The sequence below is a fragment of the Diabrotica virgifera genome, chromosome 1 (assembly GCF_917563875.1).
Source record: "Diabrotica virgifera virgifera chromosome 1, PGI_DIABVI_V3a".
Taxonomy (NCBI): domain Eukaryota; kingdom Metazoa; phylum Arthropoda; class Insecta; order Coleoptera; family Chrysomelidae; genus Diabrotica; species Diabrotica virgifera.
In genome coordinates, this window is record NC_065443.1 from 93,579,071 (window position 1) to 93,705,334 (window position 126,264).

At 33.0% G+C, this 126,264-nt stretch overlaps 2 protein-coding genes across 3 annotated transcripts; one reads left to right on the plus strand and one right to left on the minus strand.

Moving 5' to 3' along the window:
* Window positions 1-15,301: 15,301 nt before the first annotated feature.
* On the minus strand, window positions 15,302-81,934 carry LOC126879430 (sorting nexin-25). Its single transcript, XM_050642446.1, has 13 exons — window positions 81,592-81,934; window positions 77,016-77,191; window positions 74,260-74,394; window positions 68,855-69,027; window positions 67,844-68,021; window positions 64,482-64,728; window positions 61,229-61,472; window positions 60,231-60,514; window positions 46,478-46,651; window positions 40,222-40,488; window positions 38,576-38,709; window positions 23,069-23,609; window positions 15,302-16,597 (listed from the first exon to the last, which is right to left on the minus strand). The coding sequence occupies exons 1-13, from the start codon at window positions 81,820-81,822 to the stop codon at window positions 16,550-16,552; spliced, it is 2,832 nt and encodes a 943-aa protein (XP_050498403.1). The 5' UTR covers window positions 81,823-81,934; the 3' UTR covers window positions 15,302-16,549.
* Window positions 81,935-82,016: 82 nt separating this feature from the next.
* Window positions 82,017-110,381, plus strand: LOC126879454 (zinc transporter 9). Of its 2 annotated transcripts, XM_050642475.1 has the most exons (12): window positions 82,017-82,171; window positions 84,690-85,025; window positions 85,272-85,556; window positions 90,277-90,403; window positions 90,463-90,601; window positions 90,748-90,903; window positions 101,318-101,429; window positions 101,476-101,686; window positions 101,804-101,996; window positions 105,303-105,416; window positions 106,766-106,843; window positions 110,189-110,381. In XM_050642475.1, exons 1-11 carry the CDS (start codon window positions 82,084-82,086, stop codon window positions 106,808-106,810), a joined length of 1,806 nt encoding a protein of 601 aa, XP_050498432.1. In that variant the 5' UTR covers window positions 82,017-82,083; the 3' UTR covers window positions 106,811-106,843; window positions 110,189-110,381. The 2 variants fall into 2 exon arrangements, with proteins under 2 accessions (XP_050498432.1, XP_050498426.1); XM_050642469.1 differs by having other exon boundaries at window positions 106,766-110,381.
* Window positions 110,382-126,264: the final 15,883 nt, after the last annotated feature.

Consider the following 126,264-nt stretch of genomic DNA (forward strand, 5'->3'; position numbering starts at 1 on the left):
TTTATCAACGAGAAACCAATTAAAATTATGATAGACACTGGATCTGAAATAACATTGGTCAACAGAAAACTAATAGAAGAAGTTAACTTAACAAATTTAATTTACAAAATACCTAGGGTAAATTTAGTGGGCGCAAACAAACGGACATTGGCAACTATAAATGAAGGCATACGAGTAATGGTACGACTGGGTAAGAATATGTATGCACTACAATGTGTAATAATGCCAAACATGTCACATGACATGATAGTAGGAGTTGACGAATTGGCAGAAAAACATGTAGTGATAGATTTTAAAAACAATACGATGAAACTAACAGAAGAAGAAGAAAAGGAACAGGACAAGGAACAGGAGAAACAAAATACGGACGAATCAGGTAAAGAACAAACAGTGGAAATGAATTTGGCAACGAAGCAAGGACAAAGAAGAAAAGGGAGAAAAAGTCAGAAAAAGACAAAAGAAAATGAAACCTGTGGCTCCTCAAAAGAAGAGTTGAGCCCAGAAGAAGAAAAATTGAGAGTATCAAAAGCAAAAGAAAACTGGGATTCCTCAAAAGAAGAGATGAGCTCAGGAGAAGAAGAAAGAAAGCTAACAAATGAAAGCGAAAAAGATATGATCGAAACAGTGGCATTTGAAGAGGAGGCATATGAAAACGAGGATGCAGAATACACGGTAAAAGTATGTGAAAAATCTGAGGAAAAAGACAGAAGATTGATATGGGAAAAAGGGAAAGACAACATAATAGCCGACACTCTAACACAGGATGAGGACACTGAAAATAAGGAAACAATTACTCTACAGGTGGGACTAATTAGAGTAATACAAGAAGAAGGGGTATAAGACGTAGATTAAAGTAAGGAAATATACAGGGAGTTGGTTTTGCCTCGAGAAAATTTATTTAAAAATGCAGATAAATTTTATCGAATACAAGGCGGGGATTTGTTATATTTCTATTTGATCTGAAAATTAAATTTTAATAATTATAAGCAGAATTCAATTTAATATAAAATATTTTCAATTTTCTCAACCACGGGCATATAAATTTAGAACAACCTGTATACAACAAATTGTTATATTTAATTTTAAGAAGTGATTAGAAGAAGCATACGAAACTCGGGACAATGCGCTTAGAATAAACAAAGTGAATGGCGCGTACCATTATCGTTGTTCGCGGAAGTTTCGATCATTAGGCTATGCTAAATAAGACTCAGTTGAAATAGATAATAGTTCATTATCGTTGTTCGCGGAAGGTTCGATCATTAGCCTATGCTAAATAAGACTCAGTTGAAGTAGATAATAGGTCATTAAATTTTGTAAATAGTAGAAAGTAATTTTAGAATGGGAATTAACTATTTTTTTTGGAAATCCATTAAGCATATTTAGAAAGATTAAAAATTGGTTTTGAGGAATACTGCGAATGAGAGTTGGTGGTGGAAGGTTGATTTGTGAATCTGGAAGGGATATTTAGAAAGTAGAGGAATGACTGAAAAGAGAGATCAGAATGTTTTGAGCTGTCGAGAAGTGAAGTCCAGTAGTAGACGGTAGTGTACGGAGAGTGAGAAAGCCGGTGTAGTTCCGTGAGTGTGGAGTATCTATCGTGGAACGAGAGGTAGGCCAGGTCGAGAGTAAAGAACCTCCTTGAGCCAAGAGTGTCCCGGTAGCTGATTGAAGTTTCGAAAAAGGTAGAAACACGGCATCACGACAGAAGCAGGAACGGGAGCTATACGAGCTAGTTTTCAAAGGAGAACATTACTGGAAGCCAGGACGAGGTTTTGATCGCAGCCAAGGATAGCAGGAAACGGGTCTTGTGTGAAGACATTCTCAGTTCACCAGAAAAAGGTCAGTCTCATTTGTTTGGACATGAATGTATGGGTTTTTCGTATTAAATACCACATTTAAAATTGAAGAATATAATCAATAATATCAGAAAAACTTCATCAAACTTAAATAGAATTGTTGCTAATAAATCCTAATAATTAAATGTTAATAAAAACTTTCAATTGGAAACCAAAAGGAAATAAGATTCCCATGTGTAAATGTTATGTTTAAGAATAATAAGATATAGCAAATATTAAGCAGTGATTGCCATTTAAATAAAATAAACAATATTTTGATTATAATTGTAACCCATATGTGTGTATTATTTTACTCTTTTATTTCCTATCCCGATTAGGAACCATTGAGAAATACTTAGAAGCCACGTAAGTAAGTAATTAATTTATAAAAAGCCCTGAGATTGAAAACATATTGATATGTGATCTGGTAAATTAATTAGATTATTATAAATGCAATCAAGATCACATCAATATGTATGTATGTATGTATGTACATTCGCGAAATTTTTGACAAGCATTGACTTTTTGACTTTGACATTTATGAAATCCGTACGACACTGCAATTTTACAGTATTACAATATAAAAATTTCGGTGTAAACTATTCAATGAGCGTAACTGTACATTGTACATATGTATGTGTGTGGAAAAGATAAACCGATCTGAATTTTTTTTCTGTGTTTGAAGAGGGGGTGAGGGCCGATTCAGAACCGGTGTAGTTTGTGAGTTTTGACTACCCATAAGCCAGCTATAGGAGTTGGTAGTTACAAAACGGCATATATTTTGGCGGTATATATCTTCGGTTCATGAAGAGATAGGAAAACAATAAATACACCACATCAATAGCGTTGAGTTAAGCTTTCAAATGGTTTCTAAGCTGTCAGGATCAGAGATACACACGGCTCAGTATAGCCGAAAAACTGAAAAACTAAACTTTGAAAATTTTGGTTTTTCGACAATTACTCAACATTTCAACCTACGAATTACGCCAATAACTAAGCGTTTGTAGAAGGACTCTATACCAGCGATGCTCAAACGGTCGATCGCGATCGACCGGTCGATCGCCAAAGTTTTTGAAGTCGATCGCGATTCACGGAAAAAATACATATGGAAAATGTGGAGACTGCTTTCAGTTGTGGATGATATGAAGTGCCATGCACTTCATGAAGTGCATTATAACATACAAGTAAAATTAAGATGAAAAACATCTTTAATTACAACTCTCTGTAGTTACAACGTTTTATCACATAGAAATGTGAAATAAAGTTTTTTATTTTCAATTTTTTTTACTAGCAGTCGATAGCTGGACCCTTGCAGTTTATGTGGTAGAACCCATGCAGTGTAAGTCTGAGCACCACTGCTCTAGACGAATCTAACGGTGTACACCTCATATCCGGAAAAATTCGAATTTTTAAGTTATAGGCTTCATAAGTATGATCAAATCTATTTCCTTTGGGAAAAACGGTTTTTCAAGCTCAATAATTCCTGTAATAGCTTCAGTTATCATACTTGTCCTTAGATGCATAAGATACTACTTGTCAATACGTTTCAAACTAATGTTTAGAGAACAAAATCGGTTAAGTCGTTTAGAAGTTATTAATCTACAAAAGTATAATCCAATTAACGATTATTCCCTAAATGGATTATGTAGTTGTAGTGGTTACGACGCTAATTTGATCTGGCAACGGGCAATCCGAGTTCATTTACCGGCCATCCGAATATTTTTTTCAGTCTATTTCGAATAGAAAGAAAATCTAGTGTACATTCGATGGACACTAGATCATTTGATGAGTGGCGCATACAATGTTCCAGCTACAAAAGATCTGATATGAATATTACTTGGCGCGAAAATTTATTTTCATTTTGATGCAAAACAAAATTCTAGTTTTATTTTAAAAGATGTTTTCATAATATTTGCTAAATTTGAAGTAAACGCGTCACAAAAGAATTTCAAAATTCAAACTGTATCAAAGTTACTCTTTTGTGGCGCGTTTTACTTCAAATTGGGCAAATATTATGAAAAAATCTTTTAAAATAAAACTAAAATTTTGTTTTGCATCAAAATGAAAATACGTTTTCGCGCCACGTAATATTCATATCAGATCTTTTGTAGCTGGAATATTGTATGCGCCACTCATTTTTACGGCGTTTAGCAGTTTTTTATTCTTGTTAAGTAAATATACACATACACCACTTTATCTTTACAACAGTTTTTCTGTTTGTTCTAGGAATTTTAAAGAAGATATTTTACGACACATGAGAGTTGGAACCAGAGGGGCTATCCCGAGCTTATTTTTACCAATGCACAGTGTGTTGATGAGCCTAGCTAGGTGGACAAAAGTCATATTCAAAACTAAAAGATTATTATTTGAATGTTGTAAACAATACTTCAAAACATGCTACTCTAATATTTGTTTATGTCTAACACATCCCATCCTTGAGTAATAGAGCCCAAAAGCACGTATTCTCATCGTAATGGAATAAATCAGTTGAATTCCGTATATCATTTCAATCACACGAAATTAAAGTTTTCCTTCATTTTTAAAGATCAATTGTTGAAGATAGATAATAGTTATGCCGGTAGGTGTTCATTTTTTCTAATCCAATAAATCTATCTGATATTCAAATAATATTAAAAAAAGTTTTTATGACGAACGAAGGAAATTTTCTTCGTTTTCAAACTTTGGAAGGGTGGCAATTACTTGTACCCGGACTAAATTTTCTATAATGTTATAGCTGCACCTTTCCCATTAATAATAATACTTACCATAACCTGCACCCGCTTGCACATGATTATATTTTTTTAGTAATAGTATCCAAAGGTACGTATTTTTTATAATTTTTATTACAATTATTATTATTACAATTTTTTTCCAAAATTGTCCAATCTCGAGAAAATGAATTTATTCCAACCTTTACGCGCTCACTGTATATGATAATAATTTACAATCTACTCAGTAGTACAGGAGTATTTTGCAAATATGGTTTTCCAAGTCCTCCGTTTTAGGGACATTATTGCGATCTTCAATCTGGTTACAGTACTTTAAACCAATGTTTTCTTCAATTTAACGAATGGTGCCACGAGAAAGGCTCAAATATTTCACTAAAAAATCAAAATCATGTATATTATGTATATTCACCCGAAAACGTGCAGTTCCCAATCAGATTGTACTACAAGAGCATAGCTTTCCCTTTACTTCTCACGTAACGTACCTAGGAGTAACTATTGATAGAAAATTACTCTGGAAAGAACACATAGAAAGAATATTAAAAAAGCCGAGAAAGGACTAAATATATTAAGAGCTGTAAGTTCTTACAGCTGGGGAGCCGATCCAGAAATGTTCCTGTTATTACATAGATCATTTATTAGGTCAATTCTTGATTACGGGTGCTTTCTATACTCCCAAGCAGCCTCCAGTAACGTAAAAAAGATAGATAATTTAGTAAATAAATGTCTAAGATTGTCCATAGGAGTCTTTAAAATTACACCAGTTTCAAATCTTCATGTGGAATGTTGCGAAATGCCTTTACAGTTAAGAAGAAAATATATCTGTAATAAATTTTTGTGGATTTTATCTAAAAATAGTAGTCTAGTTAGTAAGGTTCACAACCTATTTATAATGGATTTAAACAATAAATGCTGGAAGTAAAAGGAATCACTTATTTTATGTGAATCATATAAACACTGTTTAGAATATAAAGACAATAGGTATGTATAGAAACGAACTGTTACCAATATACCAAACAAACTTAACTGATGTGCCTGAAATAGAAATACGATTTCTAAGAGATTATTCTATTTATCCGAAGTCGTTGAGAAATATGATAATATGAAAATTCAGACATAGAAAATTATTTTAAAAATCATCATATCGTATTTACAGATGCATCTACAAAAGACGATAAAACGTCTTGTGCATTTTGGGACAATACAAAAAAATATTTCGAGGAAAAAAAATTCCGAGTGAATTTTCAAGTTATTCAGCTGAGCAAATCGGTATATTAGAAGCCTAAAAATATATAAAAAATAAAAAATGAATAACCCTTTTCAATTTCGTTGCAAAACGAAAATACAGCCGCACCATATTCTAGTCCAATCAGAGAGTGCAGCAAGCACCTCTACCGGTTTCGAAACTTATTAGTCTCTCATCAGGAGGCACATATGCTGCTGTCTCTGATCCAACCAAAACAAACTCCGGCGTGCAGTTACGGAATGCTACGAACGAAATGGCATAGATGCCCTAGCGGCAACTGCTAGCAAAATACTAAGTTTTCAATACTTTCCTTTGTTTTTCCGTATACTTTTCTAGGTCGCTTTGTTTTTGTGATCACAGACTTTTTAATCTCCACTCTGATCTTTTTATCAACTCTGTTTTACATTCGTCATCGAACCAGTGGTTTTTTTTAATTTTCTTTTTCTTGGTACCTATGTTCTTCGACGTTGCTCTTTTTTTATAGATTTTGTAATTTCCAAGAATTTTTGTTCTATGTTAGGTACTCATATTAGCACCATCTTGTTTGCTAAAGACATGCAAGAATAAAGTAATTATAAAGATATATAGAGACCTGCGGAATGGACAAGAAGAAACCTGTCCCAAAATGATCAGAAGTCGCCATTAATGGCTATATTTTTCAAAACATTTCTTTTATTTACAATTAATAGTTATATCATAATAACCAATTCGTATCGTAATTTCAAGAGTAGGTACTGTAATTTAATCAATGATTACTACGGGTAGGTACAATACGGCTATAATTGGTGAAATTAATTAAAACGCGTAATTTCAGCCTGAAATATACCGAAATGAACTTGTCTCCTCGACACTGGCTGCACTAATGTATCTCAACAACAGAATTTCTCACTTCCATAGAGATCCGTCATACATTCGAGCTCCACATTGAAATCTTACTAATTATAAACATGACTAAGTTGCCTTCAGTTAAATCCTACAAATTCATTTTAATTAAGTTCCTACTTCTTAATACGGCGAGCAAATGTTCACTTTTGTCTAGTGCGAGTACAAACTAACTCTTTCTCTCTCCTCATTCTATTTCCTAGTCTATTCTCTTATTCTTAATACGTGTTGAATTCTACGTCACCGTGAATACTAAATTTCATTGTCAATTTTCTGCGGATCTACGTGTCAGACGAAACTTATAAGAAGTAGAGAATTAATTACTATATAATTACAAACATTGTCAAAACAACGTTCTTATGTTCTACGAGGGAGTCTAGAATATAATTGGTATTACTTATTATATATTATAAATATATTGGTAGTGGTACGGAAGCCCAAGCGAGGATTTTTGCAGTTACTCGAGAGCGTCAGATTATCATATGGGGAGAAACCTGGTACCCTGCAGATGTACCTCTACCATATATATTGGCTCTTAACACAGGGAAGTTCATTAAGGGGGGCCCGAAAATAAAATTATATCCTTAAAAATACTCGAAATTGTCAGATTAAGATAAGGTAAGTTAAGTAAATACAAAAGAGTGTATATTTCAAAAATTTGACGATTTGAGCGGGGGGGGGGGGGGAAGGAAATGGGTGAGTCAAAAAGTTTCACAAAAAAAGTAAATATTTCGTGAAATGAACGTCAGATCGAAAAACTAAAAAATACGTCTTCAATATTTTTCAAAAACCCATCGAATGGTACTAAACATGACCCCCCACGGAGAGGGGTGAAGGGTAAATTTAAAATGTTAATTACAAACCCGTCGATATTTCGCAAAATGAACATCAGATCGAAAAACTGCAAAGTTCACTTTCAAAATGTTTTTGAAAAATCTATCGAATGGTAACAAACACGACCCCCCACGGAGGTGGGGTGAGGGGTGGGGATTGCAATCCAGCAGCATTTTCAGTCCAGCTGGATTTTTGCAAGATTGGCCTGAATCCAGCTGGATTCAGCGCGGATTCCAACAAAATGTGGAATCAAAATAAAAACACGATTTTACTGTTTTTTTTGTCTATATTCTAAATTTCTAAACAACAGAAACATGAATAATTTTGTTTTTTGGAAGTTAGACCAAAAACACATTTAACTATCGTCTTATCGTCTAATACTTCGCACAGAACTGCACATATAGCCCGTTGCGGAGAAAGCCCTATCGGCTTCTATGCTGGTTGGTTTTAAGGTCATCAAATAGCCATAAACCATGGACAGATTATTGCCTTTCACTCCTTCGGTGTCACAATCGGTCATTTCCTTTTCCAAAATCTTTTCATAATCTTTTTGATAACCAGTTTTTTTTTTATAAAAGTTTTCTCTTTCTCGATTCAATTCAATCTCAAGCTCTTGTTCTAAAGTAAAATTCACGGGCTCCGGATTAGTTGGACCATCTCCTTCCATTATGTCTTCTTGCACTGGTTCCACAATCACTTGTTTATTTCTTTTTTTCATCTCTTGTCGCATTGCATTCTTTTCCGTTATGGGGAAATAACCAGGATTGTTTAGTCCTTCATCATAGTTTTTTGGATTTTGTAAGTACAGTAATATACCTGTAACTTCAAAGAGGTGCCGTTCCGCGATTCTGTTGCGTAGTGCTTCCGATAGATCGGCACTAAAGCTAGAGACCTGGCTACTTAGTTTGTCTAAGACAAATTTCATGGTTGTGTCGGCCGTTAAAAAAGTGTACTCTCTTCTGCAAAGAGCTTCTACAGCCAGTTTTACCTGTCAAAGAGTGGGATCAACTCATTGTTTATTGACCACTCGCCAGCAGAGAATTTTGTAGCAGAATCAATATCAACGCTTTATGGATGCAAACTTTTAGGCTGTAGAAACTTTACAGCATACTTAGCTACCGCTAGCGCGATAGAATGGCAAGTTGCCGACTCACGGCTTTGAATAAAGAGGCTAATGAAGACATTAAGTAACTTATTTCGAATTTGACACGTTTGCGGATCCGCGCTGCTGGAGCGTGTAAAAAATAGCGCTGGATCCAGCTGGATTGCTGGATGCTGGATCCAGCAATTGCAATCTCTAGTGAGGAGTTACTTTAAAATCTTAAATGGGACCCCCAAATTTTTATTGCAGATTTGGATTCTTTACGTAAAAATAAGTAACTTTTATTCGAGACATTTTTTCTAATTATGGATAGATGGCGCTATAATCGGAAAAAACGATTGTTGGAAATGGAAAATTAAATTAAAAAATGGAAAGTCCCCGCTAAAATGGAAAATTTTACTTAACTTTTTTGGTTTTAGGACCTAATAATCACAACCCAATAGGTCCCCGTAACGCTCGAGTAACTGCAAATTTAGCATACTTTGCTCCCCTACCATAGTATTGTGTATTGAAATAGTAAAAACGAAATCGAAAATTCGTCATATGAGGATTTTTTACGTGTGATAAGAAATTTAAAACAAATACCTAAAGCAACAACCCCAGACGAAATCCCATACGTGCTAATAAAACGAAGCGAAGAAGAACTACAATGAAAAATATACCACATATTAATAAGGATTTTGGAAAAGAAAGAATGCCTGAGGAATGGAAAATAGGATGAATATTTCCTATTCTAAAGAAAGGTCAAAGGACACCATACAATGCAACAACCAACTATAGAGGAGTAACATTTTTAAAAAGCTGCTGAGCAATAGAAGTATCTTCAAAATATTGACATCATTAATCAGACAAAGACTCTCAAAATACATTGAAACTAAAATAGAAAACTACCAGCAGGGATTTAGAGAGGGAAGGTCAACGCAATAGACGCAATACACATAATCACACAATCAGTTGAGAAGTGTTACGAATACGATATCGACTTACAACATCTTTTTCATAGACTTCAAGCAAGCATTTGACAACATAACAGGTCTTGACTTAATAGATGACATGAAAAACCTAGATAACCCAATGAAACTTATAAGCTTACGAAAATGACAATGGAAGGATCTACGGCAGCAAACAGATGACAAAAATCACCAAAAATATAGAAATAGCAACTGGATACGACAGGACGACTCTCTATCAGCATTACTATTTAATGTCGCTATAGAAATAAAAGGTACTTGAAATAAATATAGAAATAAAGGGAGCTTGCACATTTTTTTTTTTGATTACATAATAATGTTCAATTTTGTTTAAAAATGAGATTTCCAAAATTTCACTCTTCAAAAACTCGTAATAACTTAGAAATACATATTTAAAGTCTTCTGCGGTATAAAATAGTTCAAACGACCCGTGACGTCACATAGTTTTACATTAGTTATTATTATGGTTATATTTCGCTGTGTCTAGGTACACGCTAACGTGTACGCAAATAAAAAGTTAGGTACACGCTAATTAAACTTCATCAAGCCAGTGACGTCATTATTTAGCGTGCGCAGTGACTGTATATTTTGGTACATGCTATTTTGATATGGTTCTTTTCATGAGCATTTTTCAGTGCGTCACAGTTTTTCGATTTCTCTCTAACGCAATAAATTGTATGTGACAGAAAAAAACGCACGTCTCCGATTACATTTCATTGGTGACATTTATAACATTTAATCTAGTTGTCAATAGATGGCGCTAATAATATAATATTAAATAATATTATATTATTCTATATAAAAAAAAAATAATCTGTACAATTTATAAGACTATACAAATCAAAGAAAATACCATTTTATAAATGCAATAAACAAAATTGATTTGATTTTATACCAAATTGCAAATAAAATGTGACAACTGTCAGATTTAACTAAAATATCATGTTAGAATAAATGTCATAAATGTGTATTTATCACGGACTAACCTTTTTTCTATCATTTGTGACGCACTGAAAAATGCTCATGAAAAGAACTATATGCTTCTTTTCATGAGCATTTTTCAGTGCGTCACAAATTATAGAACAAAAGGTAAGTCCGTGATAATATACATTTTAGTGACATGACATTTTAGTTAAATCTGACAGTTGTCACATTTTATTTGCAATTTGGTATAAAATCAAATCAATTGTGTTTATTGCATTTATAAAATTGTATTTTCTTTGATTTGTATAGTCTTATAAATTGAACAGATTATATTCGTAGATATATTATATAATTCGTAAATATTTTTTTTCGATTATAGCGCCATCTATTGACAACTAGAATAAATGTTATGTCACCGACGAAATGTAATCACCGACGTGCGTTTTTTCTGTCACATGCAATTTAATGCGTTAGAAAGAAATCGAAAAACTGTGACGCACTGAAAGATCCTCATGAGAAAAAGCATATGTTTAGTGTTTGTTTGACAGAAAATATTTGTTAAGGGAAGGGAAGCAGAACTATTCAGATGTTTCAAACTTAATTGTAATAAATCAATGTATATATAAAAGTATATATTTAGGTTAGCAAAATACATATTATGTATTTAGTCGACATGACACGTACAAAATATTGTTAAAATAATTTTTATACGTAAGTTACTTATTATAATCAACTATTCTAAATGAGAAATAAGCCACAATTTAACTAAAAAAATGATTTTATTAACGTTTCGACGTCCAAATCGGATGTCATTGTCAAAATACAAAAATTATTCAGATTAAATAAATTTACAAAAAAATTTTTACTAAGCAACAACATTTTTGTTTAATTTAAAAATATTTTGTATTTTGACAACGAAGTCCGATTTAGACGTCGAAACGTTAATAAAATCGTTTTTTAGTTAAATTGTGGCTTAGTTCCCATTTAGAATAGTTGATTACAAAAATGCCACAAGGAAATGGCTTCAGAACAAGTTAATTATTATTGTGAAAGCTTTAGGTCTTCCTTTTATTTTAATTTTGGACGGTAATACTATTTCACTTATAACTAAAAAAATATATATTAATTTATAGTTTCTTAACGTTTTCATACTGTTTTAAAATGTTGTTAAACTCATTAAAACAACTAAATAATTGTCCACACTGCATAGGTAATTTAAAAACAAACACTAAGCAAATAAAAAAATAAGAAATCTACTAATCAATATTAAAATTAAAGTGTAAACACAACGCGATGAAACAAATTCCAACACTCTGACACTCTAACTTTTTTATTTGCGTACCCGTTAGCGTGTACCTAGACACAGCGTTATATTTAGGTATATTCTTCTTCTCCTTCTTTAGTTTATTGGCCTCCACCTACTTGGGTATTTGGCCAGCTCGTCGTCGGGGAATAAAGGAAATATATTTATATTCTAATGACATTTATCGTATGTCGTTGTAATAATATATACCAGTTTGTTGAGATTGGAGTTTGATACAGTTTTTGAAGGAAAGGAAAGAAGGTTTACTATTGAAAATAAAACCATTTTGTCAAAGTACAAATTTTCTATGAATAGTTCAAACGATCAAAAACACTTTTAACGTCACATAACTGTATTTTTTACTGACGTTTATAATGTCTAATTTAAAATTATATATACAATTGGTGTAGAATGTAAACATACAACGGTGTGACGTCACGACGCATTTTAGGGTGGCTGGTATAAGTTGAATTTTTAGTCGTCTTTAGGGGCCAAACGAAAAACAAACAAAACTTTTTTATCTTTGATACAGGTTCTAAATTATGTTCTGTTGTGATTTATATCATTTTTTTCGAATTTAAAATTTTATGTAAGTTCCCTATTATACTGTATACAATACATATATACAATATACAAAGTAGGTACTCAACTACTCTAAAAAGGTACCACAAAATTTATTAAAAAGTTAAATAATAAAAACTATTGGACGCGTTTCGGTCCAACACGAGCCATCATCAGCAAAGTACAGGAAAATACATAAAAAAACTGACCCAACAGGATGGAGAAAGAAGTGATTAAGCCTGGATAACAAACTGTACATACAGAAACATTGTTAAAATAACGTTTTGTAAACGATTTACATAGTATTTTTCAATCGGTAGCGGTTTGGCGTGTAAGAATTTATAGATACATGTTCGTCGGGAGGAACCATCTTGCGTACAATATCATCAGCCTTGGAACATCCAGGCTTAATCACTTCTTTCTCCTTCCTGTTGGGTCAGTTCTTTGATGTATTTTCCTCTATTTTGCTGATGATGGCTAGTGTTGGGACGAAACGCGTCCAATATTTTTATTATTTAACTTTTTAATGAATTTTGTGATGCCTTCTTAGAGTTGAGTACTTTTTTACCTCTAGACCACATTTGTGAACTATGGATACTTCCTTTCATGGTATGTAAAAAAATATAAGTGCAGTGGACATAAAAATACATCGGTCAAAAAAACTTATTTTAAAGCATTTTAAATCTTACTTTAAAATAAGTTTATTTTGAAGTTTCAATTTGTAGAAGAATATAAAAATGGTAACACTGTGCCATACTTTAAAAATCCTGTTTTAATTTCTCTAGCCTTCACTCGGGTCACTGGAGACATGACTTTACATTTTCACTCCATCTTTTTCAGGGTCGGCCTAGAGGTACTTATCTGTTCCGTTTGCGATTTATCTCGAGCGATTCCCACCATTCTTCTTTCTTCCATTCTGCATATTATTTAATTAACTCGTTTTAGCTATTTAACACTCAACCATTAAGCCATATTGTATTGTGTAGACTAGACAGCCAGCTATTTTTGTTGCTCTCGTTGTTTGTTATCTTATTTCTGATTCAATGTCGCTGTAGCCTAATAGTTATATGCCTAGTATACCTGACAGTATTTAAACTTTATCTCTTGCTGGATCATTAATCCATTCACCTCAAGTTTAGATCTTACAGGTATCTTTAATGCTGTGATACATTTTGCTTTATCGTCAGTTGATAAGTTCTCCGTTGTTTAGCTTGAATTTAATTCTCTTTTATATGTTTTCCAGCTTTAATTAGATTGTGTGCATGTGTGTGGAATTTGTCATCATAGAGGAGATGTATGACTTTTGAGTTGAACACGGTCGAATGCCTTAACTAGATCAATAATACTGTCTATACGCAGGTTTGTTATATTCTAATGATTTTGACGTATCTTAATCTTTTATTTGACGTAGGATAAAAACGGCATCTGTGCAAGATCTGCTTTATCGGAATCCTGTAGACTCTAGGGATACCTAATCAGTCAATATTTTATCAAAAAACTTTTTTACTATGGTGTCCATTATATTCTATACATTAATGTTTTTTGCTTAATCTGTTGGCTTTATTGTTTTTGTGATCTGTTCTATTTTTTTCCTAATATCAGAAAATGCTCTGAAAAAATCTATCTAAAAGACATCATAAATCTCCTCTATGAGAGACAAATTCCGAGAAATTCCAAGAAATACTAGATTCGATATGTCCATAAAAATACAAAAATATCTTTTTACCGTTGCATAACTCATTATGGTAGGGGAACCCAAGCGGGGATTTTTGCAGTTACTCGAGCGCGTCAGATTATTACATGGGGAGAAACCTTGTACCCTGAAAATATACCTCTACCATATATTGGCTCTTAATGCAGGGGAGTTCGTTACGGGGGGGGGCCCCCCCGTAACGAACTCTAAAAATCTATCCTTAGCAAAACTCGAAATCGTCAGATTAAGATAAGGTAAGTTAAGTACATGCAAAACAGTGTATATTTCAAAAATCTGATGATTTGAGCGGGGCGTAAGGAAATGGGTGAGTCCCAAAGTTTCACAAGAAAAAAAGCGAGTATTTCGCGAAATGAATGACAAATCGAAAAACTAAAAAATACGTACTCAATATTTTTCAAAATCTATCGAATGATACTAAACACGGCTGCCCACGGAGAGAGGTAAATTTAATATGTTAAATACGAATCTCGCGATATTTCGCGAAATGAACATCAGATCGAAAAACTGAAAAATACACTTATTCAATATTTTTGGAAAATCTATCGAATGACACCAAACACGACCCCCCAAGGAGGTGGGGTGGGGGTTGCTTTAAAATCTTAAATTCAAGCCCCCATTTTTTTATTGCAGATTTGGATTCCTTACGTAAAAATAAGTAACTTTTTTTCGAGATATTTTTTCTAATTATGGATAGATGACGCTATAATCTAAAAAAACGGTTGTTGGAAATAGAAAATTAAATTAAAAATGGACAAGTCCCCACTAAAACGGAAAACTTTACTTAACTTTTTTTGATTTTAGGACCTACTCTTTACAACCCAATAGGTCCCCAAAGCGCCCGAGTGACTGCACGTTTAGCATACTTTGCTCTCCTACCATTACCTCGATATGTGCTGAATTAGGAAGGCTGCAATCGATCGTTGTTGCACATGGCGACCAATGGCGGCTGTTTTTATTCCTCCAATTAATGCTAATTACCAGTAAGAAATAAATTAATCAAATAAATTTATATACCTTTATTTAAAATATTCGTTATATTCTATATGAATAATAAAAGCATTTTAGACGGAATTTATAAAATACTGTTCAGTGGTAATAAATCATAGTAATTAATACTGATATATAAAATATAATATTTTATAACCCTATGTTTTTATTCCTGCGATTAACATCAATTATCAGTTAGAAGTAAATAAATCCAACAAGTGTATATACATTTATTTAAAATATTTGTTATATGCTACATTACATAAATAATAAAAGCATTTTAGACGGAATTTATAAAATACTGTTCAGCGGCAATACATCATAGTAATTAATACTTAACGTATAAAATATAATTGCCCGATTTCACCAACGATACCTAAACAGTTGCCTTATTAAGTCATTCTTATCGATAGGAACTTCTTAAGCCAATACTTAGGAACAATCGCATTTCACAACTAAAACAACTGCTTATCTAGGAAATGCTTTCCTAGGTATTACCTAGGGTACGTTTGAACTATTTTTGATAAATAAAAAGAAGAATAAGATGACATTTTCTTACTTTTTCGATTATTTGTCATTATTGTTTGTTTGCCAATTTGGTTTTATTCAGTTTTCTACTGTTATAGTAGTTATTTTATTTAGTAGGTAGTTAGTTATTTGTGCATTAAGTTTGTATATAATAAATATAGTCTTGTGTGTTATTTGTATAATATGTACAGTGAAATGGAGGAAAAGAAAAGAGTTGTAAATTTTACATATTATGACGAAAAATTGAAGTTACTTGAATTTTTAATTAATGAAATAATTTTAAAATAAATAATATGTTGAAAATTGCTTTTTATTATTAATTTTTTAATGACACACTTTTAGTTATATCGTGAATGGGTTTTTGAAACACAACACTAGTTTGTTAGATAGTAGGTAGACTACATAATTTTGTCAACAGACCTGTAAAAAACTCCAAAGGATTTTCTATATTTTCTATATTTTCCAACACATATTATATTAATAATATAAAAGAAAATACAAAATTACAACTAATATACCTAATATTACAGAATAACAGAAAAATTAAGGTAAGAAGCAAATTATTGACAAACGTCACAAGTACATTAGTCAAAATTGTAAAAATATAACCTGACTGTCAACGATAAGTAATACCTAAAGTTTAGGGAGATCGAAATCCGTATCCTACCGTAAGGTAATGCTTAAGCGGTTTAGGCAATTCTTATCGTATGGTGAAATCCGTTTTAGAGTTAGGAAGTACCTAAACCCACTTAGGTAATTCTTAAATATTTAGGTATCGTTGGTGAAATCGGGCAAATATATCATAGACACGCAAATGTAGAAAATAAAATATCACAGTTAAAAACAAAGATACAATCATTAGAGAAAAATGTTTTTTAGAACTTAATTGCAAAGTAGTAATTTGACTAGACCATTGTTGAAAAAAGTGTGTAAAATTCAGCCCAATTCTGGAAAGACAGCATCCAAGACAACCTCGATCACTTCCTGTAAAATAAAAATTCAAAAATAAATAGTTTTTCTAGAAGTACTTAAAAAGTAACTTTTATCATTACGAAACAAAAGTTTAATTTTATATTGAGTTGTGCAATAAAGACACAAAACACGGTTGAGTTCGTTCAAAATGAAACTAAAATATGAAAATTTAAACAAAATCTGATAAAAATTAAGAAAAAGGAAGGAAAATTAAATAAAGAAAAATATAAAAAACTAAGACAAGACAAAAAAAATTTAAAGCACTCATGGGAGTGCCGACAGAAGTGAAAACTTCTTATAGTATCTAAATTACGAGCTCAATGCTTTTTTCCCATCCAAAAAGAAGTGCTATACCTATATTACATACGCGTTGCGTACGTTCTATGCTATTTATGTATACATATACATAATATATATACGTACGAAATTTAGTTTGGCAAAGTGATTGTCGCCAACACAATACTTTTTCCCTATCTAAGAAGTGCAAAACGTCCCTAAAAAAGTTTTCACTTCACAAATTTATTTCGTCGAAGCAATTACGGTCGCTAGTTTAATACTTTTTCGCCATCTAAAAAGTGCACAACGTCCCTAAAGCAGTTTTCACTTCAAAAATTAGTTTGTCGAAGCAATGACGGTCGCGATGACGGTCGCTAATTCAATACTTTTCCCCATCTAAAAAGGGCACAACGTCCCTAAAGAAGTTTTCACTTCAAAAATTTATTTTCGTCGAAGCAATGACGGTCGCTAATTCAATACTTTTCCCCATTTAAAAAGGGCAAAACGTCCCTAAGAAAGTTTTCACTTCAAAACATTATTTCGTCGAAGCAATGACGGTCGCGATGACGGTCGCTAATTCAATACTTTTTCCCCATCTAAAAAGTGCACAACGTTTCTACAGAAGTTTTCACTTCAAAAATTTATTTCGCCGAAGCGATGACGGTCGCTAATTCAACCTTTTTTTTTTTTTCATTTAAAAAGGGCAGAACGTCCCTAAGAATATTTTCACTTCAAAACATTATTTCGTCGAAGTAATGACGGTCGCGATGACGGACACTAATTCAATACTTCTTCCTCATCTAAAAAGTGCACAACGTCCCTAAAGAAGTGTTCACCTCAAAAATTTATTTCGTCGAAGCAATGACGGTCGCTAATTGAATACTTTTTCCCCATCTTAAAAGTGCACAACGGCCCTAAAGAAGTTTTCACTTCAATAATATTACTATTATTATACGTAGATTATAATAATATACGTACAAAATTTATTTCGTCGAAGCGATGACGTTCGCGATGACATGACGGTCGCGAAATCAATCCTTTTTCACCATCCCAAAATAGATTGTATATTTATTTTAAATTTAAATACTTCTACACAATTTATATATACATACACATAATAATTATACGTACAAAAATTATTTCGCCGAAGAGATGACGGTCGCGAAATAAATCCTTTTCCCACATCCTAAAATAGGTTTTACATTTGTTTTAAATTTAAATACTTCTATACAATTTATATAAACCTACACATAATATACCTATATATTATGTACAAAATTTATTTCGCCGAAGCGATGACAGTCGTGATGATGGTCGCGAAATCAATCCTTTTTCCCATCCTAAAATAGGTTTCACATTTATTTTAAATTTAAATACCTCTACACAATTTATATATACATGCACATAATATATAACATAAGCGACAATGGTCGCAATGACGGTCGCGATAACGGTCGCGAATTCAATGCTTTTTCCCCTATCCAAAAATCGCACAACGTCCCTAAAGAAGTTTTCACTTCAAAAATATATATACGTACAAAATTTATTTCGCCAAAGTGATGACGGTCACCAAATCAATCCTTTTTTCCCATCCAAAAATAGGATTTTCATTTATTTTAAATTTAAATACTTCTACACAATTTATATACACATACATTATAATATATGTATACGTACAATATTTATTTCGCAGAAGCAATGACGGTCGCGATGACGGTCGCGATGACGGTCGCGATGACGGTCGCCAAATCAATCCTTTTTTCCCCATCCAAAAATAGGTTTTACATTTATTTTAAATTTAAATACCTCTACATAATTTATACACACATACATTATAATATATTACTATGTATACATACGTACAATATTTATTTCGCTGAAGCGATGAACGGTCGCTGACGGTTGCCAAATCAATCATTTTTCCCCATCCACAAATAGGTTTTACATTTATTTTAAATTTAAATACTTCTACACGATTTGTATATATACATACATATTTATATTATATACGTGCAATATTTATTTCGCCGAAGCGATGACGGTCGCGAATTCAATGCTTTTACCCCATCCAAAAAGTGCACAACGTCCCTAAAGAAGTTTTCATTTCAAAAAGTTCAAAAAAAAGCTAAGAAAAATATTTAAAAAATTACTTTAGGAAATACAACACATATTTAAAAAATCATGAAAAAACAAAACAAAATAAAACATCTCAAAAAGATAATGAAAATGCAATAAACCAAAACAAAAACTGAAAATTTTTATATTATTATATCAGGTATACAATCAAATCGATCATAACATAGTGACCTTTTTAAGACATGTAATGACAGTTTGTATAACTGTACAGGTAGACCACAGGTATACGAATATTATTCGAAATATATACGAAAATGCGACAACTGTTAACCTCCATTGCATAACTGAGAAGATAAAAATTGACAGAGGGGTGCGGCAGGGAGATACCTTGTCGCCAAAACTATTTATAACAGCCATGGCGTACGCATTTAAACGACTAGAGTGGGAATCAAAGGACATTAGCATCGATGGAAAGATATTCAATCATCTCTGATATACCGATGACATTGTTCTCATAACAGACGACTTAAGAGGAGCTAGAGTTTTGCTACTACAGCAAGTATCACAGATAGTCGGCTTAGATATAAACTATCGAGAAATAAAAACTAACGAACTAATAGAAATCGAGAAATCGCCCATAGAACTTGTGGAGAAATATGTGTATTTGGGTCACGAAGTGGAAGATATTATCGAACATATTACAAGGCAAAAATGGAGATAGGCGGGACATGATGCAAGAATGAAAGACGACAGATAGACAAAAAGGTGCTTGAATGGAGACCACGGGCAGACAAGCGAAGCCTAGGAAGACCCAAAACGCGATGGACCAACGACCCCAAAAGAATTGTGACCAATTGGATAGCAGAGGTGCAGAACAGAAGGAGACGTAAATATCTGGAGAAGGCCTATGTTCAACAATGGACAAATCAGGGCTGATTCATAATGATGATGATGAATGACAGATTGGAAGACTAAAATTCAATGCTAAAAACAATATGGAAACGGAAAATATCGCAATCACCAGGAGCCTGTTTCAAGGAGAGTCACTGAGTCCAGTGTGGTTCTGTTTAGCGTTGAACCCTCTATCCCAGCTATTAAAATCCACTGACTCAGGTTTTAGCGTTAAAAACAACAATACTGTAGTGGCGAATATTATCTGTTATATATGGATGATTTCGAAACAATGACTTTCACTCGAGACCACCTAGAGCAGATGCTAAAAACTGTATAAATATTCTCTAATGATATTAGTGTGCAGTTCGGTCTAGACAAGTGCCGTGTTATGAACATAGTCAGAGGAAAGGTTCAGCCCGGTGGATTCGCTACAGAAAATGGCTAGAACATCGAGGCCATGGGCGAAAACGATATTTACAAATACCTCGGACTAAAGCAGGCGCAGAAAATTGACCATAAGCAAATGAAAACTGAGATAACTACCGAGTTTATACGAAGGGTAAAACAGTTGCTTCGTTCACATCTTGTAAGTAACGTTTACATTTTTCTGCATGTAGAATAAAATGCGAGTTGGAAATGATGTGAATTCACATCAAATTGGGTTCCCAAAACACTGATGAACTTCCTTCGCGCCGATAAAGCACTTGAAGAAACTGTGTTTTATAAACCTTATCGCTGAGAAGCCTCAAGTGTCAAGGGTTTTGTGGGAATATATCTTTATTTTCCCACAGATTTTAATTACTAAGCGTCGTTCCCACACAACGTGTATAAATTGGGGCATCTCAAACAAGCCCTGTTTTAGTTTGTTAGCCGTGCAAGATGCATTCTGACGTTGATTTATCGTGATCAGTATTTAGTGAATCATAAGTGAATTATGGTAAGTCGAAATAACCTTTCATTCTATTGTTCCAACGTTATTAAAGAAATATTTTTTTCTTTCTATTCAAGAGTTTTACGGCACGGTCAATTCTACCGTACCACCTAGTCTTCTTTGAGAGCCATTTCTACTACTGCCCGGCTATATCCTTTGGGGCCAATTCAACAGTACTGCCCATATTTGAGGAGCTAGTCTGCTATGTACCGTGTTCTTCCCTTTTTGCAGACCAGATGGAGCTTGCCAGATGTCTCACTTTGCCTAGTAAGTTACTAATTATGATCTACTTACTGTGAAGAAGCAATATGCCATTTTTGTCGCGCGCGGTCTAGATAAGACACTTGTTTTGTGTTTATTTTACTGAATAAGTTCATTGACTTACAGTTTTCGCTCACTTAGTGTTAATAGTGACATTTACGTATATATATGTCACTTGTTTTTTTTTATTTTTAATATTAAAATAAAAGATACTTTCATTATGTAAATTTTTTGAGAGTATTATTGAGTATTATTAGATTTATATATATAAACAAAGAGCTCTTTTTTATTGTTTGTAACTGAACGTTAAGATTTTTAGATTTTATTTAGAGCATCAACTTTTTATTTTTTAATTAACTATTCAGTTTTTTTTTTGAGTTAATAAGAGTTATATTCGTTCACTTACATTTCGTATTTTTCTAGTTCTACTGTATACCCCTTTATATGCAGTAATAATAATTACATTCGGTAGTTATTGTTTCGTCAAGATTTTGTTTTACATATTAACTGTTTATGCTTTTGGTTTCTTAATTTTGTTGTTGGCGATCTTACACTGCATATGTACGTATTGTGTAAATATTGAGATTTCGTTGAGAATTTTAATAAATGTTTTATTAAAGTGTACGATGTTGCATTTTATTTGATTATTATTTACAGCTCAAGACTAGAACATTGGTGTTTTGTTGTAGCAGCGTTGCTAATTTTCCTTTTGTAGCATTAAGTGTCGTAGTAGAGTTACTAATTTCTTTGTTGCGTTACGTATCGTTAATTGTTCCTTTGTAAATTTAAATCGGTTAAAATTTAATGGCGCCCTCTTTCTCTTTTGTTTTATGTATTTAGTATTCTCGTTTTCTTTGAGTCCATGTGTCAAACCATCAGCTAACGTCATCTATCCATCTTTTGTCTATTGTCGTTTTATTGGCCCTATTTGCGTATCATTCTCTATTCATTTAACATCTTTCATTGTAACAGAAGCCCAACACAAAGAACCACGCCCACATCTCTTCCGACTGAGCAACGTGGCCTTCGTATCATCAATGTAAGCGATTGGACCTTTCCATCTTCGGTCATTCCTTATTCCATCTAAGGATAATATCGTCCTCATCCTTCTGGTTCAGCTTCCATGGCGTCTTGTCCATCCGATCTTTATAACCTTAACAGTAAAAATTTGTTTAAGGCACTCAACACCTAAGCTTGTTCCGCGCTTAGTTGATCTGACTGAAGTTCGACCGGTGTAGAAATGATAGTTTGCAGATAAAAAACAATAGGGCCTTCCAAGACTTTGACGTTTATCGCACCGCTGGGAGATAGCTGTCAAACAATGTATTTGTTTGTATTTGTACCACATTGTGTTTCTTAAAGTTTTTTACCGTTAATAGTTTTTTAGTTGTGTTTTCCAACATTTTGTTGTTGATTTTGTGTAGTTTTTAGTTGTAGAAGTACTTGAACGACTTTATTCAGATTTAAGCAGTGAATAACTAAACATGAGTAAATATTTTCGAAAGGAACGTTCTGGTAGACAATACAGATGTGCTAGCAGGTACAAATGTGATACAAGCCAAAGATTGGCAAAATCAATAATATATATTCATTTTTCCTCAAGAAGTCTTAATTAACCTACAGTGGAGAAAGTTTTCCAAACGTAAGTAACATGCACATAGTTAGTTATTTATCATTTTTATAGGACATTTTATAGCATTTAACCATTGTTTTTGTCTCTCAAATGTTAACTTATTTAGTTCAGTTGTATGCTTAAAATGTAGCACTGATAGTAAATGATAAAACTGTTACGATTACTTCTTATTCCACACTTCAATACACAACAGAAATGAGGCATATCTTTTTAAATTAATTCTTCCAGTGAAAATCTTAAATTAATCCTCGTCAAAACAAAATTACAAAGAAACGTAACTAAATTGATCTAAAATACATTAAGAACTAACAGAATAACATGTATGTTTCCCTTCCAGCCGCCATATTGATTTAATTTTGGCAGCATGTTGGAATGCCTGATATGCAAGTAGACAATAATGAAACAGACTTACGTAAATCAAGTGCTTATTCATATTTTTCTCCTGGAATGCGTCAAACACTTTTTTGGCCCCAAGTCTACCAGCATTGTTTCCCACCAAAGTCGTTAAAAGTTCTGGGACGTTGTTGACGAACATTTCTTGGGCCTTCTGGGCAGTCTGAAGCTTCTCCTCCTTGGATCTAATGGGACCCATCTCCGCCAAGGTACCACCTGGCCAGAAATTCTTCAGGATAACAGTCAAGTAGTAGTGAAGCATTTCTTCCGAAAACCACCACGAAATCGTATCATAAATCTGTCGATTAATGTTGCGGCCATATGTAACTTGCACGAAACCTATAAGAGTTTTTCGGACATACTTAAATACGCCTCTCATGTCAAATATTTCGCTTAGCAGCGCGTATAAAGGTTCAGCTATTGTATCATCAGCCATTTTTAAGGAATTTCCGTTACTTTTAGTAAAATCTACAGTATCTACAGTGTCTAAACACTGAGATATGTCGTCCTCTTCGCTTTCTTTAAGGATTGAGTACGTGTCTTTACTTTGGTCACTGCCACTAAAAAATAAGTACAGGAGATTAGCAATTATACGAAAATTATAGTGTCTATTTTAAAACAAAAATGTTTATAAAATTTTTGATAAAGTACGGGATAAACTATGGGATTATTTATTAAGGGAACCCTAGCTCAAACAAGCTAAAAATGCGAGCATTATCATACAGAAAACTTTGTTAAAAAGTTGATATTGTGAAAAGTTGTTTAGAATTAAAAACTATGTCTTAGTGTGCAATTATATCCTTCTAATTTAAAGATTGTGAACTATAAAGGTACTTTCCTCTTGAGAGAAATTCATATTCTTTGACATACCTCGAATAAACTTGATAAAATTTGAGATATGATGGTTGTAGGATTTTAGACCATGCAGAGCTTTTTCTGAAGAATAACTTTTCTTCGTAAAATTAATAATAAAAGAGTTACAAATGAAAATGATGTTGGGTGTCCATAATTTGAGAAAAATTTTCAAATATTTTTTTTTTTCATTAGGAGGATGTAATTGTATATTATTACAACATATAATTTTTAATTCCAAACAACTTTTTATAATAAAAAATTTCAATATTGTGAAAAATAAAGGTACTTTACTCTTGAGCGAAATTTAGATAGAATATAGATACAATTTGATATCTGATGGTTGAATCTTGGGATTTAGACCATGATGAAGTTTTTATGAAGAATAACTTTTTTTTTGGTAAAATTAAAAATAAAAAAGTTTCCCATAATAATAATATAAGGACACATTATACACAACCAAAGTTATATGGAACGAATTAAAGCTAAATTTAATTTTCTTCCATTGCACCTCTCCGGAACCTAACTACAGGTTATAGAACCAAATCAACATGCTGTTTTTCCAAAGTCAGTTTGCCAAGTGTCGGCTTTCGAGTTTCTTTGATGCCAGTGCCGACCATTGGCGTGGAAATTAAGAAAAAGGATCAGTTCATCAAACGCATATTTCAAGAAAAATCATATAATTTTTATTAATTTTTGCATAATTATATTCAGGAAAATCTCTCAATTTTTGGGCAGAAATTGTTTAAACAATTTTTTAAACAAATTCAAAATATCATCTTTTGTGCTCCAAAAAATATTTTTTTAGGTTTTTGGGTAACCCTAAATAAGAAAGGTTCTTTGTCATTTTTCTCAAAAGTTAATAGTTTTCGAGATATAGGCGATTTAAAATCCGAAAAATGCGATACCTAATATGCATTTTCCAGGCTTGAAATAGTTATTTTTCTACAACCACTATTCAAAGTGCACTTTTCTGCACGGTTTTATGTTAGCAAACTTGATATTTTCTCACAGTATAAGATATTTGACATTAGTGTGCAGAAAAGTGACGTTTCTGTGCCGCAAAGTGACGTTTCTGTGCCGCAATAGTATATTGTGCAACAAGTGCAGAAAGGTACTAATTTCTCACGAGTTTGAAAAGCGGCGAGTGCCGCAATTCAAACGAGTGAGAAATTACCTTTCTGCACGTGTTTCACACTATACTTTTTCTACAAGCACAGTTTTTCCTAAAAATAAAAATCACAATTTCCAAACGACGATTAATTATAATAGGTACCTATGTGATAAATTTTAAACTGTATTTAATTAATACCTACTAATCAATTTAAATTCCTTATACGGTATAAGGAATTTAAATTGATTAGTAGGTATTAATTAAATACAGTTTAAAATTTATCACATAGGTACCTATTATAATTAATCGTCGTTTGGAAATTGCGATTTTTATTTTTAGGAAAAACTGTGCTTGTAGAAAAAGTATAGTGTGAAACACGTGCAGAAAGGTAATTTCTCACTCGTTTGAATTGCGGCACTCGCTTGCGCTCGTACCGCAACTTTCAAAGGTACTAATTTCGTGAGAAATTAGTACCTTTCTGCACTTGTTGCACAATATACTACTTCCTAACAAGTGCAGAAACTCATACTTTTCCGCACGCGACTGCAGTTTGCCGAACGACGCGAAGCGGGAGTTCGGCAAGCAGTCTAGTGCGGAAAAGAGACTTTCTGCAAGCGTTAGGAACAATATTTTTTCTACGAGTCTTTAAAAAATGACCAAATCTTAATCAATTAATTTAATTAATATGAAAATACATACACAAATTAATTTCTATACCGATTCAAATACCGATTTGAAATTTTGCACAGTTATACAGGTTGCTAATTCACATTTTTTAAGATAGTCAACTGAAATTTAATTTTTAAACGCGGCCTACTGCGAATGCACAAACAGGGTGAATCTTCGATATTTTGCTTCGCGTTAGAGATATCGGAAAAAGTTATTTGGAAAAGATGTTCCAAATATTATTATAACCCCACATAACAAATTTTCATGTCGAAATTCGCACTTTTACTTTTTTTATTAATTGTAGTCAGAATTCTAAAACCGACAGTTCCTGTCCCGAGATGCATCTCTAGACAGCCAATTGTAGATTTAGGATCCTGACTACAAATAATACTTAAAAAACTAAAAATTCGAATTTTGTCATGAAATTTGGTATGTGCGGTTACTAAGTGGAACAACTTTTCCAAATAAGTTTTTTCCGATATTAACGCGAAACAAAATATCGAAAATTTACCCTGTTTGTGGATTCGCAGTAAGCCGCGTTTAAAATTTAAATTTCAGTTGACTATCTTAAAAAAATGTGCACCATCAACATGTATGACTGTGCAAAATTTCAAATCTGTATTTATTTTTATAGCCGATATATAGAGGTGTCTTCATCTTAAATGCGACACACTGTATGATAATGAATACTAGATAGATGTTCAAGATGCATCGCGATAGCTGTAAAGAAATTAATTAGAAGGACTAAAAAGAATCGTCAGAGTCTTCTGAAGTCGAATCGTTCCCAGGTTGAATAACTATTGGTGCTATTGCCGGTAAAACAGGATATTCGATTTCTATTTTTACAACATGAGCTTCGAAATTTTTCCACACATCGCCATTAATGCCACTAATTACTTCTCGAATATTCTCAATGGCCACTGCGCTTAATGTTGGTGACTGATTATATTTTCGCAATCGTTTTTTTACGGTTCCACAAACCATTTCAATTGGATTAAAACTGCAATAGTATGGGGGTAATCGCAAAAGAGTATGGCCGTGCCTGCTGCAAATGATGTCAATGACGTATTCGTTTTTAAAATTCCGACTTTTGATCATTCTAATTAATTCCTTCTTTACTGGAATCTTTTTAGGAACAGTGATGTTTTTAAGTTGCATAAATTTTAAAATTTCATCCTTTTTCGTGTTATTATTAGGTATCTTATTTAATATACAGGAATGATACGACGTATTATCCATAACAATAACTGAATTCGGCGGAATATTGGACAAGAGCTGTTCGACAAACCACTTTTCAAATAAATCGGCTGTCATATCTTCGTGATAATCGGCAGAAGATTTTGCTATATTTTTGGACGACAATAGCAATGCATTAGATACAAAACCATCTTTGCTTCCGGCATGAAGAATAATAACACGCTTTCCTCTTGAACACGGAAACACGGTACTTGACAACATCATGCGTATCGAACCAGGTTTCGTCTAAATAGATTTTGTTTCTGTTTGAATTACGATATTGTTTTATTTCACTCAAATACTCTCGTCGAAGTTCAACGATACGCCGAGATTCCATTATTACCATTCGATTATCTAATTTCTTATATTTAAATCCACAACTTATCAAAATCTCGCGCAGTGTTTCCAAAGATGTATAATTATATTCAGGGAAATTTCTCAATTTGTCACGAATCAGTTCTAAAGTAGGCATTATATTTTCTTTGTAAAAATTGTAAACTGTTCGTTGAATAACGTCTTTTGCAGCAATGTCAATCCTACCTAATTTTTTATTTGGTCGCTTTCGTTTTAAGGAATGATCTGTAACAGTGCCTAATTTAATAATTGTGTATATCGTCTTATACCCGATTTTTATTAATACATGAATTCGCGAAACAATTGCATTATCAGTCATCCCAATATTTTCTTTTTTTAAACAATCGTACATATTTAGAACGATTCTTTGGGATTGTACGTGCAAATCTTTATTTTTTAATTCGGGGCTGTCATTAACATAATTATCATTATTTATTGATACCACAGAAGATGATGCATCTTGATCATTCGTATCAAATGGTCGCCAATATGCCATCGTAGCAAAAATATAATATTACTTACCTTAAAATAATCCTCCGCCTCTGATAAGCTGGTGCTTAAATGAAAGATTTTAGGTGGTCGCATAACCAGACAACACGTTGTTCATTTTGATTTATGGCTTTTCAGTTCGGTGTTGCCATAATGCACGATGTAATAGAATTATTATTTTTGCTTAGGTCTAGGTCATTTATTAAAAACTACTCAAACTGTGTATTAGGCGGTAATATATTTTTTCTACGATCGTGCAAAAATGTCTACTTTCGCGCACGCATTTTAGTTTAGAAAGTTTTACTTTTCCGCACGCGTGTTAATTTAGATATGTTAATATGGCCTTGAAGTAATTATAATACATGCAATAAACTAATATTTAGATATTATTTACTAATTTATTTCAAATATATCTTATTGTGTTCATGTTTTAATGAAATTAACGCGAGAATTCGATGAAATAAAATAATTTTGACCTAATATTCGAAAGTCAAATCAGTAGACAATAACAGTGGTTTTGAATCGTCGTCATGGAAACCAAGATCGTCGTCATGCTAACCAATTATGCTGAAACTTTGGTTTTGACAACCTTGTCAAAGAATTAATTTGTGTACATATGTAGTTTCATATTAATTAAATTAATTGATTAAGATTTGGTCATTTTTTAAAGACTCGCAGAAAAAATATTGTTCCTAACGCTTGCAGAAAGTCTTTTTTCCGCACTCGACTGCTTGCCGAACTCCCGCTTCGCGTCGTTCGGCAAACTGCAGTCGCGTGCGGAAAAGTATGACTTTCTGCACTTGTTAGGAAAATAACTATTTCTATTTACACGTTATACAATGTATGTCCATACTTTAAAAAAAAGGTCTTCTTTAATTTTTTTGTTAGGAAAGGTATTAATTTTTATTACTCATTTCAATGACGTACTTATCATATAAATAATTATGTGGAGTTTAAAATTGAATGTAACGCTGTGCTATACATCGTGTCCAGAAACTCTCCCGACAAACGAAGACTGGAGATGCTTCAGATAATTTGAAGACAATTTAACCCAATTCACCTAGTTCGAAAATGCTTCCTAAGGCCGATGTCAGATTATGCGTTTTAACCGGATGCGTTTCCGCCGCATCTTGTGAAAACGCATAGTGTGACAGATCGGTCCGGTTGCGTTGGAAACGGATGCGTTTTGAGTCATCGGTACGCGCTTACAAACTGCACCAGACTAAACGCATAGTGTGACAGGTCGGTCCGGTTGCGTTGGAAACGGATGCGTTTTCACCGCATCCGGTAAAAACGCATAATGTGGCATCGGCCTAAGGGAGATACAGCCCTTTGAAGATAGCGTCATGGTATTAGTTTTGCTTAAATATCTCCAGAACGCTTCTACTTAGAAAAACGAAAACTGGAACACTTATTTATCTTGCAGAGATAAATCAATTACATCAATTACGAATTTCTAGTACCAGTCATAGGCGCCCGTTCTGGGTAGGGTAACGGTTATTTTATCATATAACTTTTTTATCTTTAACTTCTAAGCATTTTTATGCTGGATTAGTAAATTGTAAGGTATTCTAGTACTAAAAGGTACTCTTGCTTTAAGTCGGTAGGATGCACCGTTTTCGATAAAAATCAATTTGAAAATTTTTCGTTTGTTGAATTTGAAAAAAAAATAAAACAAAACTATTTAGAAAAACGAAAAGTGGTACGTTCATTTATCTTCCAGAGATAAATCGATTTCTTTAGTTGCGAAATTCTAGTAACGGTCATATGCGTCCGTTTTGGGTAGGTCAATGGTTATTTTATCGCATAACTTTTTTGTCTTTAATTTTTAAGCATTTTTGACACTTGATGATTAAATTATGAGGTATTCTAGTACTAAAAGTTACTATTACTTTAAATCAGTAAAATACACCATCTTTTTGACAAAAATTTTCAAATTTTCTTCAAATTTAATCAACCAAAAATTTTCAAATCGATTTTTCTAGAAAACGGTGCATCCTATCGCATTAAATCAAGAGTACGTTTTAGTACTAGAATACCGCACAATTTAATAATCCATTGTCAAGAATGTTTAGAAGTTAAAGACAAAAGAGTTATGCGATAAAATACCAGTTGCCCTACCCAAAACGGGCGCCTATGACCGGTACTAGAAATTCGCAATTGATCGAATCGATTTATCTCTGGAGGGTAAATAAGCGTAACAGTTTTCGTTTTTCTGAATAACAGTGTTCTGGAGATATTTAAGAAAAACTAATTCCCAGACGCCATCTTCAAAGAGCTCTAGCTCCCTCAGAAAGCATTTTCGGACTAGGTGAATTGGATTAAATTGTCTTAAAATTACCTAAAGAATCTCCTGTCTCCGTTTGTCGGGAGAGTTTCTGGACACCCTGTATAAAAGAGCTTGAACATTCAAAATCGATTTTCTCCAAAAGTACATGCACGGACATACAATAAGTGTTATGCCATCACATAATGTGAAAAATAAGTTTTAAAACAATATAATAATAGTGGTGTTCTTCTTTTATTCTTGAAATGAAACGAAATATACTGCATCTGACCATCACATCTAGTGATGATCTTTGGATCTATTTGGTTTTTATTAGTTAAAATTTGATATCTACTTTCAATCTTTAAAGTTCATTAAAGCTAATTCTTATCATATTTTCATAATGAAAAAGATTAAATTATCTGAACTGCCTTATTATGTAGATATTACAGTATGTAGCCACTTTAATACCATATCAATATATCTTAAATTTTTCATGTTTCCAGGTAAGGTATAAAATCAGTGAAATTTGGAAAAAAATATTAAAATTCTTGAAACCGTTTTTGAGAACTTGGATTCTTAAAAGTTGTTTATATTTGATTTCTTAAAAGTAGATCATTATCTATAATTCTATAAGAGGATTACCGCTAAAAGCATCAACATGGCAACGTCGATATAGACCGAACGACCAAATTGTCTCCAGACTACAATGTTGCCGATATTCGAAAATTTCTTGAGAGTATACGTAATATATACAAAGTTCACAGTTGCTTTAATTCATTAGTGAAGAGTTCATTGAAATATTAAGTACCTAGTTAATTAATTTATAGATATATTTTTTGAGAATATTTTCATATTATTTTTTTAAGAGTGTCGTTGACTAGCAATTGAATAATAACGAATAGAGAATAGAGAATATTTTTTTAATATAAACTTAGCAGTTTTAGGAAATATATCTGACAACCTTGATTCGAAAGCGGGTCTCTTTGATACCAAAATGAGGCATGTTTATGGCATGGAAAATTATTAGTGGATGTACAGTACCTGCGAACTATTAAAGTTGGTTGGATGAAAATTAAAGGATTTTTTCTACAAACGTGTTAAAAATGCAATTTTTAGCACTCCATAGGAGCCTTAAAAATGTCACTTTAAAGCACTGGGTGCTTTAAAAATTTTAAGGCACTGCAGTTAAAAGTGAAATGTCAAATTTTGAAAGCAAACGTCAAAATATTTATATTTCATTTATTAACATTAATATTAATAGTATAATTTGCGCAATTTGAAAAATGAAGTTCTTGCACTGCAGTTTTGCCGTTTGTAGAAAAAATATTGTATGATATACGTGTTAAAAGTACATTTTTAAAGCACTCATGTGAATTGCAGAATTCGCTTCGCTCATTCTGCAAACCTTCACATGCGTGCCTTAAAATTGTAGTTTTAACACTTATATCATAAATAACTATTTTTTAGCGATCACAATGCCTCCCCAGAGCCAGACACAAGACGCTTTTTTATACTTTGTTAACAGATCTGGCAGTTTCCGTTCTTGCTTGTCTTCCTGATCCTCTAAAACACGAATTTGTTAATCATCTGATTTTAAATATCCTACTTTCGTTTGAAAATAGCACTTTGTCAATGTCCAATGTTCCAGTTCTGGTGTTGAAGACACTAATGTACGTGATAAACCTTGTGATGCCTGGATAATTCGGGATCCCGTAACTTGCTCTTGCTATACAGTCAGCGCCACGCTACTAGATACATGGGTAATTGTTATGCTTATGGGCTAATAAGGTCCGTTATAATATGTGACTTTCATCCCTGTCAGGTTACTGTCAAGAAACTATTCCAAATAATTGCTTTTCCATACAAAAGATACATTAAGTAATATTTTTATTCTGATTTAAACTAACTTTATTCAAACACCAAGAATATTACAATACTTTAAAACTTTAACCAAAATGACAACTATAAACGTCAAATACATCAGATCTATTATTTGTCAACTTTCTATATTAAGTTTCTATACGCTCTGAGCTTCGCTGGTGTCGCTCCTAGCGGATTACTAATGCAACTTTCACCGGTAATTTTTAAATTTATTATTTAATTGTTATCGCTTAATATTTACAACGCAAAAAAGTAATTAAATTGTAATCGATTTTTTAAAGAATTTGCTAATCATTTTAACGTTCTATTAATGAAATATTAATTTCTTACTTCGGATACTTTTACAATTATCGTGTAGATGGCGCTTAGATTAATTTATAATAACATATTACGAAATATTAAAAAAACTTAAATTCGGTATTTAAAACGTAAGTATATTTAAGGTAAAAATATACACCACAGCTTTGACCAACTAATATTATTTCCTATTAAGGTGGTATGACACAATGTTAAAATTTATATAGTTTTTAGGTACAGTTACCGTCACTATTTCAAAACCAATCTTCAACTTAGTGGTATGTACGTGAACTGTAGACTTTCTATTTTAATAGTATCTAGTTAAAATTTAAAAAGAAAGTAGTATATTTTTTATAACTGTACTTAAAGGAGTCCATGTCATAACTTACTTAGTAACTTATTGTAAAAATTCGTTTTGCATAATAATTTTTGAACTTGGGTAGAAAATAACTATCAGAAACGATTAACTATGCCAAAAGCTTTATTTTAAACAAAATTTCATTGTCCGTACTGCCATAATTTTTAAATTAACTGTACCTAAAGGTAAAAATTATTGTTAAAAGCTGCAATCTGGGGATTTTGTTCATATTACAGCAATAAGTTGGCATTTTTCTAGTGATAAATTAGTTCCGCTGTCACTTAATAGATGAGAAGATGAGTTCACGTGTCATTTAGTAGATGGCAGCAGTGATGTATTAAATGGCGACAGATGCGCGTTTGCCGGATTTTAAGAAAATCTGCAAACAATTGAAAACGAGTTTTGTAACCACGTAAATACGATGAATCACGCGGTTTTGTTTAGAAAAGTGGCCCCACCCCCTCCCAGTACACATTTTGGGCCTTGTTTGACTTTCAATCATGATTGTATAACGTCACGGTGTCTTTACAATACAAATATACATATTTTATGCTTGAAACCGTGAGGTTATACAAATGGTTGAAAGTTAAACTAGGCTCAAAATGTCTTAAAGTGTTTACTGGGGGATTATACTAGTTTTGACATAATACATAGATAACCTAAGCTCTAGTATGTTACGTGGGGCGTATCTAAAAATAATTTAAGGTTTATTCACTTTCTGGCAAATTTAATTTTTATAATAACGCAAATAATGCGTTGTTCGGATACAATTAGCTTTTTGTAAAGACGATGACATCGACATTTTTACACACATTACACATGCCAATGGCTATTAGTATTTGTTGAGGCATTATCCTAATAAAAAAATTGTAGACAAAACAATATTGTATAATCATTGATTAATTTATGTAAAATATTTCCGTAAGTGAAAAAAAAAATATTGAAATTTACTGAAGTAATAATTAGCTAAACCGATATGCAGACGATACAGTTGTGGTTGCTAGCAGTATTGATGAACTTCAGCATCTTATGGACAGGGTACCTACAAAGAGCGAGTGAAAAAAGAGAATTTAACCTTCAACATAAATAAAACAAAAATAGACACCGGTGAGCAAAACTCAAAAACCTGCCAGACAATTGAAAATAAAAAACCAATTCAACACGTAGAATTTTATGTATACTTTGGAACAGTCGTCAACTCGAAATGGGATCAAAAAACCGAAATACGATGTAGAATTGAAAAGACCAGAGCTACATTTAACACGAGAAATATATTCAATCATTGCGACATATCTGTCCCACTAAAAATATGGCTGCTAAAATGCTATGTATTTCCAGTCTTGTTGTATGGAGCAGAGACCTGGACAATAACGGAAACATTATCGAAAAGGCTAGAGGGATTCGAAATGTGGGTGTACCAACGTATCCTCAAAATATTCTGGACGACTCACACCACCAACGAATAGGTATTGCGCCGAATGGGAAAACAAAAAGAAATATCTTTCACAATTAAAAAACGAAAACGTGAACACCTCGGTCATATATTATGAGACATGATAAATATCGTATACTGCAGCTGATAATATAGGGTAAAATAGAGAGTAAACATGGACCCGGAAGAAGAAGACACTCATGGCTTCAAAACTTACGCCAATGGTTTGGACTAACATCGATCGAGTTATAGACACGCTGTAAACAAAATTAAAATTGCTATGATGATAGCCAACTTCCACAACGGACAAGGCACATGAAGAACAAGAAAATGTAAAATTTTCCGAGGAAAAAAACTTCCCGTGTTGACATTCCAACATACAAATCAATGGTGTCACCCTTCAGAGTTCCCAAAGCTTCATATACCTGGGCACAGAGCTAAACAGTCAGCTAGACCACTCAAAAAAATTAGAAGACGCATTTAAATAGCAAGATATGGCTTCATGAACATGCTTAAAATGCTCTGTAACCCCAAGCTATCAGTCACAATAAGATTGAGGACACTAAAGTGTTATGTGTGGTGTCTATTACTATATGGCTGTGAGACCTGGACATTAAAACAGTATGATGTCAACAAACTGAATTCATTCGAAATGTGGATGTACCGCCGAATGCTAAGAATAAGCTGGACCACCAAAACTACAAATGAAGAAGTACTGGAAATAATGAACACACGTCCTCATCTGGTCAATACAATCAAAATTAGAAAGACGTCATATCTAGGACACATAATGCGCCATAGGGAATTTGAGCAGCTTCAGGTAATACTAGAAGGCAAAATCGAAAGTAAAAGGGGCATAGGAAGAAAGAAAAAATCTTGGCTCCGAAACATCAGAGATTGGACCCACACAACAGGGAATGACGTTAATACATCAAGCCCAGAACAGAGATAAATTTGCCATATTGATCTCCAACCTCAATAGAGAAGGCACTTAGGAGGAGGAGGACAACGCAAGAGACCCTACGGCGAGTCAACGGCGAAGTATGGTTAACTCACAGAATTTTTAACCAGAGGTTGGAGTGTGTTACCCTTATAGGTATACCCAGAAGGGTAACAATTATGAAACTGAAACGCATATTTTGGGGTAATTTTGAGGTTATCTCTTAACCACAAGTTAACTTTACTTTGTGAAACCGGCCGTAAGAGGTAGTTTTCTGTCCCGGTTAAACCCCGATTAGCTAACCAGGACATAAAATACCGGTCCTAAGGCTCAAAGATAGATAGAAAGTAGCTTGTGAAGTGGTTACGATTGATTTGATTTAATATGATAATTAGGGGGTGATTTCCCCGAGGTTTTTGACCAAAAAAAGGGACCAACTATATTTTGAGCATTTGCTTAGTTTTGATGCTACAAACTAAAAAAAAAAAAAAAACAAAAATAAATATTTTTTAAACACTTTAAAAAAGTTGTAATGAGTTTTCTCCAAAAAAGTGCATCATTTTTTGGTTATTTCACGTTGAAACGTTCACTTTGAAATTTGGCGGATATGAAACTATTTTTTATTAGCTACAACTTTGTTTCAACTGGGTCCATAGAGTTCATAATATATAGACCTGGATCCCGCGTACCTAAAAAAAGTTGATTAATAGCAAGCTGAAAATTTGTTAATAGCTTAACGGTGTCTAGTCGGACAAACTTTGATGTATGGTAACACTGGAACAGGGGAAGTTTTATTTGTGGAACAGCTTAAAAATTTGGAACGTCAGACTACGAAAACGTTCCATGTATTTTGTCGGACAGAACTTCCAATTGATTTGTTAGCATTTCATTAAACTTTCATGTAAAAATCAGACTGGTGTTTATCACCAACTGTGTATTTTAATGAGTGGAACACGAAGAACATGTCAAATGACAGTAATCAAGTCGGTTAGTAATAGCAGTCTGATGTTTGCATGAGAGTTTAATGAAAGGGTAACAAATCAATTGGATGTTCTGTCCGACAAAATACCTGGGACGTTTTCGTAACCCCCTGTTACGAAGTTCCCCTGTTCCAGTGTTCCCTCCCGTACATCAAAGTTTGTCCGACTAGACACCGTTAAGCTATTAACAAATTTTCAGCTTGCTATTAATCAACTTTTTTTTGGAACGCGGGATTCAGGTCTAATACACCATTTTTTTATACTATTTTAGAATCTACATATTTTTGTTAAGAATGTCTTTTTGGGATAAAATACTTACTTTTTGAGTTATTTGTAAAAGCCGCCTAAAAACGTGTTTTTTACTCGCAAATAACTCGAATATTAATTTAGTGAAAAAATCCTATAGAACAAAAGTTGCTTAGAATTAGTCAGTTTATCCATTTTCAGACTTATTTTGAACGTATATTTTTCACCCCCGAGATGGGGTAAAACTCACCCTCAGGGCAAAATCTTACATCGGCACACTATCACTTTTCTTGGTTGACATGTTACCTATGTGTACGCCAAATTTCATGTTAATCCAAGCGATTATTTAAAATTTAGAGCAAAAAGTGTGATTCAATGTATATATTTACTACTTGTATTTCAAACAATTGCAAATTTCTTTATCAGTTTAAAATAAATATTTTTGACCAGGTAAAGAATTAATAATTGTCACAAAATTACAAATCACATTATTACAAATATAATCTAAACACAATAAGTGATAAAATATTTCCAAACGAAACGTTTTGTATCTATTAGCATTGTTTAAAAAAAGATAAAAATTTGTCTAGTTATACAATGCTATCTATTAATAGTAAGAATTTACCATTTCCAGGTAAAGATTTAAACACCCTCATCTATAAATACAATAAAAGTACGATTGAAGGCGAACGGTACCGATCGATCGGTAACGATCATAAGTTCTATTTAGTACTTGGCAATGGCAACAGCGCCGTCGTTAATAGAATTAAAATTCGTCGTTATTAAAATGTTCGAATATAAATACGTGCTGCCATCTACTGAAAGAATTGTTAAACGTTTAGTTCCTATGATCACCAACGATTTTGACTGTGGCGTTTACATACCCCCTTAATGTTTTTAATTTCAATGTTTTAAATTAATCACTTTGACATTTATGTCAAATTTTCAGTAAAAGCTTACAGACTTGTCACTACTGGCGCTCGCGAATTTTTAATTATCCCCTCTACCTACGAGCTCATAGCGTATACATTCAACTTTCAGTTTCTATACATTTTTTGACGTTCTAAACGTCACTGTGGTTTATTTTTTAACCAGGAGGAGTAAACTAAAAAGACAGATTCACACCCAAGAAAGTCACTAGAAAATTAACCAAATACATCTTTTTTTTTTGGTTGATCATGTCGGCCCTCAACAGTAATCCATAAATATTATATTATATTAATACGTCGCTGAGGAGTTCTAAAAACAACTGCTTTTTATATCAAATCAGACTAAAAATCTAACAATTAAAGAAATAACAAAGAAAACACAAAAAATCGCCGATATAACTGAATTAACCTATGAAATGCCAATAGTGTCAAAACTGAATAAATGTCATTAGTGTCAAAATTTTATAAGAGTGGAGTAAACTAGCCTGCGCCTGCGGTTGGACCAATTACAAACAAGCATTACAGCGCGGTAAATTTGAATCACTCCTCTTGGTTTAAAAACAAACTATAGACATAAAAATAAACAGTGCAACAAGTGAAGGGTCTAGGACAGTAATAGCTCAATGTTCCTATGTATCTAGTAGGGTGACGGTTACTGTATATAGTGCTTGGTCTGTATATAGTCCTTCTTCTTATCGTTTGAACTGAAATAATTACACCTATAGCTTTCAAAAGCTGCAGGTCTCAAATACACGGTGATTCCATATAAGTTTGGTTGTGTATATTATTATTATTAATATAATACATATCATTGGGTAGACAGCAAAAATAAAAAGTCATAGTAATGTGCCGTTTAACATTATCTACATTAACATTAATAAATAAAATTTATTTACCTGACATTTCGACTTAACGTTTGTGTCAAACGAAACATACTAGCATCTCGGGACAGCACTTTAGGGTCCTGATCACAAGCGTTTATAGCCGATGTCAGCCAAAGTCACGCGCTAGTTTGAAATACCTAATATGAAATGTTCATTTGTATTTTTACGTACAGTTTATTAGGGTTAATGTGTTTTAGCAGTGTCTCCATTGTAGAATTATTTCGCTATTTAAAATTGCTAAAGGACCCTAAATTGCTGCCCCGAGACGCTGACTTTGAGGTCGGTTATCTCGAAGATAGTTTGAGATATCGAAATGCTGTTTTCAGATTTGGATTCAGAAAACAAAACTACATATGAATCCGTCGATAGATCGGCACCAAATTCTTATGCAGTAACCACTTCGCACTATTTTGTATAAAATGTATAACATATTTTCTCCTCCATTTATTTTGATTATTTATGTATGAATGTTTTTGCTTGCTTTTTTTGGTGACAATTTGATATTTCCAGAAAAATTTTCGTTGTACACATTCATATTATATCTGCTTTAGAAATTATACAGTTTTAATGAATCACTTTTCAGAAATAATACTTACCTCTTAAAGAGCGTTGAAAAAGAAAATCTTGATTTCTTAGTATTTGGTGTAGAATGCTTCAAATTTTCTGAGCTGGGGCTCAGAAATGCGTATATAGCTTCGCTTTGATTCAATCTGTCATCCTTTAAGACAAACTAAAAAGCAAAGAAAAAAATTGTCTAGTAATTAATTATTTATACTACGATACCTACAAAACACAAAAAAATAGCAAGAAACCCTAAGATAAAGTGAGACAAGGTAAAAAGCTACAATTATTATATGTATAAAAAATGAAAAACTAACAAAAGAAAAACTAGCAAATGAAATAGCAGATAAGATAAACTAAACACCAGCAAAAGCTAAGAAAATTTATAAAAAAGGTGAATAAATAAAAAAAATCTAAGAAAATTATTCACTAATTTCAAAAATTAAGAAAAACTAATAACATGTCAAATACATCCAACTCCGACAAAATAACTGGCAGCACGTTGTTACTAGCACCACCGCCGACTAGAGTTGATAATTACGGTTTCTCATTTTTGGATAACGAGCTAATTTTGCTAAATTTTGTTCGTAATTTTACACCAAATGTCTTATAAAATGGGTTCGGTGTGCGCTATGTATGGCTGTAACAATTATAAACAGCAAAAGGAACACAAATCATTTTTTAGAATTCCAAAAGATAAAAACGTGTAAGTAAGTAGAAATATTGGGAGTGTTTTTGATTTTAAACGAATTTAGCAGTATGTATTTTAAATATGACTCTTGAATAAGATAAGTCATCTAATCTTCAGATAAAATTAATGAGATACCTATTTAAAAGTTATTTTCAAAATTATATACAAGAGAGTGTTAAAAATGTTAAGTATAAATTAAAATTAAAATGTCACAAGAAACTCTCCAAAATATATTTGCAATTTGTCACAAGACTTTTATAGATAAATATTTTAATATTTTAATAAAAGCGCATGTAAATAAAATTTACGAGAGTAATATCGAAAAATTATATAAATTAAAATGTAAAAATATAAAAGTAAAGAAAATAACTCACAACTAAATTTTTATTTTGATTTAATCTTTATAAAAACTAATAAATTACATTTAAAAATATCATACTTATTAAGAGGAAACAGTAGCGATCAACAGGTAGCAAAAACGTGTTCCAAGATTGCGGCTGTAATTTTGAATATTTGTTCGAGATATTTGGCACACGTATTCGTAATATAATAAAGAATGGCGGTACAGAGCCAATTTGAAAAATATATTAATATGGGGAAATTACTCTGTAATTAAATACAATATTAAAAAAACGAGCCTGTACCGCCATTAAGAAGAACAAAAAAATACACTTTCTTCAAATAAACTTTTTTATCCGATGCCTAGATTTTGTGTCATTTTGGAACTAGTAAAATTTTTTATTTCATTAATATATTTTTCAAATTGGGCTCTGTACCGCCATTCTTTATTATATTACGAATACGTGTGCCAAATATCTCGAAAAATATTCAAAATTACAGCCGCAATTTTGGAACGCGTTTTCGCTACCTGTTGATCGTTACTGTTTCCTCTTAACGCATACCGCTAAATGGCGCTATTTTGTTTGCTGCCACAAAATTAATGAGAAATGTCAAGAGTTGTATGTATTATAGTCTATAGTATTTGCTTACATTCAAATACTTTTGTATTTGTTGTTTTGCCTTTTCCAGAGATACTTTATCATTTTTTCCGAACAGAAATTTAAAAGTATTCGTAGGCAAATCCAAATTACGGACATCTGAACACAGAGGGCGCAATTTTTTATGTAACTCCTGGAATTGCGTCAGATTTCTACATACGACCCATCCTGTGCAAATCGCTTCTTCTCCCTCGGGAGAGTCGTCTTCGGCCATCTGCACTACCAACACGAACTGAGGGGGTTCTTTTTCATCTGAGACCTAAAACAGTATATTGTAATGTGTCTTATATTTTATAATACTCAATTAATTTAATAAAAATATTAAATTAATTGATAAATACTTTTTTTTTCCGCAGACGTCCCGAAAACTAAACTTTTGTGATTTACTATATCGAAAGTTCCACATTACACAAATCGTTTCGAAATCAACTATTTTCGAGACTTCTTTTGGAACGACTTTTTTCACTTTGGAACGATTTTTTGAAGTGAAAACTTCTTTAGGGACGTTGTGCGATTTTTGGATAGGGGAAAAAGCATTGAATTCGCGATCGTCATCGCGACCGTCATTGCGACCGTTATCGCTTATGCTATATATTATGGGTATGTATATATAAATTGTGTAGAGGTATTTAAATTTAAAATAAATGTAAAACCTATTTTAGGATGGGGAAAAGGATTGATTTCGCGACCATCATCGCGACCGTCATCTCTTCGACGAAATAAATTTTGTACGTATATTTATTATGTGTATGTATAAATTGTGTATAAGTATTTAAATTTAAAATAAATGTAAAATCTATTTTGGGATGGGGAAAAAGGATTTATTTCGCGACCGTCATCGCTTCTACGAAATAAATTTTGTACGTATATTACTATAATGTACGTATAATAATAGTAATATTATTGAAGTGAAAACTTCTTTAGGGACGTTGTGCACTTTTTAGATAGGGAAAAAGTATTGAACCGTCATCGCGACCGTCATTGCTTCGACGAAATAACTTTTTGAAGTGAACACTTCTTTAAGGACGTTGTGCACTTTTTACATTGGGAAAAAGTATTGAATTAGCGACCGTCATCGCCTTGGCGAAATAAATTTTTGAAGTGAAAAGTTTTTTAGGGACTTTGTGCACTTTTTAGATGGGGAAAAAGTGTTGAATTAGCGACTGTCATCGCTTCGGCGAAATAAATTTTTGAAGTGAAAACTTCTGTAGAAACGTTGTGCCCTTTTTAGATGGGGAAAAAGGATTGAATTAGCGACCGTCATTCCGACCGTCATTGCTTCGACGAAATAAATTTTTGAAGTAAAAACTTCTTTAGGGACGTTGTGCACTTTTTAGATGGGGAAAAAGTATTGAATTAACGACCGTCATTGCTTCGACGAAATAATGTTTTGAAGTGAAAACTTCTTTAGGGACGTTTTGCACTTTTTCGATGGGGAAAAAGTATTAAATTAGCGACCGTCATTGCTTCAACGAAATAAATTTTTGAAGTGAAAACTTCTTTAGGGACGTTGTGCCCTTTTTAGATGGAGAAAAAGTATTGAATTAGCGGCCGGCATTGCTTCGACGAAATAAATTTTTGAAGCGAAAACTTTTTTAGGGGCGTTATACACTTTTTAGATGGGGAAAAAGTGTTGAATTAGGGAACGTCATCGCTTTGGCGAAATAAATTTTTGAAATGAAAACTTCTTTAGGGACGTTGTGCACTTTTGGGATGGGGAAGAAGTATTGAATTAGCGACCGTCATCGCGACCGTCTTGCTTCGATGAAATAAATTTTTGAAGTGAAAACTTCTTTAGGAACGTTGTGCATCTTTTAGTTGAGGAAAAAGTATTAAATTAGCGACCGTCATTGCTTTGACAAAATAAATTTTTGAAGTGAAAACTTCTTTAGGGACGTTGTGCACTTTTTAGATGGCGAAAAAGTATTGAGTTTGCGACCGTCATCACTTTGCCGAAATAAATTTCGTACGTATATATATTATGTGTATGTATACATAAGTAGCATAGAACGTACGCAACGCGTATATAATATAGCTATAGCACTTCTTTTTGGATGGGGAAAAAGCATTGAGCTCGTAATTTATATACTATAGGAAGTTTTCACTTCTGTCGGCACTCCCATGAGTGCTTTAAATTTTTATTTTTATTTTGCAACGATTTTGAGTATCTACGTAGGCGGCCTTTCCAAGATTCTAATTTTAAGATTTAATCTAAGATTCCAAAGTGTTTTCGCTTTTCCAGTTAAAAACATGGAAATCAGCAGTGAAAGTTACGCCGAATTGATTCTGAATTTACATACATGAAATTATTAATATAATTTCAGTTATGTGGATTGTATATTTTTGTAGGTTGCAGGTTTAAGTGGAAATTTATAGAGGGATTATGATAACAGACAATATTACAAGTTCGTGAAAAATCTTATCCAAAGTCCTGTTCGCGCCTCGCGAACGCATATATGCCGGTTTCACAGGCGGTTTCACAACTGTTTCGTGCATGAGTTTTTTATCGAATTGTTTATATCGAATTCGCGTCGTATACTATTTGCGCAGAAAAAAGCGTTTGTTCAGAGATAATGACACCCAAAGAAAGGTCCGAGTGAACAGTTACATCCAAAGAAAGGTACAACTGATATAAATGTGTTGCACATGGAAACTAACACAAGAGCGAGTTTTTACTGTTCACAATACACCAGAAGCCGGTATAGGTGAAATTTGCTAATCATTTTAGGCACCAGAAGACCCTATAACTTAAATAGTAGAACCTAAAAGAAAACGTATGAACACTGTGCCGTCACTTTTTAGTGGCACATGCGTCGACAGTGGCGGGACAAAACATGACTTATGGACGGGATAAATAAATTAAAAGGTACCCTCCATCACTCCCAGAATTTTTTTCATTTTTATAAGTTCTATGTCATTAAAAAATAAGACCGTAATTTTAACCCACCACCCCCTTTCCCCTTCCCCGATCACCAAAAACTTCATTTTTCGTTTTTATTTTTTTTAGGTGGGATCCAATCAATTTTAAAATTTCAAAAAATTCATAGGAGGCGTAGTTGACGCTTTTACAAAACATGTCTATTTTTTATAGATCCGTAGGTTGAGTGTACATAAACTCAAAAATAAAATTTTTGGGAAAAAAGGGTGTAACTTTTTTTTCGAGGGAGCTGGAGGTCTAATTTTTTTTTCTATTTTGTGTATTTTATCAAACACTATGTTTTTAATTTTTTTCAGAATTTTACGAAAGTTTCGTAACCTTCAAAAATCTAAAAAACTGTTTTTTGGGGGGATTTTTGTGGATTTTCCCTAGTTTATAGACTTAGGGAAACAGATCAAATCAATATTTTTTATAGGTGATATGTAAATTAAAGTAACCGAGTTCTTTAGAACATTTAAAAATGGGAGAAACACGCCCAAACTCCCAAAAACCCCATAAAAACCCAGTTTTTTGGATTTTTACAGGTGGCGAACCTTTCGGAAAATTCTGAAAAATTTTAAAAACATAGTGTTTGATAAAATACACAAAATAGAAAAAAATTAGACCTCCAGCCCTCTCCAAAAAAAGTTATACGCTTTTTTTTAAAAAAAATTTTTTTGAGGTTATGTACACTCAACCTAGGGATCTATAAAAAATTGACATGTTTTGTAAAAGCGTCAACCACGCCTATGATTTTTTTGAAGTTTTTAAATTGATTGGATCCCACCTAAAAAAAGGAAAATGAAGTTTTTGATGGTGTGGGAAGGGGGAAGAGGGTGGTGGGTTAAAATTACGCTGAGTCTTATTTTTGAATCAAATAGAACTTAAAAAAATAAAAAATAAATGAATTCTGGGAGTGATGGAAGGTACCTTTTAATTTAATTATCCCGTTTATAAGTGGAAAATTTGATGCACCACTGTCGACGCATGTGCCACTAAAAAGTGACAGCACAGTCTTCATAGGTTTTCTTTTAGGTTCTACTATTTACGTTATAGGGTCTTATCGTACCTAAAATAATTAGCAAATTTCACCTATAGCGGCTCTTAGACTACAATGTTCGTTTTCGTACGTAGATTGAGTCCAGAGAAACGTATACGTGTTTTGGATTCAAGAGAAGAAGGCAGTGATGAAAAACTGTCGCCAGCGGCCGTCGTCGACAATCAATAGAGGAGTTCACCCTTCGACACCCTTCGACAACACAATAAAAGTAAAAGTAGATGAAGAACTAACTGACCTAATTGAAGCTGGCAATGGGATAGGACAGGGAGATTCCCTGAGTCCTCTGTTGTTCAACCTGATCATGGACGAAATAATAAAAAAAAGTAAGAACAAAAAAAGGATACCAAATGGGAGAAAAACAACTTAAAATAATCTGCTATGCAGACGACGCAATACTAATCACTCAAAGTGAAGATGATTTACAACGTATGCTGCACGAATTTAAGATAACCGCTAGAAAATTTAACATGTTAATTTCCCCAAAAAAGACTAAATGCATGGTTATAACAGCAGATCTAATAAGGTGTCATTGAGTTTAAATATCTAGGCATCACACTATGCAGCTACGGAAAGCTGGAAACAGAAGTGGAAGATCAGATGAATAAAGCAAACAGAGCCGCAGGTTGCCTGAATGAAACAATATGGAGAAATAAAAACATCGGAAAAGAAGTGAAAGGCAGAATTTACAAAACAGTCAGACCAATAATGACATACGCGGCAGAAACACGACCTAATACAGAAAGGACAAAAATAATGCTAGAAACAGCAGAGATGAAAACATTGCGAAAAATCGATGGTAAGACGCTGTGGGATAGAGCTAGAAGTGCAGATATACGAAGGAGATGCAAGGTGGACAACATTAATAACTGGGTGAAAAGCAGAAGAGTAGAATGGAACGACCACATAAGCCGAATGACAGCAAGTAGAGTAGTAAGGACGGCGAGAGACGGTTCCCCAATAGGAAGACGATCAGTGGGAAGACCACGAAAAAGATGGAATGACAACTTACTGGAGGCACATTGAAAAACAGAGAGAGTAATGTCTATATAAAAAGAAAAAGAAGAAGACCCTTCGACGGGTAGTACTAGAAGAGTCTGTACGCACTTCTGTTGCTTTGAAGTGTTGCCAAAGAAAGCTAATACATGATAGGTTGAATATTGATGTTGAACCCAGAGAGAAAGGTCCAACCGCGTGTATCCTTCGGCGGATGACGATTAATAGAGGTATTCTCCTTTTCATGAACATTTTTCAGTGCGTCACAAATTATAGAAAAAAAGGTAAGTCCGTGATAATACACATTTATGACATTTATTCTAACGTGACATTTTAGTTAAATCTGACAGTTGTCAAATTTTATTTTCAATTTGGAATAAAACCAAATCAATTGTGTCTATTGCATTTATAAAATGGTATTTTCTTTCATTTGTATAGTCTTATAAATTGTACAGATTATATTGATAATATTATTATTTTATTTAATAAATAATTCTTTTTTGATTATGGCGCCATCTATCGACAACTAGAATAATCACCGAACTAGAATAATTACCGAAGTATTCCCAGACGTGCCTTTTTTTCTGTCACATACAATTTAATGCGTTAGAGAGAAATCGAAAAACTGTGACGCACTGAAAGATGATCATGAGAAAAAGAATAGAGATAGCATCGCGCGTTGCGACGTCTCAGCAATATCTGTATGGGTAGGTAGGGAGTGAAGTGAAACAGTAGTAGGAATTATTAGTAAGAATTGGATTCAGGAATAGTTTAAAATTGAGGATAGTTATTGAAATCATACAGCGAAAATATAAGATTATTTTTTGCATGTGAAAAATTGAACAAGGTATAAATTGTGAATTTATTTCAAAAATGAAGAAATGATAAAAACTGTATAATATAAATGAAGAAGTCATTATTTTTCTGCTCGGTTAAGTTCATGTCTGATATTGATTGTAAGCAAACAAGATATGTAAGCGACAGAGGTATGACAAATATTTTATTTTGTGTTATAGGAACATCTCTGAGTATTTCTGAATCGACCAGGTAGTTCAATTCTCAAGTGTAAAATTAGAGGTGCTTTAACAATAAAACATTTCAAACGAGAGCGTGGTGTTGCCTCTACTACTCAGAAGAAGATATATCAGAAATTATTCCAATCTTTATATATCTTTAAAGAATGAAATATTCCATAAAAATCATTCTTTATAGTTGCAAATATTTTTATTGCAAATATTAAAAATATTCTAAGAACAAAAAATTTTTTAGTATAAATACCTCTGCAGATTGCACATAAGCTCTCCATCTTCCCAAATTATCCGCCCATATTTCTGTTCTAGATATATGAGCTTCCAGCTGCCTCTTTTCACCTTCTAACCATTCCACCTCTTTTTCCAGTTTACTTAAAACTTTAGATTCAGGTCTCATCGATGATTTCAATGCAGCCAAAGCCTAAAAAGAGAATTGAAAAATAAAATACGCATTGCTGAATACGTTCTACAATAGGGAACTTGCACATTTTTGTTTTATTACTTAATCATGTTCAGTTTCGTTTAAAAATAAGATTTCCAAAATTTCACGCCTAAAAAACTCATAATAACCTAGAAGTAAAATTTAAGATCTTCTGTGTATAATCATTTCAAACGATCTAAAAAGCGCCCGAATACTTGTGACGTCATATCTTAATATTTTGTAATGACATTTTTCCTGTCTCATATAAAAGTATATACCATTCTGTTTACTTTTGAGTTTTTGAAGAGATGGTATTGAATTGTGTGTGTGTGTTTACTATGGAAAATAAAAGTAAATACTATAAGTATTGTTCAGCACCATTGTGTTAGAGTACAACCATTAAAACCCCCCAATAAAATATTTATTAGATTTCCAGTCCATAAGAAACGGCGTTTAATAAAGTGGTTACATGCATGTTGAGGCCGGCCATTGGTAATGTTATAAGTATAGGCGATCCCATCACCTTTATAAAGTACACCACTCATAACCTAGAGCATATATGTATACCGAAAAATGCTTAACCTACTAACAATATATGTCGCTAATTACAGCCATATTTTTGCTATCCTACCTGTTGTGTATTGTTTATAAAAAAATGTGAAAGTTTTGCTTTTTTCTCAATAAATTTAAGAGCGTTTATATCTAAATTACTCAAGTATTTAAATGAATTTCATGATAAAATTCCGTCTAGCACTACAATATACGTAATGGAAGGATATAAAGTTAAAAAAATGTGAATTAATAAAGTACTTTTTGCGTGGTGTACTTTTAAAATAAATTTCTGCAATTAATAGAAATTGGCATGTGAAACGTAAATATTGGACATATAATACGAATAAAGTATAGGAATCTGTAAGAATCTAAGCTCTGTTAAGCCATTATGTATAAGATGGCGCTACGAAAAATATTATATACATATGCAAAATTCAGGAGCGTAATGGCCCGTTTGAAACTTTCCTTTGGAAATTTCGGTACTGTACAGAGTACTAACGTTTTGAGGGATGCGGGTGGTTCATTATTAGCAGGGCGTACTTGGAATAATATATTGTTTTCACCCAATTTTGAAAAAATGTGAAAACTTTGAATTATCCACGTCCGTCTGTCCGTCCGTCTGTATGTAATCACAACTCCTCCGTCAATATACCAGCTATAATGACAAATGAGGTGTCAAATGAAAGCTTATGATCCAAGGATGGTACTAATGGTGAGATATTTGCCCTAGGCTGTCTGTCCGACCGCGAATATAACTCCTCCGTCATTATACCAGATAGAATGACAAATGAGCTGTCAAATGAAAGCTTATAATCCTAGGATGGTACTAAAGGTGAGATATTTAACCTAGGCTGTCTGTCCGTCGGTCTGTCCGACCGCGAATATAACTCCTCCGTCATTATACCAGGTAGAATGACAAATGAGGTGTCAAATGAAAGCTTATAATCCAAGGATGGTACTAAAGGTGAGAAATTTGACCTAGGCTGTCTGTCCGTCTGTCCATACGACCGCGAATATAACTCATCTGTCATTGAAAAATGAGGCGTCAAATGAAAGCTTATAATCCAAGGATGGTACTAAAGGTGATAACTTTGATCTAGGCTGTTTGTCCGTCGGTCTGTCCGACCGTGAATATAACTCCTCCGTCATTATACCAGGTGGAATGACAAATGAGGTGCCAAATGAAAGCTTATAATCCAAGGATGGTACTAAAGGTGAGAAATTTGACCTAGGCTGTCTGTCCGTCTGTCCATCCGACCGCGAATGTAACTAATCTGTCATTGACAAATGAGGCGTCAAATGAAAGCTTATAATCCAAGAATGGTACTAAAGGTGATAACTTTGATCTAGGCTGTCTGTCAGTCGGTCTGTCCGACCGCGAATATAACTTCTACGTCATTATACCAGGTAGAATGACAAATGAGGTGTCAAATGAAAGCTTATAATCCAAGGATGGTACTAAAGGTCAGATATTTGACCTAGGCTGACTATACGTTGGTCGGTCCGTCCGACCGCGAATATAACTCCTTTGTCATTATACCAAGTAGAATGACAAATGAAGTGTCAAATGAAAGCATGTAATCCAAGTATGGTACTAAAGGTGATAACTTTGATCTAGGCTGTCTGTCCGTCCCGTCCGACCGCGAATGTAACTCCTCCGTCATTGTACCAGGTAGAATGGCAAATGAGGTGTCAAATGAAAGCTTATAATGCAAGGATGGTACTAAATGTGAGAAATTTGACCTAGGCTGTCTGTCCGTCTGATTGCCAATATAGCTCCTCCGTCATTATACCAGGTAGAATGACAAATGAGGTGTCAAATGAAAGCTTATAATGCAAGGATGGTACTAAATGTGAGAAATTTGACCTAGGCTGGCTGTCCGTCTGTCCGTCCGACTGCGAATATAACTTCTCCGTCATTATACGAGGTAGAATGATAAATGAGGTGTCAAATGGAAGCTTATAATCCAAGGATGGTACTAAATGTGCCAAATTTGACTTAGGACTTCCGGTTTTAGAAATGCGACCAGAAGTACTGTTTTAAAGTCACCGGAATAGTACACGTGATATATTATTCGACGCTACTTCGCAAGAAGAAATGTTGACATGTTCTTCGTGTTAGACTTATTAAAATGCTCAGTTGGTAATAATACCAGTCTGATTTTTGCTTTCTGATTTTTGCAGTGTTTAATGAAATGGTAACAAATCAATTTTAAGTTCTGTCCGACAAAATACATGGAATGTTTTCGTAATCTGACGTTCCAAATTTTTAACCTGTTCCACAATTAAAGCTTCGCCTATTTCAGTGTTCCCGTACATCAAAGTTTGTCCGACTAGACACAGTTAAGTTACAAATTTTCAGCTTGCTATTAATCAACTTCTTTTTTGTACGCGAGATCCAGGCCTATAATTCAAATTTAATTTATAAATAAGTGATTTTTACTCAGGTCAGCCATTATGATGAAACATTTTATTTTAGGGAATAGTGGGAATCGGTAATAGGAAATGAAGATCATATTTATTAAAAGTTCATTTCATCTGACATTGAAATAGATATGACAAACGTGATTCTCTGAGTTGGGCTAAATTTTTAAATTCACAGTCAAAGAAAGCCGCGGAACCATTAGTTTTTAATTATGTAATTTTTTACACTCCTCTTGACACTTGAGTTGAGGAGAGTGTCGTAATCGGGAATTGACTCATCACTTTTAAGTTAATGTTATGGTATGTTATGATCAGGTATTAAATTGCCATCACAAATTTCCGAGGATTTTTTTTTTCTTTGCAAAGTACCTAAGTTTTAAACAATACAGGGAAGTATTAAATGAATTTTAATACAAACGTATTAAAAATACCAATGAAAATAATTTTTTGAAGTTATACTTCTTTAGGCGCGATTTCATTGAGGGTGAAATTTTATTAATCTGCACGCATGCGCACAAAGACAGTATGGAGTTCGTTACTAAATGTTTTAATTTATGTATGTATCAGTCCAGAAAAGGTGTGGAAAGAATATATTAGTGTTTTTAAATATATTTTTCTACAAACGTGTTAAAAATGCTACTTTAGCATTGCCAAAAAAAGTGAATTGTCAAATTGTGAAACGTCAAAATATTTATATTTCATTTATTAACATTAATATTAATAATAAAACTTGCGCAATTTGAAAAAGGTGGTTTAAAAGTTTTTTTAAAATTTAATTTAAACTGTATTATTGCATTTTTAACACGTTTTTAGAAAAAAACTATTAAAATTTGTTAGAATATACAAAAATAAAAGTAGATGGTATTCTGATTTACGTATTGACAATATAGTCAGTTTTGATGTAATGTCAAGTAAAATATAAAAATGGAATGTCAGTCAAGTTCAAGTAAAAGTTTTTGTGGGTATTGTCCTGTAATTGAGAATGAATAAATTATAATTGTTGATTAATTGTTGACAAATTAAAATATTAATTGCCGCCGCCCTACCGCAAACGGCTGCTGTTTAAAAAACACCGCCAAAAATCTTTAAAGGATTATCATTGATTTTACTGCTCGATCCTTGTTCCCAGTTGTTTACAGTAGGAATCGATTGTAGTGCCGCCGGTACCACCTCCTGCCCATTAGGCGTTCGCATGGCACGTGCCGCTTGCTTTCATGTAAGCCGCTTTTGGGGCAATTTAAAGAAATAGTAAAATTAATGATAATTTACAACTTTTATTACACAAGATATTACCCAATTCATAAATAAATCAATTTTTAATATATTACATTTTAATAAAACTAGACATTTAGACAAATTTGAGTGATATAATTGTTCTTCCCTGGTATAATTTTATAATATTTGGACATGAAAAGTAGGTAACAAACTATGATGAAACAATATGCGAAATAGTTCATGTGGTGAAACCGCTCCCGCCCGAAAAAAATTATGATTCGGTTTCTTTGTGGATTCCTATTCAAAAATGTCCCCTTTAAACAAATCTGAAGGGTGCCGGGCAAAATTTTGGGGCAGAATTTGTTTAAACAATTTTTTTAAACAAATACAAAAGATTACATTTTTTTTGTTCTGGAATATATATTTTTAGGTTTTCAAACAAGAAAGGTATCTTGCAATTTTTCTTAAAAATTGATAGTTTTCGAGTTATAGGCGATTTAAAATCTGAAAAATGCGAAAATACGCATTTTCGAGGCTAAAAACTCATATTTAAATTAGTATTCTTGAGGTTACCAGATATTTAATTTGAAGACTAAACATTAATCTTCAAGATTCTCAAGAGTGATCGCGTCTAACCTTAATTTATACCGTTTTTTTTACTTGTTTGCATTTTTTTTGCCGGTGCGGCGAGCTCTATTTCAAAAATCTTCTAGTTTCTTCCAAATAATTCTAAGTATTCTAAATAAAATAAGTTTCTTGACATTTTTCTCCAAAGTTAATGGTTTTAAAGTTATAAGCGATTTAAAATCCGAAAAATGCCAAAACGACGCATTTTTGGATTTTAAATCGCTTATAACTTTAAAACTGTTAACTTTTGAGAAAAATGTCAAGAAACTTATTTTATTTAAAATGTCCCAAAAAATCTAGAAAAAATATTTTTTGGAGGAAAATTGGAGATTTTTTAAATAGAGCGCGCCGCATCGACAAAAAAATCGGATGGACATGCATATTTAACAATTAAAACACGACGGTTTAAATTAGGGTTAGACGCAATCACTCTTCAGAATCTTGAATCTGAATGTTTAAACTTCAATTTAAGAATCTGGTAACCTCAAAAGTTCTAATTTAAATATGAGTTTTTAGGCCTCGAAAATGAGCATTTTCGCACTTTTCAGATTTTAAATCGCCTATAACTCGAAAACTATCAATTTTTGAAAAAAATTACAAGATACCTTCCTTTTTTAGAATGACCCAATAAACTTAAAAATATATGTTTCGGGGCAAAAAAACGTGATATTTTCTATTTATTTATAAAAATTGTTTAAACAATTTCTGCCCAAAAATTCTGCCCGGCACCCTTCAGATTTGTTTAGAGGGGACATTTTTGAATAGTAATCCACAAAGAAACCGAATCAGAAATTTTTCCAGACGGGAGCGGTCTCACCACATATACTAAAATAGATTTCTCCAATACTTTTGGTTTAGATTTTACCACGAGATACGAGCACAGTATTTATCCAAGTAAAATTTTCAGCGAGACCCCGTCCTTAAACCGCCTAGAAAATTAAAAGTTCGCACCTGATATATAAAACGATTTCGAGTCGTCTTAGCGAGGCCGCACCTGCACACTCTCTGGACTTAACTAAACTATCGACTCGCTAAAAAGTCTGCCGTTTGCGGCCTCGCTTAGATATCTATTGCGTTATTTCTCCGATAGAGGCAGCATCTCTCGGGAAAGAATCTTTTCTCTCTGTTGTACCGCCAGTTGGGGACCTCTCTTTCATACAACGGCCGGCCTTAAAGGCATTTTAGTTCATTCTCAAGGTCCTTATGTATGTGAAAATAATTTTAATGTAAGTATTTAATGTCTGCTTAATATTTTTTTTATAAATCAAGTGTAGCTATTTTGAACAAAAATAAAATATAACTTTTGGTATTTTTTGGTAGATGTACATTACAGATTAATTATTGATATTTACCTATACAATATTTTTTGGAAATGTTTTTACTATAAAATTAAAATAAACTAATCATAATAATAAAGATTTATGTTCATAATAGGTAAGTTATCATACTGCCCTTTAGAAAAACCCTCTTCGGTCATTTTAAAAAAATTGTCTTAACAAATACAAATATGAAATATATATACAGCAACTACCTAAAGATTTATAAAACTAAGAGACACCATAAAATGACAAAAACAAGTAAACGAATATCAAACGTAATGAATTAATGGCGCGGATGTTGAACATTTTTAACTTAGTGACGTCACGACCAATGAGGGCGCGCTCTGGATTAGCTACTATAATTTGAATTTTCTCTCAATTTTAATCGTTTTTGGACCCAAACGAAAGACAAAAACAACTTTTTTTCTTTGATACCTATATATTTTGAAAAGCAAAAATAACTTTTTTTCTTTGATAGACATATTTTGAATTATGTTCTGTGATTTATAGCATTCTTTACCAATTTAAAATTTTATCCAAGTTCCCTATTATCTATATCTTTATGCAGCTCATCCGCTATATAAAAATATCTCGTATTTTTTTCTGTTTACCAGAAGCTTCTAAAAATATTATTATAAAACACATATTTTGGAACCGTCAATATTTATGCATAGCAGCGCCAAAGACTATACTAAAATCACAATGAAGGTGCACTATAGTTTGTTTTCAAACCAAGAGGAGTAATTCAAATTTACCGCGCTGTAATAATTGTTTGTAATTGGTGCAACCGCAGGCAAGTTTACTCCACTGTTATAAAATTTTGACACTAATGACATTTATCAAATTTTGACACTTTTGGCATTTCATAGGTTAAATAAGTTATATCGGTGATTGTTTGTGTTTTCTGTGTTATTCCTTTAATTTTTAGATTTTTAGTCTGCTTTTATATAAAAAGCAATTGTTTTTAGAACTTTTTAGCGACGTATCAATCATCATCATCATGATCATGGCTTATTCACTCCTGGCGGAGTGTTTGCCGCCCTTTTGGGCTCTCTGATTCATTTGTTGCGGAGAATCAGTCCGCTGTTGTCTTTTATTATTATAGCAGCGTGTGTGACTTGGCTTTGTCTACAACTTTCCTCCATTCTTTCCGGTCCTTACAACGCTCCTTTCAATTGTAGATTCTCAGCTTCTTTATGTGTCCTAAGACTTGATCTCTCCATCTTGTTTTAGGTCTTCCCTTTGGTCTCTTTGTTGTTGGTTCCAGCCAGTTATTCGCTTTAGCGTAGAGTCTGGGTTAGCTCTTTCTGTGTGTCCCAGCCATCTGCGCCTTCACGAACTTGATTATGTCTTCACCCTGGATGACTTCTATAATTTCTTCATTTGTTAATCTTCTAAATTCGCCTACACTTATCCTCACCGGTCCCATTATTCGTCGAATTATCTTTCTCTCTAAGATTTCTAATCTCATTTCATCTTTTTGTGTTAGGCACATCGTCTCTGCACCATAGGTGATCACTGGCCTGATTGCAGTCTTGTAAATTTTTAATTTGGTTGTCTTACTAATGTGTTTTTCTTTCAAGAATTTTTGGTAGTTCCAATAGGTTTTATTGCCCAGTAGGATGCGTTCATTTATTTCATCCATTTTATCATTTCTGCCATTCACCATCACTCCCAAATATTTGAAACCGTGTACTCTTTCAAATGTATATGCTCCAAGCTTAATTTCTTTCTCGATGTTCGTATTCTCTCTTGAGCACTTGAGGTATTTCGTTTTGCTTTGGTTTATTACTAGCCCTCTCTTCTTTGCTTCTTTATCTAGTATTAATATTATATTCTGCATGTTTTTTAAATCTCTAGTAACCAGTGCAATATCGACTGCATACGCTATCAGTTGGGCTGAAGATTCGATAATTGTTCCCCTAATTTTGGCTGCTCTTACTGCACCCTCTATGGCAATGTTAAATAATGTTGTTGATAGGGAGTCTCCCTGTCTGACACCTACCTCCATTTTTACTTCATCTGACGGGCTTGTTAAGATTCGTGCTTTGGATTCCTTCATCGTCATTTTCGTGAGACTTACTAGTTTTTCTTGAATACCTAGTTGCTTCATATCATTAATTAGCTCCTCCCTTATTACACTGTCAAAGGCTTGCTTGTAGTCAATAAACAGTATATGTAGATCTATTCCATGCTCGTAACTTTTTTCGACGATTTGCGTTACAATGTGTATTGCATCTATTGTTGACTTACCTTCTCTGAATCCATGTTGGTATTCACCTATTTTTGTTCTCGTTTCTTTTTCTATTCTTTGTCTGATCAAATTAGTTAATATTTTGTACATTGTATTTAATAGCGTGATTCCCGATTCCCCTGTAGTTAGTGCATTTCGTCTTGTCACCTTTTTTAGGGATTGGTGTTATCAGACCGCAATTCCAGTCGTTCGGCATGCGTTCTTCTTCCCATATTCATTCTATCAGCTTGTGGATTCTGTGGGCTAGTTCCTCTCCCCCTTTCTTGAAGAACTCATTTATAATGTCGTCTGGTCCTGCTGCTTTCCTTGTCTTTAATCTGTTTATGGTCGCCAATGCTTCGTTGTATGAGGGAGGCTCTGATTGTTCTTCATTCCTATTTTCTGTTTGTTCTTCATTTTCTGCATTTTCAGCATCGCCTTTCTTTTTGAACAATTCTCTATAGTGTGTTTCCCATTCCTTTTTTCCAATATTTGCCGGTATCTTTTTCTTATTTTGTGCTTTTATGTGTTTATATAGTCTTGCATTATCGTTACTATTAGCTTCGAGTTCCAGCAGTAAGTCTTCAATCCATTTCTTCTTTTTAGTTCTGCAACATTTGTCTGACTCTTTCTTTTTCTCTTTATAGTGTAGGAGATCTTCCTGTTTCCCTGTGGCCAACCACCTGTGTCTTGCTTGGTCCTTGCCTTTACTAGCTTGCTCGCATTCTTCATCGTACCAATCTTTTCTTTTATTGTCTTTCATTAGTCCTCCTCTGCTGCTGTTAAAATACTATCTTTTATGTCTTCCCATGTTTCATATATGTCCGATGGTTTTAGGACTAGTAGTTTTTCTTCCAACTTAGTGCAGAATTTTCTGTTTGCATTATCTGTGTTTAGTTTTGACCTATTCCACCTCTTTCTTTTCTTTCTGTCGTTTTTGTCTTTAAGTATCTTCAATTTCATGTCGCCTATCACCAAAATGTGATACGAATCAGCATTGGCTCCCCTGTAGGACCTCACATTCTGTACAATTGTTCTCCATTTTTTTGAAATTAGAATGTGGTCTATTTGGTTTCCGTCTGTCGTTCCACGTATTAGCCACGTTACTTTGTGCTCTTTTTTGTGCTTGAATTGGGTGCTAATAATAAAAGTATTGGTTACTGCTGCTAGATTACATATTCTCCTGCCATTGTTGTTCGTATTTTGATGGATCGTTTCTTTTCCTGCGATTTCTCTGTTCGTGTCTTCTTTCCCTATCTTAGCGTTAAAGTCTCCTAACAGGAGTAGTATGTCGTTCTTTGGTATTTCTCCGTACAATTCTTCAAGTTTCTCATAGAATTCATTCTTTTCTTCTTCGGGAGCATTCTCTGTAGGTGCATATATATTAAAAAATGTTAAATTTGCTTGTTTATTTTTCATTCTTATATATGATATTCTTCCATCAACCGCTTTAAAGTTAATAATCTTGTCTCTTACGCTATTACTAACTAGAAAGGCGGTTCCATTGCGACCCTGTTTGCTTTCTCCTGCATAGTACATTGTGTGGTTTCTTCTATCGATCATCCCTTCTCCTGCCCACCTTATTTCTTGTAGCGCTAGTATTCCCATCCTGTATTTTGTCATTTCTTTTGCCAACTCTTCCATTTTGCCTGGTCTTAGAAGTGTTTTGATGTTCAACGTTCCTATTATTATTTTCCTGTTTTTGTCTTTTATTTTATTTTTTTTTTGTTTTGTTTTTGCGTCTTTTCTTACAAAATATTTTCATGTCCGTATTCATTGCCAACTCCGTTATACTGTCGCCGTCTTTTGTTATATGTTCTGTTAGTTTTTTGACGTCATTTTTATCAATTTTCCGCGTGGATCTATATCATCAGATAGGGGGGATCTGTCGTTTATTGTCCTAGCGTTACTCTTCTTCTCTTCAGGTTTCTTCCAGTAATTTACATCCATGCCTTCTGGTTGCTCCAGTGAGAACAGTTCACCATTTATCCATAATTTGTTGTATTTTAGTGCGGCTGTGTGTCCTTCCTGGCGTACCATTTTCATGTGCTGGAGAAGATGCTTCCTTTCTTGTAGTATTTTTTTCGGGAAGTCCTCATTGATATATATTTTAGTTAATGTTACGTTTTTAGCAGCTTTCAGAATTTCCATTCTCGTAGCTTCCTTTTTCATTTCTAATAAGATGGGTCTGGGTACATTTTGGGGATCACCTTGTCTACCTATTCTTCTCATCTCTACCAGTTCTTCATATAGGTTTGTTTGTACGTCGATTTTTTCCAGTATCCCCTTTATCTTATTTATCATCTCTTGTTCGCTTTCTGTTTGGTTTCCTTCGACCCCCTGTATTATTATGTATCAATATAATATAATATTGATGGATTACCGTTGAGGGCCGACATGATCAACCAAAAAAGAAGATGTATTTTGGTGACTTTTCTAGTGACTTTCTTGGGTGTCAATCTGTCTTTTTGATTTACTCGTCTTGGTTAAAAAATAAACCATAGAAATAAACAAACCAAGACCCGTTTAATGTTACGAGGAGCACTCCCGAATCATGATTTACTATGTATAAACTTTGTAAATCATTATTTGGGATTTACAATATATATACAGGGTGTTTCATTAGTAACTGTTCATATAGTAACTGGAGAAACCTTAGCACAAAATATGAAGATATAACCTAAAACACTTAAATAAAATATTCCTCCTTACCGAAATACAGAGTGTTTTATTACAAATATCCTAAAATGATTTTAGTACATTGTTTTAACACCTTCCAATGTTTTTTGTTCAAACTTCATGAAAAGCCAAAATTCATGAAAAAGTGACATTCCTTGGTTTTCCCCTGTACTCTTCATATGAGATACACAATTTTGCCCATTTCGCCCATTTTTGATACACACGTATGACTTACTTTTTTGCCGTGGATACCAATGGTCCCTGGGACTATTATCCCGATTAAAGCGTGGCACGCAATGCGTTAAGATGGTATATATCCAATCGCATACCAAGAAGATACGAAGGCCTCGGTGCTTAGAGTCGGGAGTGATATTAGTGGGGTAAGGATGGAGCTAATACAGAAATAACAGATAAAAGATATATAGATAATATTTAGCTAACAGTTTGACAATTTGTCACAAAGAAAACACTGTTAGTACAGTTTGTGTAGCTACAGGTACAAAATACAGATGCAACAATAGTAGTTTTTTGAAAACCGGGATAAACCGTTTTTCCTTAAAAAAAGACTTAATAAATTTAAACCTCTAAAATTTGAGGTTATTCGAAAAAGTATAAAGCCAAAAGTTGTAGAGCATTTATTACCAACAACTTGTAGTTTGGCCGAAAAAAAAAATTTATGCTTAAAACTTTATTTAAATTATTTAAATAATAATAAACAACTCGGATAGCTTAGGCTCAGGTGGACTGATAACTCAGGCGGTAGGATGTTTGACTTCTATGCAGAAGGCCGGGAGTCGAATCCCAGCGACGGCAAGAACATCTAATCTCAGTTTCAAACATTAGAATCAGTACCTAGGGTTGTATACAGGCTGGTTCATTAATAATTATTGTCCATATAGTAACTGGAGAATCCTTAGCCCAAAATACGAAAATTTAACCTAAAACACTTATATAAAATATTCCTCCTTACCGAGATACAGAGTGTTTTATTTTAAATATTCTAAAAGGTTTTTAGCCCATTGCTTTAACAGTTTTCAATATTTTTTGTTCAAACTTGACAAACGGTTTACACATGTTAGAATACTTTAACAAGTGTTAAAAGATAGTATTCCGCTGTTACCAGAGGCGTGCTGTAGGGATATATACTAAATTTTCCCCCTCACAATCTACGCCACTTTCGTAATAATTATTTGTTACTTTTTACGTAAACATCTTCCTCTTGTCTCAATGCGATAGAGTGAGTAGTTTTCAAGTTATTTGCGTTTAAAGGTAAAGGATTCAATTAGATTATGTGTATTTTAAACACATAATCTGATTTAATGTTTAAAATACATAATCTTATTGAATCCCTTACCTTTAAACGCAAATAACTTCAAAACTACTCACTCTATCGCATTGAGACAAAAGGATGGTATTTATGTAAAAAGTAACAAAGAATCAAAAAAACATGCTAAAATGATTATTACGGCAGTGGCGTAGATTGTGAGGGGGAAAAGGGGGGAAAATTAAGTATATATCCCTACAGCACGCCTCTGGTAACAGCGGAAAACTATCTTTTAACACTAGTTAAAGTATTCTAACATGTGTAAACCGTTTGCCAAGTTTGAACAAAAAATATTGGAAGGTGTTAAAACAATGGGCTAAAATAATTTTAGGATATTTGTAATAAAACACTCTGTATCTCGGTCAAAAGGAATATTTTATTTAAGTGTTTTAGGTTAAATCTTCATATTTTGTCCAAAGGTTTCTCCAGTTACTATTATATGGACAATTACTAATGAAACACCCTGTACATTGTAAATTATGATTTGGTAGTGCTCCTTGTAACATTCAACGGGTCTTGGTTTGTTTATTTCTAGTGCATCTTTATTGTGATTGTAGTATAGATGTGCTAAGTTCTGCATGTTAAGCTCAATAACAACAACAAATGATGTGACGACGAAAAATTGAATAACTTAATTCGATTTGCTAAGAACAACCTGAAGGGCATTTACATATAGAAGGAAGATTAACCAACAAAATTGGTCTGCACTGGCACCATTGATAAAAAAATCGTCGCGAGTTTTTTTTGGAAATAAGGGACACGTTGCCACGATTTCGTGAGGCAATGCTAGAATCGTCAATGCTGAATAGTATACAACCATTTGAAGCGATTTATGAACTGCCCAAAAACAACTGGAATCATAGTAAACTCTTGCTCAGGACAATGCCAGCTCTAACACGGCTAGTACAACATCCGAGTATTTGAAGGCGAAATACATCGATTTGATTATCCGTCGTACAGTTCTGACTTAGCACCGTGTGAATTCTGTTCCGTATAGCATATTTAATAATTATTATTATTTACACCTCTTTTATATGTCTATATCAATTGTGCAAGCGTTCGTCAAAACAACATGTGTCTTTGTTTAAATGTATACAATAAATGTTTGTCTTTATTTTAAAATATGGGTGACCATAAAACTAAATTAAATGAATGTATCAAATGTCATCAAATATTAATAACGTAGGGTATCAAATAAATACTAACCTGCGTCTTGTTATTTAACTTCTCCTCCAACTGATCCAACTTCCTTCTGGCGTAGTTTGAATGATCTCCAACATTTAAGGTATTTTCGATAATTTCTGCAGAGTCTGTCGAAATCTGGCGTTCTTCCATAGCTCCACTTTCGTCACTGATGTTTTCTTCGTTGTCAATTGCATTCACCATTTCTTTGTAGTAATCGCTGATTAGAAACGGTTGGTAGTACTTGTCTTCGATGGTTTGAACGACTTGGTTTTGGACTTCGTAGAAAACTTCAGGCCCTTTGTCTCCTAGAAAATAGAATTTATTTTGTATAGTTATCAATGTATGATATAATAAGGCTTGTTTGGTCCTTTAGTTGGGGTAGTTAAGTCAGGAACACAGTTATAGTTATAGAGGCTACTTAGCAGAGGGCGTCACACGTTATAATGTTATCTTTAATCGGGAGCATCGCTCCAATTTCGGGTATCAAATTCTAATTAATATTGCCAGATTATTTTAGCGTGCATTTATTTATAACAACAAATTATTATTATATTTTCCCAGTAGGTCAATTTTGATTTCTTATATAACATGTGTTTTGCTTAGGTAGCAGAATCCACTGTGTCATTAAGTACACCAGTTGTGTTGTAATTTCGAAAGTAAACAAAGTAAGGACTACAAATAAATGATGATCTCTTCGAAAAAAAAAAACGCTCAAACATGTCAATTTTTGGATGCTCAAACATTCTAGACATATTTCATGTATCATGATAGAATATCTATATTTAATTGTTTCCGAAATAAGAAGGAAATATTAAAAGTTGTTAGACTTAAAAATTACCATTAAAAAGAATATTATTAATTACATTGGCACAGGCATTTTTCGATTAAAAAACGTGAATCATGATGTTCATATGATGCTGCCGACTTTACTTAGTTTAGTAACACGGCATTTATGCAACATATATTACACAAAATGATTATAATTGATTGATTTGATTGAGTTCAAAACTCAAACTTACCTAATAAAAAAGCTTCCATGCGCTTTTTCGTGTTCTTGTCAACTTTAATTTCGGAAACAGGATTTCGAATAAAGGTGTAAAATATTTCTGCTCCGATTTGATGCCAATTTGTCTTCTGGGAGGTGCGCAATTCTTCCACTGCTGACCAAAAACGGATCAGATCGTTACTGGCGACCGTTTGTAAGAATTGGGATATGTATTTTCTGCCTAGCACATGTTCCAAAATTGTTGGAAGTGATAAAACCTAAAAATGAGTGTGACAAGTAGAAATCTAGTGAGGAAAAAATGGAAGAAATCTATCAATATCCGAAAGTTATAAAATGACCCAAGTACCCAAGTAACAATTTCATCTGCATGAGTGGTAGATAAAAGTCGAGCCGCTACAGCCGTTTTTTCATCCATCATCATCCAACCCCAAAAGTCCACTACTGAACATAGACCTCGTGTTTCCAACCCCCTTTCTCTTGTGCTCTCATTAAGTTTTTTTTAGCCCTCTTAAATTGTTAGTCGATCGTGTAGGTGGTCGACGGACGCTTCTCTTGTCTTCCCTTGGCCTCCAGCTATGTGGCCTGCCATCTCCATTTTAGTCTGGCTATCCTTTCAATGACGTCAGCCACCTTGGTATGGTACGTCTTCAGTTTTCCATATGCTGCCCACCCAAAACCGATTCTTCTTTTCAGTTCATGGGTCTTATTATCCCTGCCAATCATACTTCCTTGTCCATATTGATCTATTGTTTTTTTTTTGTTTTCGAAGTATTTATATTTAAACCTATATTTTCTATAGCCACAACGAGTTCCTGTACCATCCCTCTTGCCATTCCTAGATCCTCAGCTACTATGACTATAACATCGGCAAAACGTAAGTTGTTTAGATATTCTTCATCTATTTTTATTCCCTTTGATCGAAATTCTTAAAAACATGCTCCAGCGCCATTTTTCCGCTCTATTTTGTGATTACATACTTTTTTTCATTACTAGGTGGGGAATCTGTCACCAGACATCAGAGTAGATAATCTGGTAATTCTGGGTCCTAGAAAACCACATTAGAACCAGCTCCGATACAGCTGAGACCAGCATTCCTCACATACCTATTTAGCTATGACTCTGAAACGTGGATCATCCAAACAGAGGATAGGAAAAGAATTGATAAATTTGAGATGTGGTGTTGAATAAGAATGCTTGGGTAGCCAAAAAACAATATACACTAAGCATCAAACTTAACGCACCACATTAAAAATGGGACATTTTTTATGTCTCGTATTTCCTAAACCTGTTGTTCGATTTTGGTGTTTTTTAATATGTTATAGCTTTATTCTTCAATATTATCTGTGTAATTATATTGTTGGTAAACAGATATGTGTCATTGTATACCGGGTGTAACTAACAATGATAATGTGTTTTTTCTTCAAAGTTTGGAACACCCTGTGGAATATTCTGGCGTATATAAAATATTGAAGTTAAAATTCAACTGTTGCCTTAGGCTTTCTTAACATTTTACTTTTTGATTCATTCGCTTATGTTGGATAATAAAAAAGTTAGGTACTTTAATAACTAGCAACGTTCTTCATCAATACAGAATGTTTCTAAATAAGTGCGACAAACTTTAAGGGGTAATTCTGCATAAAAAAATTATGACCGTTTGCTTTATAAACATATGTCCGCAAATGTTTCGTTTCTGAGAAACGGGATGTTGAACTTTTTCTTACAAACTCACGATTTATTTATTGCTCCAAAACCGGTTGAGATATGCAAATGAAATTGATAGGTTTTACGAGGTAGTTATTACTCATTTTTTTGGCATACAATTAAGAATTTTATATTCACCATTGGCGTGCATACGGGTCATATTACCCGGTCATATTACCCGTATGCACGCCAATGGTGAATATAAAATTCTTAACTGTATGCCAAAAAATGCGCAATTTATACCTCTTAAAACCTACCAAATTTCATTTGCGTATCTCAACCGGTTTTAGAGCAATAAATAAATCATCAGATTGTAAGAAAAAATTCAACATCCCGTTTCTCGGAAACCAAACATTTGCGGACATATATTTATAAAGCAAACGGTCATTATTTTTTCATGCCGAATTACCCCTTAAAGTTTGTCGCACTTATTTAGAAACACCCTGTATTGATGAAGAACGTTGCTAGTTAATAAATTACCCAACTTTTTTATTATCCAACATAAGCGAATGAGTCAAAAAGTAAAATGTTAAGAAAGTCTAAGGCAACAGTTGAGTTTCAATTTCAACATTTTATATACGCTAGAATATTCCACAGGGTGTTCCAAACTTTGAGGGAAAAACACACTATCATTGTTACACCCGGTATACAATGACACTTATCTGTTTAGCAACAATATTACTACATCGATATTTTTGAAGAATAAAGCTATAACATATTAAAAAATCACTAAAATCGGACAACAGGTTTTTGGAAATACGAGACATCGAAAATGTCCCATTTTTAAGGTGGTGCGTTAATTTTCATGCTTAGTGTATATTTATTCACAATGTCTCTCCTGTTACATATATTCAAAAATATTAACATTCTTCGGACATATAACACGTGCCGATAATATGGACAGACTGCTAGTCCAAGAAAAACCGGAGGGAAGAAATCGAGAGCGATTACCAACCTGATATATAGTCAAGAAGTTTTAAACGCGAACTTTGTTAATGCGATACATGTCACCCAAAATAGGGATAGATGGAGAGAAAGCTTAAAAAGAACAATACAATCCCTGGAAGAAACGCAACATTCATAATCACTACGCACCTGTTAACATACAGTAACCGCCACGATAGTAGACACACGGGCACATTGAGCTAATACAGTCCTGGACCCTTCACTTGTTGCACTGTTTACTTTTATGTCTAGTGACGTCTGAGCGTCAGAAAATGTATATAATTTGACGGTTTATAGAACAGTTGTATTTAAAGTTTATAGTTGTCATTGTGTTACAAGTTGTAAAAGTTATAAAGTATTGTAATAATGTAATATTCTCTGGGTTTGAATAAAGTTATTTTAAAGCAGAGTAACAATACTATTAATAAATTATTAAGGTATTTTTTGTACGCAAAAACATATTTTGAATAGTTTCATGAGAGTCACATGACAAGACAGACATGAAAGTCGCATGTGAGATTGGGCCGGATTAACCCATGTCTAGCAATTAGGTACTCGTGTGTCTACTAGCCTGGCGCTTACTGTAGATATATAGTAAGAAAGAAACATAGTTGACTTACTCGTTTCATCTCTTCGCCGTACTGGTACCCAGAATCCCAACCTAAACTGATCAATTTCTTCTCGCAATTCTTTTTCGCTAACGTTAACTGATTGATATGTTTCTTAAGCTTCTTCGCTGCATTTATATCAGACTTTGGTATACCAGCTGATGATAATATGTTCTTATCATTGTCGAGATCAACACCTTTGGCTCTGTTTAAGTTTTGCAGGGTAGTAGCTTGCATGAGTTTCGTGACAATGGTGTATCTACAGAAATAATTACGATAATATGGGACTTTAAGTATTCAAGTTATGTAATTAAAACTTCTAATAAATAATAATAATAATAATGAATTAGTCTTACCAAATTAATTATTCTGTATGTATTATGCAATTAACCTTTTTCTTCAAGATAACAATCATAATACTGTTTTACTGTATCTCACACTAACTCTTTATTTTGATAATGATAGGCACAAAAAACATCTTTTGAGGTAGAGCTGGCAGTAAACTGGTTGCAACATGCAATAGTCGTCTGATATAAGGAAAACTGACCGTTAAAAGAAAGTCGCCTATCTAGACAAGCAGCTTGGTAGAATAAGGAGCTGTCTGATGTCAGAAGAGAAACAAGACGGCTCTTTAATAGGGCAAAGTAATCAGGTCAGTTCTGTGAATAGATTGAAAGTTGAAAGTGCACCTGACAGTGCCAGGGTTAACAGAATTCTTAAAAGAGATAACACTACTAAACCCAAGTTAGTTAATTTAACTGAGAAAACAATACATTCTGAAGTAAAAAGAGATGAAATTATTAGAGGTGGAAATTATCGATATAAACGTATAAATTAACATTACATTACATAGTTTCCCACCTTTACACGTATCGGAGGAGTATAACAACTGACTATCAGTGCGACAGGAGAATTTTATAAAATACTCCTGTCACAGATGTCTAAAGGTGGGAAACTATGTAACGTAATGTTGATTTATACATTTATATCGATAATTTCCATCTCTATAAAGGCTTCATCTCTTTTTATTTCACAATGTATTATGTTTTCCATCTTTTGCGTAATTTTGCCGGTTATTAGATCGCTCATCACTGTATTGTCTCAATGTGTTTTCTGTTCATTAACATATTCGCTACCACTGACGCCTAAAGACTACTTGAGTCAGGTGCCACTGAACGCCTTTAGGCGCTCATAAACTGTGGAATTAAATAGGGTTCTTTTCGTATTGGCTCCATACGAAAGTGACTGAATATAAGTGGCAGCAAATGTGTTAATACCTGAGTCCCAGTTATTTCTACTGAGACAGCTGGGAAATATAAAGAGCATTATTTATCATTTATAGTAGTTCATCATTATTAAGAACAGTTTTCTCCTACAAAGCCCTATATACAGTGTTACAAAGTCGTCCATACCTCATTTCTTGGTTCTAAAGAAATAGGTATACACATATTTTTTGACATAGGAAAGTTGTAATTTTACATGTTTTTACGTACCGGGTGTCACAATAAGAACGGCTCTCAGACATATCTCAGGAACCGTTTATAGTACAGCTTTGTGAAAAAAATATTTATAACAAAAGTTGCCTCGGGAAAAGCCTGGAAATTATTTTCATAATTGTAGGTCCACCGCTAGAGGGCGTAATTGAATAAGAAAAATTAAAAAATCAAAATTTTACAAAATTTACCCAATGAAAGGGCACTGGAAATCCGATCATCGTATTCTTCATAAAATTTTGGGCATATGTGATTTCACAAGTTTAACTCTACCTTTGCAAATAAGAGGTGGGGGTGAGTGGGAACCTTCTTATGAAAAAAAGGCTGTAAGTCCTGTTCTGGTCTCGTTGAAAACAGCTCTTTTTCGTAAATGTGTCTTATTTTCTAAATAGCCTAATAGGTAATATGCCACCTAGGAGGCGTTATTTAATTATTTTCGGAAATCTAATTTTCTTTGGAGAACATTAAATACAAGTATGCATTTTTAATCCTGTATTACAAAATTAGACCAAATTAGCAACATAATACCGAAAACCGCATGTCAATATTTTTTTTCTATTTCGAGATATCTTAAGAAACGTGTAAATTTTAAACAACTGTTAATGTCAGAGGTAAATGAAGTTAAGGAAAAGTAGTGTGCTATGGAAAAAACAAAGAAACATTTTCCAGATATAAACGTATATAATTAATTACAACAACAATAAGACAAACAACACTATAAAATATAACAAAGAAATAAAAGCAACTACTTACTTAGTGACGACCTAAATGTTCAAATTGTTGCCCATCATTTTCGATGCAAGCACTTACTCTTTCAAGATTAAACAGCAGTCTCAATTTCTGCTCTCGCAATGCTGTGAATGGCGTTTCGTATTCTCTAGATCATGTTTTCTCGAGTAGCGGGCCTAGCGGCAAAAACAAGGTCTTTAATCCGTCCCCATCAATAAAAGTCTAAAACAGTTAAATATGTTGCTGTTCAATCTACTCTTGAAAGAGTAGACGCTTGCATCGAAAATGATGGGCAACAATTTGAATATTTAGGCGTCACTAAGTAAGTAGTTGCTTTTATTTCTTTGTTATATTTTATAGTGTTGTTTGTCTTATTGTTGTTTTAATTAATTATATACGTTGACATCTGGAAAATATTTATTTGTTTTTTACATAGCACACTACTTTTCCTTAAGTTCGTTTAGCGGTGACAGTAACAGATATGTTTAAAATTTATACATTTCTTAAGATATCTCGAGATAGAAAAAAGGTATCGACATGCGATTTTCGGTATTCTGTTGCTAATTTGGTCTAATTTATTTTGTAATACAGGATAAAAAATGAATATTTGTATTTAATATTTTCCAAAGAAAACTAGATTTTTGCAAATAATTATTAAATAACGCCTCCTAGCTGGCATATTACTTATTAGGCTATTTCGAATATAAGACACTTACATTTACGAAAAAGAGCTGTTTTCAACAAGATCAGTAGGTGCAAAATTCGATTTAGCAGAACAGGACTTACAGCCTTTTTCATAAGAAGGTTCCCACTCACCCCCACCTCTTATTTGCAAAGATAGACTTAAACTTGTGAAATCAAATATGCGCAGAGTTTTATGAAGAATACGATGATGGGATTTCCAGTGCCCTTTCATTAGGCAAATTTTGTGAAAATTTTAATTTTTGATATTCAATTACGCCCTCTAGCGGTGGACCTACAATTATGAAAATAATTTCCAGGCTTTTCCCGAGGCAACTTTTGTTATAAATATTTTTTTCTCAAAGCTTTACTATAAACGGTTCCTGAGATATGGCCGAGGACCATTCTTATTGGGACACCCGGTACAGAAGAATCTAATTTTAAAACAACATAATTATTGTATCGACTTACCTAATTGATCTTAAAACCTGTACATCATCAATTTTATCAATAAGTTCTTCAAAATTGTTTGCATTTTCCAAAACTTTCTTAGGTAAATTCACTTGCATCTGTGTGGCTTCAATGTAATTGATAATATTTCTATTGAAGAAATCAGGATCCGTTAGGATGTCTATCAGTGGTTTGAATACTACAATAAATAAATAGATACAAATCACATATCGAAGGCTTAGTATGAAAACCTCGTATCTCATTTTACAGGACACACTTTAAACTGAATTTCTGCATATTCTAATCTAACATATATGTGTAATAAAACGATCTAAATGTGCTCATAATCAAACATTCGTAAAGATAGTTGTTTGTTTTAGGTTATAGTATGCAGGAATTCAGTTTAAAGTCTCTCCTGTAAAATGAGATACGAGGTTTTCATACCAAGCCATCGATATGGCAATAATGAAAAGCACATCCCTATGTTTTAGGCAACTTTTTTAAGATTACTTTCTTGACACCATATTATAGTCCTTCGCATAGAAAATTGTTTAGGTATTGTCCTTTTCATGATCATTTTTCAGTGCGTAACAAATGATAGGAAAAAGGGTAGGTCCGTGATAATACACATTTATGACATTTATTCTAACATGACATTTTAGTTAAATCTGACAGTTGTCACATTTTATTTTTAATTTGGAATAAAAACAAATCAAATGTATTTCTTGCATTTATAAAATGGTATTTTCTTTGATTTGTATAGTCTTATAAATTATACACATTATATTTGTAATATTATTGTCTAATTAAAAAAAAATATTTTTTTTATTATGGCGCCATCTCTCGACAACTAGAATAACTAGAATTTAATGTTATAAATGTCACCGACGAAATGTAATCACCGACATGCCTTTTTTCTGTCACATACAATTTAATGCGTTAGAAAGAAATCGAAACACTGTGACGCACTGAAAGATGATCATGAGAAAAAGAATATATATTTTTATTCAATAATCATTAAAATGTACCTACCTTTGCAGCATAATACTTCACGTAGAAAATATTTGGTGGGTGATAGAGAGTATGTTCTTGGTAATAGAAACATTATCATCAATTCACTAACTGTGCGCAAGTATTCTATTTCCTTTTCAGATGACATCACATGTGGAGACAAATAAAAAACTGGAGGTAGGTCAGAATCCTCTCTAAAAATATATAAATATAAAAATAATTTCGACGGTTGAAAGGTAAAAGGTTTGTAACCCACAAATCATATTTTTCAGGAAGTAGAAAAAATTTTCCATTTATGTAATTCAATTATTATTGACCTACAAATTAATGAAAACAATTATTAGGTTAATAATTCCTCATCAGATTACTTTAAATGGAACGATTTTTCTACTTCCTGAAAAAAGTTGATATGTGGGTTAAAACTTTTTACCTTTCAACCATCGATTTAAATAAAGACAGGGAATAGTATATTGTGCAACAAGTGCAGAAAGGTACTAATTTCTCACGAGTTTGAAAAGTTGCGGTACGAGCGCACGCGATTCAAACGAGTGAGAAATTACCTTTCTGCACGTGTTTCACACTATACTTTTTCTACAAGCACAGTTTTTCCTAAAAATAAAAATCACAATTTCCAAACGACGATTAATTATAATTAATTATACTATGTGATAAATTTTAAACTGTATTTAATTAATACCTACTAATCAATTTAAATTCCTTATACCTAAATAAATTGCACAGAAATCAGTTAAAAAATTAATGAATGCACTGCCTTAATTTGTTTAAATTTAAACAATTATTACACATTATTGACATTATATTTATGCAGTCACGGATTTACACAAAACCTACTTCATTCGACGTCTCTTGCACAGGTTGCTAAATCCTTATTGGTTATTTGATAATTATAAAATGTTTAATAAGAATAAAATTGTAAAATAAAACAGTTGTAACATCCATAATTTAGTTTCTATGCTATAGTTAAATATAATAATTGTCTTATAGGTTATATATTTGCCTAAAGTTTAACCACGGATGTAAGCAGAATATAACGTTACTCAGAATGCGGTAGTCCACGGATGTAAACAGAATATAACGTTACTCAGAATGAGGTAGTCAACTGTGCAGAAAAGAACTTTGCGGCACAGAAACGTCACTTTTCTGCACACTAATGTCAAATATCTTATACTGTGAGAAAATATCAAGTTTGCTAACATAAAACCGTGCAGAAAAGTGCACTTTGAATAGTGGTTGTAGAAAAAAATATTGTTTTCACCCATTTTACAACATTAAAAGATTGAACAACCTTGAATTATCCATGTCTATTTGCCCATCCGTAAACACAACTCCTCCATTATTGGAACAGATAAAATGACAAATAAGGTGTCGAATGAGAGTATGTAACCGAAAGATGGTATTAAAGATGAGAAATTTGATCTCGGACTTTTACTTCCAGAGTTGCAACTGAAAGAACAATTTGAAAGTAGCCGAAATAGTACAAGCGATATATTATTCAGCACGCCTTAGCAAGATGAGAACAAATATATATTTCTACTGTCGGCACTCTCCAAGCACCACGCTCTTTTTTTCATTTGTCTGTTTATACGAGTGTTACCCAGAAAGTATGTTACGTTTTGGAATAGAAAAAAAAAACAGGTTCAAGAAAAAGATTTTATTAAGTGTATAGGGACATTTCCCAACAAATTCGGGCACTTATCATAGCAGTGAACTAGCTTTGAAATAATAACGTGATAAAATTCGGCCACCTGAGATTTCAACCATTCACCTGGGGTCTTCAATGCTCGAAACAGATGGTAGTCGCTAGGTGCAAGATCGTACTATACAGCGGATGAGGAAACACCTCCCTGTTGAATTTTTTAAGGACTTCTCCAGTACAATTTTCCGTGTGTGCTCGGGCATTATCATGCAAAAACAAAATTTTTGAGCTCAGCTTTCCTCTGAGTTTGTTTTGTACCGCTCTTCGTAACTTTTCCAATGTTTCACAATATCTCGCAGAGTTAATTATTGAGCCACGTTCCAGGAAGTCGACAAGAATAAGTCCTTCCCTGTCCCAAAAAACAGTTGCCACAATCTTCCTTGCAAACAGGGTTGGCATGCATTTTCTTGCTTTTTAGGGAAATGTGTGTCCCCACTCCCTAGACTGCAATTTGGTTTCGCAATTGACATGTTCTACTAAAGTTTCATCTCTAGTAACAATTAGATCAAATAGTGGGTCACCATCTTTTTCTTAGGAGTCCAAAAAGGTCAATGAAGCAGCCATACGCAGATTTTTATGGATTTCTGTCAATAGTTTTGGTACCCACCTTGCACAAAATTTGTGATAACCTAACTTTTGTAAAATAATTTCATGCAACAAACTTTTTGAAATTTGTGGAAAACTTACTGAGAGCTCAGTTATTGTGAATCGATAGTTTTCTTGAATTTTTTCGCCGACTTTAGAGACAAGTTCATCAGTCACAATGCTTGGCTGTCTACTTCGTTCTTCATCGTGCACAATGGTTCAGCCATTTTTGAATTTAATACACCATTGACGCTCTCCACCGTCAGTGATCACATTATTCCCATAGACAGCACAAATCTCGAGATAAATTTCAATTGGTTTGTTGTTTTTAGTAGTCCAGAGAAATAAGGTTTTTGTCGGGACACTTGAGCAGCCAGGTTGCAAATGAGTTTTTTGTGTACTATATACCTAATACATTATAAATACAAAAATACCTGTCACAGCTCGGACGAGAATTTTAGTTATTAACAAATAAGTGTCAAAAATGGCAGTTTTTTCGTTTAAATCGCTACAGGTAAAAATAGGGTAACTAAATATCTTATTTAGAGCATTCATATTTTAGTAGATGGGCAAAGGTTCAAAATGGCTGTTTTCGAATTTTGGTATGATCATCTGTTGCTTCGCTAATTGCAAAATAAAACTAAAATTTCGAAAATAAAAAATTTGTTATAACTTTTGCGAAAATGAACTTAAGACTTTGATATTGCATGAAAAGTTGAGACAACCAGTACGTATCATGTACAAAAAATTTAAAGACGATTCGACAATTAGTTTAAATTTTATTCAATTTGTTTATCCCAAAGAGCTTTTTTTTCAATGTTATTGTTCAGAAAATAATGATGATACAGCAATTATGTGGAAACCACATAAAAGAAGAACACTTGTATTTTAGGAGGAGGGATTTAAAAAAATTAATAAAAAGTCATTTTTATCACCCCGAAAAAATTTTACTAGAGTCATTTTTGGCTTAAAAACAATTTAAATAGCTTTGTTAATATTGACTATAGAGTAAATCTACTTTGGGATTTCAAAAGCTGGTATTTTAACACGAATTTTCAAAAAAAACTTTTTGCCTAGGTTAATTGCGGGCAAAGTTATCGGTTTTTATTATTTAATTCACAGTTGCTTCTATATACATAAAATTCTCATAAAACAGTATTAGTTACCACACTCCTCCGAAACGGCTGGACCGATTTTTATGAATTTTTACACGTATATCTTATAGGACTGGGAATACGTTTTAATCTCTTTTTCATACCCATAAATTATAAGGGGGGTTGTCCCCCTGACATTTTCTTATTTTTTTGGACAAAATTATCTACCTTAATTTTGTGTGGTGTAGAATTAAAAAATACATACAACCCTTAATTTTCACTCTTCTATCACCAACCCCTATTTTTTAATAGCCATCTATACATTTACATCTATAAAATTCTCCTGTCACAGTGTTCGTTGCAGTACTCCTCCGATACCGCTTGACCGATTTTTATGAAATTATATATGTATATTCGGTAGGCCTTAGAATCGGTCGTAATCTATTTTTAATATCCCTGAGTGATAAGGGGGGTTCCCCCTAACATTTTGCAATGTTAGGTGGGGTTATGTGTACATATCGTACTCTACAAGACTACGAGTACATACAAATTAAAAAAATTATGACCAAAATCCATCAACAAGCTCCGGAGATATTAATCGCAACATATGTTTGAAGAATCAATTTCATTTTTTGAGTGCACGTATTTCAATAATTCCCCTCCACCGACCACGAATCAATTTCGTTAGGACGTCATTTTTATAGCTTTATTAACCACTTTTTTGAAGTTCAAAGTTTACTCAAACTTTTACACATAAACTATATACCTTGAACTTCAAAGTGGCGCTAGTAAAGTTGCTTAATTGTTATAAACAAAGTAGCTGTGAATTAAAAAAAAATGGCTAACTTTGACTGTAATTAACCTAGGCAAAAAGTTTTTTTTAAATTCGTGTAAAAATACCATATTTTCAAATCCCAAAGTAGTTTTAGTCTAGAGTCAATATTAGCAAAATTATTCAAATTGTTTATAAGCCAAAAATGACTCTACTTTAGTAAAATGTTTTCGGAATGATAATAATGACTTTTTAATGATTTTTTTTTTATATACTTTGAAAACATAACTATTCTTATTTCAAACTGTTTCAACAGAATTGCTATATCATTATTATTTTCTGAACAATAACATTGCAAAATAAAAGCTGTTTGGGATAAACAAATTGAATAAAATTTAAACTAATTGAGAAATCGTCTTAAAATTTGTTATGCATTATATGGACTGTTTGACTCAACTTTTCGTACTTATAACATGAAAGTCGTAAGCTTATTTTCACAGAAGTTATAGCAATTTTTTTATTTTCGAAATTTTAGTTTTATTTTGAAATTTCTGAAGCAACACATGTCGGACCAAAATTCAAAAACTGCCATTTTAAATTGTTGCTCATCTTCTAAAAAAAGGATACTATAAAAATAAGATATTTAATTACGCTATTTTTACCTGTGGCGATTTAAACGAAAAAACTGCCATTTTTGACACTTATTTGTTAATAACTAAAATTCTCGTCCGAACTGTGACGGGCATTTTTGTATTTTTAATGCATTAGGTATATAGTACCCAAAAAAACCCATTTGAAACCTGGCTGCTCAAGTGTCCCGAACATGGTATATTTTTACCTTATTTCCCTGGCGTATAGCCAACAAGTACCGTATTACCGATCGCACCTCACAACTGATGGGGTTTTCGACACATTTGAGAAGCGACAGTGACTTCGCGCTAGCACGGCGGGACATCTTCTGAACGGAGGGACGCCACAATGCTAAGATGGCCGCGCTATCTCCGCCCCTAGAGGCTACAGATAAAAAGATAGCCCTCGTACTTGTGTAATTGTATGATAACATGATGAAAGGTAATACACCTAACTGTAAGACTACACTGATAACACAGATATATTTGAGTTTTTCGATAATTTTACCACATTTAAGGCAACTGATTTAAAAGTTCTTTCCAATCCATTACAGTACATTCTTCAGTTATGGAAACAAATAAATGATTGCTAAAGAATATATGAAATAAATTGATTTAAAGATACTTACACAAGCGCCTTAGCTTCTCTTATCTTTTCAAAATGCGTTGTAACTTTTAATACAATATCACTTGCTATTAATTTTGCCTGATCAACCGAAGATAGCTTTTCGTGAAGATTATTTATGGCTCCCCAGAAATCATCCCTAAAACAGCATAAGAGAAAAAGTGAAATAACTAATTGATGTTTGGATTGTAACATGTTGTGTACATGCAGACATCATATTTTAAAATATCAATGTCCATTATCAATTCAGATTGTAAGCTTTTTAAAATAAATATTTTGACAAAACTTTCAAAGCTGAAATTAAGGGAGCAAACAAAATTTTTGTTTTCCTTCGTTTTGTGTTATTATACCCATAAAAGATTGAAAAACCTGAATAATTAAGTATATGTATATATAAAGGGATGTCTACAGCTAGTGTCACTTCCCTTCAATCGGCCAGGACTTCCATTTTTCACAATCTTCCCAGTCTCCATCTTCCAACCCTTCTTTAACATGGTTTCGTCAACTTCATTTTTCCATGATCTTCTCAGTCGTCCTCTCCTTCTTGTTTCTCTTGGGCTCTATTCTGTTAACTTGTTTATCCATGCATATTTTGCTCTAAGTACATGCCGTACATGGCTGTACCATTTTAGTTTTCTTTTATCTATATACTGTATGGCATATTTTTCCATTTTCATTCTGCTCCTTGATATCCTGTCTGTTCTGGTCAGGCCACAACACCTTCTCCAGTATTCCATTTTGGTCTCCAGAATGCTTCTTTGGTTTTTTATTTATGTTACAAATTTCTGCTGCTTATGTCATGATACTTCGTAAAATTTATAATAATTAAGTAATACCAATAAAAAAGAATGAATAAGCTTAATAGCGTAGGCGCCAATTTCGGCTCATTTGTTTTTTAAATTCATTCATTCTGTTTTCGAATCCTGAGAAAACTAATAAATATTTTTGAAAAATTTAAACGCAGAATGAAAGATTACATGATTACCTAGGGCAGAAAGTCCCTTAACCTTTGTGTCTATACTCAGGTACCTGGATATCATTGGTAACTGTTTTATCTAAATCATTGGCGATAGTATAAATATTTTTATTACAGCTTTTAGTTATTCCTAAAATTATTCAGCGCGAAGAGATTTCTAATAAAATCCAAAGAAAAAAATACATATATAATATATTAAAAATACCTGACAAAGTTTTTACACCATTACGTCCACACCCGTGGCACCCGGGTAACACTAATGTTTAGTAAATCATGAAGCTGTGTCTAGTTTTTTTTTATAATAAAAGTGATACAGAAACATAAATAAAAGTTATATTTCAAACATATTGTCCGCACTTACTTATATTTACTGAGTGTTCGTTACATAGTAGACGATTACAAACATTACATGATGTTCGTGTCTTTCTTAGCCGCTTTTTCGCAAAGACATGCAAATGTAGCAATTTCCAACAATTTTGAGGCGTCCAGTGGAATCTCGGAGAGGTAATGACTCTGCTGTATTACTTGAATCTGTAGGTAGAGGTTTTCCTAACATACACTCAATTCCTGACCTTGATGAAAACTTTCGATATACATTTTGGTACTTTACATCTAGCAAAAATTGCAGGCATCATTAGTTGTTGTTTCCCGAAGTATTGTAGAAAAATTCTACGCTTACTAGTTTCAGTAAAACTCTGTAGATTTGTATTATAGGTTGCTAGACAAGCTACGTCTAGGATATTGTAAAAGGAGGCTACTGGCCAACACAAAGTCCTGCGTTTAGTGGAATAATCAGAAACCATTTTGTCCATATTGTCTACGCCTCCTTTAGTTTTATTATAGTACTGAATTATTTCAGGTTTATTTTTTGAGCCACTTAAATTATCGTTGTCATGCATTGTTGGCAGCAAAATAACGCTTTTTTTTTGGTACATAATGAACAAATGGTAACATGATCTGCACTGAATCCGTATAATGACGACTCAGGCTCACGCTCTGGCGAAGGCAGCACTTCTTGTGGAATATATGGTTTGTTTATTTTTAAAGTACCAACTAATGATAAATTCCAAGGCAACAGGAGACGGGCTAGTGGAATATTTGTGAACAAATTATCCATTGTTATGATTCGTCCAGAATTTTTGTATCTGTAACACAAATCTCATAGTACACGTTCACCTTGATTAGTTTCACGTCCAGTTGATTTTTTCCAGTACATATATATTTGTCTAGTAAGTGGTACATATATATTTGTCTAGTAAGTGGTAAGTGGATACGAATTATCGTCAAGCGAATTATCGTCGAACCTACAAGCGAAGTGTACCGAAACAATGCCGGGTACCTGGGTAGCACTGGTATAGACTACCGTATCAGGTACTTGGGTATAGACATAACGGTTAAAATAAACAAAAAGTTTCTGTTGAATGAGATATTTGAAATTAAAAATCATACTAGATTTTCACTATTTTTTTTTTCACCCCTGTAACTTATTAAAATAAACATTATAGAAGTTTTCAGTTACTTTAGGCCCTCGGTAATATCATAATCTTTCATTCTGCGTTTAATTTTTTTTTTAAACTTATTAGTTTTCTCAGAATTTGAAAAAATTAATGCATTTAAACAGCTTTGGAGCCGAAATTTTGCGCTTATCACCTTAATTAAATAGTTTGATGCTGAAATCAATTTATTTGTTAATCAATTAATCATGTATCTTATCACATTTTTATTATGAAAATTTACTTTTTACTGTGAAATCTTTAATTAGAAGTGAAACAAAACCAACATACTTAATATTATTTCCTAAATTATCTGTTTCAAATGCATAATCCTTGATATAAATCAAAATATAATCCCTTAGCACAAAGTCCAACAATTGCTGGAGCAAACTATCCACAGTTTTTCCAAAAATTTGGGGCAATTGTGGATTCACATTCTTTACTGCAGGAGATGTCTCATAGTCCATCTAAAAAAGATATAGTAAAAACATTATTGAGTTGATCATTGTTCTAAATGTTGAAGTAAATGGATAAAAGAATAAAAAAACCTCTAAACTCTGTAAAAATGAGTGGTCCACACAATATTCCAACTACAAAACAGCTGATATGAATATTACATAGATCAAAAATGTATTTTCATTTTGATGGAAAATAAACTTGTAGTTTAATTTTAAAAGCTTTTTACATAGTATTGGCTAAATTTGAAGTAAAACGCACCACTAAACTTGTGATAGGGAAATCTGAGTTCATATCCCAGCCATCCCAATATATTTTTTTTTCAATATAATTATTTGTGTCCATCGAATGTACACTAGATTTTTTTTCTATTCAGAACAGATTGAAAAAAAAATTATAGGATGGCTGACAAAGGAACTCGGATTGTCTGATCAAGTTTAGTGTCGTAACCACTAGACCATTTCAGCAATAATGGTTTGAATAAACAGACATGAGTTTGAAAGGTACTTATCAGGAAACTGATAAGTAGTGTCTGATACATCCAAGGTCAAAAATGATATCTGAAGGTATTATAGAATTTAGTGAGCTTGAAAAATCGTATTTTTTCCCATACGAAATGGATTTAGTCATACTTATGAGACCTATACCTAAGTTAAAAATTCTAATTTTCCCAGATATGGGGTATACAGTTAGACACGTCTAGAGTCCTCCTACAAACGATTTTGATGGACTTTGTTCATTATCCTACAACCAAATGCAATAATATAACAAGCCACGTCATAAGCCACTACATTAATATTGAATGTTAATAATGTGACAAGCCACATTTAGGAAAAAAATACATATCGCTGGATTTTCACTACTTGTGTCACTTCTAGATTGTACATAGTCAGGGTCATGGTCACTGTCATCGAATGTCAAGTCAGCTTTGCTATTTTTCTTTCTAGAATCGTCAGAACTCAATAATTATCCGAAACGCTTCTGCCCATGTTCGCCATTTTGATGTGGCTTGTTATTATGTCGAGTAGATACTAGAACAAACTAGGCCTATGCAATAGTGTGACCATAGATTTATCGGACCATCTATTAACGAAGGGCTGAGATAATTTGTTAGTGGCTTGTAATACTATTACTTTAACCAAGAATAACACTAACTCTTTTTGAACTCATGTGTGGCTTGTCATTGTTTCACATTAAGCCCTTCATTTTAAAGGTGAGTAATACAGTGTGTAATTTGTATACAGAAACTTTATTACTAACTCTTAAAATGTTTAAGTTTGTCATTGTTATAACTAATTTTAAAACTTCTTTCTGATTTCTTAAAAAGTGATGTGGTGCTTACAACGTTATTCGGTAGACCCATTCTATTGTTAAAAAACCAAAATTTTCAAAGTGCAATTTTTCAGTTGCCTATACTGAACTGTGTGTATGTCCGATCCTGACTACTGAGGCAGCATTTGAAAGCTGAACTCAAGTGCTATTGAATTTGTATATTTGTGGCTTGCGCTTTTCCTGTCTCTCTTTAAACCTGAGATACATTACCCAAAAAAATGCCCTGGAAGTCGGCAACTGGAAAATGCAAGCAAGTGACAGAACAGAATGGCATAGAAAGCTTGAGAAGGTCGAGGCCCTCTAAGGGCTGTAGCACCATATGTTTTCTTTCTAGCAAAAACAGTTGTTAACACATTGCGTGTGGATGTCTGATCCTAAGACTTATACTCTGAACAGACAAAAAAAACACATATTAAAAATGTGTATAATCAGTGGCATACATGCGCGCCGTCCGCACATTGGTGAAGGCATCATGTGACTCACACATCGTCGGCTTACTGCGAAAACCAACCAACTCCATTTTTAAAAGTTTTGAGAAATCTACCTTTTAAACTTTAATTTGAAATGAAAAATCGTCTGAATTTAAATAATGATTTAATAATTGAAAAGTATGACAAAAATATTTTTCAGTTATTAAATAATTTTTGAAGATATTCTTCTTTAGCGGCGAATCTATTGAGGGTAAAATTTGATTTACCACGCGCATGCGCACACCAACAGTATGGTATTAGTGGTTATACGGGCTCTGATTGGGTGTTGAAATTTTGAAATGATCTGTCAATAATTGTTCAATATGGAGATTATGGTAAACAAAAATATTGTATAATATTAGTTTTTATTGATGTGTGGACAGAAATAAAATAAAATTTATAATTATAGTGAGTTTTTAAATAGTTTTGAAAAGCCGCAGGTACGTAATTTTAAATGTTTCAGTTGGAAATACCTAATAGTTTCAATACCTATCTATTAGGAAAATGTAAACAAAATAATGTAGTTACCTATTAGTAGGCAATGCTTTAATTTACATAATCTGATTACGAACAAACTTTCTAAAAATCTTCATCTCATATATTGTTTTCTTACACTATACTTTGTTGTATTTTATTTCGACAAAAATCAAACTAATGATTTTATTAAATTCATATAAATTTATGGTGTAAACCTTTAGTTTGTGTATATTCCCATATGACGTACACGCGGATGTGGTCTAGTTTGAAATGCCGCGGCATGCCGTCAGCTTTCGTACAGCGCGGTAGAAGTGAAGTGAGTTCGAGCCCCAAGCAAGTTATTATTTTTTTATTTTTTTTTATAGATTTTATGATTGTAAGTACTATATTATTATATAATTTTTGAAGATATTCTTCTTTTTTGAAAGTGGTAGATAAGAAAGTTAGTTTGATTTTTAAATAAAATAAGTACAAATAACCTTTTAAGTATATTTACTTCGTTTAAATTACCTATAATCATAGATATATTATACTCTAGATTGCGCCTTACGATCTTAAAATGGGTGACGGTTGCGACAGAGATAAATGAGCCTATTTGGTCGGTAGTCTCTTTCTAATTCAAGGGGAGTATCGACGACGTCACTATCCTACTCTATCGACGAGTATTTTAGATGATTTGACAGTTCGAGCGGATGGCGACGAGAACTGGTCGTTTGTCTTCGGACGTGGATAATCCTGGTTCGAATCCCATACCAATCTTTACTTTTTTTATTTTTTATTTAATCAATATTGCGTTTATTAGATATTATTATATCTCTAAAATAAATCTAAGCAAAGAAATATATAACAAATAAGAAAAACTGTGTAGGTACCTATAGATTTTTAAAAATATAAAAGCCAATGTTATTTTGTTTAATAAGTTAATGGTACAATAGTATAAAGTAATTGTTAAAAATATTCGTACAAATTACCAAAAATTAATATCAACATAATGTACCATCATCGATTTATTAATTGAATCGGTCATTTCAAAAACAACACGAGACACGAGTCACATATTCCTAATTTTACAGAAGAGCAAAGAAAACTACCTATATAGTCGAAAGATGGATGAAATGGATATCAAAATTCAGAGTTATATTGTAGTTTTGTTCCTAATGTTTTTACTGGACTGGTGTCGTTTTTGCACACAACGTTTATCTTAAAGGAGTCTATTCCTCTCAAAAAGTTAGTTTCTGAAAATTGTGGACTTTGCTGTTTTTGAAATGACCGATTCAATTATAAGTAATTAGACATTATTTTTATTTATGAAACTATTATTACAATTTTTTAAAAAGGTAGAAGCAATACAAACATTATTCACGTCATTCGAATAAGGCCGAATTTATATTAATAACAAATGACTTTTATTTCACTATGCAGTTCACAAATAATTATGTATTCCAATATTAACTTACTATACATACATTTATTATCTGCTAGATTTACTTAGGTCCATTTTTCAGATGTAAAAATACCTAATAAACGCAATATTGATTAAATTAAAAATAAAAAAGGTAAAGTTGGTATGGGATTCGAACCACGATTATCCACGTCCGAAGACCAAAGACCATTTCTCGTCACCACCCGCTCGAACTGTCAATACATAATACTCGATAAAGTGGGATAGTCACGTCGTCGATATTCCCCTTAAATTAAAAAGAGACTACCGACCAAATAGGCTCATTTATCTCTGTCGCAACCGTCACCCATTTTAAGATCGTAAGGCGCAATCTAGAGTATTATAAATCTATGCCTATAATAGAAGAATATCTTCTTTTGTGCGTACAAAGTACACACACATTCTTTTTTTTAAATTCAGTCGATTTTCAATTTTTTAAAGTTTAACAGGTAGATTTCCCAAAACTTTTAAAATGGAGTTGGTTGGTTTTGGCAGTAAGCCGACGATATATGCCATCAGCACGGATTGTGTTAAAGCAATGTTTTTTAAGAAAGAAACCACAATCATAAGACCCCTAATAGGACATGTTAAGAGATACGGACAATCATATGGACACGATATACATACTAGAAGAAGAAAGGTTTTCATGAAAACCCACCTATTAAATGAAATTAAAAAGGAATATACTCACAACAATACTGCTCCTAAAATTTTCTGCCTGCTTCAAATGGTGTTCAGCTCCTACAGTAGTCTTATGAGGTAGAGACAGATATACATTTAACCAAAATGCTGTAAAAATCCCCAGAACAATACTGACAATAAGCAAGAGACCAAATAAAATATATGAAAAACATGATGGGCATGAAAATGTTATTCCTAGTATGACAGACACTAGTATTCCTAAATAAAGCTTAGTATGCATTGTTTTACTGCTTGGAAATGTTTACTTCCACATAATATAGATATTTCCTCTTGAAAAGATAACAAATTGATCTCTGAGATATCAAAACATTTTGTCTCATAAAAAACACAAAAATTTAACCTCACAAAACAATCAATTGTCAAATTGTCAATGTCAAATGTTACAATAATTGTCAATGTCAAAATCTTCTTTCAAAAGAATAGTTTTTATTAAAAATTGTCAACAAATGGATAACCTTAAAGTTTGACTAATTTTTTTAATATGTTAAGCCGAAATTGTGTAATTCTTTCAAGACATGTTTTAAATCAGACGGTAAATTTATACGAAAAGAATTGTTTTCATCAAAATGGTAACTACTTTAATTTTTTTGTTAGTTGCTTGTGTTATGAAAGTTCTCATTGTTAAAACGCTTTAATATCTGGTTTATTCCTAATTGTCTTTGAATTTCATGTATTGATAATCATTTCTTAGCTAATTACAGCACATTTCATACATAAAGTAACATTATTATTCAATTTTTTACCCATAACAATGTATGTACACACATAAAAAATGTCTAAAGAACACAGTTTTTTTATATACATATACATCAGTTTTGATTGTAATTTAACACCTTAGCTGCTTTACGAGACAAGTAGACCCTGTGTGACACTAACAGTTGGCTGTGTCGACTGTGTCATAACACAGAGTGGCAAAGCTTCACTACGGGACATATATGCCATTTAACACAAATTAACGGGTACTACGCTACCATCAACACATTGATATTGATTCAAAGTGCCTTGCTGGAAAACGGGAACAGTTCAATGATGAGAAATTATTTCAACACACCTTGTAACTTGTAGATCACTATAAGGATGAACATTCCTGAGTCTCTCTTGTTGACCAGATCCTCTTCAAACTCTCACTCTTAAATCAAACTAGACACAGAACCTAGCTTTATCTGTGAATAACAGAACTTGATTCTTTCTGAGTCCACAATTTTGATGACATAACATGGGAAACCTGAATCAATGTCTGACATAAATATTTATGGGTCAGCTTCATGTAATATATTTCCCAAAAGTTTGATTACATATAGTAATGTTGAGGGTATTTTCTAAGACCCCACATAGTTCACCTGCAGTTATATGCAGATTTTGATGGGCTCAACATAGAGAATTAACATATCGGAAAAAAAACGGGAAAAATTGGGGGGAAAACAGGTTTTTCCGTTTTTTTCCAGACCATTGGAAAAATTGGAAAAAAAAGGGAAAATTTGAAAATATTTTTTAATTGAGACTTAAGTGTACTTAAACTAAGAGACTTTAATTGTAAGTGTCAAAATAGAAACTTCAGAGGTAGAAAGCACATTATTTAACCAAATTGCTTAGTAGTATATTTTTATTTGAGTCTGAATCTGAATCTTCAGACCAAGCATCTGATTCAGACTCGATCTCCACTTCACCATCCATAACGGATAACACAACATGATTTTTGTCAGTCTCTTTTAAAATTGGATCTGGTCTAGTATCGTAAATAAATATCTGTTTTTCGTTTATAACCAAATTTAAATGAATAGCAACAACTTATAAATTTTATCCTGTGATAACATATTTTTTTGCTTGTATATAGAGGCCATGTAAAGACCAGTTTCTTTCTGAAGAAGCGGAAGATGGAGGTCCATTTAAAATTTGGGAGGCAATTGGCATAAGTGGCTGCGATGTACATAAACCTTGCTACCATATAACGAGATTAGTATTACATATTTGCACTATCCCATAAAGAATTTTGACTAAACAATTCAGTTTTTGTTCTAAATTGGGCCAGATTTGCCACCACCTTCCCTACATCTAGGTTTAGGCCCAGTCTTTTCACCTCCGAATAAATAGTTGTCAGGAAGTTCATCTTTCATCCGGCAGATTTATTACATGTAAATCTGTCAAATAAACTTCCCAATAACTAGTTATTCGGTGGTGAAAAGACTGTACCTTAATGAACAAGCCATTTCAAAAATGAGGTCTATGGCTTCCATTAGTTGGTCTTCATTCAATTATTCTTCTTTAAAGCGAGCATCAAGAGGTTGCAAAGTGAATCAGCTTGGAACAAAATTCGTAGCGTTTTTCAACATACATATTTTAGCAAGCTTTCGATAAGAGAACTGGTCTGGTTAACGTGTTGGGGAATAGTTTTTAATATTGTGTCTTTTATATACCTACTTAAAGACAAAAGGCACTTCTGATAATATAGATCTATCGATCTACTAAATTTATCGATTTTGATACGGGATGTAGAATTTGTTTAGTACATTGTAACAAATGTTAATTTTTCCATTTTTTCCTGTTTTTTTTTTCGGAAAAAAACAGGTTTTTTTCCTGCACCCAATTTTTCCGGAAATTTTAAATCTCTAGCTCCACATACTGATCCTGTTCAGGAGTAGTTGCACATTGACGAGCTAAATGCTCCAAACTATTACTATTAACATGACTATTGTTGCATTTAGTAATCTTTTTTTAATGAAATATTAAACTAAATCCTTTCCGCCTATTTTTTAAATTTGGCATACATTTTCTGTACAATGTGAAACAATTAATTATACGAATTTGAGGTGCTGTCACTTTTGCCTTAATAAAACAGTGCAATTGGCAGATTAATTTTCATTGCATGCCTTCATTTGTCGAGAACAAATTTTCAAACGAATGATATTTATTAACAAAATAGTGTTTGAAAGTGTAAAATTTTTATTGAAAGAAGTGGAGTAATAGTGGTGTTCCTTAGACATTTTTGATATTTGTATTTATGTGACAAAAATTGCTGGTGTGGTGTTTGTGAAGCTGTGTAGTTCAGCCAGTATGAAGCACTATTTTAATGACACAACTTCCTTGTAGCTAAACATCGAATCTATCTTCACAAATTGGATGGTAAAAATGGTTGGCGTTCTATATCCTGGACAAAAGTATTTTTTAATGACCAATCTTCAGACGACCTGAAAAGCAAAAACAAAAACCTTCAGAATAAAAGTGATAAAAAGACAAAGCCAGTACTGGAAGTAATTTCACCGGAACTGACTGCAGTTAAAAAAGAAACAACAGTTGTACTGGAAAATGTCAAAGAAAAGAGTCTTCAATCTGAAAATGAAGAAAATCCCAAAATATTATCTGCAGATTCAATTAAGAAGTTGAAAGATAAAATTATTGGGAAAGGAGAAAAAGAAACAGAAAAAGGTAAGTTTAAAAGTGGGTTTTCCAAAGTTTTGATCAGAAAACTCTATTTTAACATGTCTGCCGTGCTTGTGGCTCATCAGCAACATTTGGTTTCCCTCTCCAGTGCAGATTTCACTTATAAGTGACATGTGTTTACTTACATTCCAACCATAAGTGTGAATTCAGCATCTAGGTGAAGTATTTAACAACATATACACAGAGAACGTGTTAAAGGTATCTTTTGTCATTTTATTTTTGTATTTTTAGCAAAATCTCCACCTAAGAAAAGAAAGAGGATTGATCTGTCTGCTCAATCCTTGGAAAGAAACTTCATAACACCTGTGAAGGCTATGTCTGATTTTCTCCTAAAGCCATCTGATCTAGAAGTATTACCAAAAACAAAAAGAAGGTCCCCTTATGAGTCTGAACCACCAATAACAGTCTATTGGAGGAAAGATGTCGAAGCCAAAGCATTAGAAATATGGGGAACACATGAAAATCTTCATAGGGAACTTTTAAAGAGGGATATTGAAAAGAAGAAATATCAACAAAGTTAGTATATACAGTTTTATTATATTTATTTATTTATATGCACAACAGATCGTTAAGACCTAGGGGATTTTTATAAAACATAATCATAGGATTAACTGATTACAATAATTTTAAACAGCACTTAAACTTAAGTATATACAGTAGAGCGTCGATAATCCGAACTAATTGGTACAGGGGTAGTTCGGATTATCAAATTGTTTGGATTATCGAACATATGTTCAAAATACATACAAAGCTCATAAACATAGTACATGTACATAATATGTACATACGTTTTAGTTACAAATATATTGTATGTATTTCTGCATAAACAAAACAAAATTCCGCGGTCATATTTTGCCCATATTGTCATATTAAATCCAAAATTTTATAATTTTTTGCGTTCGGATTAGCGATCGTTCGGATTACTAGGGTTCGGATTATCGACGCTCTACAAATTTTTTTAACTGCTCTGAACGACCGGATGAACAATATTTCTCCATTCGCTTCTGTTTTGTACTTTTCTTTTCCAGTCCCTCATCTTCAAGAAGTATTTAAGGTCTTCTTCCACTTTAATAATCCAACTCAGTCTTGGTCCGCCTCTTCTTTTAGGAAAAATTAGTTTTTTGGTCATAACTAGTTTTGGCATTCTGTTCACTGCCATTCTTTCTACATATCTAAACCACCTGATTCTTTTTGACTGGACAAACTTAGTGATGGTACGTTCTTTGTACAAAGCCATTAATTCATTGTTCTTCTCTCCTTTTCCATTTTTCCTGAATATCCCCTTCCTTCTTATTTAATGTCAATTTCTCGCAGGCATGTGTTACTGTGGATCTAATTACCTACTGTTTTATATATTCAGAGTTTACCGTCTATAAAAGCATATTTTGAATTCATTAGGGCTCTTGTTCTTCTTTTCTTTTGTTTTATATAGGCAGTACTGCCTGTTTTTCTTCAATGGTTCCATCTTTTCTTTGGGCGTCCTATACTTCTTCTGCCTAAAGGTGGCTTGTCCCTGGCTATTCTTACTATCCGTGATTCAAACATCCTGCTTATGTGTTGATTCCACTCTTCTTTTGTGTTCTTTACCAGTTATTTATATTGTCTACCCCACATATGCACCTGATTTCCTCACTTCTTACCCTGCCCTGTAGTCCTTTTCCAGCAATCCTTTTTAAGATCTTCATTTCGTTGGTCTCCAGATGTCTGTGTGTTTTGCTTGTATCTGGTCTTGTTTCGACCCTGTAAGTTATAACTGGCGTAATAGCTGACTTATATTATATCCGGGCCTTTGCTTTCACTCTTAGGTGTATGTTTTTCCAAATTGTGCCGTTTAGGCATCCGGCCGTTCTACTGGCTTTAATTATTTGGTCTTTTACCTCTTCTTCAATATTGTCGGCTGATAGATTAATTCCCAGGTATTTGAAAGTCATTACTTGTTGTATAAAAAGATCCTTCTCGTCTGATTAATGTTTGAATATCCGTGATATATCTATCCACTGGTTCGTTTTTCCTTTGCTTCCTGTTTCTGATTTGCTCCTCTAGTTGTAGCGAATATTCTCTGGGATAGAAAGCTTTCTTAAAATCTTTGCTGAAGTCCGTCCATGAATTCCAATTTCTATTGTTGTTTCGGTACCATAACAATGCATGCTCTCCTAACAATTCTGGTAATGCTTTTAGCAGATCTTGCTTATCGACCTCGTAGGCTAGGCTTAACTCGTCTATTCTCTCTATGAAGTCTACCGCATCCGAATGTTTCTTGTCGAAGTGTGTGTTCCACCTCCGTACTTGATTTAACAAATCTGATTGCCTCATTGTTAAGTCTTGTAATTGGCTTCTGATTATCGAAATTTCCTGGGTCAGTGTGTCTGGTTCGGCTTCCTTGGAAGTATTGATTTTTGGCATTGTTCCTGTAGCTTACCCTCATTCTTTATAAAAGGTTCTGAGTCTTAACCTTAACTCGTCGACGGTTCCTTTGGAATCTATTCCGCATCTTTCGGCGTCGCGCTGTAATTCCTCTTTGGAAAGACGATTTATCCATGACGTACCTGTCGTGGCACCTGTTACTGAGTCTGTGTCTTTATCTGTCGGCATTTTTGGTATTTTCCGGGCGTCGAGTAACGACGTTTACCTGCGTATATTCTAATTTTTTGCTCGGGCGCCAATTTTGTGATGGTTAGTTCTTCTAAGACGACAGACTCAGTAAAACACAGGTTAAAAAAAAATAAATCTACTTACTTACTTAAGCCGTCCTCTTGTACCTTACGGTGTCGAGGTAAGTGGAGAAATGAGACGTCTCCATGCCTTTCGGTCGGTAGCTAGTCTTTCTGCTTCTCTCCACCCAATATTCCTTTTTTCGCAAGCCTTTCCAATATTTGCATTCCACGTTCTTGCTGGCCTGCCTCTTCGTCGTTTGTTGTCAGATGCCGCTTTCCATACCCTCTTTACAGTTCTACCTTCACTCATTCTCGCCATATGTCCGAACCACGATAACTGTTTCGTTTCAAGTCTGTCTAAGGTCCTTCCAACACCGCACCTTTCACGTATGTCTTCATTTCTTATACGATCACGTCTGGTCACCCCGGATACCGCACGTAAATATCGCATTTCACATGCTTGAATTTTACTACAGATGTTGTCGTTCACTGTCCACGTTTCACTACCGTAGAGTAGCACCGGCTCGTATACGGTTTGAAATACTTTCATTTTTGTTTTCAGGCTTACTTCTTTCTTCCTAATAAAACTTTTATTTAGTGCATAGTATAATTTTGTTGCACTCATTACCCTGCTGTTTATTTCTGGTTCTATATTTCCTTGCCCATTCATTGTTGATCCTAGATACTTGAAGTCCTCAACTTGTGTAATGGTCTCATTATTCAACTTAACATTTATATTTTCTTGTGTTTTCGATATTACTAAAGCTTCTGTTTTTTCAATATTTATTTTCATCCCAAATTTCTTAAAGGCTTCATTCCAAACATTCACATTCACTTAAGTCTTTTTCTGATTTTGCCACAATTACCAGGTCATCGGCATATATCAACTCTAACACGTAAACTTGTTGAAGTTTATACACCCCAACCCTAGTTCTTTTTACCTTACCCCTGCATTCTTTTGCAATTTCGTTTATCTGTCGGCATTTTTGGTATTTTCCGGGCGTCGAGTAACGACGTTTACCTGCGTATATTCTAATTTTTTGCTCGGGCGCCAATTTTATGATGGTTAGTTCTTCTAAGACGACAGACTCAGTAAAACACAGGTTAAAAGAAAATAAATCTATTCAATCTAATTGTTTACAAAATAAATAAAAATAATATATCTCATTTCTATTCGTCGCAGCGAAGTCCTCCTTCGGCTAGACGTCTGGAAAAAAAGAACAAAATGAACAATGTTACTTAAATATATGTATACATTTATCGGGGGCTCGCTCACTACGCTTGCCTCCGTTTACTTATGAGCCGCAAATCACTTCACTACGGTGCACCTTGCGGCTCGAGTTGGCCTGCATAAGCTTGCGAATCACGTCAGTACGGTGCACCTCGCTACTCAGGTCGGCCTGCCTAGCTCACCTCGCTTGGCTGGTATTTGGAGCCCAGAACTGTCGTTTCAGGACTGTCGGATCTCTGCTTGCGGCCTCCTTAAATATCCGTGTGCCGGTGTTTCGGAGAGGTGGAACTGGGTGGGGGCATCTGCGCGATTTGAGAGAATCGCACGGTTCCAAGTGTCGATGTGTGTTCCGCGTATCATTACAAATTTGATTGGATTAGGGCTCTTAAGCTGCCTAATTGTTTATTCCATTTGAAAACTGTAGCATTTACTACTTGCAGACCTTATACTACAGTCGTCTTTTTTTTTCTTCTCTCCCTCCTATGATCATATATTTAGTTTTGTCTTCATTTAATTCGAATCTGAATTTCGGTGATTCTTCAATAATTTTCTTCACCACTATTCTTAATTATTTTGCTGTTCTTGCTAAATTCTTTCACTGATGCTCATTTTTCATGATTATTTCTTTCACCTTCATGCTGTATTTTCTAGTTATAGTTTTTAACACTAAGTTGAATAATGTAGTGTATAAAGGATCTCCCTGATTCCGCCTTTTGCAACCGTAAATTTATCTGAAAAGTTTGATTATATAATTTAGAAAAATATGTAAAAATTATTTATGTCTATAGAGTGTGTAAAACATAATTTTTGTATTTTACTGTGGTCCCGTATTGGGACAGTGCAAGTTCGGCAAAGCGACCCCTAATTCTACGCTCTGTACTTTTATTCGCACTTTTAATTATATTGGCCAATTATATTAGTCCTGGTTATTGGATAATTGTCAAGGCCATAGTCCAAAAAAATAATAAGAAGAAAAATAAGATGCAGGTTATGTTATGCAAACGTAAACAATTGTATGTAGTAAATAAAATTAGTTATTAAAATGCAGTACTGCAAGCAAAATACAATTAATTAAATTTACCTTTATATAATAATTGCATATCATATCAATATTGTGGAGCAATATATAATTTTTCTGCTTCAATGACACAAGGTATGAAATATACGTCAATTTGACAATTTCAATTGACAATATGAATTATTTAAGATAGTTGCAATATTTCTCCGCGACTCGCGCACGGTCGTTTCTTGTTTCCCTTCCAAGTACTTGCACACCGCGAATAGTAAAACAGTGAGAAACCATACTTAACTGACTTGATGTTACGATTATTTAAAAAACTTATTTTTGTAGATATTTTTACTGTCAAAAGAAGACTTAGAGATTTCCGACGAGAAATGGGAAAATCTGCAGATATAATAGAAGATGATGGTGGATTGATGGGAAGATCTGGAAAAGTTGTTCTTACAGCAGTAGTTATGTATGTCAGAAATACTAATTAAAATCCAGTTTTGTTGGTTATCATTGTTATTTTTACAGAAATGGAACAAATTTTTTATTTAAGTTATGTGCATGGGTGTACACTGGTTCCCACAGTATGTTCTCAGAATGTATTCATTCTTTAGCAGATACAATCAACCAGCTTATTTTAGCGTATGGGATTCACAAGTCTGTTCAGGTAAATATAGTTTTTTCTTTGGTTAGAATAAGCCATTAGCACAAATATTTAATTTTCACAAAAATATCCATGTGTTTGTACCTAATTAAATTTTTTTCCTAGCTGAAACTTTACTTTAAATTTATTTTCTACTTTATTTTTATTAGATTGCAGATTCCTACCATCCATATGGCTACTCCAATATGAAGTATGTAGCATCATTGATTTCAGGTGTTGGAATCTTTTGTGTAGGTACAGGATTGTCAGTTTACCATGGCATATCTGGCCTGCTTCATCCAACTCCATTGGAAGACTTCTTTTGGGTAAATATGTTTTAAGTTTACTTAATGGATTGTGTTAGAATAGTATATCAGAGTAAGATCAATAGTTCCTGACCTATTGGTAAAAAAATGTGTAAAATGTTTCAATGATTGCTACATAGTTGCTTTCTTTGTGCTGTTGTTAGAACATTTTAGATTTAGATCCTTCTTTTATAATTACTAGGCATGATTTCCATTAAGGTTGCTATTCTTATTTCTGCCTTCTGAACTTCATTTACTACATTAGGACATCTGAACTGATCATTGGATCATGATAAACAAAAAATTCAAAAACATTTTATTAGCTTATAAGTTTCCCGAGGTAACGCTGTCGAATTCTTTTTGTTTTATCGAGTTTTGACTTTTTGATATCACTTAGAAATCAAAACAACGAATTTTATTGCAAAAGGGTGAAACTCAACATATTTATTATGGTTAAACAAAAAATAAGCATAAAACAAAAAATATTTCGACAGCGTTACCTCAAAGAATGTCTAAAGAAAATATATACAAAATTCCATGTGGGTCGGTCAGGTAGTTTTTGAGTTACAATGTCTACATCCTTTGAAAAAAGCAGTTTTGAGGAAAGCGCGTTTAAAGTATTGTCAACTTTTATTTTCAATTTCTTTTTTGTCTGTCAAGTCATAAAGTGATGCACACCGGGATATGTTGTTGAATCGCGGAGTAATTTACAAAAGAGAATGAGAACATCTGTTGACCGTTTCTCACTACGCTCAATAGCGCTGGCGCGAACTTACTGCAAAGCGAGTCGAAGGTAGGGAGATAGTGTTGAATATCCCTACCCTCGACTCGATCTGCAGCAGGGAAATTACTTCGCGATTCAAAAATATATTCCGGTGTGCATCACTTTACGATTTGACAGACAAAAAGAAATTGAAAATAAAATTTGACAATACTTTAAACGCGTTTTCCTCAAAACTGCTTTTTTCAAAGGATGTAGACATTGTAACTCAAAAACCACTTGACCGGCCCACCTGGAATTTTGTATATATTTTCTTTAGACATTCCTTGAGGTAACGCTGCACGGTTCTTAGACATTACTACGGTTGTCCAGATCGACTAACCAATGAACATTAAGGGTGTGATTACGTCACGAGTATACTGTCATTTGAATCGTAATATGATTTTTCTGAGAAAACTAATAAGTATTTTAGAAAAATTTAAACGCAGAATGAAAGATTACGTTATTACCGAGGGCCGAAAGTCCCTCAGAGTAAATAAAAAGTTTGAAATATTTGCAATTAAAAAATCACACTTCTCTTTTATTTTCAGTTCTGTAACTTATTAAAATAAACATTATATAAGTTTTCATGGACTTTCAGCCCTCGGTAATAATGTATTCTTTCATTCTGCGTTTAAATTTTTCAAAAATATGTATTAGTTTTCTCAGGATTCGAAAAAAAAATGAATACATTTAAAGCACATTGAGAATTTTGACGTGCGTCAAAATTTTTGCATTTTGCTCCTTCCCCTTAATCGGTATTTATATGTCTTTGGTGTATGGAAAATAGTCAAGATAGTTAAGAAATAAAGATGTTTAGTGGATTATAATACCTAATTATGGAAAACTGTTGATATTTATCCACGCAATATTTACGGAAATCTACGACTTCAATCTCCACTCTACACTGAAAATTTGTCGATGAATTTCCATTAATACTGGATTAACTATTGAATACATACTATCCTTAGAGGTCAGCTAGGATTATGTGAATTAGAATTATGTACTTGTATAATTTATTGTAGGAATTTAAATAATAGGTACCTAATAAATTTGGCCACACTACAACCTGTACCTGGCATTCTAAAATATCATCAACATTATTATTACGTTAATACATAATGGTATTTTAACGTTTTCTACCTTATAAATATATATTCTTATTTAAACTCCTACAATAGGTACGATGTACAACTTTCATGAATAATTCAAAATAAGTTTTTACGGGAAACCACACCAAAATTACAAATACAAAAATATAAAGTAAACTAGGATATACCGGGTGGTGAATTGGAAAACGGGCCATAGGAAACTCAATGTAAAATTCTAAACTGTTGAATTTCTGCTTCCCTAATTATTTTACATCAAAAGACGTTAGAAACTATTTGTAGAGGATTGAAATCTGTATTGAAAACAACTGTTAAAATTGTGCTACGAAATAAACATTTTCCAAAATTTTGTAAAAATGCGTAAAAGTTTTTCAGCCCAAAATTAGGCCACACCCAGTACAATAATGTCTCACAATGAAGTTATTATTTTCACATTTTTGACTTGTCAATATTTTTATTTTATCATTAAAAGCAATACAGTTGATAAGATACCCTCAGTTGCGGAAAAAGTATTAATAATAAAGATTTTTTATTCAGTCAATGGTGTGAGCACTGTCAGTTAAATAGTAACGTGTGGCTTAACTTTTACACACATACTTACTGTGGGAAATGTATTATAGTTTTCAAAATTTTGGAATGCGTTTAAATCGTAGAACAATTTTAACTTTTGATTTTAATACAGATTTCAATTCTCTACAAATCGACTCATGCAGCGAAGACTGTACTAACTCATTTTTTTTAAGTTTTCGAATAAAGCAAGATAAAGTTTTGATTAATGCAAAAAATCAGGGGTTCTTATTTACTAAATTGTTTTTATATTTATCCATTGTGTTTACCGTATTGTTCCACTTGTGCTTTTGAACATGTCAATTTTTTTTCTTTATATGGTTTTTGAATGAGTTAGTACAGTATTCGCTGGAAAAAACCGGGAAAATCCTGGATAGTACATCCTAGATACTTATTTGTACTTATAAAATACACCTTCTATTCATATGTATTATTTTTAATAGAAATTTATACGCTGTACAACTTTTATAACGTAAACAATTTTGTTCATGTAGGCGTACTTTACTTAACCTTAAAATGCGAAAACTATACTAACTCACGAGACAACGACGTTCCGTTTGGAATGCCGAGGAAGACTATACTAACTTTGAGATAGGATAGTTTTCGTTGGATAATGTAAAGATATACGTTCGGAATGCCGAGGAAGACTATACTAACTTTGAGATAGGATAGTTTTCGTTGAATAATGTAAAGATATACAAGTTAGTACAATATCTAAGTGCAAAATTGGTTGCCTAAACGTAAACAAATTAACTTAGAACTATGTTCACTGAAAGGCAGCACGGTTATCTAATTTTTCAGGGGTGTAACTCAAAAACGCCAAAAATTGAGTTAGTACAGTCTTCTTTGGACGGGTCGAAATATTCTCTCATGACTTTTGATGTAACATAATTAGGGAAGCAGGAATTCAACAGTTTAGAATTTTACATTGAGTTTCCTATGGCCCGTTTTACGATTCACCGCGCGGTATAAGATAAAATGTGTATTGTTTGTCTTATTATTTAATAATAACACAAATACTACATAATATATATACAGAATAACACGCATTCAATGATCGAAAATCATTTAAAAATATGGGATTCTGTATTCTTGTGACGTAAAGTCAAAAATTAAAGTCTCCCCACCACCATCGATCTGGGCAGCCGTAGTATGTCTAAGAACCGTGGTAACGCTGTCGAAAAAATTCGTTGTTTTGACTTCTGAGTGATATCAAAAAGTCAAAAGTTGATAAAACTAAAAAACTCGACAGCGTTGCCTCGAGAAACTCATCAGCTAATAAAATCTTTTTGAATTTTTTGTTTTCCATGATCCAATGATGAGTTCTGATGTCCACCGCAAAATTCATTGTTTTTTGAGTTGTCTTTAAAAATTTGCCACCGTTGGCTTATTTTTCATTATTTTCGCTTGAATTTTTTCTTGAATAATCTATGAGTTGTACTGAATATGTTTATTTAATTTAAAAATAAAATAATTGTACCATAATTAAAAAAAATGTGCTTTAAATGTTGATTTCAACCCCTACGGCCCCTCCTTAAGGATAGCTATGACACGATTTTGATAATCAACCCATGCAAGTCGTTTTGTCTATGTATGAAATTTAATAAAAAAAATGTTTCATTCGGAAAGCAGATGGGTGCAGGTTGACCTATATTCGGATCTTATGCCCGTATTTATAGTCGAGCCTCGAGACAAACCTTGAATAAAGTTTGGGTTTAGTTTACTCCTCCTCCTCAGTCGTTTCCTCATTGCTGAGTGTCGTGATTCCCTATAATACGAGCAACTATCTCTTTCCATCGGCTTCTGTTCTGAGCTTCCCTCATGGATTCAGAGAATGTTTTTCCACTGGCTTTCTGTACTTGATCCGTCCATCGAGTAGGTGAAGCGACCTCTACTTCTACGCCCTTCAACGTTTCCCGAAATTATAAGTCTTTCAAGATTATCATCACTTCTTCTTGCAATATGGCCGAAAAATTTTAAGACGGTGGAGAGGCAAATAGAGGAAAGTCGAGTCTGAATATTAAGCTCTTGGAGGATTGAGTGATTTGTTCTGTGTTCCGTCCATGAGATCCGAAGCATTCTTCTCCAGCACCACATTTCAAAGGCGTCAATCCTTTTTCTGTCGTCGGATTTCATTGTTCATGTTTCGGATCCGTAATTAAATATGGGAAAAATTAAGGCACGTACTAATCTTATTTTGGTGTTCTTCTACAAGGAGCGATCTTTCCAGATTTTCGATAATCGACTCATAGCGTTTTTGGCCATGCCTATTCTCCTACGTATTTCTGTTTCACAAGATCTTGTATTACTGATGTAGGATCCTAGATAATTGAACTCGTTAACCACTTCAAACTGGTCCAAGGCTCCTATTGTCTGAAGTGAATTTGAATAATCTACTATCATAATTTTTGTTTGTTGTTTATCGATCCTGAGACCACATCTATTGCTTTCGGCTTCCACTAGCTTCAGCAGGCTGGACATTTCTTCTTCGGATGCAGTTATTAATATTGTATCATCTGCTTATCTGAGATTTGAAATCTTCTTTCCTGCGATAGAAATACCGCCATTCCATTTGTCGAGTGCTTTTCTCATTATATGTTCCCCATAGAAATTAAAAAGACTTGGAGATAGAATACATCCTTGTCGGACTCCTCTACCTATTTTAAAAGTATCGGACTTATGGTTTTCAATTCTTATTCTGGTTTCACTGTTCTCATATAGGCTTATCACCAGAGCTGACAGATGATCAGGAACCCCCATCTCATATAGAACTTTCCACAAAACTGTCTAGTTTATACAGTCAAATGCCTTCTGATAATCCACAAAGCAGATGATCATCGGAATTTTGAATTCTCGTGCTTTCTCAACGAGTTGTCGCATATTAAGAATTTGCTCTCTTGTGTCTTTACCCTTCACGAAGCCTGCCTGTTCTTGTGGTATTTGTCTATCCAGGTATGTCTGCATACGACACTTGATGATTCTCAACAGAATTTTACTTGGGTGTGAAATTAGTGAAAAGGTTCGGTAGTTACTACATTTTGTGGTTACGCCTTTCTTATGAATGGGAGTAAATAGTGCGGTACACCAATCACTGGGCCATTTGCCGATTCTCCATACATGATTGTAGTCTCCACATTAATTGGAAACCATGTTCACCCATCTTCTGTAAAAGTTCTATTAGAAATAGTAGATAATAAAAGGTACAAATAATACTAAACAAACTATTTATTTTAACCGAACCGTATTATAATAATATACAAACAAAGAAATTAAGATGTGTCTTCTACAACGTATACTTCGAGACTACAAATCAAACACAAAACTCTACTGACATCGTTTCCACATTCATAATGTAACTCGACACTTTTTCTCGCAATTTTACGTTAAGAGTGTTCGACCTAAAAGGTTCGGGGAATCAGCCCGCCCACTTAGACTGCATATGTCCATTTTAACACTAATAAAAATACCATAATTTATAGTTGAATATATTCTAACTTCCCCTCGCAACTAAAATTATTTTTGAAGTAGTCAAACAGACCCCCTTTACTACTTAAGTACTCTAACTTAACCCTATTCAGCGGCTTAGTCAACATATCGGCTATCATATCCTCGGTAGGACAATACTTAAAGTTAACAACCCCTTTTTCAATATAACTAATTCCGGCTCTAAACCCACAAATTCCTTTATAACCTGTTTTAACCAAATTGCTTCCTGACATCCTTCAGCCAATGCTATGTACTCTGCTTCAGTTGATGATAGAGACACGCAATTCTGTTTTCTACATCCCCAATTTATAGGCAAACCCCGTAATAAAAATATATACCCGCTATTTGATTTTCTGTTCCCCTTGTCTTCTGCCCAGTCAGCGTCTGCATAGCCGTATAATGCACTATCTGTCCCTTCTTGTCCTAAAATAAGCTTTTTATATTTACTTTTCTTTAAATATCTTAACAGCCTCTTTGCTTCGTTCCAATCGACTTCATTTGGATTTTTATTCTGTTGACTTAGTATGGTGACGCCTGCCAATATATCCGGTCTAGTATTTACCGCAATATATAATAAACCACCAATCAATTGTTGATATATTTCACTGTTTTTCACCGGCTTTTCTCTGCTAGGCTTATAGTATCCAACATCCAGCGGTATATTGAACTCTTTTCCATCTTTCATCATAAACTTGTTCAGCAATTTGTCAATATAACTGGCCTGATTTAAACTACATATCCCTTTATCGCACATTTCAATCTTCATACCTAAATAATCTTGTAATAATCCCAAACTCCTTATATAAAAATTACATTTTAGTTTCTCTTCAAATATAACAATTATTACCTGTGAATCCTTTGCTGCTATTAAAATGTCATCCACCTATATAAGTACGTAAACCCTTTCATTATTTATTACTTTGATAATATATAAATATGTATCAATATTGCTTTTACAAAAAATTTTCCTTAATGACGTGATTTTCTCTTGCATAGCTTGCTTCCATTTTTCACTATCACTTCTTTCAAGCGCTTCTTTCTTGTTTCTTTCTAAACACCTTTATTTACTCTGCTAGATCTACGATCACCTGAATTCTGTATATCGAGATCTGTATCTAATTGATAGTTAGAATCACCGTCATCGTCATGGGATTGTTCCCAACTTAAGCTCTCATACGTGTTAGATGTATCCGTAGAATTTTCTATTTCCTCCGTGTTTTCAAAATTTGCAACCTCTCTGTCTTCTACGTCGTTTGGCTCTATTTTTTCCCGTTCCATCATGGACCCAATGGATATTTCCTCACTTTTTGCCTCCTTTTTCTCGACGCATATATTTCTCTTGGAAAACACCACACTACGGCTAATTGTAATACGTTCTGTATCTACATTAACAATCTATATGCTTTTGATTCATCAGAGTAACCTACAAATATCAGTGACTCACCTTTTGGATCAAATTTATCCTTCATTTTTTCTTTGGGAATGTGGCTATAAACCGTAGACCCAAATATTTGCAAATTCGACACATTCGGTGTTACTTTATGCCACAATTCATAGGGCGTTTTTTCTTTCGACTTAGTAGGTAATCGATTTTGCAAATAATTTGCTGTCACTATTCGCTTCCCCCAAAATTTCTTTGCTAAACCCGCATCGATTAACATGCACCTAGCCATTTCAACTAGAGATCGATTCTTTCTCTCTGCAACCCCGTTTTGTTCTGGAGAGTACCCTGCTGTATATTGAATTTTTATACCTTCACCCTTTAAAAATTCCCTTAAATTATTATTTACGTACTCGCCACCCCTATCCGACCTAATTACTTTTGGAACCCTACCTAACTGATTACTCGCAAATTCTATAAACTCTTTTATACATATTACCGCTTCATTTTTATGATTTAATAAATATATAGTTGTATATCTAGAAAAATCATCAATTAAAGTCAAAATATAACGTTTACCCCCTGGAGTAACAGTCTTCATGGGCCCGCAAATATCCGAATGTAATAAGTCAAGAATATTAAATGTATTGCTATGAGAAAATTTTGGAAAACTCTTACGTAAAATTTTACCTTTCATACAGCATTCACAAGTTTCCCTAATCCTACAGTCTGTCATATCAATCCCGACTGCCATTTTCTTTTCCATTAAGTGTTTGACTGCATCCATGTCCCTGTGTCCAAACCGTCTATGCTATGCATGTTGACAGTTGCTGGAGTGCTCCAAAGCACTCAATCCATGGTCCACAGTTGAAATTTTGTATAAGTCCGGTGAAGGCACCGCACTCGCGACGACTTTTCCGTGTAAAGCGATTTTACCTCGTTTTTATCGAACTGCACATTATGTCCCGCACTTGTTAGCTTTTTCACCGAAAGCAGATTTGAGTCTAATCCCGGCACATACAACACATTGTCGATATTTAAATTTTCCACTCCCGATCCAGTCACGCACTCAATAAGTCCTGTTCCTATACCCTGAACCTCGGAGTATTGCCCTTTCTCCGCCAAACTTACAACGCCCTTTCTGCTACCGTCGAATTGGGTATAGAATCCTTTGTAATTAACCATGTGGCTCGAAGCTCCTGAGTCCACATACCACGAAGCAGAATCCCTTTTTCCGTCCCTTGAGCTATAATTGACCATAAAACATACATCATCAGTACCTTCAGTGACTTTATTGGCCTTTTCCTTTTTAAACGCTTTGTACTTAAAGCAATCTCGTTTAAAATGGCCCTTCCGGTTACAAAAATAACACTGCCTTGCTTCTGCCCTTGCAGTACCATTATTTTTGTTACCCTCGTATACTGACTTCATCACCGACTCCTCCTGATTTCATCCCAAAGCTCCCTGACGTCTCCTGTACTCATCTATTAATTTACTCGTAACAAATTCTAGAGTAAATTCACTCGATGGCCTACTTTCCAGCGCTGTAATCAAAAAACTGTATGAGTCTGGAAGACTTCCCAGCAAAATTCCTGCTGAGAACCTGTCCTTAATTTCCTCCCCTAAGGCGGCCAGTTTATTCAACGATTCTAGGAATAAACTAATGTGTGCTTCCATACCACCATTCTCCTCTAGCGATAGCCTACAGATTTGCTTTAACAAAAACACCATACTAGACAAACTTGATTTCTGATGATACTCCCTTAGCGCTACCCACGCATCGCGCGCGAATTCCCTGTTCCGGATATGCACTAATTGATTAACGTCAACAAGTAAGGCTATAGTTGACAAAGCCTTATCATTTTGTTTTTTCCAAGAACTGCTTCGATCTGCTTCTAATGGTAACTCACTCGAAACTATCTCCCATAGATCAGCATTGATGAGTAACATTTTCATTAAATAACTCCAGGATTGATAGTTCTTGCCGTTCAACTTTTCGACGTTATATTTCGCACTCTCTGCCATTATGTATTCGGTTAACACGAAAATTTCGCGACTGTACACTTTTAATTATTATCTTAATACAGGTGAGCTAACAACGTAACTGAGGCCAATAACCTATTAGAAATAGTAGATAATAAAAGGTACAAATAATACTAAACAAACTATTTATTTTAACCGAACCGTATTATAATAATATGCAAACAAAGAAATTAAGATGTGTCTTCTACAACGTATACTTCGAGACTACAAATCAAACACAAAACTCTACTGACATCGTTTCCACATTCATAATGTAACTCGACACTTTTTCTCGCAATTTTACGTTAAGAGTGTTCGACCTAAAAGGTTCGGGGAATCAGCCCGCCCACTTAGACTGCATATGTCCATTTTAACACTAATAAAAATACCATAATTTATAGTTGAATATATTCTAACAAGTTCTGCCGTGATGTCATCGCAACCAGGTGATTTATTTCTTTTAAGGTGTTTTATGGCTTCATCGACTTCAGTCCTTAGAATACCTGGTTCTAGGGTTGTTGTTGAGACTTGCAGTGATGTTATATGATTAATGTTAGAGGTTTCAGTTTTATAGAGTTCTGTGCAGTATTTCTTCCAAGTCTCCAGAACCGCATCCATATCGCTTACCATATTACCTGTCTCATCCTCTATAGCGTAATTTCTGGGTTTGAATTCCCGAGCCAGTAACTTTACTTTCTGAAAGAGATCTCTTGTTTCATTTCCATGTAAGTGGATTTCTACTTCCTGGCAAATGTTTAGTTTACACACAAATTTTATTTAAGGTCGGTCTTGAGACTCGACTATAAATACGGGCATTGGACTATAATAGTTCATTAATAAGCAGACATACAATTTCATTAACTCACATATTTATAGTACCTAATAAACAGCTATAAGAAGTATTCACTTTTATCTGAACATGCGCCATTTTATTATGTTTATTTACAATTTATAAATATATGACAACTTATATTAATATTGCTAAGTTGTCCGTGTACGTGTCAATCATTGTACAGTATGTTCTATAACATTGGACCTATTGTATTGTATTTTAAATTTTTATCCTAGTACAGCTGCGATAATGGCTAAAGTTCATAATTATTATTTCAGGCCTACTTCATCTTATGTGGTTCTCTAGTATCGGAGGGTGCCACTTGGTTAGTTGCATTTAATTCAATAAGAAAAGGTGCCAGAGAAGTCAATATGACTGTAAAGGAGTACAGTAAGTAGATATATTTATTGTAGTGTCTCTGCTAATCCTCCGCTAGTTTTTAGAGGCCAAGATCCTAGTGTAAATGTTGTCTTGTTAGAAGACTTTGCCGCTGTGATTGGAGTTATAGTGGCTGCTGGTTGTATGGGGGTGTCTTCTGTAACAAATAGTCCTGTACCTGATGCTTTAGGATCACTACTTGTTGGGTGTATTTTGGGCTCTGTAGCATCTTTTATAATATACACCAATGTTGCAGCACTTGTAGGCAGGTAAATGGTTTGTTTATGTATTTTTTTAACAAGTCCCCAAATAATATTTGCATGAAAAAGTTATACTCCTAATGAACAAATTAATTAGAAAACTGTATTCAAATATTTATGTTCCAGATCAATACCAGAAGAAAATTTAGAAAAAATAAATACCGAATTGGAGAGGGATATTATGATTAGAGCAATTCATGACGTGAAAGGCATTGATATGGGTAGTTACTTGGTACGATACAAGGCAGAGCTAGATTTTGATGGAAGGGAATTGACAAGAGCTTACTTAGATAAGCTTGAACTAAATGAACTATTAGAGGTAAGTTTTCTACACAATAATGAAGACAGGTAACAGGTGGGATGAAAAGTTCGTAGGCTGACACGTAGATGGCACTTCAGGTATTAAATCCATATGATTTTAAGTCAGCCTAACCTTCAAAAGATGAGTGTATAAATCAAATACAAAATGTATTGACAGCTGTCCAACTATTAGTTTATGCGATATAGCATTTTGAGTAAAGCAACTTGTGTGATTTAAAAAAGAATGGATACAAAGGAATTTCGTGTCTTAATAAAGCATTGCTTTTGGAAAAAAATACTGTTGAAGCCAAGACTTGACTTGATGAACATTATTCGGACCCTGCACCAAGAAAATCAACCGTTGAGAATTGGTTTGCTATGTTTAAAGGAAGCCAAATGAGCACCAAGGACGTTGCAAATAATTTTGGATGACGGTAAAGTGAAGTTGTTCGAGAGAGCTGAGACTCAAAGATATCAAAGGAACGTATTGGATATATTGTGCATGAATATTTGGGTATGCGCAAGCTGTGTCAAAGTGGGTGCCGCGAGAGCTCACAGTCGATCAAAAACAACAACGAATTGATGATTCTGAAAAGTGTTTAAAGCTGTTTAATTGTAATAAAACCGAACTTTTGCGTCGACATGTTACAATGAATGAAATATGGCTCCATTATTTCACATCGGAGTCCAATCGACAGTCAGCCGAGTGGACTACACGTGATGAACCGACTCCAAAGCGTGGAAAGACGCAACAGTCGGCTGGCAAGGTTATGTCAACAGTATTTTGGGATATGCATGGTATAATATTCGACTATCTTTGTGGCACCATAGTGGATAACAAAGGCAAAAAAAATAATATGTAACTCGACAAATTAAACAAACATAAAAATATCTATACTTGGTGCTACGTAACTTTTCGGAGTATCTCGGTAGCTCTAAGTCTTCAGAGATCTAGGGGATGGATTCTTAATAGATTTTAAATATAATAGAAACTCAGTTGCTCAGGGGGCGCCATAATTAAAAGAAAATTTAAGACGAAACATACTTAAAACTTCAAAATAAAATAATTAAAGTAACAATTTAATAAAAATATATAGTTATCATAAGATACAAACACATTTACATAAATGTTGATTTCTTACTTATGAACAAGAGAAAACGGATCAGATAATATTATCAATTAAAAAAAATTATTATAAAATGAATTAACTTTTTTTTAAATAAAAAATAAAAAAATGAAATGATGGATCTCTTGTAGACAATATAAGAGATACTGTCCACAAAAACAATAAAAAGGTTTACAAACAATACCTTATCATATAGTGCTGTACTCATTCTTCACGTTGTGAATGTCCAAAGTACGCAGTTTTCACTGAATTTAGATAAAGAATAGTACAAAAATGTTTATTTCCATGAAAAGTTTCAGCAAAGCTAAATAAATAAACTTCCAAATCTGCTCATATTGACTTTTTAAAATATTTAAATAACTTCTAATTAACTTCTTGAAGTAGTTGTTATTAATAATGACACCTAATGCATGACTTTATCCATGACTGCTTCCAAAAAGTGTATTACACACTAAAACTAACCAGCTATTTTGCCTGAACGCGGCAAGGCCATGATTTCTTCATAAAACTTCGAAATTGGCTACATTCTCACTTAAGTTCTCAATCAAACTTCCACTTAAAAAACTCAAACCAAAAATTCATCTCAACTCTTCAGAGACCGCTATAAGCTGTCTCTGCCCGAGGTTACAACTCAACCTCTCTTTTCAACTTCCAAAACTTGAATTCCTAATCTCACAACTTGAATGAATCTCCTCAAACCAAAACGCTTCCTTCCAAAAACCCACTCCATTTCTCTCATTCTACCCTACTCATCCAATCAACCAATAAGAAAAAAGTTTAATCCGTCCTTCTTTCATCATTAACTAATAAAAAAAATAACTAAGCTTCCTACACTTAATATCGACCAATAGGGAAAAACAAAACATGTTCTAAGCCAGGAAACCACCAAAAAGTCATTTCGCAAAGTCAGCAAACCTCTCCTGGTTCCACAGTTTTCAAGAAAGATATTGCTGAGTCCACAATTAACACCTGTGCTCTCTAATACACAAAGCAGCACGTTTTGTGAATCTAAACTCCAAGAATCGTGGAGCCAAAACGATCATTAGCTACAATGTAACTCTTTTTTACATCACAAACTGACTGTTAAAAGTTAAATTTTCGAGCGATAATATAAACACAGAAAACCGAAATTAGACATGACTGCAAAATAATATAACGTATTTCTTTAACAAAACTGATAAACTAAAAATTTTCACGTTTTTTTTTTCGGAACAGAAATAAATTCAATGAATTTACTTGGCATATGAAGCAATATTCTTATGTCTACAGGGTGAGACAAAAATATGTAACAATGACATTTACGATTTTTGGTTTCTGGATAAGCAAAATTATTGAGTTCCTTTGAACCGTTTCATCTTGAAAAGGGAAAACCATTAACAGCGACTATGACGTTGCGTTATTGGAGCGTTTGAAGGACAAAACCGCGAGAAAACGACCACACTTAATGAAGAAGAAAGTGCTGTTTCATCAAGACAAGGCACCGTATCACAAATCAATTAAAACGATGGCACAATTTCATGAATTGGGATTCGAATTGCTTCCACAGCCACCTTCTTCGCCAGATATGGTTCCCAGCGACTACCACCTGTTCGTTGACCTCTAGAGAATGCTCGCTGGAAAGAAATTTAGCATCAATGAAGAGCTATTCTCCGAAACTGTGACTTATTTTGGGCTAAAGACAAATTGTATTATAAAAAGGGTATTGAAAAGTTGTATGACTGACTATAATCGCTGTATAGAAGACTAGAAGGTAACTATGTTGAATAATAAAATTAAATTTTATTAAAAAAAAGTTTTTCTATATTTTGCATCTTAATATAATCTACAAAGATTGATTATTAAAACTCTAGACATACGAGAGTATAAAAAATAAAAAAATATACCCCTGTTATACTGATGGATTGTTTAAAACCTTAGGGGAATTTTATGAAACACAAAATGGACCAAAAAACGCTACAGGATTATGCTCAAAAGTATTTCAGAAGTGCAGAAGACGTCGTGGAGGTCCAACACATTGTTTTTAGATTTTTTTCCATGATTTTTTTGGGGTTGGATTTTTCTGAAATTTGAATCAATTACCTGATTAACCCTAAGATGCATACAAAATATTATTGTAATAACTTCAGTGTTACTAGATTTTGTGTTCTGTCAGTTAATATAAGTATACAGTCTTGATAATTCTGTTGTATTTCTTTCAGGAAATTAAGGGAATTGACAATATAGACAAACTAGAAGAATTTATGTTAAAACATGGTGAAAATATTGTAGATATGATGGGAGGTGAAATTGATCGAATAGAAATGAAACTGAGGGTAAGTTTATTAATACAGAGCATATTGGTTTACGTCACACATACACCAAAACATAAATATTTATATGATGATGCTAGTGTGAAAATTCATAGATAACTAAGTGTGTTAAAAAGTTCAAACGACTACAACAAATAACGGTTGGGCTCATACTGAAGGCCTTTGGAATTTTTTGATCATATTGCGTTATAAAGCTTCTTGCATCATTATGATTTTATCTTTTTAACCTTACTGTGCAGTTTAATTAGTTTCTTATTGTGTGGTTTTATTGTTTGGTTGCATGGTTATAGATTTCTTGATGTTTTACGTAACAAGTGGCCGATTTAGAAATAGCTATTTGTATAACAAGGGAGGAACGTGCAACTTTTCCTTCCGAGAATAAAGTTTACTGCCCGACACGTAGCGGAGAGCAGTAATCATTCAAGGGAAGAAAAGGCACTTTATTCCCATGTTATACATATGGTTTTTCCACCTTCCTCAAATAACAAGTCATTTTTTCATTTTTAAATAATTTATGTATGTAACTAATAGGATTTATTAGAAAACCAAAACTAACCAAGTAAGTACAGCAGAACTGTCAACTATAAGTCAAGTTATTGATGTAAACATTGTTTAATCAAAATAACAATTTACTGTTTTTCCATTCTGAAAAATACAGGGTGTTCTATAAATAAACATTAAAATGTATAGATACTTACATAATAGATAATATAATATTGTACAGGGCGTCAATAAGTTATTTCATCAATGACATACCATGACGTCACTTTAACTTTTACTCCCTAGGGAGGAAAAGTTTTTGGTTCCATCGTTGTAGTTTCCGTACACAAAGCTTATTAGCTCTCTTCATCGCGTCAGCATGTTCTCAAATTTCAATGTCGGTCAAGGTCCGTCAATATTTTCAAAGTAATCTTATTGTCAAGACTTGATTGTACATTTTCATTGAGTGATCCGTCATATGGGGAAATGTTAAGTTTAAGAATGGCACCACACTACGAACGTTACTGACTCATTCAGCACTCCGTGTATGACTGTTTCGTCATTTAGTTTTCTTAGATTATCAGGTAACTAATCCCATTCTATTCGCCAATTATAAAGTGGCCAAGTATTGTATATTTATTATCGATTGAGTGAGAGAGGGAGATTCAACGATAGCGACTCATCTAGAAAAGTATTTAAGGCGTACTGTTTGCGGAGAAATAGCACCTTGGCACTGTATTTAGTACACACAGTTTGTTAAAAGATTAAAATTACGGAGATTTTTAGAAATGAAAGATCATTGTGTAATGTAATTTTGGTCTTAGAGGTATATCAGGACCAATAAACGATTTTAATAGTTTTCTTTGTTTCAGAAAAAGCATCCAGAAATTCGGCATTGTGATCTAGAAATACTTTAGTTAGAGCCAAGTTATAAACATCTTAATTTTACTACATAGGGGAGTCAAGATAGAACGAAAACATGCATTGTTTCGGAATAATTCAAACAGGCTCATATTTTTCTAAAACTTTTTTTGTTAGTTTATATACATGTTAAAGTAAAAAGTTCTACTCACAGACTTTGCCGCTAATTGTTTAAACAATAACAATTGTTTTGTATAAATAATTTTAAAAATATCGTTGAATTCATCATTTTACTTTGATCAAATATGTTTCTATTTTGTTTTTGATTATCCTGAATCCGAATATGGCATTACAATTCGAAAATTCTTATACAGTAGCTCTTATACAGTATGTCTGCGTAGCTAGGATCCATATGGGAAACTTTTTTATTATCAATTTTACGAAAAGAAATTATTCTCCATAAAATGGTCTGCATAGCCTAAAATCTAAAACTCAACCATCAGATATCAAATTTTATCAATTTTATACGAGGTATGTCAAAAATATGAATTTCGATAAAGAGTAAAGTACCTTTATATTCCAGAATAATAAAAATTGTTATTATGAAAAGTTATTTGGAATTAAAACAATGTTTTAATATACAAATACATCCTTCTAATTAAAAAAAATTAAATTTTTTCTCAAATTACGCGATATACATCATCATTTTATTACATTTCTGATAACCATTTTATTATGTAATTGAAGGATTGATTTTATTATGTAAGGATGTAATTGAACATTATTGAAACTTAGTTTTTAATTCCAAACAAATTTTCTTAATAACAATTTTCGATATTGTGAAATTTAAAGGTACTTTACTCTTGAGTGAAATTCATATTTTTTTATATACCTCGTATAAAATTAATAAAATTTGATATCTCATGGTTGCATCTTAGATTCTATACGATGCAGAGTATTTTATAAAGAATAACTTTTTTCGCAAAACTGATAATAAAAAAATTATCAATAGGTTCCAATTTACGCCGACATACTGTATAAGAGCACAAAAAAAAATTTTTGTAACATTTATTATTGTTGAAGCCTATTAATAAATGTATTTTAGGTAAGTTTTAAGCAGGTAATTTTTAGTTTTTGTATTACATTTTTTTATCTTTTTTAATTTTCTCAAAAAGAAATTGTTTATTTCATTTCTAAAGTAAAATAATTTAGTGCATTTTAAAGATTACATCCTAAGCTTTAAAAAACACCTATAAAATTGTAATAAATCTGTTCAAACTTGAGTAATATCGTCTTAAAATGGTAGTAATTTTGTAAAACAAAAAAGTGTTCAAAAATTACATTTTTTGAGACGTCGTATAATTTGAATTAAATTTTTGAGATTTTTTTTGAAAGGAACATCGTTTAGTAAGATGTTTGAAAGGTAAGTTGTGATAATTTGAGAGTTCTATAAGTAAAATCGTATTATTTCCACATTTTTAAATAATTTTTAAACAAAATTCATGTAAGTCTCACTTTCCGCCCACACCTTACTTATGCCCATACAATTTATTTCTTTTCATTATAAACATAAGATAGCTTAACTGTTCTTCTTTCATCTACAGTTTGTAAAATTTCATTTGATCCATTAGTTAAAGAATTACGTTAAAATAACTCAACCGTGCATTTCTCCGAACGCTAGTTTACAGTGCGCCAATGTTTGTGAGAAGGGTGACTTTAGCGTTACAAATAAAAAATTATAGAAGCTATAGATTTAATTTTAGAAAAATCTTTGTACATGGTGTCCAGAAACTCTACCGACAAACGAAGACAGGAGATTCCTCCAATAATTTTAAGATATTTTAGCCCAATTCACCTAGTCCGAAAATGCTTCCTAAAGGAGCTAGAGCTCTTTGAAGATGGCGTCTTGTACATAGTTTTTCTTAAATAACTCCAGAACGCTTCTATTGAGAAAAACGAAAATTGGTACACATATTTATCTTCCAAAGATAAATCGACTCCATGCATTGCAAATTTCTAGTACCAGTCATAGGCGTCCGTTTTGGGTAGGGCAACAATTGTTTTATCGCATAACTTTTTTATCTTTAATTTTTAAGCATTTTTGACTATGGATTATTAAATTGTGAGATATTCTACAACTAAAAGGTACTCTTGTTTTAGGTCGATAGGATACACCGTTTTCTAGAAAAATCGATTTGAAAATTTTTCTTTTTTTGAATTTCCAAAAAAACTTTCAAAAAAAAAACTATTTAGAAATCTGAAAACTGGTACGTTTATTTATATTTCAGAGATGAATCGATTTCATTAACTGCGAATTTCTAGTACGGGTCATATGCGTCCGTTTTGGGTAGGTCAACGGTTATTTTATCGCATAACATTTTTGTCTTTAATTTTTAAGCATTTTTGACTCTAGATTATTAAGTTATGAGGTATTCTAGTACTAAATGTTACTCTTGCTTTAAGTTGATAAAATACACCGTTTTTTTTGAAAAATTTTTTCAATTTTTATTCAAATTCAAAAAACGAAAAGTTTTCAATTCGATTTTTCTAGAAAACCGTATGTCCTACGGACTTAAACCAAGAGTACCTTTTAGTACTAGAATACCTCACAATTGAATAATTCAGTGTCAAAAATGACTAAAAGTTAAAGACAAAAAAGTTATGTGATAAAATAACCGTTGCCCTACCCAAAACGGACGCCTATGATCGGTACTAGAAATTGGCAATGGATGAAATCGATTTATTCCTGGAAGATAAATATACGTACCGATTTTCGTTTTTCTAAATTGAAGCGTTCTGGAGGTATTTAAGAATAACTAATTACAAGAAGCCATCTTCAAAGAGCTCTAGCTCCTTTAGAAGCATTTTCGGACTAGGCGAATTGAGCTAAATTGTCTTAAAATTATCTGAAGAATCTCCTGTCTTCGTTTGTCGGTAGAGTTTCTGGAGACCCTGTATAAGGTTTTTTTTTATACTCACCGGACACCGCACACATCTTATGGAAAATAGAATGTCACTCAAACTCAATAAAATTTATATGAATAGATTCGTTTCAAATTAACGGTCAATTCTTATCATTGCGCCCACTCTGTATTTTCAATAGTAAGAGCAGAAATTGATATAAATAAATCTGAAATCAAATGGGTACGTACATAAGTTAGAGAGAGAAAAAATATTTTAAAATACCCAAATTATCGGTACTATTATACTGAATTTTTTAATGGTCAAGTCAGTTTTTTTCTAAAATTTATATTTTCGGATTTATTTAAAAAATCATTTAATTTCGCAGTTCATTTGTTTAATAAAAAATGAAGCACCCACTTCTCGAGTAGAACTTTTTGATATGTTGTTTATTAAACATTTCTTAATGAAATTACAAAAAGTTCTATCTTGTTTGATTTTTTCCGAAGTGAAATTCTATATGCACTCCCCTAACAGTATTTTTGAACTTACAATTTAAGCTTATTGTGTCCTAACAGCTGTAGGTAGCTTCTATCCAAACGTGTTTGTTCAATGTGGTAAAAGTTCAATGATTCTTTCCTATATTTTTTTAAGTCATATTTATTGCTCTTACGCCAATATTTAATAGAGATTAAGAAAAAATATGTGAATAAATTTTAAACACTTTTTCTTGTTTTATTGCACTATGTTTACAGCATAAATAAGTTAATCCACAAGGGAGAATTTCCTGTAGCTGGCTGTATACCATTAATTACAAGTAAATTTTAATAAAAAAATTTTGTCCTGGTAAAAGGTATATTAGTTTAAAAAGCCCCTATAGGGCTACAAACATAGAAACAAAACGTTTTCGCTCTGTAACAAGATCATCATCAGTGTTACAAGAACATGGTGAGCCACCCAAAAATACAAAGTTTAAAACCTTTTAAAAATAGACTAAAAGTCTTATATAAATGTAAACATCGTAAAATCCAAAGGATGGATATAATTCCTATGATTGTGACTTTAGGGCAACATATGACTCCCAGACGTGGTATGTGGGTTATTAGGTAATAATTAATTAGGTCATTATGTTATAAGAGTTGACAGGCAACTGAGAGTTGCTCTTGTTACAGAGCGAAAACGTTTTGTTTCTATGTTTGTAGCCCTATAGCGGCTTTTTAAACTAATATACCTTTTACCAGGGCAAAAATTTTTTATTAAAATTTAAATAAGTTAATGTTTACTTTCCTTCTTCTTCAAGGGCCTTCTATCGAAAATCAACAATAATTTAGGCAAATTTTTCTGTCTTGGATGTTCGTGGCCAAATCCTTTGAGCCCAAGAATGGCGTATATTCTTAAACCAGGTATGTTCTGGACCGCATCTACATTTGATCTTACCCTCTATTATGAGCTAAATGAAGTGACATCTAGTATGTTGCATTATATTATAATATAACGATCGGAGGGTAGAAAAATCATAATGGCTAAAAAGAAAAAAATATTACAATATTATCTTTTGGTGGAGCCCTTGCTTAACCCTTTGTTTGTGACTTAACAAATTGCGTGCCGCGTCGCTCATATATGATATACACAGATATTTTGCCAGGGGCACGTCGTCCACTTTTGATATACACGTATGAGTTTCTTGCCGTGGATATCAATCCACAATCTATTATCCCGATTAAAGCGTGGCACGCAATGTGTTAAGACGGTAAATATCCGATACCAAGAAGATACGAAGGCCTTGTTGCTCAGAGTCGGGAGTGATATTAGGGGGGTAAGGATGGAGCTAATACAGAAATAAAAGATAAAAGATATACAGTGATGAGCGCGCTAAACCGGCAAAATAGCTCAAAAGATGGGAAACATAATACATTGCGAAACAAAAAGAGATGAAACTAGTGGAGGTGGAAATTATCGTTATAAACGTCTAAAATAAAATTTAAATTGCATAGTTTCCCACCTTTAGACGTATCAGAGGAGTATGACAACTGTCACTGTGACAGTAGAATTTTATAAAATAATCCTGTCACAGACGTCTAAAGGTGGGAAACTGTGTTATGTAATGTTAATTTATACGTTTATAACGATCATTTTCACCTCCACTAGTTTCATCTCTTTTTGTTTCGCAATGTATTATGTTTTCCATCTTTTGAGCTATTTTGCCGGTTATTAGCGTGCTCGTCACTGTATAGATAATAATTTGACAATTTGTCACAAAGAAAACACTGTTATATTAGTACAGTTTGTGTAGCTACAGGTACAAATTACAGATGCAACAGAAGTAGTTTTTTCGAAAATCGGGATAAACCGTGTTTTCTTAAAAAAAAAGACTTAACAAATTTAAACCTAAATTTTGAGGTTATTCGAAAAAGTATAAAGCCAAAGTTGTAGTTGTAGTTGTATCACCAACAACTTGTAGTTTGGCCGAAAAAAAATTTTATGCTTAAAACTTTATTTAAATAATAATAAATAACTCGGATAGCTTGGGCTCAGGAGGACTGGATAACTCAGGCGGTAGGATGTCTGACTTCCATGCAGAAGACCGGGAGTCGAATCCCAGCGACGGCGAGAACATCTAATCTCAGTTTCAAACATTAGAATCAGTACCTATGGTTGTATATGTATATATTGCATACAGAATGGAAAGAAAGGTATATTGATGAGAACATAAATGCGCAGGAAACCATTATACAGATCAATCAGAAACTACATAACAGATAAACCTTGGTTTTCTAAAATGGAGTCGACAAAGGATATGACAAGAACCATATGCAGAAGGAGATTTAACCACTGTCTTACACCATCATATATATTTAAACTTAATCTAGCTGATAGTCCACAATGTATTTGTGGTCAGTTGGGTAACTTACAACATAAAATTTTGACATGTTCTCTTATTTCTAATAACGTTAACATGTTTTTAAATTCACTGTATTCTTTGACTGATGCCCACCATCCCATTAATTTAAACTATTTATTAACATTAGAAAACAATGAGTTGGTATACCGACTATTGTATAAACATATTTTAGATATTAAACTTAAATTGTAATTGTAAAATATAGAGTAAGTATTTCTTGTAAATTGTTATATATTAAATGAAAAAAAATATATAAAAAAATAATAGAAAAAAGTATATACCTAATAATTAAAAAAATGTAATAAAAAATATGTAGATAGTAGACAGTCCATAGTAAAAAGCTTTCGAATTAAGTAGAGGGCTAAAGAAGAATGTTGCAGTTTTTGCTTTGGAACTCTGAGAACATCATTTAGAAATCAAATACAAAAAATATATTATAAAAAATTATTAAAAAAAATAAAAAATAATTATTTATTAGTAGAATTGTTTATTAGAGATTAATATTAGTATTAGTTTTAGGATAAGATACGAAAAAATGACTAATAAAATAAAAAAAAATGTAAAATTGGCGAATGGATTTAGTGTCCGCAGTCATATAAACCCAAATAAACAACAATATATTGCAAGCGGGATTGCCATTCTATGAATTATCATAAATAAATCCTCACCAGTTAACAGCGATAATCCTCTAAAAGTACCTGTATAATACTAGATACCTTTCACAACCGTTACCGTTGAGAGCGCCAACATTGTCAACAAAATTCTCATTTAGTTTGTATTAGCCCTATCCTCCGTACACTGACTAATGTCTGACATGCGGTATAGACATTTTCAAAAATGTATACAGGCCCCATCTTGACTCAGCCTGAATAAAATGAGCAGGTACCTCGAGTAAAACCAGAGATAATAATAGGCGGTTAAAGCCTAGCACTGGTCCTGTTACCTTCCTTGTATACCGTAGACTCTAGAGATAGCAGACTTCTTCTGGTAGCACTACAACCCGGGGTGGGTCTTGGCTGACTGCACAACTCGCTTCCATCTCTAACGGTCGTCCGTGATAGTTGGATCAGAGGGTAGCCCCATTATTCTTAAATCTGACCATACACTGTCTCTCCATCGCATTCGTGGGCGTCCTAAGGGCCTTCCTCCCAGATCAGTTTGGCAAGGCGGTTATTAGGGAGTCTATGGACATGGCCAACCCATCTTAGACACTGAGATTTAATTTCTTGGACTACGTCGCTTGACCTCAGCATTTCTTCTCATTCGGTATTGGTTGGTATTAGGGTCGTGATAAGGTCCAAAGATTCTTCTGAGGATTTTTGTCTCAAAACATCTAAGTTTTCTTTTAATTGCTTCGGTCAGAGTCCACGTCTCACACCCATACATGAGCACCGGTCTAATCACTGTTTTTGAACTGCTATCTGCAAAAAGGGGATATCCGCATAAAAGTAAGTTTTACAAGAGAAGGTAAAAACTAAATAATTATGTAACCAAATCACTTAGAATCGGAAAACTTGGTATACCTATATGTTCAATATAGATTTATATACAATACTGTAAATAAGTGGTACCTACATAATTTTAATTATAATTGTATAATATTCACATTTTGATGTTGTGTAGAAGTCCCCTTTTTGCAGTTAACTGGAATTTAAATAAAAATTATCAGGAATAATTCAATAAGAGAAACACTACTTGCCAGAAAACACTTATTTGCCATTATAAACATGTAATATATAAGTATAGTCTGTCCGCTATAACTTTTCCCATGCGGTACGATTCATTTTCAATCAACTTAAGTCAAAACAGAAAGTGAAACGTACGCTGAGGTGTACAAAATGTATATATACATCGACGTTCGTTTCAATTTATGTTTTGACTTAATTTGATTGAAAATGAATCGTACCGCATGGGAAAAGTTATACGCTGTGAGCTCGTACGTAGAGGGGAAATTTAAAAGTTCGTGAGCGCCAGTAGTGACAAGTCAGGGAACCTTTCCTGGAAATTTGACATAAATGTCAAAGTGATTAATTTAAAATTGAAATTAAAAACATTAATTAGAAAAAATATTAGTTGGTCAAAGCTGTGTTATTTAAGGCTTTTACCTTAAATATACTTACGTTTTAAATACTGAATTTAAGTTTTTTTTAATATTCCTTAATATGTAATTATAAATTAATCTATTAATCTTAGAGCCATCTACACGATGGTTGTGAAAGTATCCGAAGAAAGAAATTAATATTTCATCAATAGAACGTAAAAATGATTAGAAAAATCTTAAAAAATCGATTACAATTAGTTTTTTGCGTTGTAAATATTAAGCGATAACAATTAAATAATAAATTTAAAAATTACCGGCGAAAGTTACATTAGTAATCGGCTAGTGGCGACACCAGCGAAACTCAGAGCTTATAGCGGACGGACTAATGAGTAGAAAAAAATCGATAGTATTAATTGTCAACTTGATGGACAGTGGGCCATTCTGTTATTTCCCTGCTCCAAATTGGGATATTATTTTCGTCGATGAATCTTAGCATTTTTTTAATGTCTTCAAACTTGGATGCCATTAATGGGCGTTTTTTAGAGTAAGCTCGCGTTGAAGGCAAAACCAGCACTTCTTCGGTTATTTTTCATTATACTTCTGCTGTAAAAGTCCTCTTTTTGCAGTTCGAGAAATTTTAGCCTCCATTTTTAATATACCTACTTAGAATAGACGCAGAAGTCCCATTTTTGTTGAAAACGGTCTGTTTACGTGTAAAGACCGCAAATAACAAAAAGTGAATTTATGAAAATTTGTTGGAAGTCCCCTTTTTGCAGTTAGCAGTTAATATATTCTGATCTTTGATGCTCGTGTTATGCTCTTAGATTTAATAGTATTGTGAAGGCTATACATACATCTGTTGCTGCCTGAATTCAGACTACTGTAGCAGAGTACTCTGCTGCAATCCCAAAGCCGCGTTAGCCGTATAAAAAGAGGACTATTTTTATAATAAATACACTACGTTTTGAGTTTTTTTAAAACATTCTAAATACAAAAGTTGTTGAACATTTTATTGCCAACAACTTTGCTGTAACGTTTTTGTTGGAGGACCAAAACAGCTTGCGAATGGGTTTATCTTTGCAACATCTCAGGGAATACACTCAAAAAGGTAATGACTTTGTTTCGTCAATAGTTGCTGGTGACGAATCTTGGCGTCATTATCATTTTCAACCAACCAGTAAGCTGTCATCGATGCAATGGAAACACGCAAATTCTCCGCCACCAAAGAAGTTTAAAGTTCAACCTTATGCAGGCAAGATTTTTTATTCCTTCATTTTTTTTTTTCGAACATGAAGGACCCTTGCTCGTAGAGTTTACAGAACCTAGATTACATATCAACGCAAACCTAGGCAAACTTTGAACTATTAAGCAATAAAACGAAAAATTTCCAGGGAAACTCTCGCCTAGTGTCATTCTTGTATATGCAATGCTCGCCCTCATGTTGCCAAAGCAGTGAACGAAAATCTAAAACAAAAAAAAATAGAGGATAGAGCATCCACCATACATTACCGAATTATCTCCTTCCCAGGCCACCAAGAGGCGTCATATAACGTCGAGGAAACGTCAGTTTTTGGTTGAATATACACACGTGGTTGAACATTACGTCATATAGACGTCTTTTGTAGGTGATTTCAAATACGTAAGATTAATGACGTTAAAATACGTTTAAAAAAACGTTTTCATTTCAGACGGCCTAAGTCTGACTTCACTAAATTGGTAGGAGCTTAAAAGTTACAAAACAAAGGTTATGTTTCATGTTTGTATCGTATCGTCGTTTCATTGTTTATCGTCGTATTTTGACTATTTTCGATTCATTTGGATTTTGTTTGCTGTTTTTTTGTGTATTTTTTAAAACTTTTGTTTGTCATTTGTGAACTTTATAAACTTACCACAATGCCAAGTGATCATTTAAGGAAATCATTATTGGAAACTCCAGATGTTGGACAAAGGTAGGCGAAACAATTTTTATTTACTGTTCATTTTCCCTGATATTTATCAATAATGATGAATTTTGCAAGAAAATAACATTATTTCTTTTATTGTTTTAGATATTCATTGAAACTGAAAATAATTGGGGATTTAGATCCATATACATTGTGATTTTCACACCTTTGGGCCGTTGAAAAAGAGCTAAAAGGTCATTGTTTTCAGTTGGACGAAGAAGTATAAAATGCCGTAAAAGAATAATTATTCGAGCAACAGCCACAAGAATTATTTAAAGGCGGAAATACACCATTCAATTCGGTTGAACAATGTTGACGATTCGATGACATTGTTCAACAAAATTGAACAGCATACATACACGGTGTCCGTTGTTCCAGACTAATTTATCCAGGCTATATCTCTTAAACGAAAAGAGGTTTTCGAATGGGACAAAAACTGATCTTCTATTCAGTTTGTAAAACACTCTAATATGGTGTATAAAAAATCATCCCCAAATATTCGTCCCTTAATTACAACCCCTAACTTTTTTTTAATAGCACCCTGTACATTTTTTTACAGTTTTGGATGTGGTCGTATATTGTATATTCAACAGATTTTTTTTAGATAAAATGGGTTCGTAAGTAATCAAGAAAATATAAGTTTATTTTTTATTTTTGTTGAATCAAGAAAGCCTTAAAGTTTAAAGGAAGAATAGAAATAAATAAATGTAATATAAATTACATGAAAATAAAAAAAGAATTTGTTTGTACATACCATACTTTGTATGAACCTAAGAAGTTATACTTCCATTAAGGCTATGGGTACATAATTCGCAAATATTTTACGTGTATCCCTACTTTTCTGTCTTTACACGGCAAATTACGTGTAGTAAAATTCAAACTGGTATGGATATGTAAACATTACTAGAATGTCATTCTACTTGAAAATGTCATCATTAATTTAAAGAGATGGGTTTTGAATGTTCTTGGATAACTGTTATTTTTATAATTGCAAATTATTAATTCAGTTAATAAATGTGATAATTTTTTCACTAACTATGTATTCAGTGATTGTAATAATTTATTTGTACAACAAAGACTAATACTCAATCGAGAAAAGAGGAAAAGTGTTAAAGTGATTTTTTAATAATATATTGTTATGGAACGCTTACAATTTTGAACATCTTTAACAACAAAATACTTGGATCACAGAATATATTATCCTGATGTATTCTCTGCTTGGATCTTCCACAAATAATACACAATAAATAACTTTTTATTAAGTTCACGTCTTAAATCAATTATTTATCAAATACACTATATATCAATAATATTTAATCAATAACTCAACATATTCCCGATGCAATGTCAAATATTTAAAATTGTCACTGATTGTCAGTGTCTGACTGACAATAGGGCTCTTCATTCACAGTCATTTGTTTCGAGCTTCTGTCGTATGTTGTATAATATGTGTGTAATATTAATATACACAGATTATACATAATATGACAGAAGCTCGAAACAAATGACAATCGATGAAAAGCCCTATATATGCTGACAATATTATATTCGGCTGAGTGCGTTGTAAGACAAAGATAGATTTGGAAAATATTACCACGGCATTGTGTTCATTTTTTTCGAATCCTGGAAAAACCAATAAATATTTTTGAAAAATTTAAACACAGAATGAAAGACTAAATTATTACCGAGGGCCGAAAGTCCCTTAGAATAAATAAAAAGTTTATTTTCAATGATATATTTGAAATTAAAAATCACACTAAATTTTCTCTTAGTTTTTCACCCCTGTAACTTATTAAAATAAACATTATAGAAGTTCTCAGGGACTTTCGGCCCTCGCTAATAACGTTATCTTTCATTCTGCGTTTAAATTTTTCAAAAATACTTATTAGTTTTCTCAGGATTCGAAAAAATGAATCCCCATTTGAATAACATTGCAGCCGAAAATACGTACCGATCCTCTGAAAATTAAAATTAAACTTGTGTAGAAAATCAGACGTGTTTTTAGAATTTCTACGATTCCTCAAGGGAAAAGCAGTTGCGAGAAGGCCACAGTTCATAAAAAATTACGTATTAGCGTTATTTTTAACTTTTGGTATTAACTATTAAAATTAGTTGTGTATTTAAATAAAATACAATTAAAATGTTTAAAATACACTGCGCGTCAGAGAAAACGGGCACTCCAAAAAATGGGTCATTTTTGATGTCTCGTAATATCTCCTAAACCTGTTGTCCGATTTAAGTAATTTTTTTAATATCTTATTATAAGCATTATTCTTTAACAATATCGCTGTAATAATATTGTTTCTAAACAGGTAAATTTTCATTGTATACCGGGTGTACGAATCAAACTGTGTTTTTTCTCAAAGTTCGCAATACCCTGTGGAATATTCTAGCATTTGTAAAATACTGAAATAAAAACCCAACTATAGCCTCAGGTTTTCTTAACATTCCGTTTTTTGATTCATTAGCTTATGTTGGATAATACAAAAGTTAGGTACTTTAACAACTAGCCATGTTCTTCATCAGTACAGGGTGTTTCTAAACAAGTGCGACAAACTTTAAGGGGTAATTCTGCATTAAAAAATAATGACAGTTTGCTTTATAATCGTATATCCGCAAATGTTTCGTTTCCTAGATACGGGATGTTATTTTTTTCTTACAAACTGACGATTTATTTATTGTTTTAAAACCGGTTGAGATGTGCAAATAAAATTTGGAGGGTTTTAAGACGTAGTATTGTACATTTTTTGACATACCATTAGGAATTTTATATTTACCATTGGCGTGCATACGGGTAACATGATCGGTCATATTACCCGTATGCGCGCCAATGGTGAATATAAAATTTTTTAATTGCATGTCAAAAAATGCGCAATAAATATCTCTTAAACCCTACCAAATTTTATTTGCATATCTCAACCGGTTTTAGGGTAATAAATAAATCGTCAGTTTGTAAGAAAAAATTCAACATCCCGTATCTCGGAAACCAAGCATTTGCGGACATATGGTTATTGAGCAAAAGGTGATTATTTTTTCATGCAGAATCACCCATTAAAGTTTGTCGCGCTTATTTAGTAACACCTTGTACTGATGAAGAACATGGCTAGTTGTTAAAGTACCTAACTTTTCTATTATCCAACTCAAGCGAATGAATAAAACAATAGAATGTTAAGAAAAACCGGAGGCTATAGTTGGATTTTAATTTCAGTATTTTGTAAATGCTAGAATATTCTACAGGGTGTTGCGAACTTTGAGAAAAAAAACACAGTTTGATTCGTACACCCGGTATACAATGACAATTTACCTGTCTAGCAACAATATTATTACAGCGATATTGTTAAATAAGGCTATAACATATTAAACAAAATACTTAAATCGGACAACAGGTTTAGGAGATACGAGACATCAAAAATGACCCATTTTTGGGTTGCCCGTTTTCTCTGACGCGCAGTGTACATAATTATTTCGTTGAAATCATAATAATAGAATACTCTGGGCTAATTAGCAAAATACAAGGAAAAGTTATTTACCAGCAATTTTAATGCTGGAATCGCATCTTATGATTGTATATATTAATAATATAGGTATGCAAAGTTCGCAGATAGTGTGCTACATTTTTTATAAACAAAATGGCGTCAGAAAATCGTGTTTTTTTCAACTTTTGCTCTATACCTTCAAAGATTTTAACTTTACACCAAAAACACCCAAATAAAAATTCACCGTAATTAAATTTTGCATAGAGTCGTGTTTTTCCCGATTTACTTCGATGAAAACTTTCCCCGGAAAATGCGGGTTTTCCAACAAAATTTTTAATTTTCAACTAAAATTTTAGATAAGTAATTGTTAATCAATAATTAAATAACTTGGTACTGTAAAAGTTCTTTCCATATAAACTTACGTGCATAGAAATCGGCCCACCTAAAACTTTGGTCATTTTTGAAGTCTCGTATTTCCTAAACTTGTTGGCCGATTTAAGTAATTTTTTTAACATGTTATAGCGTTATTCTTCAATAATATCACTGTAATAATATTATTGCTAAACAGGTAAGTGTTATTTAATAACGGGTGTAACAATGATAGTGTGTTTTTTCCTCAAAGTTCGGAACACCCTGTGGAATATTCTAGCGTATATAAAATATTGAAATTAAAACTCAACTGTAGCCTTATGCTTTCTTAACATTTTGCTTTTTGATTCATTCGCTTATGTTGGATAATAAAAAAGTTAGGTATTTTAACAACTAGCAACGTTCTTCATCAATACAGGGTGTTTTAAAATAAGTGCGACAAACTTTAAGGGGAAATTCTGCATGAAAAATAATGACCGTTTCATTTATAAACATATGTCCGCAAATGCTTCGTTTTCGAGATACGTAATGTTGATTTTTTTTTACAAACTGACGATTTATTTACAGCTTTAAAACCGGTTGAGATATGCAAATGAAATTTGATGGGTTTTAAGAGGTAGTTATTGCGCATATTTGACATACAATTAAGAATTTTATATTCACCACTGGCGTGCATACGGGTCATATTATCCGGTCATATTACCCGTATGCACGCCAATGGTGAATATAAAATTCTTAACTGTATGCCAAAAAATGCGCAATAATTACCTCTTAATACCTATATACCCAATTTCATTTCTATATCTCATGCGGTTTTAGAGCAATAAATAAATCTTCAGATTGTACGAACAAATTTAACATCCCGTATTTCTGAAAAGAAGCATATGCGAACATATGATTATAAACCTAACGGTCATTATTTTTCATGCAGAATTACCCCTTAAAGTTTGTCGCACTTATTTAGAAACACCCTGTATTGATGAAGACCGTTGCTAGTTGTTAAAATACCTAACTTTTTTATTATCCAACATAAGCGAATTAATCAAAAAGCAAAATGTTAAGAAAGCCTAAGACTACAGTTGAGTTTTAATTTCAATATTTTATATAATATGCTAGAATATTCCACAGGGTGTTCCGAACTTTGAGTAAAAAACACACTATCATTGTTACACCCGATATAAAATAACGCTTACCTATTTAACAGTAATATTATTACAGCGATATTGTCGAAGAATAAGGCTATAACATAGTAAAAAAATCACTTAAATCGGCCAACAGATTTAGGAAATGCGAGACTTCAAAAATGACCAAATTTTTAGATGGGCCGATTTCTATGCACGTAAGTTTAGATTATAATTCCAGAAGCCAATGGAAATTGAATGAACAGTTTAGCAACAATTGAATTGTTAACTAAAAATTTACGGTCGCTTAATACCCACAATAATTATGATACATAAAAATCACTATGACTTTTGTATAAAAAGACACTGTCCACATCCAAAATTATAAACAAATGTACAAGGTGCTATTAAAAAATTAAAGTTGGGGTTTGTAACTAAGGGATGATGTTTTCTACGCCATATTATAAGTATATTATAAATGGAATAGATCAGTTTTTGTCCCATTCGAAAATCTCTATTCGTTTAAGAGATATAGCGTGGATAAATTTGTCTGGGACACCCTGTATACAGGCTTCAATTTATTCTTCCTTCATAGGCAATACGCATAGCTAACATGCCAAAGAAAAAAAGTGATATGGTGCCGATGTGTGCTTTTGCCCTAGGGGTGAGTTTCAACCCATCTCATGGGTGAAAAAATATATTTCCAAGATAAGTCCCGAAATGGATAAACTGACTAATCTTAAGCATATAATAATAATATCGTATGGCATTTTTGCCGGGGAGATCCTTTCGGATAGTTCCAGCGCCAATTACATCTTTAACCCTGTTTCAAGTAACTAGTGTCGATGTACACTAGCCCAGGGGGACCGACGGCTTAACGTACTCTCCGAGGCACGGTGAGACGGCTCGTGTCATTATTGGAAATGAAAATGGCTTGTCTTTGGCAGGGATCGAACCCACGTCTACTGGCGTATGAGGTCAGCGTTTATGCCGTTACCCACGGCCGCTCAAATCTTAAGCAACTTTTGTTCTATAGACTTTTTTCACCAAATCAATACTTTTCGAGTTATTTCCAAGTAAATATGTTCATTTTTCAACAAAATAACTACGTTTTTAGAAGATTTTTCGCAAATAACTCAAAACGTAGGCATTTTGTCGAAAAAAATATTCTTATCAAAACTATAGTCTATAAAAAAGTGAAAAAAACGAAAAGGTGTATATATTAGGTATCTATACCTAGCAAAAGCAGAGTTATAGCTAATGAAAACTAGGTTCATATTCGAAAAATTCCAAATAGAATAATTCAATGTAAAATATCAAAATAAAGAAGCATTCTTGGGAAGAAAACATATTACAACTTTTTTAAAGTGTTTAAAAAAAGCTTTATTTATGTTTTTATAAAAAAAATTTCTAGCATTAAATGTAACCAAATTACGATCAAAATAAAATTGGTACCTTTTGTTTTGGCAAAAAAAATCAGGAAGATCACCCCCCAATTAGCAACTTAAATGAAATTAATCGTTACCGCTTTACAAGTTACTTTACTTTTGTTGTGTTTATATGATCTGTAAGTTTCATCGATTCAAAGTGCTTATTTTTGAAGAAATTTAGTTTTAAAGTAAAATTTTTAAAAATTTTAATATTGAAAAAAATGCTTTTTTTCAAAATAACTTAAAAATTGTTAGAGATACCAAAAATCTTAAACAATAAAAAAAGTTGGCTTTACTTTTCTGAATATTTTGTATTTTTTGTTTTTCTGTAAGACAAAAATTGGTTAAGATTCGGTGTTTCTAAATTTGCATACACTCGTGATAAGTGACTCGTTCAATCCCTTTTAACTACAGCTCTTTCAAAAATAAGGACTTTGAACCGATAAAACTTACAGATCGTATGATCAATACATACGCGAGTAAAAAACTTGTGAAGTGGTAACAATTAAGTTCATTTGAAATGCTAATTAGGGGGTGATTTTCCCGATTTCTTGCCAAAAAAAAGAGACCAACTTTATTTTGAGCGTAACTTGTTTACTTTTGATGGTAAAATTTTTTTTAAACAAAAATGAGCATTTTTAAAACACTTTAAAAAAGGTAAAATGAGTTTTCCCCAAAAAAGTGCTTCGTTTTTTGGTTATGGCACGTTAAAATATTCGATTTGGAATTTGACGAATATGAACCTATTTTTCATTAGCTATAACTCTGCTTCTACTAGGTATGGTGACCTAATGTATAAACCATGTTTTTCACTTTTTTACGTGCTATATTTTTGATAAGAATTTTTTTCGGCCTAATACTTACTTTTTGAGTTATTTGCGAAAAACCGTCTGAAAACGTGGTTATTTTGTAAAAAAATTAACATATTCACTCGCAAATAACTCGAAAAGTATTAACTTGGTGAAAAAACTTTATAGAACAAAAGTTGCTTAGAATTAGTCATTTTATCCATTTCCGGACTTACTTGGAACATATATTTTTCACCCCTAGGGCAAAAGCACACATCAGCACAATATCACTTTTTTTCTTTGACTTGTTAGCTATGTGTATGCCAAATTTTATGTCAATCAAAGCGGTTCTTTAAAATTTAGAGGTTTTGCAATATTATACCTTTAAAGAACGTACTAACAGCACAACTCCAAATAAAATAAATGGTTGAATCGAACATCGAACACAATCGACAAACTTGTATAGACGCGTCAATGTGGATGAATGTGGATGAATCATCCCCGTTGTTCAACGAAGTTGAACGAAAGTAGAAATTAATTGTCTCAACTTCTTTCAACGTTCCATTTTGTTGAACGCTTTTATTGAATTCCAAAATATATGGTTCATTTTGGTTGAATCATCCACATTGTTCAACCGAATTGAATGGTGTATTTCCCACTTAAGCATGGTATACATCCATTGGTGAAACAATGAAATATGTGCTTTAATTGTAGTGGTAATTATTTGTAGATGTATTTACCAATATACTTCTTCTGGATCAAATTTCAATATAACATACCTCGTATTCAGTGCCGTAGCTCACGTAGCTGATAGGCCCGCAGGTGCCTTAAAGCTTAATACTTCTACTTTCTTTAAATTGGGGACCAAAACATATTTTACTATATAATAAGCATCAAAATAGGGAATTTCGAAGGAAATAATGAAGCGAGTAATTGATGTAACTCTTACTCTTTTCGGGTGCAATTTAGCGTTTCGTACTTGTAACGTGTGCAAGTAAAAAGGTAATTTTTTGGCGGTGGTTCTTTTGCTAGCTAAATATGATCCTGTTTTAGCTAAATTAATCGATAAAAACAATAACTTAAAAAAAAACAAATTTCTTGAGCCCCCAAATACAAAACCAAGTTATAAATTTGCTGGCTCAAGAAACTGAAAAACAAATTGATTAATTTATTAATAAGAGGCTACAGTAGCGATCAACAGGTAGCAACAAACACGTTCCAAGATTGCGGCTCTAATTTTGAATATTTTGTCGAGATATTGGACACACATATTCGTAATATAATAAAGAATGGCGGTACACAGCCCAATTTCAGAAATATGTTAGTACGTGGAAATTACGCTATAACTAAATAAAATATTGAAAAAAGAAGTCTGTACCGCCATTAAGAAGAAAAAAAATAAACTCTCTTCAAATAAACTTTTTTATCCCATGCCTAGATTTTGTGTAATCTTGGAACTACTAAAATTTTTTATTTCTAACAAGATATCGAACATATTATAATTAAATAACTAATTAGGCAGCATAGAGAAATTATCACTGTCATTTTGACAAACCTGTGTCTGATTTTCTGTAATCTGTTCTGTCATCTTTATCGATATCTGTTCAGTGCAGTAGTGTGTTAATTTAAGAATTCGTTTTTGTCGTTTCATGTGAAAGTAGTGTTTATTGATAGTCAATTTATTATATATTTGTTGTTGTAGTATAAGTTGTTGGCCTCTTTGAAAGAATAGATTTTTGTTAATTGTGAGTTTTAGCTATATGTAGGTAGGTAAGTATATTTTACGTAAAAATATTTCGAATTCTAATGCGAGTATATAAAGTTTTAGAAGGATTTTTTATTCTAAAAATATTATCAATAGTTTAACAAAATGGAAAAAGTAAATCAAACGAAAAATAAAGTGAAACTTTTCAAGAAAAAGTCCATTAAAAACTGTGCGAAAATCGAAATTTGTTTCGCTTCACAACAAAGAATGATTATTTATTATTGTTTTATTATTAGATATTTCATGCAAATACCTTTCTAAATACCTATCTTAACATAAAATTTTCACCCATTTTGGTTTATTTTTATAAATATCTATTTATTAATAATAAAATCGTTTTCTATTACTTCCACTTAGCGCGACTATGATATTGTCAAAATATTAATCTTATATAATGTCAAAAATTACCACTGTTGCCAAAGTTTATGATACTATCTACCGAAGTTATATTTTGTTGCTACCTCTTGATCGCTACTGTTTACTCTTAATTAAAAATATTTGTTTTTATTCAATAATAATTCTTGATACCACTCAAGCTATTTCGAAACACGATCAATTTAATTTTATTTTCCGTTATGTAACTTGAGATGAAAATATTTATCCTCTAAAGCAGAAGTTGTTGAAAATTTTTTGGGATTTATTCGCATGTTAGACCAAAGGGCAGAAGGTCTTGCAAATGAACTTTTAAAATTTATACAATCAAAGCACCTTTCCGTACACAACTGCAGAGGAAAGGGAAAGGGTTATGTTGGGGCAAGGGTTATGAGTGGTGTA

Coding starts and splice junctions, on each gene's coding strand:
- LOC126879430 (XM_050642446.1), bottom strand. CDS start 81,822: ATGCATACTAAGCTTTATTTAGGAATACTAGTGTCTGTCATACTAGGA. Junction 77,192..81,591: donor ATTTTAGGAGCAGTATTGTT/GTGAGTATATTC, acceptor TATCTTTTTTAG/ATGGACTATGAGACATCTCC. Junction 60,515..61,228: donor CATGGAAGCTTTTTTATTAG/GTAAGTTTGAGT, acceptor TCTATTTTCTAG/GAGACAAAGGGCCTGAAGTT.
- LOC126879454 (XM_050642469.1), top strand. CDS start 82,084: ATGTTAAGCCGAAATTGTGTAATTCTTTCAAGACATGTTTTAAATCAG. Junction 90,904..101,317: donor CATTGGAAGACTTCTTTTGG/GTAAATATGTTT, acceptor TTATTATTTCAG/GCCTACTTCATCTTATGTGG. Junction 101,687..101,803: donor GTTGCAGCACTTGTAGGCAG/GTAAATGGTTTG, acceptor TTTATGTTCCAG/ATCAATACCAGAAGAAAATT.